The 123,920-nt window shown below is 51.4% G+C and overlaps 4 protein-coding genes across 21 annotated transcripts; 1 reads left to right on the top strand and 3 right to left on the bottom strand.

The window, feature by feature from the left end:
• Nucleotides 1-5,754: 5,754 nt before the first annotated feature.
• On the bottom strand, nt 5,755-33,268 carry STRN4 (striatin 4). Of its 3 annotated transcripts, XM_073321765.2 has the most exons (19): nt 30,269-32,976; nt 25,963-30,176; nt 25,331-25,434; nt 24,512-24,585; nt 24,135-24,213; nt 21,955-22,155; nt 20,944-21,100; nt 19,342-19,492; nt 17,050-17,163; nt 16,627-16,745; nt 14,086-14,261; nt 13,525-13,572; nt 12,686-12,807; nt 12,036-12,203; nt 10,660-10,800; nt 10,181-10,279; nt 9,338-9,424; nt 8,518-8,706; nt 5,755-8,410 (listed from the first exon to the last, which is right to left on the bottom strand). In XM_073321765.2, exons 2-18 carry the CDS (start codon nt 25,963-25,965, stop codon nt 8,537-8,539), a joined length of 2,013 nt encoding a protein of 670 aa, XP_073177866.1. In that variant the 5' UTR covers nt 25,966-30,176; nt 30,269-32,976; the 3' UTR covers nt 5,755-8,410; nt 8,518-8,536. The 3 variants fall into 3 exon arrangements, with proteins under 3 accessions (XP_073177866.1, XP_073177864.1, XP_073177865.1); XM_073321763.1 differs by lacking the exons at nt 25,963-30,176; nt 30,269-32,976 and adding an exon at nt 33,017-33,268; XM_073321764.1 differs by lacking the exons at nt 25,963-30,176; nt 30,269-32,976 and adding an exon at nt 33,017-33,268 and having other exon boundaries at nt 16,627-16,742.
• FKRP (fukutin related protein) lies at nt 32,907-43,134 on the top strand. 13 transcript variants are annotated; one of them, XM_073321772.2, is made up of 5 exons: nt 32,934-32,951; nt 34,644-34,670; nt 35,481-35,867; nt 36,554-36,591; nt 40,921-43,134. In XM_073321772.2, the coding sequence occupies exon 5, from the start codon at nt 41,059-41,061 to the stop codon at nt 42,565-42,567; it is 1,509 nt and encodes a 502-aa protein (XP_073177873.1). In that variant the 5' UTR covers nt 32,934-32,951; nt 34,644-34,670; nt 35,481-35,867; nt 36,554-36,591; nt 40,921-41,058; the 3' UTR covers nt 42,568-43,134. The 13 variants fall into 13 exon arrangements, with proteins under 13 accessions (XP_073177879.1, XP_073177873.1, XP_073177882.1 ...); XM_073321781.2 differs by lacking the exon at nt 32,934-32,951 and adding an exon at nt 33,183-33,368 and having other exon boundaries at nt 35,733-35,867; XM_073321773.2 differs by lacking the exon at nt 32,934-32,951 and adding an exon at nt 33,183-33,368.
• Nucleotides 43,135-47,423: 4,289 nt separating this feature from the next.
• On the bottom strand, nt 47,424-81,862 carry SLC1A5 (solute carrier family 1 member 5). 2 transcript variants are annotated; one of them, XM_073321767.2, is made up of 8 exons: nt 81,144-81,862; nt 60,892-60,934; nt 59,629-59,715; nt 58,419-58,585; nt 55,613-55,846; nt 54,553-54,747; nt 52,200-52,334; nt 47,424-51,218 (listed from the first exon to the last, which is right to left on the bottom strand). In XM_073321767.2, exons 1-8 carry the CDS (start codon nt 81,698-81,700, stop codon nt 50,981-50,983), a joined length of 1,656 nt encoding a protein of 551 aa, XP_073177868.1. In that variant the 5' UTR covers nt 81,701-81,862; the 3' UTR covers nt 47,424-50,980. The 2 variants fall into 2 exon arrangements, with proteins under 2 accessions (XP_073177868.1, XP_073177867.1); XM_073321766.2 differs by lacking the exon at nt 52,200-52,334.
• A 16,871-nt stretch (nt 81,863-98,733) lies between these two features.
• On the bottom strand, nt 98,734-119,361 carry LOC140902027 (phospholipase A2 inhibitor and Ly6/PLAUR domain-containing protein). Of its 3 annotated transcripts, XM_078850074.1 has the most exons (7): nt 119,297-119,361; nt 110,494-110,651; nt 109,816-109,932; nt 106,480-106,632; nt 105,855-105,992; nt 99,016-99,192; nt 98,734-98,912 (listed from the first exon to the last, which is right to left on the bottom strand). In XM_078850074.1, the coding sequence occupies exons 2-6, from the start codon at nt 110,540-110,542 to the stop codon at nt 99,062-99,064; spliced, it is 588 nt and encodes a 195-aa protein (XP_078706200.1). In that variant the 5' UTR covers nt 110,543-110,651; nt 119,297-119,361; the 3' UTR covers nt 98,734-98,912; nt 99,016-99,061. The 3 variants fall into 3 exon arrangements, with proteins under 3 accessions (XP_078706200.1, XP_078706199.1, XP_073177725.1); XM_078850073.1 differs by having other exon boundaries at nt 98,734-99,192; XM_073321624.1 differs by lacking the exons at nt 98,734-98,912; nt 99,016-99,192 and adding an exon at nt 103,174-103,916.
• Between the last annotated feature and the right edge of the window lie 4,559 nt (nt 119,362-123,920).

Here is a 123,920-nt window from a genome sequence, read left to right as displayed (position 1 = left end):
AAGGGGAAGGAAGTGGGGATTAGCCCAAAGGCCCATCTACCAGGGTATCCTGTCTCCTTCAGTGCCCTGGCACCAGCTGTTGCAGAGGAAGGTGCCCCCTGGTGGGCAATGAATGAATAACCTGTCTAGCAGGGAAGTTACCTCTTCACCCCATCCCAGAGACTTTCGCTCAGGCTCCGCATCAGGAGGATTTTCATAGATCCCAAGGCCAGAGAACATCCCCACAGTAATTCCTAGAGCAGATGTGTCTGAAAACCACCAGATTCAAACATTGCCAGAGGTGGAACAGGCCGGCTGCTGGACACGAGCTGGGTCTGAGGCCACGGGGAGGAGGACGAACTCCCGGGTCAGCCCAATCCGGATGTGGACCGACACCTCTTTCAGTCTTCCTGGTCTTTACGCAGCTCTGGCCCCTGCTGTGTGTCAGCTCCCCTTTGGGGCGAACAGAAGCAAATCTGCTATTCCAGTCTAGGGCAGCCAAATATTAGCAGGGAGGGATAGCTCAGTGGCCTGCTAAACCCAGGGTTGTGAGTTCAATCCTAGAGGGGGCCAATTAGGGATCTGGGCCAAAAATTGGGGCTTGGTCCTCCTTTGAGCAGGGGGTTGGACTAGATGACCTCCTGAGGTCCCTTCTAACCCTGATATTCTATTCTATGATTTGCAGAATGAATGGCATTGGCACAAAGCTGCCCACAACCAGTCACTCCCTGGCTCTTCTGTAGCACTTGCCAGCCAGCCATCTCAAAGCCAGGTGTCAGCATCATTATCCCTATTTTACAGATGGAGAAACTGAGGCACAGAGCAGGGAAGTGACTCACCCAGCAGGGCAGGAGCAGAGCTGGGGACAGAACCCAGGTTGCCTGAGTCCCAGCTCACTAGACCATGCCCCAGGAACCCGTCATGCTGGGGCTGTCCATTCTTACTGCTTTTAGCTTTATTCAAGTATCCGTAGGAGCGCCAGCAAAGCCGGTTCCTGCCCCGAAGAGCTGCCCATCTAAGTACAGAAGAGTCAGACCAGAAAGGGCTGATTTGTCCCTATCCGCTCCTGAGTATGGCACTGGGAAGGCGGGGGAGGAGTAGAACTCACTCCTTAATTGTGCCCTGGGGATTATTAGCTAATGTCACTGGCAGCAGGAAGGAGGGGAGGGGTACGGGAAGGAGAGGGCTCCCAGCCAGTGCTAAGAGGAGTAATGGAGACTTGGCCATGCAGAGCCAGAGCACCAGCTGCCCCTGGGCAAGGGGAAGCTGAGCACAGAGTCATCTTCCTGCCCTGGCCCTGCACCACCCTCCCTGCCCTGGGGAGAAGGAGCCCAACAGGTTGGGCAGCATTCTGACCCAGCCATCCCGGCACCCTGCTGCAGGCCCCAGCGGGCGGGGGCGCTGCCCCAGCTCATGTCCCTGCGTGCGGGCACCCTATCCTGCTGGCGTACATGGCGGGGGTGTGCATGCGGTCAAGCATGTACAGATGTTGCCTCTGTGTGCGGGGCGGGTGGGTGCAATGCATGTTTGTGCGTGTGCAAGGTGTGGAAAGCATGTTCATGTGGGTGCAAGGTGTGTCCATGCGCATGCAATGCATGTACAAAGCATGTTCATGGGTGTGCAATGTGTGGTTCTTGAGCAGATGGCTTGCAGCGTGGCTGGGAGTTCTGGCAGGGGCTCTCAGGGCCTTACAGCCCCAGCCCCGCCCTGTTTCCATCGCGAAGAGCAGACCCGGCCGCACCCTCTTGGGAGCCTCAAAGTGGATTGAGGACAGGCTGGGCTTTCCTGCCCTGTATGCAGCCAGGCCTAGGCCGGTTTGAGTGCGGGATGAGAGGGGCTTTGTTCTGGGCAGGTTCTGCAGGTGCTTCCCCCGGCAGCCCCACCCCCCAGCCACCGCCAACGCAAACAGCAGCGGGAAGAGGCCCCAGGCTGCAGTCACAAAGCAGCTGGCCGCCAAGAGCCCATGCCCGCCACAGGGCGGCTCTTCCAGTGCCCCTCAATCCCAACCCGCAGCCCCCTGGCCTCCTCCTGCCCAGCTCTATTGCTGCTCCTCTGTCCCCCTGCCAGTCCAGCCCTGATCTCTCCCCACACAGTTCTGCTGATGCCTCTCAAGTCTTGCCCCACAGGCCTCCCTGTTGTTCCCTGCTCCTTACCCGACTTGGGGAGCACTCCCATATTTAGAAAAAGGAGCATCCCAATTAAATAAACATTAGGAGGAACATAACAGGAATCGGGGCATCTTTGCTGGAGACTTAGGGGGCGGAAGTGTTTCCGTTAGTCCCAGCCTCTGCCCCCAGGTTGGCTGGTTCAAAACCAGTTCCTCCTCTTTTCCGAGGAAGTTTTGCTTCTTGGAAATAAATACGAGACATGGGTGGGTGTACTTGTGTACCGTCCGGGAAGTTTCCTGGCAGCCGCTGCTGAAAGCAACATTCAACCTACTTAAAAACAATCAAACAATCCAGCCATATAAATAAACCTTACAGAGCTCCTCAGCCCAGCATGGGGGGAGGGAAACCTTTGGCCCAGTGAGCCTGCAGCTCCTATTAGCTTTGGGGGGCTCGGCCCCTCTGGAAATCAGGGCCTTAAGAGACACCTGCCCCTGAGCTCTAGGCACAGCCAAGCCTTTAGGAAGTTCACATCTTCCCCACCCTCCCAGCCAATCCCAGGGGAAACAGTCTTGTGCATGGCGTGAAGGCACAAGCACCAAGTCAGCTCCCCATTATTATTAGGTGTATTACGGTAGCACCTCATGGACCAGGACCCCATTGTGCTAAGGAAGGGGTGGGCAAACTTTTCGGCCTGAGAGCCACATCTGGGAATAGAAATTGTATGGAGGGCCATGAATGCTCACAGAATTGGGGTTGAGGTGTGGGAGAGGGTGAGGGCTCTGGTTGGGGGTGCAGGCTCTGGAATGGGACCAAGAGGTTCGGAGGGCAGGAGGGGGATCAGGGCTGGGGCAGGGGGTTGGGGAGAGGCTCAGGGGTGCAGGGTCTGAGCAGCGCCTATCTCAAGCATCTCCCGGAAGCAGTGGCATGTCCCTTCTCCGGCTCCTACGTGGAGGCACAGCCAGGCGGCTTTGCATGCTGCCCCATCTGCAGGCACTGCCCCTGCAGCTCCCATTGGAGTGCCGAAGGGGGCCACTGGAGTGCGTAGGAGCTGGAGGGGGGCTATGATGCAGCTTCTGGGAGCCACATGGTGCAACTCCAAACCCAACACCCCAGCTGGAACACCGGAGCAGGGCCGAGCCGTGTGGTGCGCTCCCCCCCACCCCCCGCCCCAGCTGGAGTGCTGAAGCAGGGCCGAGACGCATGGTGTGGACCCCCGCCCCCTGACCCAGCGCCCTAGCTGGAGTGGGGCTAAGTAGTGCATGCCCCCCCAAGACCCAGTGCCCCAGCTGGAGCACTGGAGCGGGGCCAAGCCGTGTGGTGCGGGCCCCCCCCGAACCCAGCACCCTTGGTGGAGCGCCGGAGTGAGGCAAGCTTAAAGCAGCTCACAGGCCAGATCCGGCCCATGGGCTATAGATTGCCCACCCCTGTGCTAAGGGCTAGAGATTTTTTCACTGCTATTTGGTGTATTACAGTAATGGCTAAGCACTCCAGACGTACATCAGGACCCTTTTGTGCTAGGGAGCTGTACATTTTTATTGCTATTAGGTGTATTATGGTAGTGCCTAGGAGCCCCAGTCCTGGACTGTGCCCCATTGTGCTAGGGGCTGTACAAACACAGAACAGAGACTGCCCCTGCCGCAAACAGCCGAGAACCTCCCTCCCAGACACACACATCTAGGGGCCATCGCCTCAAGGGGCCCAGCAGATCTCAGCCCCTACGTGACAACATGAGAGTCCATGTCCGAGACACCCAAGGCCAAATTAAGGCAGTTGAGGGCCCTCGGGACACCGCCACCAGAGCCCTCCACCACCCCTGACCCCGGGCCCACACCCACCTCCACAAGAGCTGTCTGCTGGAGATCCATTCCCACTCTTCTTTGGGAAGGCTGGGCCCCCCACTGCTCCCTACTTTGTGGTGGGGTGGGAGGCAGGGGTCTCAGCACCTACCTGCTCTTCCCGGTGCGTGAGGGCACCGTGCTGGCACCAGCTGAGTAGAGTCACAATAGGGCAAAGAGATTCCCCCCCACGCACACATCCCCTTCTCCTTTCGAGAGACTGTGCCCATGCCAATGTCTCTCCCAACAGCTGCCCCTGCAACCCCTTTCACCCCACCCCCTCCCCCTTCCACAATGGAGCTCTGCTCAGGGCCACAGAAGGGGTCAATCAGGCTCATCCTCCCTCTCCACTGCAACGCTGGAAGCCCTGGCAGGGGCTAACATCAGCCACTTGTGGGCTATCCGGATCCAGAGGCAGGTGAAAGCCCATTCATTACCGTCCAGCCCCACACCCCCAGGTCAGGATTGGGTCCTGTTATACAGCTCCCACCCATCAGCCCACACTGGTTTCAAACAAGCCCTGGCACTGGGGACCAGGCTCCGGTCCCAGCTGGGGGTGGGTGCACGGCAGGGACACAGGGACAGGGGAACGTCAGCCAGGGGAGATAGATGCAGACCGAGCTGTTCCTATTGCAGTGGGCTCCTGGAAGCTGCTAATGGTGCGGTCTCTGGGGCAGGTTTGGAGGAGGGGGGTGGTGATGTTATCACTGCTCACCCACCCCTAGGGGGAAGCTTCTCTGCCCCGCAAGCGGCATCCCGCTGAGCTGATCCTGTGCCTGTGCTGGGGAGCATCAGCTGGGCTCTCGCTTCGCCAACCATGCAAACCCCAGCGAGTCGCTCTTGGGCCTGGAAGCCAAGTCGTGGGGGCCTCTCCAAGGCCGCAGGAAGGCAAATATTAGATCTCCAGGGAAGAGGGGGGGCTCTGACAGGGGGGCCCATGCGGAGGAGCGAGCAGCGCAGAGGAATCTGTCACATACGTTTTAATATTGCAAATCTTGGATGTCCAGTATCACCCCCTCCTCCCCAGCTCAGATCATCAGGCTCATCTAGACAGATGGCCCGTCTTTCACACCCCAGGCCAGTTCCGATTAACAGCCCGTCTGCCTGGGCTCCCCTTCGCCCTGCTGCACATCACCACAAAGGGCTCATCTAGTCCAGGCCCTTCCCATCCTCTCTGCAGCTCTGGATCAGGCTCCTCTAGGCCAGTTTCCTGGCTCCACGCAAACCAAATCCCCGCTGTTAGCAAATGACCCTTCCAGAGCTTGACCTCGTTGGAAGCAGGCACAGAATGCTTTCCCTGGGAAAGGCTCGCATGTGTGAAATGCCCACATGAGCAGAGCCACACACAGGAGACAAACCCACGCTATGCAGGTGGCCTGCAGCAGCTGCCCTGCACCAGGGCCTGAGCAGGGTCCGGGCTTGGTTGGGAGGAGGCCAGGAAAGCTCAGGAAGTGATGCCTTGGGCACTAGGGGGTGCTGAACGGCTGGAGGCACAGGCAGGCAGACAGACCTAAACCCAAGACCTTGCGCTCGCTGAAGTTCCCAGGGCACGTCCCGTTCCCTACCCCCACCCACCCATGAGTCAGTATCAAATCTGAGATGTAGGGCAGAGTCCAGCTTGGATGATTCCAACTGCAGTTTCAATAAGAGAACAGATTCTCCTTCACTTCCTATCCTAAACTGATCCTGCCCTGCTCTGTGCGACGTCACTACACGCTGCGCCCCAGAGGGAGCTGCATTTCAGCAGGGGAGTGAGAGTGCGCCCCCATCTGTACAAACAATTGCTGCATAGACCTGGTTCAATGCAGTGACAAGGAGGGGGAAGAACCTGCTTCTTATTCCAAAGGGGGTTTATCGAGGCAGATTTTTTCACATACGATTCAGTCTTGTGATTAAACAGGACAAAAAAAAAAAAAAACAACCCAAAGAGGTCAAATAAATATACAATAAAAAGTTAAACGGCATTAAAAAGGCGAGTGCTCTCAGTTTGGATAAATACAGCACACCGATACATACAGTATATTGGGGACGTCGGGCGAGGTTTTCAAGAGCGGCTAGCGATTTGATTTCTTGGGGAGCTCCCCTGCCTTGCCATGGCCTAATGTGGCCTGATTGCCAGAGGGCAGCTGGCTCAGCAACGCCCCCCCTTTAGAGCTAGCACCCCACAATTGCTAGTCGGTTTGAAAATGCCAGCGGTAGAGACTATCACACAGTGATAACATGGTTTGTGGTCACTTTAGCTTCAGCCCTTTAGGTGTCTCTGGGTTCGGTTTCAATCAGATTTCATTTGTACAGAATATACAAGGAGTTTTTCTTTGTTACAGGCGATAAGATGAAACAAAGAAGAGATGGCAGGGGATGCCAACCAGGGGGCAGGGATCTGCACCCCTCCGGCCAGGGTGGAATCAACCCCTGCCCCCAGTAGAGAGGTTTGAGAGAGCCCTGCGATCAAAGCTAACATTCCCCTTTTCGTTCCCCCCTCGTCGGTCTGGTTCCTGGTGTTGTCATGGGATTCTGCCTGAAGCAGCGACATGGTACAGGCTGCAGGGGACACCCCACGGAGTGATGGGTTAGTGTCCAAGCCAAAGTGGGGAAGCCGCCCCTGCTGAGATGAGGGAGATGGTTCCTGATGTGGCAAGGGTAACACTCAGCCGCCCAACGGCACCATGCACTTTGCAAACAGGGGGTGTCCCCCTTGAGGATACGGAAAGGGCGATGCCGGGAGGGGAAGGGACTGCCCCAAGGAGTAGGAACAGAACTTAGGAGTCCTGACTCCCAGCAGGCCTTCTGCCCTAACCCTTAGGCCCCAGTGCAGGTTGCAGTCTCGGTGACATTAGCAGAGCGGGGGGTGGGGTGGGGGGCCATGTGCCCACAGGCAGACCCTAGGTCACTGTCTGAGGGTAGGGGGGCAGGTAGGGAAGGCATTGTAGCCCCGGGTATATGGACTTTATTGCTGGGGTGATGGCAAGGGCAACTCTTCCCCAAACCGACTCTTAGCGCCGTGGGATCCATCAGGCTCCGTGATGGCCGTGTCCAACCCTTGCCAGGGGAACGCCCGGCCTGCTGGCACTGGCTTGCTTGGGGGAGCGGGTAGGGGGTGTTTGGCCGGTGTACCCACCCTAGGTAACACTGCTCCTGTCCAGTCCTGGCAAGGGTGGCCTTGCCCCCTGGGAGCAGCATGGGGGTTTAGTGTTCTGGGGGGAGCACTCCAGGTGCCAGGCCTGCGCTGGGGGTGGGCCGAGAACCAGGCTGCAGCCGGAGGGCAGGAGAACCGTCCGTGGATGAATGGAGCTCCTCTCACAGGGCAGGCAGGCGACCCTGGGCTAAGGGAGCAGTAGTGTCACACAGGAGCTGCCTGCTCGGAGACCCCCCTCCTCTGGCAGGAAGGGATTATTGCTACAATAAGGTAGGAAGCCAAGGAGGCAGAGGGCTGCTCCCCAGGGCCTGATGGGGCCTGGATCCAGGGCAGGGCCAAGCAGGCCAGGGGCAGGAGGAGGAGATCTGACATGGGAGGCTGGCTGGCCTGCAAACTGAAGGGCTAATAGGGCAGCATGGTTTGCACAGCTGGGCCGAGGGCAGCAGCAGCCTTGGAGACCAAACACTCCAAATCAGGCCCAGTGGCGCAGAGAGGGGAGGGCAGCACCCATCGGCCCCTCCACTGTCGACGCTGTAAACCCTGGTCCTGAGTCCTGTCCCCCTGTCCCAGTCACTCGCCTGGGCTGGCAGCAGCCTGGAAACTGCCTTGGTAGCCCCATACTGCTCCCCGCAGGAAGGAACCTTCCTGGCCTGACCCAACGCACTGGAGCCTCTTATCCCAGGTCAACCTGAGCAACCTCCCAGCTGGCCCCCTCTTAAAATCAGTGCCCCTCCCTCCCTGGCTCTCCAGCCCCCCTTGTGATCACTAAGTCTGCCCCCAAACCCCTCCTGCTGACGGGCCTGGCGTCAGCCGGCAAGGGCAGCTCGGCTGGAAGCCGGCTGCAAGGGGCCGGCAGGGGACAGCTCAGGGAGGAAAGGAAGAGGCCAGGAGACAGTTCTGGAGGGTTTGTGAATCCTAAAGGTCCAGGGGTTACTTTGTGGTCTGGCAGTGCCTTGCCCAGTGAAGTTAGGGGCAGCAAGGGCTGCCCTGGTACTGGGGAGGGGACGAGTGCCCAACGTCATGGAACAGCTGTGCCCAGCCCCTCCCCTCCATTATCCGTGCCTGGCCCTGAACACTTTCCACTCGCTGGCTGGGAAATAAAACCAGGCGACCTTGAAACAAGCAGAAAAAACATTCCAGAATCTGGCTTCTGGGCCCTGAGGGCACGGAGAGGGCTGGTCACGGGGCTGTCATCCTCCCCTGCCTGCCCTCCCCAGCCACACACGTCCGTGCCACTTCACTGGGTGAGAAGAGACGCCCCTTGGCAGTAGGTCCTGAGCTGTGGGGAGGTGGGGGGGGATAAGCTCATCGCCAGACAGGGTTAGCACCTCTGGAGAGTCCCAGGGACCCACCTGTTGGGGGAGACAAGAGGAGCAGGCCAGTAGCAGGCAAGGGAGCGGGGCGGGGGGCCCTCTGGCCTCCCACTCCAGCGCTGCCCTGTCCCGCAGCCCCAGCTCACCTGCAGGATCCTCTGCTGCTCATACAAAGACCTTGGCAAGGGCGTCGGCCCCGGCACTGGCGATCAGGGCCTTGCTGGGGTGGAAGGCCACAGCGTGGATGGCCTCCTCATGCTTCTTGCGGTGGGCCGTGATCTCCTGCACGCACGTCTTGTTGTCCAAGTTCCAGAGGCGCAGAGAGCAGTCATGGCCTGGGAGAGCCGTCGGAGAAGGGTCACCCATGGTCAGGGGAGAAGATACTCACCCATGGAGTCGGGAATAGAACTCAGGAGTCCTGGCTCCCAACCCCCCTTGCTCTAACCACTAGACCCACTGCCCTGCCAGTCCTGGCTCCCATTTCCCTGCTCTTCCCTCAAAGCTCAGCCAGCAAAGCCCAGAGCTTTTCCGCACAACACTCTGAATCGCTTGTTTACTGCGCTTAGTGCTGGATTCTGGATTCACTTCCCACTGAACACGCCCAGCATGGGCAGTACCAGGCCAAATGCCCCCGCATTGCTCCCTGCACTGGAGGGACACCTCCCGCTAGGGGTGGGACAGGCGAGCCCAGCCCCCATGACCCATTTGGTCCTCAGCCCCTCTGACGCAGTCCAGAGGGCAGGTCTAGCCATGCCAGCGGTGATGGCAGGTGCCCTGCTCAGAAGCTGCTGAGATCCAGCAAACTCATTTCACTCCAGGGCCACGTGGGCGGGAACAATTTTTGGTCCCCACTGGATTTGAACACCCGGATCACTGCCCATCCTCCCCCCGGCAGGTGACTCTCAAAGCCGAAAGCAGGCAAGATGCATGCAGCTGGGGGGCAGGGTGGAGCAGAAAGACACTTACTTCCAGACATGAGGAAGACCCCGTTGGGGTCCACAGCGAGGCAGGTGACAGCGTCCAAGTGAGCGACCATGGAGTGGATGGCTTTCCCTTGGCACAGAGAGGAGAAAGGGTTAATAGGGCAGCTCCCACTCATGCCTGGGGCCTGCTCTAACCACTAGGTGTTCTCCTCACAACCCATGGGGTGGGGTAGCTTACAGCGCTGGATTCCCCATGGGCATGGGAAAGGTGGCTCCCTCTACTGGGGGGTCTTGGAGCAGCATGCTTAGGGGAGGGCACTGAGGGGCCGCCAGGGTGGCAAGAGGGGATGGGACCCTCCTGGGGAAGGGGGAGACAGTGACACCCCCAGGTGGGTGAGTGGGGTAGGCTGGGAGCCATCAGATCAGTAGACACGGTCTGTTCAAGGCAGGTGAGGGGAGCTGGAGGGCAGACTGGTCCTTGGGAGGGACATGGGCCTTGCGAGAGAGCTGATTCCATCGCATCATGGGTGAGTCTCCCTGCGAAGGGTGCACGGGAAGGCTCGCACGTGCGCCCTGGGGAGATGGCAGGCAGCACAGCAGGGGCTGGGTCCTGCATGCACAGATTTCACCCCATAACTGCCACCTACCTCTCTTCCTACCCCCAGCAGACGGGGGATGCCCAAGGCAGGACCCCAAAGCACAGTCATGTCAGAGCCTCCCTCAAGAGCCTCAAGGCTGTGGGAGAGATGGCCCCAGGAGGTGGAGCTCTGGGAAACAGCAAGGCCCTTCGCCCCTAGGAGATTGGGCTGGCTGCCTTCCTGCCAGGGGGTGGGGCTGAGAAGGGGGCAACAGGTCTGTCCCAGCCACCAGTAGACGGCTGCCCTACCTGTCCGGTTGTCCAAGAAGCGGATCCCTCGGTCATCATGCGCTGTGATGGTGACGGGCTGCGTCGGATGGCTCACCACATGATTGATTTGACTGAATCCTGGGTCAGAACATGGGAGAGGGAGCAGGTTACCACCGAACCACCCATGCCCCCTCAACCCCCCACCCTGGCCTGACCCATCCTGTGCTCATCCCTCTACCGCCCCCTGCTGGAGAAGTGCCTCCCAGGCAAGGATCTCAAAGCACAAACTAAACTGCTGGGCCTCACCGCCGCCTGGGAGATGGACACCTCATGGCGGGGAGAGAGGGAATCAGGGAAAGGCAGTGACTTGCCTACCATCACACAGCAAATCAATAAGAGCTGTGAACAGAACCCAGGAGTCCTGACTCCCAGCCTCCCCCACCCTCCCGTGCTCTAACCACTAAATCCCACTCCCCTCCCACAGCTGGGACTAGAACACAGGAGTCACCCCAGCTCACCAGTGGTGGCTCTGGATTCCAGCGTCAGGATGGGCTGGGAGGTCTCCAGGTCGTACAGCACCGTGTTGCCCGTTCGGAAGGCGGCCACAACATGGGCAGGGTCCATGCTGGCGAACACGACAGAGGTAGGAATTCCGTACTCTGCGGGAGGGGCGGGGACACAGGGAGAACAATGAAGGCCGCCTTACGGGACCAACCGTCACGCTTCAGTGCCAAGACCACCCCTGCTGTGGCACCAGACAGAGCAAAGCATTCCAACCGCACTAACACACAAGCCTCAACCCAAAAAGAAAAGGAGGACTCGTGGCACCTTAGAGACTAACCAATTTATTTGAGCATAAGCTTTCGTGAGCTACAGCTCACTTCATCGGATGCATACTCCAAGGGTCTGGGTCTGTAGTCACCTAGGCAAATTGGTGAGGCTTTTTACCAAACCTTGTCCAGAAAGTGGGGTGCAAGGTTTTGAGAAGTATTTTTGGGGGGAAAGACGTGTCCAAACAGCTCTTCCCCAGTAACCAGTATTTGTTTGGTGGTGGTAGCGGCCAATCCAAGGACAAATCCGATGAAGTGAGCTGTAGCTCACGAAAGCTTATGCTCAAATAAATTGGTTAGTCTCTAAGGTGCCACAAGTCCTCCTTTTCTCTTTGCGAATACAGACTAACACGGCTGTTACTCTGAAAGCCACAACCCAACCACTCCCAAAATGCAGCCCTCTCTGGGGTGGAGTATGTCACGTGCACACAGCAACGGCACAAAGTTTTCAACGGGAAGTGAAGTGCCTCCCTGTTTCCCATTGAAACGAGAGGTCTGTTAGAGAGGCAGAACGGCATTCCTTGAGTTGGAATTTGACCAGGGCATTGAGCAGCATCGTGACTTTTTGGGAAGTTACAAAGGGATTTTCAATGCCAAGACAGAATGGCCCTCGTTTTAGATGGCACCTATCTAAGGTACATATGTGCCCCCCACATCTCTGTAGTATCTGAGAGTCTCACAATCTTTAATGAATTTATCCTCACAATGCCCATGAGGCAGGGCAGGCCTATAATCCCCATTACACAGATGGGGAAACCGAGGCACAGAGAGACTAAGTGACTTGCCCAAGATCACAAAAGTCTGTGAAGGAGCAGGGACTTGAACCCAGGTCTTCCAAGTCCTAGGCTAGGGCCCTAACCAATGGGCCATCCTCCCACCTATTGAAGCACAGCACTCCCTAGTACTGTGCTAGGGCACTGGGGTCAAAACTGACCCAAAAAGAGAGAGAGAGATCCCCATGCTGTTCCTAACCCCCCAAAGCCTTAATCTGGTAGGGAACACCCTCTCAAAGGGGCCCCTATTTCCCAGCCAGGCTCTGTTATCCCAGGGTAGGGTTCGCTCACCACGCTCCGTGTTGTAAGTGCTGAGGCAGGATGGGTTCTCGCTAGGGTCCCATATCCTGACCGTGCCATCTGCTGAACACGAAGCCAGGCGGTTCTTGGAAGGGCTGAATGCCAGGCCCCAGATCGCATCCGTGTGGCCTTCCAGGACGTTGCTGAGGACTCCTGGATCTGGGCCAGAAACAACGCCGGGGTCAAGGAGGAGTCACGCCGCATCCTGGCTCCCAGCTGGGGAGTGTCACCCTAATTTGCCCCAGGGCCCTCCTCCAGCTGAGAGTTCCCAGCATACAGTGCTCCACCTCCACTGGAGTGGCCAGGCCGCAGTGCATACTGGGAACTGTAGTCTCCACAGGTCAAGTCAAGGGCCACTGCGCCCTGGTGAGTTTTCTACACATCAGGTACAGCCCATCAGCTCCTGAAGAGATTCCAGCACAACCCACTCCCCAGCACTGCCACCCTGCCCTCCCCTCCCCGGAAAACTCCCAGCAACCCCAAGGAGACAAAAACACCCTGAAAAATCACCCAAAATCTCACATTTGGGCCTCACTCCACCCTCCTCCCAGCTGTCAGGAGACAGGCTGCATACTCTGGGGTCTGCTCAGTGCGTAGGGACTGCCAGGGGAGAGGACGGACAGACAGCTGCCTGCACCCACCATAACTGTCGTAAGGATCCATGCTCAAATCCGGGACCCTCCAGAAGCGGATCTTGGTGTCCGTTCCTCCGCTGTAGCAATATTCGCTGTTACAGCCCATGGCAATGGAGAGCACTGGACCCCTGCAGAAACGGGACGGCCACAGAAATGAAGGGCAGGGCAAAAGAAATGGGGCAGAGAAAGAATGGGGGAGGGGGACTTCCAAAGCCGTAGGATGGGGCTTCCCCTCTCTGCCCCACACTCACAAGGACTCTCCCAAGGAGCGAGCGTGGGTGCAAACCACACAGGATGAGCCAACCACAGCCACCCACTGGGGGAAAGGCGCAGCCACGTGGAGCCCATCGGAGCCCTGGGCTTTGGAAAGGCATTCGGGGAGTCAGAGCACCCTCTAGTGGCAAAGTCTCTAGTTTGCCGTAGCTCCTTTGGCACTCCAGACAGCACCTGCTTGGACTGAACCACTCGTCCCTCGTAGACCGACGGAGTCGTTTAATGAACTTGCAAGACACCAGAGCTGCACTAACTGCACTTGTGGGTAGGCTGGGGGTTCAGAATTAGCCCTGACCCTCTCGCCCCAACCTCCTGCGGGTTTAAGCCTCACCCCTTCCTAAATCACAGACTGCCGAGACCAGGGTTCCAACATCTGATCCCAAAGGCTGTACTGGGGCCCAGGATCCAGACTCTAGGGTCATGGGCTTGACTCTCTGGGACCACAGAGTACATTAGGGAGATGCTCCGGCCAGAGTCACTCATGGATTCTGGACCCTGGGACCAATACACAGGTGGGGAGATGCCCCTTTGGGCAGAGGTACCAGGCATCAGCCTCACACCCCAGGACTCACCTGTGTGCCCGGAAAGCGTAGACCGGCTCCACATCCAATGCGGCGTTCCTGCAGCAGGAGAGGAAAGGGCAGAGATTAGCGGGGGGGACCCCCAGCTGGTAGGGCTGGATGCTTTATACTCTACCACCCAGCAGGACTGGCTCAGGGACAGGGCCGGACCCCACAGTGGAAAGGCCCAGGGTTCAATGTGTGACCTTCCCTCAGCATCAGGGGAGAAGGGGAGGGGATGTTGCTGGGATTTTAACCCTTTTGTGCCCACATGAAACTGAACAAATCAGGTTAACAGTTGGCAGTGCTCCCCTTCCCCACCTCCCCATCCCAAAATAACCAGCCCCACATGCAGCATGATGTGGAATGCCAGGGGGGAACCTTGAGGGGCTGCTGGCTAACAGATGCCTTAGACACGTGGGTGTATTTATGTTCTTCCTTCCCTAGATTTGGTTTTTACAGGGTGTGGTTAACGCATCTGCCTGGCAATCCCTCCCCACCCCTCCCCCACGCAGCGCCTCCTGCTGGCCCTGCTGAGCCTGGCATGCTCCCCAAGCTACAGGGGGGGCTCACTTCTTGGCAGCAACCGTCTTCTGGAGGTTCCACAGCTTCAGCGTGCCATCCTCAGAGGCTGTGACTAGCGCGGACTCTGTGTGGTGGAAAACCAGGGCCCGGATCCCGTCGTAGTGACTCCGGAGGGTGAACTTGGGATTCCAGGTCTTCTTAAAGGCGTCCTTGCCATCTGACAGCTGGAAACACAAAACAAGGCAGCATGATCACAGCTATGCTCTCCTCCTCCTCTGAGCTGGGCCAAGCCATCTCTGTCCATTTTCAATTAAAGCCCCCAACAGGGACCAGCAGCCAGGCTGCTTCTGCACATCCTCTGCTGTTCTCTGAAAACATCCACTCAATGTGCAGCAGCAGTCCAAAAAGCTAACAGAATGCTGGGAATCATTAAGAAAGGGAAAAACAAAAAATATCATATTGCCTCTACATAAATATATGGTACGCCCACATCTTAGATACTGTGTGTAGATGTGGTCGCCCCATCTCAAAAAAGATATATTGGAATTGGAAAAGGTTCAGAAAAGGGCAACAAAAATGATTAGGTTATGGAACAGCTGCCAGATGAGGAGAGATTAATAAACTGGGACTTTTCAGCTTGGAAAAGAGACAACTAAGGGGGGATATGATTGAGGTCTATAAAATCATGACTGGTGTTGAGAAAGTAAATAAGGAAGTGTTATTTACTCCTTCTCATAACACAAGAACTAGGGGCCACCAAATGAAATTAATAGGCAGCAGGTTTAAAACAAACAAAAGGAAGTATTTTTTTTTTTTTTACACAATGCACAGTCAACCTGTGGAACTCCTTGTCAGAGGATACTGTGAAGGCCAAGACTATAACAGGGTTCAAAAAAGAACTAGATAAGTTCATGGAGGATAGGTCCATCAATGGCTATGAGCCAGGACGGGCAGGGATGGTGTCCTTAGCCTCTGTTTACCAAAAGCGGGGAATGGGCGATAGGGGATGGATCACTTTATGATGACCTGTTCTGTTCATTCCCTCTGGGGCACCTGGCATTGGCCACTGTCGGAAGACAGGACACCAGGCTAGATGGACCTTTGGTCTGACCCAGTATGGCCGTTCTTATGTTCTGCTTGTGGGTTATTATCCCAAGCATCTGCCTGCCTACTGGCTCAGTACCACACCTGTCTTAACTACATTAGGTCCTTATATGGCCTTCATCACTATGGTATCAGAGCACCTCCTCTCAACACCTTGTGAGGCAGGGCAGAGCAGGGATATTATTAGTCTCTTCTCGCACAGCACCTAGCACAATGGGGCCCTGGGCCATGACTAGGGCTCCTATGCGCTAACGTAATACACCTAATAAATAATAATTTCACTGATGGGGAAACTGAGGCACAGTGACTCACCCAAGGTCACAGAGGCATCGTGTGGCAAAGGAGAGACTTGAATCAGGTCTCCCAAGTCCCAGGCAAGAGTCATAACCACTCCTCTCAACCCCAACAGGCTCAGTTACAAACTTTTGCTGATGCGAACAGCAACATGGCTTTTCATGGAATTATGGAGCTACAGGACTGGAAGGGACCCCAAGAGATCCTCTAGTCCACCCCTCTGCACTGCGGCAGGGCTGAGGCTATCTCCCCTCTGGCCCTGGGAGCCATGCGCTCAGGTCTGGCGCTGGGAACGCTCAGGACAGAGCAGGGGTGGATTAGAACAAAACTCTTCTCAGAAGAGCTAAGAGGCAGGAAAAGAATCCAAACTGGCCTCGTACTCCTTCCTGCACTGGAAAATGGCTGCATACTTGAAAGGGAAACTAGCAATCCAGTAGAGACTGGTCATACTGGTATGTTCACTGGCTATGGAGGAGGGTGTTCTGGTGGTCCCATAGGAATCAGAGTTTGCTCCATATGTCCCAGACCCACTGCAAGAAGGCCCCACCTCTAGCCCCCACTAGAGTTCCCATCTGGGGACTACTAGTAGACATGTCCTGCTGGATGCCAACTGTCTGCCTGGTGCCCATGGAGCAAGACAGCATCTGTATCAGACAGGACCCAATCATGTGGTCTGTCCATCTGCTCCACACCCAGATAAGCTGGTAGCTAGCGCAGCCCCCAAAGCACAGGGGTCCCTGCAGCTCCCTGCATGGAACTTCCCCCCATCCCAGCACGCAGGCAGCTGGCTTCTGCACCAGCTGAGATCCTCGGGTTACTTCCTGCAGAGGGCATTACAATACAGTCCAAGCTGGGGGAGACAGCAGCTAGGTCTGCGGAGAGAAATGACTGCTAAACTCCAACCAGGGGGTGAATGGGAGGAGATGTTCCTGGATACTGCTGCGCCCAGGGACCTCAGGTGCCAGAAAGATCCCCAGGCTGTGGGGCTCATCAGACTCATCTTGATGGGCAGATGTCAGTGCAAAGAACTGCTGGGTATTAGAGCCCACTGGAATAGGATGTACGGGGTGTACAGAGCGGTGCTGTGCCACGGATGCCTGGCACCACAGGCGGCACTGACTAACGCTCAAGGAGCCTGGGCTAAGGGCCAGCTCGGAAAGCTGGGGTGAGGAGATGATGCCGGCTACTCACATCACAACTGAGCTCGTTGTCGTTGGTGACAGTCAGGTCCGCCAGGTCCCCCAGACTTACTTCCCCTCCGCCGATGGTGTCCATGATAAACACGTCCGAGGAGAAGCCAAGCGACCCTGCTGCAAGGGGAGAAGGGGCAAAGCTCAGGGCTAACTGGAGAGGTGCCAGGTGGGAGCAGGTTTACAACTGGAGGAAAGGCAGCGGTATTCCAAGCTTGAGAAAGGTATGCTGGGAGCACCCCTAGGTGGGAGGTGGTCTGTAGGGCCTCTGTAACTGGGGATTTGCTGAAGAGGTCCAAAGAGGATCAGAGGAACATGACAGCTTGAGCATGATGGACACGCCCCCCCCCAACTTCTCCCCTCCATAACACAATCCCCACCCCACAGCCAGAAACAGGAGGGGAACAAAGGGACTAGGCATTACCTTCATGAGACCTGGGGTGACTGGAGATGGCAGATGGAACAGATGGTTTAGGAGGCAGCCCATCAACGTCCCGAAGATCGGCAAGCATGCCTTGAAGCTTAACTCTCCGGCTCTCTGCAGAGGAAGGAAAGATGACAGGGGGAAGGTTAAAATCCAGGCCCTGGCAGCATGGTAAGAGACAGGTAGCTTCTTTGGGAACAGGACAAGACCCCTGAAATATGGGTTTGCCCTCAGCATTTGTTAGTTTCACTGCTTCCCCAGTTCTTGGTGGAAGTCTTTCATCCAGCCACATGGGAAAGAGAAACATGCAAGAAGAGGAATTCATTCAGTGAAGCCCTATGGCCTGTGCTATGCAGGGGGTCAGACTAGCTGCTCACAATGGTCCCTTCTGGCCTGGGAATCTACAAAGAGGAAAAGAACCAAAGGAACAGGACTGGGACCTATTTTGTTCTATAAGGGTTCTTATCTCGCCCTCATCATCAGGCCGCCTTTCAGACATGCAGTAACTGACACAATAACCACCTCTCCCCTGTGGTTCATTCTATCCCACAAGGGCAGGGATTGTGCGTGTGTGTGTGTGGGGGGGGGTGTTTTGGTAAAGTTTTGCTGTTGTTGATTAAAATGTCCACACCACTCTGTTTCTGTTAGAGGAGCCTGGTCGGAGCAGTGCTCCCAGCACTGGGAGCAAAGGGTGGGCGGATTTCAGATAGTCCTTAGCTTCTGGGGGAGTTTGTTCCGCAGTCTGGGACTGGCCTCTGAGGACAATCCTTCTCCTGTGCAGACAGGCGTTACGCTGATGGTAACAAAGTTCCATGGTGCTGGAGGAGCAGCGTCATCAACCATGCTCCCCACCCTGGAGCCTCTTTTAGATCTAGCCTGGGCCTGGGCTACAGAGGGCCTTGAAGATAAGGACTGAGACCGCGAACTAGATTCAGCTTCTGCAGGTTGCCGGTGTAGAGGGCAGAGGATAGGTGTGACATGCACACAGCAGCCAGCGCTGCTGACCCAAAACTGCCTTCGACTCTTGGTTTGAAACTGATGATGCCCCTTTAAAAAGAAAGCTTTCCTTCCAGGCTGGGACACTGCATGGCCCATTGCAGCCCGGAGGAAATGTGGAGTGTTAAATTCCTGAGAACACAAGTTTATAGCAGCTCTAGAGGGCGCTCACGTCATATGGAGTCCAGGCCCAGGGGCTAGGACCAGCTTCACTGCCAGGAACTGGAGCTGCCAGGAGCCAGGCTGGAATCACTGATGGGGCGGGGGGGGGGGAGGAATGGACTACTGTATGAGTGTATGTGGGAACAGGGGAGGGAACGCTTCATGCCATCCAAGCCTGCAGAGGAAGTGCAACCGCCCGGTGCTTTCCTGCTGAAGGCTGGTTGAGGGCAGCCCCGAGGGGAAAGCAGGATCATCCCGACCGGACATGGGAACAGCAGCTGCCGCTAGCAATGTGCTCCTCAGGAAGTCTGCGTTTCCTCTCTGGAAGCTCAGAGCACTGCTGGGGGAAGAAGGGGCCAGGGAACCCCACATCCCTGCAGCAGAGATGGGGAGTCAGTGGCTCTTTCACCTTGCTAGAAACCTTTCCCGGTTTGGGAAGTTAAACCGGAGTTTGCAGTGTGACCCAGCAGTAAAGCGCACAACAGATCCCAGGGAGTGGGAGTGTGTACAGGAATCCCAGGGAAGGGAGGGGGCAAATCCTCTTTACAGGACTCTTGGGATTTACATGCAGATCTAGGCACCATGGTCCCTGGAGGATATGAATGAACCAGAGGGAGTCTGACAAACAGAAATGATCCAGGAGGGGGCTGAGAGTAAAGGTATTCTTCTTCCTGATTCCTAGCCTTCCTGCTCTAATCATTAGACCCCCACACCCCTCCCAGCCGACTCCCGATAGAACCTGAATCCCAGCCCCCCTGGGCCAGCCATTATACCCCAGTCCTTTCCCATAGCCAGAGATAGAACCCAGGCATCCTGGCTCCCAGCAGTCATGTGCTCTATGCAAAGCTTGGCTAAGCTATGAGGAAGCTGTAGCGGGGACAAGTCGCTGGCTGCATACATGAAGGATGTCACCCCAAAGGTGGGTGGGGAATTCATTTGGCTGACACATGGATGTAAGTTGCAGAAATGGAAGGTTAATGTGGGCTGTAAGGAGCTCGGGAATGATCTCCCTCAGGGACATGCAGAGAAGTGGGGAAGTCCCATTGCATGGGGACACAGAACCAGACTGGAGGGTTTGGTCCTGTGGGGATGGCTGCTGGGAGCTCTAGGATCCTATCCACACACTCCCATTACCAAGCTCGTTCCCGTCCCCGGTGCGCCGGGCGTCCCCGGAGCCCTCGCCGTTCTCCCCAGAGCCCAAGAAGTCAAACTCGTTCAAGGCATCCTCAGAGTCTTCATCATCCTCCTCATCCTCCACCTCGGACATCAGGGGCTTTGTAGCAAGCTGGTAACACAGACTGGAGAGAGTTAGCCTAGGGCAGGGGGGCTCCAAGCTTAGCCTGCTCCCCACAGCCTGTGGACACAATGCGGAGACACCAGCCCACAGGACTGACAGACCCAGACCTGGGATGGGGCCCAGGTAGATTCTGTTCAACACAGGAGGGCTGGGAGAGGAAGATCAGAGACCATGGCCAAGGAAAGCCTGGGCTACTGATTAGCTAGGGTGGGGCACATCTGCACACGTGGGAAGGACGCTGCCATTCTCCAGGCAGACTGCTTAGGGGGAGCTGTGTGCACATAGGGCTGCAGTCACTAAAAGGGTTAACTGTTCTATACAAGGCCAATAGCCGCTCATACACACAAGCACAGCACAGGGCTCTGCGCATGCGTGTTAGGACACGCGTGTGCACCAACATTAACACGACTTAGGGCTTCTCTGTCCCATTACCATGCCCCCAGATTGAGCCCTGGGGCGGCAGGTCCCTCTCACCACGGGGCAGGCTGGAGTTGGGAAGGTGAAGTCGTTTCAGGCATCGGTGTGTTATGGCAGCGGAGTCAGACCACCCCTCTGCAATCTTTGCGACGCAGCTGCTGCTGCAGCATGGATCTCGTTAGAAGCCAGAGACACTTAATGGGTAGAAACGGGACAAGGGAACCCTGCAGAAGAAACCACCACTCCCCTATCAGCAAGGGAAAGGGAACCAAGAAAAAGAGGGTGTATGGGGCAATGTTTAGAGCACAGGGGCAGCCAGGAGTCCTAGGTTCCATCCCCACCTCTGGGAGGAGAGTGTGTCTAGTGGTTAGAGCTGGGGGGCTGCTGGGAATCAGGACTCCTGGGTTCTATCCCCAGCTCTGTCACTGACTCACCATGTGACTGGGCATGTCACTTCCCTGCTCGCTCTGTGCCTCACATCTCCCATCTGTAAAATGGGCGAAATGCTGGTGCACCCCACAGGACAGAGTGTGAGAATTAATTAAAGCACTTTGAGATCCTTGGATGAAAATGCCAGAGAAAGGCCAGGAATGATCATTGCTAGAAGTTTTCACCTTCAGCTCCCACCACCCACAGTAGGGGACAACTTCTTAACCGGCCGCCAAGGCAAACGCAGTAGCATCTGATTATTATGTTACTTGTCCATTTATAGCACTCTTCTGCAGAGGCTTATCAAGCACTTTATAAAGGCGGATGTGTATTAACCTTGTTATACAGCTGGGGAAACAGAGGCACACAGAGAGGATTGGCCCACGGCCATGCAGTGAGACAGTAATAAAGCTGAGAACAGAACCCAAGAGTCCTGACTCCCAGTGAATCCTTGTTCTAACCAATCCACTACACTCTCCTCTCAGAGGAGCCGGGAGTTCTGATGCCCAGTCCCTGCCTTCAGAAACCTATCGGGAGTGCTTGTTAGAGTGGCCCAGGACATGTTAATTGTCTCCTGTCCTTGTAAGACCTGCCTTTACTCGCTGTTTCTTGTGCTGCCGCTGGGTCTCGAGAGGAAGGCCTTCCAGATCTTCCTCTTCATCGCTGTCCTCGTCCTCGCAGTTCTGGAGGAAGGGGATTTTCTCCATCACCGAGCTGCTGATTCGGTCCTTTGTCTCCTTCCCGGCATTCCTGCCAGAGGCAGAGGCGATACCAGGCCAGCGTTAGGGAACGAGGCTGCACTGCAGCCCCCCAACCCAGCATAGCCCACTGGGCAGAGAGAATGGAGAGCAGCTGCATTGTGGAAGTCGGGGAGAAGGCATAGAAACCTCCCTGGTTCAGGGCACTAGCTGAGTTCTAACTGCCTGGGGTTGGGAAGTAATGCTATAGGGGTCTCCTGTCACACCTTCCTCTGAAGCAGCTGGGGCCAGCCACTGAGGATCCTGCTCTGCTTCCTATGCTAGAAGAGCTCCACGGCCCAGAGGTCCCTCCCATGGTGCCCTGCAGCTGGATATCAACACTTTTGCAGTGAACACATGCACATCCCATTGGGGATGAGACACCATGCAGCAAAACCCCTCGGTGGGGGGCAGCTCCCCCCATACCATGCTGACTCCAGGCAAAGCGCCATCTAGGCAGCTCGCCCCCTTTTTACCAAGCAGAATCAGGGCCTATCCCCCTCAACGCAGCGCATCACCCGTCTCCCCCACCAGCCAGACTCTGGGTTGAATGCATCCAGCAGAGACATCCCCCCCCAGCTTCCCCCACCAGCCAGAACCCCCCTCATCCAGCAGAAACCTACCCTGCCCCATGAGACACCCCAGGCTGGAACCCCCCTCCCCTGCCAGCAGGATCCCCATCCATCCAACTCGCAGAGCACCCACTCCCGTAGCAGCCAAACCCCATCCATGCAGCAGCCTGTGAGAATCCCCAGCAAAGACAAGCACGCAGCCCCCCGATATAACTCAAGAGGAGGCATAGAACAGCGATGCCCCCTACAGGAGGGGGGCAAGATGTATGGCCAGGACAGAGGGCTGCCCCCTCACCTTTTAATCTGTTCCTCGATCTGTTTGACAAGCAACGACTCGCCCCCGTTCAGCCCAGGGGGCCCCGGAGCAGGACCCAGCCCCAAGTCACTGGGCTCAACGGTGCCGTTCAGCTCCACAGAGCAGCGGCCCAGCAGGGAGCGCACTCGCTTGGAACGCATGTCCAGGATGGTGTCTGTGTAGCCCACTTCTTCCAGGTACCTGCGATGAGGGAGAAAGGCGAGTTGAGAGCTAGGGTCCAGGGCAGGACAACATAACACTCTCCGTCTGCGGATCTCCATGCACTTTAGAGACATGGCAGGTCAGCAATCTCTCCAGAGCTGGCATGGGAAAGGGACTACTCCAAGTCAGCAAAGCAGACCTGAGAACTTCCCCCTTGCAGTCCTGTGCGCTCCCTCATTTTGTCCGTGACGTCAAGAAGGCTGCACATACTTAGGGGGAAAATGAGGGAGGCCCAGGCAGATCCCCAAGGAGTCCCTCTCTGGAGGAGGGTGCAGCATGAGACAGCTCTCCACGCTGCCAGCGGCTTTTGATCCTCAGAGGGTGGTGGCTCTCCCAGCCACAGGGCAGATGCCACATTAAAGGGAACATAGCTGCAGAGAGGAAGCGTGGGCCTGTGGGTAAGGCACAGGGCTGGGAGTCAAGAGAACTGGGTTCTATCCCCTTAGCGCGGCCACAGGCTTGCTGGGTGACCTCGGGCAAGTCACTTGCATTCTCAGCATCTCGGTTCCCACCCGGTACACATGGGGTTAATGTTACTAAGCTGACGGCTGGAGGACTGGGACACTAGTGCATGGGGTCCACATGGCGCCCGAACTTACCACCCAAGCTACATATGGAGCAATGACAAATTCCTCACCTGCAAAGGGAGTGTTTGTTGCACGGTCAGGACAGATCCACCCTGCACCAACGCCCTCAACTGGGAAGTTTTGACTGTTGAGGGGCTTGGGCTAGAGCTCTGGTTTAGTCCAGGTGAGGTCATATAAAGAGGGGTCCTCCCCCCATGCTTTACTGCAGGGTATTTTCAGCTTGCTGTGTAATTGTGCCCCAGGCCCTGGCAGCTGCAAAGGGAGCACCCAAAAGCCTTCGGAGTCGATAAGGACATGTAGTATTTAGGTTCTATGCTTTGTCAGGAGCGCTAGGGAGCCCAAAGTCTGGGCAGGGCATTTTGCATCCTTTTGTATTTCAGAGAGCAAAAATAAAACAGAACTGTAACCTGAGTGGTGCCAATTCCTAGAGAACCAAACTTAAACCAATCGCCCTGCACAGCCCTCTAAGCTATTATTTCTGGCTATTGGTAATCTATAGGAATTGCTCCTCATGGATCAGCACCTGCCAACGCTGTTCTAAGAGCTGGTTGTGACAACCCAGCTCCTTTAGCCGATGAGCAAGATCAATGCTATCTCAAGTAACAATAGCAGCGAAGTCACAGCGGCATGGGCGGCTGCGTGGGCTAGCCCTGCCCGCCTGGGTACACACTCTAGTGGCCACTGCCTGTCCTGGGGAGGCTTCACTGCTGTTGGTACTCGAACTAGCCCGGGTAAGTCTACACCTGCTACAGTCACGCCTCCGAACTGCAGTGTAGACAGACCCTAGGGGCTAGAGCAATAGAAATGTCACATAACACCAACTAGGGCAGAGATGAGAATACTTCCATTTGCTGCTTCGACAGCAGGAGTGGGCGGGGGGCAGGGCACACCTCTGTTATCAATCGCACCTGGAATAGTTAGAGGTTAAGTCTATGGGGCCCCGACGGTCAGGGCTTTGCAAACGGTGCACAGCGCAGGCATATTCCAAAAGGCATGGACATGTACTGACAATATTCAAAGGAAAATCCCCTCCCCATCCCCCTGAAATGCAATTGCCTCTGGGCTGGAGTACAGCAGGTGTTTAACAGCACATACCAATGCTGTCATACCCAACTGAAACAAACCGGGGAAATTCAAAGAGGCAGAGTGGAATTGTCCAGTATGGAACAGGCCAGGACACTGGGATTCATGCTCCTGTGGTAAGTTCTTTTAAGAGCTACAATCAAAGTAAATCTCACCTGGAGAATCATCCTAGGGGCTCATCCAACTCCTCCTTCCCCTGTCCCATCACACAGCTCCCCATTCTCCCACTTTCCCCTGGGGGCTCAGCTCCTGAGCCTTGGCCCCTCCCAGGAGGCTCTACATACTCACTGCCGGAGCAGCTGGCGCCCTTCCTTCCACACCAGTGGGTTGCTTTCCAGTGAAGTTGTTTCCGCTGGGCCATTGGAAACTGAGAGGACAGTAAAGAAAGTGTCAGTGACGCATACCCGCCATGGGGAACCCATTCTGGCTTCAGCTCCAGCTTTTCAGTAAGCCACCCACATCCCTGGACCAGCCTCAAACTCAAGCCCTCACCTGTCAGTGCTAGGCTAACCTTTGGGAAGAATCTAACCCTGAGGTCACAAGCCCATAGTATCCCACATCCCAGCTATATGCAATCACAGAAATCACGTCGATATCCATGAGCAGGGGACTGGGCAGAACATATAGGACACTGTGGGTATGAGTGCACTCGCATGGTACAATACCTGGTTCTGACAGATCCGCTCTCTTCTCCCCTTGGTTCGGTTCAGTTCCAAACTTCAGCTTGTGGTATTTTGACCTTGAACGAACATGGAAAAGCGAAGTTTGATGTGAACCTAAAGCAACTGAGGCAACGGACGATTCCCATATTATAGAAGGGGAAACTGAGGCACAGAGAAGCGCAGCAACGTGCCTATGGTTGTACAGTGAGTCTGCTCCACCCACTCCTCAGAATGGAGAGCAGGAGGTCCTGACTCCCTGTATACCCCTGCTCTAAACACCTGGCAATCCTTCCCCTTGGAGCTTGGAATTGAACCCAGGAATCATAACTCAACATGCTTCTTCACTCTCATCTAGTCTAACCACTAGACCAGCACATCCTTCCAGACCAGAGTCAGACACCAACCATAGTCTGGCCCCTTCATGATTCCCTAGGCTGTACCCAAGAGCCAGTAACACCCCAGCATGATATGAGTTGGGGGAGGGTGGCAGGAGGATAGGGGGCTGGCCATGCACCCATCACCGTTCAGAAACCCTTTCAGGTGGACTCATGAGATGGCAGTAGATTTCAAGGGATCACAACTAATGGCTGAGACTTTCATGTCCAAACCCGGATGACCTAACAGACTACAGGACCCTCTCTGAGAGCGAAGGGCCCCGCACCTGTTCTGCTGCTGGAGAAAACGAAGCTGGGGGAGTCTGCCTGGGAGGGGGAGTTTCCAAAGATCCCCCGAAATGTGGAGAGTGACAAGCAGGCCAGCCCAGTCCTCAACGCCACAGCCTTCCCGGGCGTTCCCACCTCCTCTAGCTGCCGCATTTCTTACCTCTCTTGCTTTAAGGCATACTCCAACATCTTTATCCTGCGCACCAGGTCTGTCTTGAGGTTCTCTTGGCCCTTCCTCTCTCCCTGCAGAAATGCCACTTGGGCCTGTAGGAACAAGAACCAAGCCCAAGGTCAGTCAGGTCCCAGAAGGGCTTGGAGCGCAGGTTGTTGGCTCACACCCATGCTGCCCTCACCCCCTGCCTGCCCTACCATGCTTGGAGAGCCCCATACAGGAAGTGCTAGAAATGATTATTTTTTTTACTTATTCCAGCAGAACCCAAAAACAGTGCCAGTTATACCAGCCCAGTTGCTTGTGTACATTGCTAACATTCCCAATCAGTGCAGGGCGTAGGCACTAATTTATTCAGCCACTTTTATCTGAGGATCTGAAAGCAAATCACCTCCCCGTAACACAGGATGCCTCACAGCTCCCTGGGGAGAGTCAGAGCCATTATTCTCCATTTTACAGATTTACCAAGAGGTGCAGTGACCTGCCCAGAATCCCATAGATAGAAAAGCAGGAGCAGAGTCTCAAATTGAAAACAAGACTCCTCATTCCCAGCTCCCCCACCCCTCTAACCACTAGCCCCCACTCTGGTCTATTCCATAGAAGATTTTAACCACGCTTATCACCATAGTATCTGAGAGCCTTCCAGCAGCACACCATGACTACACATCTGTCATGTGCTGGTTTCTCCTCCTCTCCTCAGAGGGAGAAGCACCGTGCCGTGGCCTGTCTGGTTTTGACAGGGGTGTCTTTTTTTCTTTTAATATACAGGTACTTGTTGCTGTATTTTTACAGAAGGCAGGTCAAAGAAATGTCCCTTGCAGTTGGAGTGGAAGGTGGTGAGGTTTACAATAGTCCTTAGTTCCTGCGGCAGTTCGGTCTACAGTCTCAGACCACCCCCAGAGACGGCTCTGTCTTCCGCATGGACTAGCTTTACTCTGATTGTTGAGAGTCCATTGGGCCAGAGGAGCAGAGCTGTCGACCACACTCTTTCCCGGAGCTTTAGATGACCTTTTAGATATGTTGGGCCCAGGCCATGCAGCGTTTTGAAGATAAGGACCAAGACTTTGAACTTGATTCGATATTCTATGAGAAGCCAGTATAGAGAGCAGAGGACAGGTCTGATGTGCTCCAGCAGCCTGTGTTGCTGAGGAGACATGCCAGGGTGTTTTCTACTAGTCGGAGTTGCCTAAATGCTGAAGTGGGAGTAGAACCCAGGAATCCCAACTCTCAGCCCCACTTCTCTAACCCACCAGACCCCACTCCCCATCCAGAGGGGGGCACAGAATCCAGACATCCTGACTCTCAACCCCACTCCCCTCCCAAAGGCGGGAACAGAACCCAGGATTCCCGACTTCCAGCTCCCTTGCCCTAACCACAAAACTATCCTTCCCCTCCGATGCCATTGCCAAAACTCTGATAAAAACAGGCCAATTTTCCTGCAGGTGCATCTCGGACTTCAGTGGCATTAGGCAGCTAATTCTGGAGCAGACTCAGCCCAAGGCACTGCAAGGCATCCACAACACCTCCCTCCTCTCTCTCTTTCACACAGCAGCGATCTAGCTAAGTGCAGACCTGCCCGCAAGGAGCTCACTCCCCTCCTCATGCTCCATTGCATTTGAGAGACTGCTCCACTCTGGACTGAGCTAGTGTGTGTATTTTCTCACCCTTCTACAGGCAATTTAACCCAATCACAAAACATTTCTATCACTTAATGACCGTCTGTTGGCTTAAGCCGCGGGAATCTGCACCATATGCCAAACTGCCTGCCAGCTCCTAAGGCGAGATTGCAAACTGGCTCCACCATCCGCCAGCTGACACCTTCTTAAACCCCCCACCCCCAACCACCAGTCTATTAACACAGATTTTCTGCTTATTAGCCAGATTTCCGGTCCGACATGCTCCCGTCAGTCAAACCCTGTCCCAGCAAACAGTGATGCTAAGCACCCCTTACAGATTCATTTCCAATCATTTGACTCATGGCACACGCCCAGCTTTCTGAGCTTCTAAACATCAGCTACTTGTGCCTAACGCTCTAGGGTAGCAGAGTGGAACCCCAAAGGAGTACTGTTGTCATCTGTGTAGGGATCATTCCCATCTCCTCCACAACCCCTCTTTCCTGCAGGTTATGTACCTGCTCAGATGAACCTGGAGCCCTCTCTGGCTACAAGAATTGATCTAGCCCAACTCAGCCTGCCTTTGCATACCAGATCACTGTGCAAGGATCAAGACTAGAATTCACTTTGCAAACCTAACTTACCTTTGAGTACCACAATCTAGTGCAGTGGTTCTCAAAGCCACAAGCTCCAGGAGGGGGAAATGGGGAGGATTGTGATGCGTTGAAATTTTTATTATGCTCTAAAGCAAAAAAGATCTCACTACCCCACTTCCCACATCCTCTGGCCCTTCAAGGTCATGTGTTCTCGGCCAAGCTCTTGACACACACACACACACATTAATTACTTGGGCTTAGTACCAATATCTTCTTTTACTCTTACTTTTATAGTAAGCGGAAGGGGGTGGCAAAAAATTTTAACTTCAAATAAGGGATTGCCAGCTTGCGAAGGCTGGCAAACTCTGGTCGAGTGGAAACGAACACAGGACTAGGAGTCGAGGAATCTGAAGTTCTCCTCCTGGCTCTGCCACTGACTCACAGGGACTTCAGCAAGGCCCTTCCCATTTCGGTGCCTCAGTTTCCCACTCTGTACAGTGTGGATAATGATACTGACCAACCTCACTAGAGGTGGGGGGTGGGGAAAGAGGACTTTGCAGATGGAAAAGGACTGTGCTAACCACTGCTCAGAGACTGGGTCAAGGAACACCGTCCATGTGTGCCAGCACACTCATTCCTAAAGAGCTTCCACTTCTCACAGCAACTCCTAGGGAACCTAACTTAACACTATAACTTCTGGGCCTGCTTAACCCTATCTGAGCTCTGGGGAAGCATAAAAGTCACAGAGTTTGCTGGATCGAGACAAGGATTCTTGGCCCATCACACTCGACCCCACAAACCATCTTGCAGGTTAATGCTATCACTCCCAAGGAGCCTGTGACCCCTAGGGACTGCTTAAAATACTTCACAGATCTTACTGGGTTGAAAGATTTTACAGAGGCAAAACGTTCAGATTCTCAGATTCCTACAAAGACTTCTTGGAGTCCACAGGCACACAGGCCAGCTTAAAGCATTTTTTTAAAAGGCTGAAGCTTTGAAGAAACAGCAGTACAGTTCTAACGAAGATGACATCAAGGTATGCTAAACATCATGCAGGTAACCAAGGCTACAGTGTACTTTGAGTGCCTGGTGTAGAATACATAATTCCATATAGGAAGGGGATCAGTACTTTACTTGTCAGATGAAAATAAGGAAGTTCCCTGGTTAAGAAAGAAAAAAAAAGTTGATAAAATGGAGTTAAGGAAAAAAGTGAAGAATACTATAGTTTTACCTAGCCCTGTAGAAAGCCAAGGAATTGCAAGGTGAAGTCTAAACTCAATCAACTGATAATTTCCATACAGGCCTTTCAATTAAGATCCCAAACAGCCTAACCCCTGTTCACCTGTATGTCCCATTTTGTGTGTCTGCTATGAAAGGTTTGAGTGGAGATAAAAGTACAGCAGTATCACAAGCTAACTGCTCTCTCTGACAACACACACCTTGGAATTTCCACCAGGAATGTGGGAAACTAGACAGGCAGAAAGCAATGGGCCTTTTGGTAGGACTTTTAGTATGCAATCTTTGAAACAGAAAGTCTTAAGCCAAGCCCATGGGTTTATGTTTTGTTTATAAGCCATGGGTTTATGTTTTGTAATATGTCCTTTCCTAGGAACAGCAGGGCCAACGTAAACATACAGCATTCAAATGGGTGCCTTTAGTGGGGCAATAGAAAATTGCGCTGAAGCACGGATAGGCCTGTGCTACAGTTAGCAAATGAGGTCTGCAGGAAGGCCGGAAGTTGCAACCTTCCTTGGGAAACAATCCAGAAGCTCTGTTATGCAAAGGTTTCTTTGCAAATGTCACCACATACACCATTGAGTGGCCAATTCACGCACCAGCTATGCTGGTGCATGAGAACGCAGGTGAAACCCACCTAGCAATGAATGATCACTAGCTAAATCTGTCTCCTCAGGGATGCATAAGCGAGGCACAAGCTGAAGTGATGCAATTAATATTGTTTGAGGGACTTTTCATGTGAATTGCCATGCTATTTTGAATATTTATCTGGCCCACATCACCATACTATCTGAGTGCCACACAGTCTTTACCTTTGAGGTAGGGCAGTGCTATTAGGCCCATTTTACAGATGTGGAACTGAAACACAGAGAAGCAAAGTGACGTGCCTAGGTTCACACAGGATGTTTGGGGTGGCGCAGGAATTGAACCCAGGTCTCCCACAGCCCTGGCTAGTGCTCTAGCCATTGGACCATCCTTGCAGCTACTTTCATATACCCTCTTCCACTGCTCCTCATCATGCTCTTCCTGGCTCCTTCATTCTCCCCTGGAGTCCAAGTTGCCACAAGGATGCTCCCATGATGCTTACAGATCCAGAGGCCGAACTCTGATGGCACTTTTAAGTGCTCCTGTGCCACAGTGCTCCCTACCCACAGTTATGAAATGTGGGTGGGCAAGAGGATTTGTGGTGGGGTTTCTCTCCTCCACTTTGCTTTTCAACCACATCCCCGCTCCCTTCAACAGCGATGCACATTTGCTGCGGTTGGTTAACTTCCGGCTGGCTTCAGAATGCATTGCTTGCTTGCTTCCTAGCCTCATGGTAATTCTCTCTCTCCCTCCCAAACAGGAAAGGCTGAGGTCAGAGCTGGCTGGACGAATCCAAATTCTAAGCAGCTGCAGGGAAGTTAGAGTATCAGCATATTAAACCAGCTAATATCTCCCAAAGACTATCCCAAAGCATTCTCCCCAACACATGACCTTGTTACCTCCAAGAGAAGTCTCCCAATCTTCTTTCCATCATTCTTCAGCCATTAACCACTCTCCTGGGTAAATGTTATCATCAGCTCCCTCAGACAGCAAATCCCTCCTCATCCCTGACACTGATATCCATGGAATTACTGAGACCAAGCAATGCTCCCCTGGCCTTTTCTTGCTTGAGAATGAGATAGGGTCAAGTGGTCTCCGCACAGGACTGGGAGCCAGAAAATCCCAATTTCTAATCATGGCTCTGACAGCACCCACAAGTACAGAGGAGTCAAGTCACTTCCCATCTCCGTGCCTCAGTTTCCCAATCAGAGAATATTGGCACAGTCTCATGGGGAAGTTACCAGGCTTAATGAGTTAATGTTTACAAAGACAGCACTAGAGAAGTGTCAAGCACAGGCAGCCTACCCCCAGGGTACCTCCTCCTTGAGAATCTCATTGTTTGGGCTATGGAGCTAGCATCAGAGTCACAGCCAAGACTGCATCCTAATTATCTTCTGAAAGCCCCGCTCCGCCCCACCTTCCTCTTCCAGCTTCCTCTTCTTGATCAGTTTCTCTTCCTCCATACTGCTGCTGCTGACTCACATGATTCTCTTCCCTCCCACCAAGGCCTCATCCAATCTGCTACACTCCCACCTGTGCCGCTGGACACACCCTTGATTTTATAAGCAATTCTCTATGGCCTTTTTCCTGTTCCACTCATAACCCCTCCTACACAACACTCCTCAGCCTCACCCTGCAGATTAAAGCTATCTCACTGTTCCCCTAGCACCTCCATCTCATTAAACTCTCCAGCCAGATTCAGTCTCTCAATCCCTGCATATTCCCTTGCCTAGATACCTGCAGCTCTGTCCCATCCATTGCCTTTCACCCCCCTGCTCACATCAAACCCTGCTGCTTGGCCCACTTCAATTCCCCATGTTACACAGACCAGCTATAAGTCATCATATATACAAGCACGCACACCAGAAAGCAGTTTATGCCTCATGTCCACTCCAGCTATGAGGATCTGGAAATCTGAGACACTTTCTAGGGATGCCTTACATCCTGCAGCATCCAGCACACGTGCTAGAGGCTGGCATCAAGGCCTTCTGGCCTGGCATGTGATAAGCTACTGCTCTTCACCTGTTCTCCATGTGCGAGCAGAGCAACAAAGTGAAGTCAATGAGAACTGGTCTATTTTGTTTGCCTCTCTCCTGTGACCTATAAACCCATAAACGTTCAAGGGGATAGTAACTCTCTCACCCAGGCGCTGATGAGTCACTCAGACACCCTTTGCCAAGGATCTCAAAGGTCCTCAGCTCACCGCCCTTCTCCACTGGTATTCGGGAAGGAGAATTCTCTATACCTGAGCTGCTGTTTGGGACAGGGCATTCCCTTGACATCTTCAGCACCTATTTCCATCCCAAACAATTCATCCCTCCAACTCTGTGGAAGTGAATTCACCCAAATTACTAACCCCAGATCCGCTGGCTGTGGCTATTCAGAGAAGTTAATGCACTTAACAGCCCTAGTCACTACTCAGAGAAATTTCCATCCCTGGGCACTGTCAGCATTGTTGTTCTGAGAGGTTGCCATCTCCTCCCATCCCAATTCTAGCCCTAGAGCTACTCAGGGAGAACAGCCCTGCAGGTCTTCATGCCGTATTAAGGGAGATCACTGTCCCCTGCTCCTTAAACAATACCTCAGGAAAGCGACATTCCCTTTGCTCCAAACACCAACAACCGGGAAGCAGCTCCTCTTGACCAGACCCATGGAGGCTATTCAGAGAAGTGACCACCTCCATGGTCTCTATTAGGTGTCCCACCTCAATTCTCTCCTCTCCCACTACTGGACTGGATGTTGGCTGTGCCCCCGCCAACAACTCCCTCCCTAGTTGCTATGGGGTTGACAGATGCATGTCTCCCCACATGCCCTCACCCCAATTCCTTCCCTGGTCCCTATTGGAAGGCGATAGCTACATTTCCCCCCTCATCACCTCACCTCCCTCTTGGGCAGCAGCAGACATTTCCTGGCCCCTGCCCCAACATTCACCCCAACTCTATTGGGAGTTGCTACGGGGTTGACAACTGCATTTCCTCCCCCCCAAAAGCTCATCCCAACTCCTTCACTGGTTGCTATGGCAGGAACGACAGCTGTGTTCCTCCCCCATGGTCCCCCTCAACTTCCTATTGGAGGGGGACGGCTGCATTTGCCCCAAGTCATTCGCTCCTTCCCCTGGTGCTACGGGGAGGCGACAGCCACGTACCCCGCCCCTCACGCTCGCCCCAAGCCTCCTCAAGCCTTCTTGGACAGCAACAGCCACCATCCCAAGTCGCAAATAAAGGGTCCCAAATTTTTTTTTGTGGGGGAGGGACCACAATACCTCCCCCACTCACCACCCCCCTCTAATCTCTCACCCCAATTTCTCCCTTCAACCCCCTGGTCTCTCCCAAGGTCTAAGCCCCTGCCCCTGTGGGGGGATCCCCGACCCACGGGGGAGGTCCCCGATCCTGGGGGTCCCTGACACGCCCCTGCTCCGACCCACGGGGGGGTCCCGATCCTGGGGGGGGGCGCTGACACTCCCCCGCCCCGACCCACGGGGGGGTCCCCGATCCTGGGGGGGGCTCTCTGACCCCCCCCCCGGGGTCCCGTCGGCCATTTCCCTCCAAGATGGCGGCAGCGGCGGAGGCAGCGGTGGCCCCGGTAACCCCTCGCCCGCCCGCGGCTCCCCGCGCCCCGGCCCGGCCCGCCGCCGCCGCCCCCGGCACCTGCAGCTCGGCCCGCTCGGCCTCCCAGCGGCTCTTCTCGGCCTCGAAGCGGGCCCACTCGTGCTGGATGTAGTGCAGGATGCCGGGCAGGCTGAGCTCGCCGGGCCCGGACCCCGCGGCCGCCCGGCCCGGGGCCTGCGGCGGGGGCGGGGGCGGCTCTGCCCCCGCCGGGCCCGAGGCCTGCTGGGCCCGCACCAGCACCCGCTCAGCCTCCATCATGGATCCCGGCGGCTGCCACATAGGGAGCCGTGCGGGGGGGGCACTTCCTGCCAGATAGTGCTCCACCAGGAAATGGGGCCCGCGCCGCGGGACGGGGGCAGGGAGGGGTTCCCATGGCAACGGGCCCCTCCAGGTAGGCCTGCTGCTTCCCCCGAGCGGGGGGTTCCCATGGCAACAGGGCCCCCAGGGCCGGCCTGCTTCCCCCCCTGAGCAGGGGGTTCCCATGGCAACGGGCCCCTCCAGGTAGGCCTGCTGCTCCCCCTTGAGCGGGAGGTTCCCATGGCAACAGGCCCCCCCAGGGTAGGCCTGCTTCAGCCCCGTACTGTTCCCCCAGCAAGGAGAAGGATTCCCATGGTAACACCTGCTCCCTACAGGCCTGCTTTATCCCCCCCAGAGCAGGGAGGGAGCAGTTCCCAGGGAACATCCCCCTCCGCCCCCACACACATCCAGAAACCCAAAGCATCCAGGGAGGGGTTCCCATGGCAGACCTCACCCCCCCCCCACCAGACCTCATGCCCCCACCCCCCCTGACTTGCTTCACCCCCCACTCAGAAGAGGCTGAGATGGATTCTCATTACACTGGGGACCCCAGCCAAGTTCCCCCTAGAATAGGGTCACTTCTCTCCCCTGTCCCGAGCAGACAGGGAGAGGTTCCCATTTCAATGAGGGTCTCGATCAGGCCCCCTCAGGACAGGCTTCTTATCCACCCAGAGCAAGCAGGTGGAGGTTCCCCTGGCAACAGGCTCTTCACCACTGTAAGCACAGTCCCACCTCCACCCAGGACTGCATAGGCCACCCCATTGACAGGCCAGCTCCTTTCCAGATCAGTCCTCCCCCTCCCCCCCCACAAAGTACTTTTCTCTCTGCCCCCCCCCACCCCCAGGGCAGATCCCTTCTTAGCACAGAGCTGAGATTCCAGTCTGGTTTGGATGAGGACAAATCAAAGCCTGCCTCATCTCCCCAGCCATGATGCTGGAACATTTGGTCTGTCGCCTTAGCTCCATACCAGCCCCTATTCAGAGCAGTCACTGTCCCTTCCTCTCAACTATTCAGGGTGGTCACCATCTCCTTTCCCCATCTACTTCCTTATCTAGGGCAATTGCCTGCCTTACCCCAAATCCACCACCGGTTGGTATTCAGGTTTATCAGTGTGCTTTACCTGTCTTACCTAGGAGGACTCACAGGGCTGCCTCCAGAAATCTTGAGATTTTTGGCTGTGGCAAAGGAGCCAAGTCCAGAAGCGCTGTGAAATTGGGGTGGAATAGACATAGAGGAAGCAGAGAGATGGGACTCTGTCCAGATGTCCTTGGGCCCCACTCTTACACAAATTCACTTACATTCAAGCATCAGTCATTTCCCTGAGTTAAAAATATATAATGTAATGTCAACCTTTTCTTCTTCTCAAAAGCCAGAAACTAGGAGGAGGAAGATATAGGTGAGTGGAAAAGCTCAGGCATCGTGTTGACAGTCTAGAAAGATGGCCATTTTGGGGTAAAATAGAGACAGACCTTTCAAGACCATTGAAATCCAAGGCCCCAGGCATGCTGCTGGAAGGAACAGAACACTGACTCAGAAGCCTACAATCAATGGTTGTTGATTGAATCCCCCCCATGCTTTATGGTGTTGTGCATTGTGATATGTGTGGAACTCTTACTTGGGGCTTTTGTCTCCTGGTAGAACCTAGGCAGGTGGAGAGGTTGTGGTCAAAACTGTCGGGGAGCTGTTTGTAACAGCAGTCATAGAGTCTAATGGTTTTGCTTGACTCCTCTTGTATGACTGAGCAAGGGGCAGCAGAAATATTTTGACAAGGAGCTGGGAAAGGAGTCTGGAGCCAGAAATACACATTCTGGAGTGCTCGTTGATGTCACACTTAGCTGCAAACTTTGCCTTATCAAGTACTTTTATTAAGATGATGTTAAAATTAAAAAAAAATGGTACAGAGTTTAAGCGTAGAAGTTTCTGGTTATCCGGGAATAACGTGCAGATTATCAAGTGGTGTGAAGTTTGGTTTAGGATTGGGTGGTGTAAGGAATACATAATCTGCAATATCCCCGATTGGGAGTAAAAGGTTAACAGGTCAAAGTACAGACATTGAGATATGAGGGTATGTCGTTCATATAATGGCTATGTTCAGGTGTGGAGAATAATGAGTGGCTACTCATTTGGTGAGATTTAATGTTCAGTGAGTTTATGATTTCAGTTCATACGGTCCAATGGAAAAAGTCTCTTGGTCCCTTTCTCGTAGTTGATGCACGATGTTGTTCCGGCTCATGGTACTGTCGGTGGCTGGGGATCTTGGTACTGTCGGTGGCTGGGGATGTGTTCGATGTAGATGTCCCTGGACTATTGGATGGTGTCCGAGACCATGAGGCGCCGCATGAGCCGTGCGTAGCGTCAACTGATCCCACGGGTCCACCGCACATACTTGTTGCAGGGGTCCCAGGCAACAACAAAGGTTATTTTCCTGTCAATCATTTTATGCTTCTTTTACTTCTAGTACTGGTGAAAGGGGCCAGATTGACAACCCCGGAGACATCCCCATGAGTACAGCACAGGCAACTAGAGAACCAACTCCCTCAAAACGCACTACACTGGGTGCCTTCTCCCTTCCCTGGAGGGACCCAGTTTAGAGGTAAGACGGGGCTTGCTAAGGTCTCTGCTGCAGCTTCCCACCTGGCAGACAATTAGTGCCAATAGGGATGGATGATTGTTGATTTTTGAATGTGAACATACATCCACTAGGAGTTGGACTGAGCCCTCCCAAACTCATTTCACACAGGCCAGCATTTAATGCTATATACTAATAAAATTCCAGCTGATTTCTTCTGGAAACTCGGAGGATTGGATCCCTCTTGTCCAGTACCTTGTTTCCAAGAGTGGGCGGTACCATCTGCTTTAGAGGAAAGGGCAAAACACTTTAGTAGACACTTGAGGAATAGCCTAACCATAGAGGAGAAATTTCTTCCTCACCCCCCCCCCATCAATGAAAGGTTCGTGTCTGCCCAGAAGCAATGCGGTTTATATCCTTTTTATATATATGAGATTATACATATAATATATAGAAGTAATACACTACATTATATCCCTTTTTAGCCTTTCTAACGTAACTATGAACATTCTTATTATCCATATAAAGTTTGGCTCCAGAAGGTAGGGAGGGTTGGGTCTGAGGTTCTGGTCCGGACCAACTTTCTGTTTCTGTTCCACTTCCTGATTCCTTTGTCTGAAAGGAAACAGCATTAAAAAAAAAAAAAATCAGGGCTGGTGAAATACTTTCGAGGTCTTAATTAATCTGACCTGTTTGATTTCTCCTTTCAGAGTCCCCTTTCTCAGATGTCCTTGGAAGAGAATGGCAGGTAAATATGCCTCCTGTAAACCACATTTCATCTGGACTCTGTCTAGCCTCTCACTCTCACCCTGTCTCTTCTTGGACCATTGTGGGGTAGGATGTTTTTAAAGGTGTCAGAGGTGTTCTGGTGTCTATAGGAGGGGACAGTGTCAGCTTGAGTGCACTGCTTTGAGATATCTTCTTAGAAGCTTGAGGAATGGGGACTAAAAAACAGGCCAGGGAGTCAGGACTCCTGGGTTCCACTATTCCCAACTCTGCTACTGACTCACACTGGCAAATCAGTTCCCATCTGTGTGCCGCCGTTTAAGTGGGGATAACAATACCTCTCTCCCAGGCAGATTGCGGAGCTTAGTTTATTAACCATCTTTTAAGAACCATGCATGGAAGGTGCTAGAGCAGGGCAAGGGATTATTAAGTACCTTTTAATATAGCTTTGTCCTTTTCAATTTTACATAGATTTTCCCCCCACACACACACATTGGGAATGGAGCAGAGATTAATACAATCGCTTTTTAATGACTTCAAGCTTATGTAAACCCATCGTCTTAAATGCTGCTTGACACAGGTTTCCTTTCAGTCCTGCAGAGCAGCAGGGGAGGAGACTAAGGCCTGTGGTGCTTATAAACAAGTGATTAAAAAAACTAAACCCATGCTGACAAGATTGTAAGCGACAAAACAGCTACAGACGAAACAGCTACAGAGCCCTGGCTTAACAATGCAAGAAGCCTGCTAGTGGAAAAGCTTTCCTGAGACCAGGCTTCCTTTGCATGCGGAGAAAACTCAGCTTCAGCCTCCTTGGGGAAGCTTAGGCTTTGTCTACACTGCCAAGTGAACAAACTTTTGTCATTCACAGGTGCTTCTAAAAGCCCCCCCACCCCCACCCCAAGACAAAAGTTTTTCCATGGCAAGTTGCAGTGTAAACAGCTTGTTGTCAGCAGGAGCACTCTCCTGTCAACACGGTGAATCCTGCTTGTAGTAGTAGGAAGTACTTTGTACCGACAAACAGCGTTTACACTGCCCGTGTTTCTAAAAGCTGTGTAGTGTAGACAAAGCCACAGAGATGTTTTTAATTCTGAGGGCAGTTCATCTTTCAAGTGACACTGCTGCCTCCTCTTTTAATTCTCGTCTGCAATTTACAGTTTTAACAGCTTAAAACTGGGCTGGTCACTGTGGCAGAACACTGTTTCCCAGGCTAGGCCGTTGCAGTCCCAGGCAGAAAGGAGTCTGGTTTAGTACTAATGAATAATAGTTTGCTCTTTTCCAGCACCCTCTGCTTGAGGAACTCCAAGTGCTTTACACACTTCAGCTAAGGCCAGATCTGCACTGGAAAAGGTTTGCTGGCATAGCTAGAGGTCAGACTTGATGATCACAACAGTCCCTTCTGGCCTTTTCATCCATGGGTGCATCTTATGCTGGTAAAAAAAGTGCTTTTGCTGGCATAGATTATGCCAGTTCCCTGAGCTAAATAAGCGATACCAGCATGACTGTGTCTACCTGATGGCTTTTGCCAGCATGGAAATGTCATCAAAAAAATCACCCCCCAACCCACATTACTATACTGGCAAATGTTGCTAGTGCAGACCTCTCCTAGCTGAATCTCCCAAAAGAAGTAGGGAGATAAAGATACCTGCATTTCATAGCTAGGGAGACAGGTGCAGACAGCTCAGGTGTTATGTCTAAGGTCACACAGTGAATCAGTGGCAGAGGTGGGAATGGGATGCAGGAGGACACCCTGCTCTGACCACTTAGCCACACACCCAGTCCAGGACTGACTTCCAACTTCCCGGATGGAATCGCTGTGTGACATTGCCTCTTTCTAGGTTTGGTTCCTAAGTTCCTGCAACTTGAAGTGGGAGCAGCGTTGAGGCAGCACAATGAGGCACTGCAGGGCTTGCTCCGCTTTAAACCGTGTTGCTGCTCCTGGAGCTCGTTGACCTACTGGGGGGAGAGTAGCTTTAGCTAAAGGAAAATGAGTGCATTGTGGGCTCTTAAACTCCAAGGCAACAAAGCAAATCTGTCTGCTTGGCTTCCTTGTTTGAGCATCGTTATCACTAGGAACGTGCACAGCTCTGGGGGACAATGTTGATTACTTGGATGCTGCAGTTCAGCAGAGGGAGCCAGCCAGCCAGCAGAGGGAGCACAGAACACTGTTTCCTCAAAAGTCCCACAAAAATAGTGATTTCTGATGTAGAATCTGGAGGATGTTTCCACCCCAGGCTCTATCTATCACAGTGGGTCGCATTCAGAGCTTTAACTGCTTGACCCTGTATCTTGTCCAATGGGATCGGAGAAGAGCAGCTGCCATTTGCTGAGAGCATCGTGTTAGATTAGACTTGAGCTCAGACCAGAACCCCCGAATGAGACACCTCCAAACTTTAGGAGAGTTCAGATCTGGGTCTTAGCTTCGGGGGTCGTCTCTTGCGACCTGGGAGGGAGATCCTGGTGATTAAAGGTGCACGGTATGTGGCTATAGTTGCATGAACAGAGCTCTCCTGGGATGCAGGGTGTGTTGCTGACAGATGGGCTCCTTACAGTGCTAAGCGGTATTCCCAGGGCTGGTGAGAGAGGGAGGGAAAGGGTGGACAGCTGTACCAGGGACTCAAGCTCAGGGGGATCCCCCCAAACATCTGTGTAAATAAAGTGACATGGGAGGAGGTGGGGCCTCAGCGAACATGATGTACCAGGTCCCCACATTTTTTTCATCAGGCCTGCCTGTAACAGTGCCCCTAGGTTAGGAGGGCAGGCGGGTTTTCTTTTCCTAGATGACTGGGTTCTTGTTGTGCAGGGTGCCGTGCTCTGGGTTCCCCACCCCTTCCCCCTGAGGGGAAGGTGGGTTTGCAGAGAAATTAGTGCTTAAACGGAGGCCTTGATCCCTCTGGGGCAGTGGTTCCCAAACTGGGGTTCACAGAACATTACAGGGGGCTCACCAGAAAAATGTCACTCCTGGCAGCCAGAGGACCCTGGGCATTGGAGGCAGCAGGTGGGATCCGGTTGCAGGGCAGACGGCCCGAGCCCCAGGGAGAGCGGGGCCGGGCAGTTGGGGCTGGCAGCCCGAGCCCTGCCCCCATCAGCAGGGGAGCCAGCAGTCCAAACCCCAGCACTCCACGCAGGGCTGGCAGCCCGAGCCCCAGGGAGAGCAGGGCCAGGCAGTTGGGGCTGGCAGGCCGGGCAGTTGGGGCTGGCAGCCCGAGCCCTGCCCCTGTCCCTGTCAGCAAGGGAGCCAGCAGCCTGAACCCCAGCACTCCGCGTGGGGCTGGCAGCCCGAGCCCCGGCAGTCAGCGGGACCTGCAGCCCAAGCTCAGTGGAGCTCAGTTGACCAGGGCGGTCAATGGGGTCCAGCAGCTGGAGCCCCGCGGAGTGCGGAAGAAATTTAAACTTAAATCCCTGGAAATATTCATTTTTAGGAGGGGGTTCATGAGATTTCACAATTTAGTGAAAGGGGTTCGCCGGCTGTTAAAGTTTGGGAACCACTGCTCTGGGGCAATGAGCCAGCTTGATACAAACAAGATTAAATAAAGCAGCCCCCTCGTCATGGCGCATCTCTTGTTCTGGGAACTTTAGCAGTTAATGTAGGTTGAGAAGCCATGTGCACTAATTCAGAACTTTCAGATGGTCTCCTTGCTCCTGTTTTCCCAGCAAGATGGAAACCCCAAGTCCCTTAGGAGCAATCCCGAGCTCAGACATGCCTACAATACTGAAGTCTGTCCTCTCCACTGGCTGCAGCTCCTTTGGGAGTAGCAGTTCGGTCAGCCAGTTCCAACCTGCGCTGACTGGCTGGCTTTGCTCAGTGGTTGAGCTGTGCTGATAACCAGCCAGTAAACACAGACTTCAAACAGGCTGGGTGAGGGAGGCTCAGACTGGAATCTGAACACCACTTTTGAGGGAGGAACTGAGAGACAGGACTCCTATAGCCTATTCCTGGTTCTGCTCCTGACTGGGGAAACTGAAGCACGGAGCGGCAGTCACTTGTCTAAGGCTGCACAGTGGTTCAGCGGCAGAGATGGGAACAGAGTACAGGAGTTCTGAGTCCCTGGCCCCTTCTCTACCCACTAGACCATGCTGTGTCAATGAGGGACAGTGGAGAGATTTAATTTAGGGGAGGCCTTAGGTGAACCTGAAGAATCAGGGGACTGTGTTTCTTATGGCAATCAGCTGGGGGGAGCATCTTTCTTTAATCGGACCATTTATTTTAAACCCTTTTTTCCATCTAGTATATCTGTCTAGTAGCCCCTGCTCCAATTGTAGGATTGGGGAGACAGCCCCTGAGCCGTGGACGCAGGCTTTCCTCAGTCGCAAACATCCCTGGCACTCAAACTCCATCTGCATTTCTTTCCAGGGTGACCAGCAAGTCAGCTGAGTTGGGATGGATGAGCCCAGAGCCTCCTGGGGAAGCAAAGGCCTCTGACTGCCCCATGCAGAGACCACAGCCACATAACATCGTTCCCCAGGTGAACAGACCCAGCTGCCTGGCAAGATGCGCATCACGTTCTGTCAGGGGGTCCTAGCGCTTGCGATTGTCATCAATCTACTGATACTGTACTACGTCTCGAGGCTGCAGCAGCGGATGTTGCACAGACACAGAGACCACGTCCAGCCTAGCTCCCGGCTGCTGCCTGTCTCCCAGAAGCTCGGGGTGACTGTCATCATCAGGGAGTTCGAGGACTTTGAGAACTACGTCCCTGGTGTGGTGAAGTCCTTCCTGAAGCAGAAGCTGGAGCAGCCAGTCATGGTAGCAGCAGATACCTTGCCGTACCCTCCGCTTGTATTACCAGATGTTCCCAACGTCCAGCTCGTGATCCTCAAGCCAGCCCCTGACCAGTCTGCCCATGTGTCCAGGCCTGAGATGTACGTGAAGACGGAGTATGTGGCCCTGGTGCCTGATGGGGTCAAGGTTGATTCCACAAGGCAGCTGGATCGTATGTTAGAAGAGTTCAAAGCCAACCAGGGCAGAGTTCAAATGGTGGCAGCACCCGTGCAGTCCCTCGCTCCCCTCCAGTGCTTGAACGTGAAGGTCAGCCTTAGAAAGTGGACTGCTGAATACAGTGTAGCGCCTTCCACCAGGGTCTGCACAGCCCTGAAGGGAGACGCCGTGATTCTGCTGCGCACAAAGGATCTCTTCAACCTTTCCACTCCCTTGGCCAAGCCCCTGCTGACCTCCCTCTTCATCCAGACATCACTGCGGGGCTGGACGGTCCGAATCCTTGATGTCTCCTTCTCCTCAGCCCACCAGCCTCTGCTCAGCTCCTCGCACAACCAATGGAAGGCAGAGAACCGCGCCAAAGCCAGCCGGCTGCAGCTCTTCCGAGACTTCGGCATCAAGCGGGTTCTCCTGGAGGATGGGAAGCAGCAGTGGTTTGGGTGCAGCAAAGAGACGCCGCGTTGCTTCAGCACCGTCCATGATGATACGCCGGAATATCTCTATCAGAACCGCTGGACCCCGCCTTGCTGTCTACAGGCCCTGAGGGAGACGGCAAAGTATGTCATCAACGTCTTGGAGACGTCTGGAGTTCGGTACTGGCTGGAAGGCGGGACGCTCCTAGGAGCTGCCCGACATCAGGACATCATCCCATGGGATTATGACGTGGATCTAGGGATATACCTGGAGGACATTCCCAACTGCGACCTCCTCAGGAACGTAGAGTCTGGCTCCATCGTGGATGAGAAGGGCTTTGTCTGGGAGAAGGCCATCGAGGGCGACTTCTACCGTGTGCAATACAGCGAGCACAACCACCTGCACGTTGACCTCTGGCCCTTCTACCCCAAGAATGGGCTGATGACCAAGGACACGTGGATGGACCATCGGCAGGATGTGGAGTTCCCGGAGCACTTCCTCAAGCCCCTGTTACCCCTGCCATTTGCTGGCTTCACAGCTCTGGCACCCAACAACTACCGGAGCTTTTTGGAGCTGAAGTTCGGCGCAGGTGTGATCGAGAATCCAGAGTATCCAAACCCAGCACTGAAGAAGCTGGATAAGGAGAAATAAGCAAGAACTCTGGCTTCTGCCTCTGCATTGGGGCCCAAGAGAGCATCAGACTCTGAGGCCCAGGGAGCAGGGATCCCTCTCTCCTTCTGAACATATCCCTGATGCCAACGGAAGGGAGTCATTCTGGTATGAACCATGCTGCTGCTAGGGCAGCTGTCTGCCCACTGCTGCTGGTACGGCCCACTGAAGCCAGGAGACTCTGAAAAAGATTTTCGGTGGCGGGGGCAGATAATCAGCTGAACATGAGCTCCCAGAGCGATGGCTTGGTCACTAGGGCTAATGCGATCCTGGGATGCATCAACAGGGGACTCTCGAGTAGGAGCAGAGAGGTTATTTCTCCTCTGGATTTGGCATTTGGTGCAACTGCTGCTGGGATCCTGGGTCCGGTTCTGGTACCCACAATTCAGGAAGGATGTTGATAAACTGGAGAGGGTTCAGAGAGCCACAAGAATGATTACGAGATTAGAAAACCTGCCTTACAGTGACAGACTCCAGAAGCTCAAACTATTTAGCCTGACCTATTGATTGTGTATTAATTATATTGATTGCTTAAAAATTCCCCATTAACACTCTGAGGTTTGGTAGGTTCTTGTCTCCAGATCAGGCCCAATGTTATTAAAATGAAAGTTCAGTTGGGAACCCGTGTGTGGTCAGTTGCAACACTGGCTCTTAGGAAAACTCTTCTGAATTTGCAATCATTTTATTGACAGGACTGGTAAAATTGCAAACACACCAAGCCAGCAAAGTAGATAGAGATAATACAGTATGTGCATCTGAGCATCTATATACTCACACCATCCCTTGCAAAACAACCTGAACTGTTAGTTATCTTCCTCGTCACCATCACCAGTGGTCATAACCCTGGCATCTCCCAGGAGTTACACCTCCCAAGGCACTCAGGCCAGGGGGATGTAACTTTTGTAGAGTGTTACACTGACACCACTATGCCTAATGTTCGGTAGGGGTTTCCCCACATTTCCTTGTTTGTATTTCTTCACCCTACTGTGATTGCAGGTGGGGGGGCCTTCTCCCATAGGCTACTAGCTCGTTTACCTCATGCTTATTAGTATATATGTCAATTAGTTACCATGGCACCCTTGTGATCAGCCATCTGCTGATGTTCCTAACTTAAAATATCCCCCAACTGATAGAAACGAGCAGCTCCCGACTACCTGAGAGCTAAATTAGTCACAACAGTTTTCTGTCCTGTGAGATCTTCTCAGCTGGGGTTACTCCTAAGGTTAGCTGCTCATGCTAAGGTTTGGGGGGCCATACGCCTTGCTTAGTTTAGCTAAGCCATTGTCTTGGAGGCCTGCTGCTCACTGCATTACCGCCTTAACTCATACTCATGCCTGACCTAGCAAACACCTACAGGCTATGTGAAGAGAAGGTTAAGGGTGACTTGATCTCAGCCTACTTGGGAAACAAACAGTTAATGATGGGCCCTTCAATCTAGCAGGGAAATGCCTACCACCACTCAAGGGCTGGAAGCTGAAGCTCGAGGGATTGAGGCTGGAAAGAAAGCATACATTTTTAACAGTGAGTAATTAAGCTTATCAAGGGCCGTGGTGGATTCTCCATCACTGACAGATTTTAAGTCCAGATGGGATGTTTTTTCTAAAAGCTCTGCTCTAGGAATTATTTGGAGGCAGTTCTCTGGCCTGTGCTATCCAGCAGGTCAGGTGAGATGATCCCAATAGTCCCTTCTGGCCTTGGGAATCTGAACTGTTGAGGATCTGGTCCCATATGGGAACCAGTTTGATATTTGTGATCAGATATCGCTTTGGAGCTCCATGGTAACCCCCAGGCTCAGCAATGCTGAGTTTAAAAATCTCCCCAACTGATAGCTGCCCCTGGGATCTGTCAGAAGACATCCCCAAGACACACCAGGGCAGTTCCTTCTCTCCATTCCTTGCTGTAAAGAAATCCACAATGTTGTAATGATGGAGCCCTAGTTAGAAATCTAGAATGAGAATAAATAAATGGAGGCTCATGGCACGGACAGGCGGCCTTTGGAAGAAATGGCTAGGCCCAGCTCCTCAAAGTTATTTAGGTATCTAACTCACAGGAAATTGAGGTGAGTTAGGTGCTCACAAGTGCCCACTTCTGCACAGATCTCCTGTATTTTAGCATGTTTCCTTCACCCTATCATCAGTTCTCGCCTATGAGTCCTTGGTTTTGTTGCACTCCTAGATGCAGTGTATATCCACTTTCCATTGATGAAGTGGTGAACCAATTAATAAACTTGCACTGTTTGTCTTGAGCAGTGCAAGATGGTATATTCCTGAGGTAAAGTGCCAGGAGCTGGGGGGATTGGGCTGGTGCCTTTCTCTGTGTGATTCATGAGTGGCTTTAGGAGCATTCATACAATCTAGCCAGGTGTGCTTGTGCTGAGTGATCGCAGCGCCTGGAGGGGTTTGCTGCTTGTCACTAGCAAAACATTGTGAGAGACAGCCCCAGCTGGAGAGTTAAGGTGGCACAGGGGTCACACGGTCCCAGGCTGCACCCCAGGGATCCCGTCACAGGGATATCGTCTCCCAAACAGCGTGAGTGGTAAAAGAAAATCCATCTAGCCATCAGGGAGATGCTGGCGGGAGAATAGGGCAGATACGTCCGCTAGCTATAGCTCAGCTGGGGGAAGGGAAGCTGGGTTCTGTGCCCGTTGCAGAGGAAATAAGCCAATCCACCACCAGAAAAGAGAAGCAGAAACGCCTCCCGCACAGACACGCAGGGTTGATTAGGAGGAGCTAAGGAGTTGGGCTTTGTCCCCAAAGCAGGAGTCAAGGGGCTAGCTCAGTTCCAGCAAATGCAGCTCATCCCAGGGCTGACTGTTACTACAGAGAATCAACCTGTGGAGCCCTTGTGCAGGAGACCTGGGCCTGGCTTGTTTACTGCACAGCCTGCCAAACGCATGCAGTGTAGCCCACTTCGTGCCAGCAGAGGGCAGCACCGACCATCCACCATCATCTTCACGTGCCATTGTTGGAGGCAGATCGAAATCCGCCTCCAGTCTGAGCACTGGGGGCTGCCCCCCTGGCCTGAGCAGGCAGGGGCAGGGTTACAGGGAAGGCCAGCTCGAGCTCTCAGCAGCAGAACGCCCTGAAACCCCGCAAGAGGGGAGGCAGCAGTGGGGCAAGGCAATGGGCAAGTTAAGGCACCGACAGGTTTAGCTGATGCAGAGCAGGCATGGAACCTTGTTCTGCAGGCCAGGAAACCCTTTCAACTGGCCCAGTGTAGCTGGGTTGCCACCTCCAGGTGGCCTGCTGCCACCCTGCCTCAGTTTCCCTGGGAGGTTTCCAGAAATAATCCACCCACAGGCTGAGAACCTTTGTGACAGAGCCAATGGGGGGCCGGGAGGGTTGGAGAGAGGTACTGCTACATATGGGGCCCAGCCAGGGCCACCCCCCATAGACCCAGAACCATACAGGGGAGACCCACCCCCTCTCTTTGGGGGAACTGGTGTTTCTCAGAGCATCTGCCCTGAAGCCTTGGGGGAAAACTGCAGAAAGGAACTAGCTAGAGACTCCAGATGGGAGCAGCTGCAGCTGAAGCAGAGACCTCTGGCCCTTCAGAGAAAACTGCAGCGGACAGGACTTTCCTCCCACCCTCTTCCTCTGCTCCCCCTTCCCTTCTCATTGAACTGATCCCCTCCCTTCCTAAACCCACCCAAATAAAATCATGGCATGAGCATGCCCTTTGATGCCATCGCATTGTTCACACTCTACCCTTGCCCTGTCTGGTCTTGTTCAATTGTCCACACAGGAGGGCAGACTGCTACCAGTTGTACAGCCCCTAGCACAATGCCATCCCCTATAATAAACATTAATAAAAGGAATACAGATCAATCCTTTAAATCCGACCCACAGTGGAAGAACAGCTTGGGCTATGCTTATGCACTTGAGAGGTTACCACTAGAAAGTCAGATACTGCCTTGGCTACCATAGACAATGCTGTGGCCAACCGGAGAACCAGGAGGTGTAAGACAGACAGTGGGAAGGGATAGGGTGTTGGAAAGGGCCTACTTCACCGCTGTCATCCTAGAGGAGCTCCTCTTCCCACGCCCACAGATCAAGACTGGATCGGGCTGGTATTTAAAGGACAACAGCTGAGTTGGAAGCAGTGAGTGTGGAAAGAAAAGGAGACAAAGAAAACAATGTTTATTCATCTCTAAGTACACGAGGGCAGTGCTCCCTGCGCCGTTTGTCTCTGGTGCAGGCACCTGCTCGCCAACTTTCACCCGCACTCGTCCAGGGTGCAGCCAGCAGTTTAAGGATTGTCTTGCTCTGCTGTGCCAAAGCCCCTGCAAGCGAATGGAGGCAGATGCCAGGCCCCTGGAGGCTGCCAGCCAAGGCAGGTGCCAGCTCTCGGAGACTTGCTTGCACTGGGTGCTTGTGCTGCTTGACTTTCCCTAGGATGGGGGAGAGCGAAGGCTCAGCGGCTAGCCCCAGGGGAGGCAGCCGCGGGGTGGGGGTAAAGCAGGCGGGACCAGATGAGAGCTGTATGGCTGGGTCAGCCTGACTCACCACAGACAGGAAGCGAAGCCCAACCACGGCACAATCGGCAGCTGGTCCAATATCCAAGGGACTGCATGAACCAGTGTTCCCTGCTTCCTCCGCATGCTAGGATCTGGCTCTTTACTCTGCTGTCTTTATTGACCCCCCCCCCATGTATGGTCTGTGATGCCCATCGTCTCTGGGTTAGCTCACTGCTCCCCCTCACCTCCAGTGCCAGCCTAAGGTAAGGGGGCCCTGGTACAGGCCATATCGGGGCCCCCCAGACCAGCCACAGCAGCAGAGCGCACCTGTTCTCTCTAGGCCACGCTTAGAGGGTCACAGCATACAAAGCACAAACACACCCACGGGACAGTCTCTTTTATTGTCTCCGCAGTCAGGAGTGAACATTTTAGTTACAGCCATTGCAGCATTGAGGACAGACGCCACCACCACCAAGCGCCCTTGAGAGCGGCACTGCCCTGCAGGGCTCCTACCAGCAATTCCTTTGGCATTGTGTACTTTGGACGTGCACCTGCATCCCCGTCCCCATCCGCCTCAGGGGCAGTGAGGAGATCTCAGCCCGAGCACCAATCTAAGGATTTGCTCATGCTTCCAAAAGGCTGGGGTTAACTGCCTGAAGCAGATTCAGACAGGCCTGTACCTAACCTTCCTGCACCCACAGGCACTGATCTCTGGGCCAGCCTTCTCTGCTCCTCCTACGCACAGGTACCTTCTGCAGATGAAAATCCTACGCTCCAGGACTGGCTTTCAAGCCAAACAGTTGATGAGACTTGCAGTCCCTCCCAGCAGAGTCTGCCTGAGAATCACAGAACTGCCACTACAGTTACTCCTCCTTCAAATTGTGCTTCCATCTCCCTGGGACTGGGACTGCAAAGACCCCCTGAAATCCAGGGTGAGTACTGACCCAAGACTGCAGATGGGCTGTGCTTGAGGAGTGCTATATCACCATAGCAGCTACCGGGCCTAAGCAGGGCTCAGACTCCAGTGCAGGACGTCCCTCAAATCACCACCCCCAGGATTCAGTTATCCCCCACATTGGGCCTTTTCTCACCCCACTGCTGGAACAAAGGGGATGGAGTCTCTGCCCAGGTCACGCAGGTGATAGGCAGCTGGCACAGGCTAGCCCAGGTGGGAGCATGCCCCTGCAAAGCCCTACCTGCATTACTGCGACCTGGATCCGACACGCATGTGTGGGCTGGGGGGCATAGCCGCTGGTTCTTGGAACTGGGATGCCCTAGGATTATTTCTGAGGCAACTGCAGAAGAAGGGGTCTATCCTTCTGGGGAATTGTGGGCAGGCCTTGGAGGACTATCAGCAGATACCCCCAGCTGTGCTAGCTGGCCCAGCCTTAAAGAAAACTGGGCCAGAGAGTTTTGTAGGTGGCTGGGCTAAAACCTAGGTTATCTGCACAGCCAAGGACAGCTGCCTCCTCCCTCCCTCCCCCCCCCCCCCCCGGGAAGGAGGCTGGCTGAAGGCCACTGTGAAGCTAAGGCAGAGGTCAAGAGGCCCATGCTACAGCCCAAAGACAGTCTCACTACCGGCAGCATAGCAGCCACTTGCTTGTGCCTCTAGAGCCGGCTCACCCAAGGCTCCGGTTTCTTCCCTCACCTGGACTAATGGTCCTGTCTGCCCTCGGTTGGTGCCATGGAGACAGCTGCCAGGGGAACACTTGGCACAAGGCCACTTGAGGCCCTGAAGTGCCTGTTTTGTGCCAATGTCCCCAGCAGCGAGAGCAGCATGGACCCCCCCAGCAAAGGGAGTTCACACAGGGATCGGCCAGAGCCTGTTCTCACCAGCGAGTGGCTCGGCACCGAGAGGCCTGGCTCGAGAGGGTGATCTAGAGAGGAGCTAGTCCGCAGCAGCTGCCCACGTTTGCCTGGCAGCAGGAGCGCCCTGGGTGGAAGCAAGGCTGCATGGGGCTGCTAACAGGAACCAGACCCTGGTGGATGGTGTGAGACTCCGGCACAGGCCGGGCCGCCTGATTAGCAGCTCAGATTTCTTCAGAGAAGGAAGGCGGCCCAGAGGACGAGGCTCTCCCAACTAGGCAGCACCAGCCGAGGTTTAGCAGAGAACCACAGCCTGCAAGCAGACATGGCACACTAGGCAGCCCCGGCATCTCCCAGGAACGTCTCGGTTCTCCCAACACCCCCCATTGAACCCTGGACTCAGCCCTGAGTTGAGGGATCCTTAAGGGGCAAACGAAGGGCCTCCAAAAGCTCAAGTAAAACCAGCGTTAAAGAGCCAGCCTGAGAAACGGACACACCCACCCCCTGGCCTAGGGAGGAATCAGCCAGAGACACTGGGTCGGTAACAGCACATGGAGTCAGCAGAGCAAGCAATCACATCCAAGATCTGGCCTGGCCCCAAGCTGGCCAGTATTGCAAACACCCTCCCCTCTCAGATCTTTAGAGGGGTCTGGTATCTTCTCCCTGCCTGCCCTCCATCTGTTTAAAACGGAATCGGACCTTGATGCCAAGAGCTAACCCATCCCCCCGCTTGCGATTCCTCACCCCAAAGCCTCTTTGGGGAAGATATGGCAGAAATTCAAACGGACCAACCCACTGGACTGAGGCTGTGGCCGAGGGCAATAGCTTAGCTGCTACCAGGGCCCGACAGCCCCCAGAACGGCTTGCTCGGGGCCAGAACAGAACAAGCCATTCGCCCCCGAGAACAGTCCCAGATCAGAGCCCCACATGGCTGGTCGTGGCACAGGCAAGAACAGCAGGTTCCAGCTGGCATCGGAACAGCCCTGCTGGATCTGGGTCTACAAGGCTAAGGAGTGAATGGGGCCAGAGGAACCGCAGCCTGTCAGAGCTTATGCTGAAAAGCCAGAGGGTTGACACATCAGCAGCGAGCTGTAACCCTTGGCTGGAGTGTCCAGCCCAAGAACCAGGGCTTGGAGTCAAATAATTAAGGCAATGCCTAGCTGGGGTGTTGACATACAGGCTTCCCCATCAGTCCAGGATCTGTCCCATCCCCTTTTCATGGTAGATGCCACGTGCAGCCTCCAGTCCATTGGTGCTGTCTAAGGGTTCCCTCCTCTCTACTCTGGAGACACCAACTAATTCGCATCATTTAAATAGCAAAATAAATTACATCAGCCTGGCTGGAGCTACCAGTTCTTAGGACACCAAGAGACTGTGGGACACAGACACACGACTCCACACCAACATCAGCGCTGGCTCCTCCGGGACCAGCGTGACAGACAGGACTGCACCACAGCAACACAAACAAAGGCACAAGCTGTTCCACCACCGAGTTGTAACCACATGGAGAGAATGGGGGAGGGGGAAGAATCTCTTGCAGGGACCCCCAGCCGGAGCTCTGGCTAAGCTAGAATATCAAGTCTTTCAGGCAAGAAGGAGAGGGCAGAGGTCAGGAGGGGTCCGCGAGCCAGTTGGCCTCCACTTGAGCAGCTGAGCGCATGACAGAAAATGGTGTTACCAGTCGTTCAAGAAATGCCGGATGCTTCAGCACATTTAAAGCGCAAGGAGGCCAGTTTCGGTGCTTGCTTGGTCCAGAAAATTAACAGGAAGGGGGCAGGGGTGGGAGGGTAGACAGCGGAGGCTCAGAGGCAAGGAGTGATTGAAGAGGCCCCAGTCCTGTCTGCAGCCAGCATCAGGAGAATGGGATCGACGTAGAAAAGGAATAAGGGGTGGGGCTGGGAACCGAGCCAAGATTCTGGCTCCCTGAACACAAGTCAGATCGGCAGGGGGTCACTCTAGAGGGGTGTCAGAATTGTCTCGAGCTGATCAGCCCTGCCACAGAGACTGCCTCGCCCAGGGGGTTCAAGGCTTAAGAAAACCAGAAGTGGCCGTTTCTGCCCCAATTGACATGTCTTTAAAAAGGAGCCCTAAAAAAGGAAAAGTCTCCGACCAAGGCCACGCTCCGGGCGCTGATTACATCACAGACTCCTTCTCGCAGGAGCCAACGGCAGCCAGCAGGACGGGCTCAACTCTCTTGATCAGTGGGGAGCCCTCCTCTTCACCCGGAACCTTGTTGGGACCCAGGGCCTCAGTCTTGATCTCCATCAGCTCCTCAGCTTCAGCCTTCCCCATCGTCCTCTCTGTGTACACCTGCAGGAGGCCGGCTCCGAAAGCATCTCCTTCCACGTTGAGGATGGTGCAGGTGCGGTCCCTGAATAAACACAGGAGGATTGGTGGGTGAGCAGACAGGTGACAGCAGGGAGTCAGAAACTGCTCTCCAGCACTGAACCAGGGACAGATGCTTCAGTGCCACCAGGAGATGGCAGCCCAGTGCTGCCACAAAGCCCCTGCCCAGCAACCTGGAGCCCTTCCCGCAGCTCTTGACCACTTGTTGGGCTGGATGCTGACTTGGCACGACAGTGGCATCTGCCACCAGAGGATTTCTGGAGCAGGAGGAATCCTGCACCCCACAGGATACGCCCTCGTGCCCCAGGGCACGTCCCATTCAGAGCCTAGGATTTGCTCTGAGCTGGTCCCACTCAATCAGGCTTTTTTGCTGCTAGGCCTGGGGTGTTCAAACATGGGGAAGTAGCACCGAGCCCACTAACCAGGCCAACTAATTCCCTAGCTCAGCTTGGAGACGAGCCAGCATCAGCCTCCTTGTGCTGATCATGCCCATGATTGAGACACTCTCCCCCACCACCCTCCCTCCTCCCCTCCCGCGCCTGGTTACATACAAGAGCAACCTCGCAGGCATCTGCCCCAAAGGCTGCTCTCGTTGGCGATTAACCCACACACCCCCTTGCTTCAGCTGCCCACTGGCAAAGTGGCACTGCACGTTGGAAGCAGGGGAGGCTGCATGGCAGGCAAACACAACAACCGTATCCTTGCAGAAGCTGAGCTGCGGGCCAGCCAAAGGAACGGCCCCGTCCAAGTGGGGACTTAGCCTATGGGGAGTGCAGCCTTGGGTCACTTTGCCCAGGGCTCTCCCCGTGCGAGATTGCTCTCAGCTGGTTTAACTTGCTCTGCTGAGGCTGCAGAAACACAGGGGGGCCCCAGGAAATGGATTTCCATAGACCCAGCCAGCCGGCCTGTTCCAGACAGGTGCACCCACTGAGCCCATCAGACGGATCTGTCTGTTCTACCCTGTACAACCCGCGTCAGTGTCTTTGCCCCTCTGTCCTGCCCTTACACAAGCCAGTCCACAGCCAGGATGAGGGAGATGTCGCTGGTGGGCAGCCCAACGGCTTCCAGGATGATGGCGAGGGTGAGGACGCCGCCGGCAGGGATCCCCGCTGCCCCCACACTGGAGGCTGTAGCTGTGACGCTGCAGAGCAGAGAGAGGTCAGACAGGTCACCCGCGCAGCAGGGGCGCTCTGACGTAGCACTTTTCACTGGTGGATCTCAAAGCGCTTCCCAACCTAACTCACTTAACCACACAAACCCCCTGCGGGGCGGGACAGGGCTCTTATGGGGAAACTGAGGCACAGAGGGGCCAAGTGACTTGCCCAAGGTCTCAGTCTGTGGCAGAGCTGGGACTTGAACCCAGGTCTCCCTAGTCCTTGGGTAGTGCCCTAACCACATGATCCTTGAGTTAAGGAGTACGTGGCAAACGGAGGTGTGTCAGCACACACACACACATCCATTCCTGTGCTGTTGTGGCTGGAGCAGGGGCGTGGGTACTCATCCTGCCTCTGCCACCAATTCAGTTAACTCGGGCAAGTCACTTCCCCTTGTCCTCACCCATCTGTGAAAGGAGGACAGCCATCTCCCTTTCTAGTGCTCGTAGGCCACAATCCTTCCTAGGACTGAATGCAAGAAACACCTTGGAGTGGGACTGTCACACAGAAGAAGAGCCTATACGTGTTTCCTGGGGACATGCAGGTAGATTTCAGTCTTGCTCCTTGCCTTTTCTCCAGCCCTGACAAATGCAAAGGCAAGACGTGGGGGGTCAGACCAGAGATCTCAGCTGTTCTTGGGGCAGAGAACCACCTTTGCAACCCCCTCAATTGCATCAACAGACGGTGATGATGCAAGCACAGCGTAGGACGCTATGAGGGGGTAGAGAGCGCATCCATTCCCGCCCGGGGAGAGAGGAGAATTAGGAGCAGGCAGAGCTAGCAGCTTCCTAGTTATTCTTTCCACGCAAAGGTGATGCTTCTGGACAGAGTCACATGGGATCAGCAGCAAGAGAAGTTACAGAAGAGCAGCAGCACAAAGGGGCCGTGGGGAAAGCAGGAATTGCATTCACTTGCGCCAGGGCTCTGTATGGCAGATCCCCACAGGGACAGGAAGCCACTGTAAAGATCGGGGGGGCAAGTGACTGGGTGTGGGTCGGCAGGGCTTCAGTGGTGCAGCACTCCCCAGCCACGGTGCAGTGTGGCAGGGCCCAGTGGCAGCGGGTTCAGCCCCAGAGGACATTGCCGGGTTTGAGGAGAGCAGAGGTGCACGGTCAGATCAGAAATTGAGGGTCAAGGCAGGACCCCAGCAGGGGGCTTGGCAATAACCTGCCAGCACTGCTCAGAAAAGGGACCTCCCAGCAGCACGACCAGCCAGTGACAGGCCCCATGCCAGCCAGCAAAGCCAAGGACAAAGCGAGCTCTTCCCCTTCCACCCACTGCTGGGGAGGAACGTGGGCAGCATCTCCCGACCAAGGAGGAAGCATCCGGCTCTAATGAGCCATGGCACAATCATGGGACCCTCTGATCACTGACCCTCTCATCACCTTGTGTGATCTGTACCGGATGGATCAGTGCAGCCCTGCACTCAGAGTCAACAACATATCCCAGTCTGACTCAGTGCCCACACTTGGGGTGGGGGTGGGGAGGGTTGTTCAGGGTTGGGGCAGCACAGCTGGGTGAAGTGAAAGATCCAAAGGCAACAGCTCATTTGTGCCCCAGCAGAATCTGCACTGGGGAAACGCAGACACAACCCAGGCGTGAAGGCCACCTTTTAAGAGCACGGCGGGGGGGCAAACCCCTGGACTGGCAAGACCTGGGAGTTCTGCTGAGGCAGGACATCCAGCCTTCAGTCCTGGCCTCTTAGCTACTAACCCTTGTAACTCGCACTGGTTAGTGCCAGGGCTCAGCTAGTCATCACTGCGCTCAGTTATAAAACAGAAGCGGAGACGATGACCCACCCTGACCCTGCAACTTCCTGCCATAAGCCAGCGTCACATGAATCTCTCCTGGTCCTGGCAGCAAGCTCATGACCACATTTTTCCTATGTGATGCCGGCCAGGAGATTCCCAGTTTCCTGCAGAAAACCGCAAGAGGAAGGGGAACAGCCAGGTTGGGCCACACAATGGGGCCTAGCAGTTAGATCAAGAACCTGGGAGTCAAGAAGCATGGTCTTGTGATTTGAGATGGAGACAGGACTCCTGGGTTCTATTCCAAGCCCCGCCACCGCTTGGCAAGTCCCATTACCTCGCTGTGCCTCAGGACCCCACTCGCCCCTTTGTAAGCCAGGGCTAATATCCAGCCCACCTCTCGGGGTGGGGCAGATTCTGTGGCTCAGTGTTTTACGCCAGAGGCTTCCCCACTCACAGGATGGTGATGACCTGGATGAAGTTGAGTGGGATGTTGTTCAGCTGGGCGATGAAGACAGCCGCCACACACTGGAAGAGGGCAGCCCCGTCCATGTTGACCGTGGCCCCGATGGGCAGGATGAAGCGACTGATGTGCTTGGAGACGCCATTGTTCTCCTCAACGCACTTCATCATCAGCGGCAGCGTGGCAGAGCTGCGGAGAGATTAGAGTGTGTACGGTGAGTACTCATGCGCCAGCCCAGCGAGGCCTCAAGCCGGGGGTGTATGTAAGGGGAAGCAGCCCCCCCCGACCCCGGGGAGGGACCAATGTAGAACTTCCTAATAGATCCATAAGCAACCTTCCCTGTGGGAGAAGGGCACCCACAAGCTATGCTAGAAATGGGAAACAGCTCCCACCAAGTTTGTTACCTCCTTGGTCTAAATGCAGCGGCCAAAGCCAGGTGCTTCACAGGAGAATGAATGCACTTCACTTAACAGAAGCAAATTTCTTCCTGACCCCAGTGAAGTGTTTATGCCCTGAAGCCCAAGGATGGAGAGCCCTACTTAGTGCAGCCTCCCTAGGATATGATTCTACTACCTGGAAAAACCTGAGTCCTTTTCTTGACTCTTAAAGATACTAGACTTGTTAGTATCATACAGCAGTGAGTTCCGCAGGTTAACATAAACCACTACAGCTGGCAGTTAGAGTTGCTGAGTGACCAAAAACCCAGCAGGGGTCAATGGGAGTAGCAACAGCCCAGGACTGCTGAAGAGGAGGTAGTATTTTCCTTGACTTTCAGCATAATCAAGCACGGTCTCGGGTTCTTATATCACACACATAGGTTGTTGGGTTCAGTGTGCGAGCAGCGGGGCGGAGTTGGGGTGACAAGGTCAGACTGGATAAGCTGGAGGGCCCTTCTAGCCTTGGACTCTATGAAGGGATCTTCTAACAACCCCAGTATTCTACCACTCTCTCTCCTTTCCAGGCTCAGCAGCCATCCCTGCTCTGATGGAAGCCTCCCTAAGAGAGATTTACTCAAGCCCCTAAGCACCTGTGCCCGCAGCTAACATCACAATACCTGGAGGAGGTGCCAAAGGCAGTGGCCAGCGCTGTGAAGATGCCCCAGAGGAACCTGTAGGGGTTCTTGCGTGTGAAGATGAAGTAGATAACCGGGAGGAGGATGAAACCATGGATGAAGTGCCCTAAGACACAGCAGCAGATGTACTTGCCCAGGCTAGTGAAGAGCACCACCACGTCCTCCATCTCCACAATCTTGCCAGCCACTAGGAACATGATACCAAGGGGAGCGTACCTAAGGGCAGGAGAGACCAGTGAAGATAGGGAAACCCCCCTCAGCCACTATGGCAGGACAATGGTGCCAGCCATTTGCAATCAACGGCCAATTAACACCTCCCAGAAGTTGGCAATTATCCTCATTTTGTAGATAGGAAAAGCCAGGTTAAGTGTCTTGCCCCAGATCTGCATGCAGTGGCCAAGCCAGGATGAGAACCCAGAAGTCCTGTCTCCCAGGCCCAGATCCTCAAAGGTATTCAAGCTCCTAACTTCCCCCAAAATCTGGGCCCAATCCCTTTTTTAGTTCATGCTACCTCTCATAGGTCAGGAGGAATCCCCATCTCCTGAAGGAAGTCTGCCCAGCACATGCTGCTTGGAAGAGGAGAGAAGGTTACATCAGAACGGCCACACTGGGTCAGACCAAGGGTCCATGTAGCCTAATATCCTGTCTTCTGACAGTGGCCAATGCCAAATGCTTCAGAGGGAATGAACAGAACATGGCAATTATCTAGTGATTCATCCCATCATCCAGTCCCAGCTTCTGGCAGTCAGAGGTTTAGGGACACCCGGAGCACAGGGTTGTGCCCGTGACCATATTGGCTACTAGCCATCAATGGACCTATCCCCTGGCAATGAGTTCCACAGGTTGACTATACGTTGGGTGAAGAAGTACTTCCTTTTGCTTGTTTTAAACCTGCTGTCTATTAACATAATTGGGTGACCCCCTGATTCTTGTGTGGTGTGAAGAGGTAAATAATACTTCCTTATCCACTTTCTCCACACCAGTCATGATTTTACAGACCTCTCTCATATCCCCCTTTAGACGTCTCTTTTCCAAACTGACCAGTCCCAGTCTTTCTAATTGCTCCTCGTATGGAAGCTGTTTCACCCCCCTAATCATTTTGGTTGCCCTTCTCTACATCTTTTCCAATTCTAATATATCCTTTTTGAGATGAGGTGACCAGAACTGCAGGCAACAGTCAAGATGTGGGTGTACCATGGATTTATATAGTGGCAAGATGATATTTTCTGTCTGATTACCTATCCCCTTCCTAATGGTTCCCAACATTCTGTTCTCTTTTTTGACTGCAGCTGCACTTTGACGTTTTCAGAGATCTACCTACAATGACTCCAAGATCTCTTTCTTGAGTGGCGACAGCTAATTTAGACCCCATCATTCTGTATGTATAGTTGGGATTATGTTTTCCAACGTGCTCTACTTTGCATTTATCAACACTAAATTTCATCTGCTATTTTGCTGCCCAGTCATCCAGTTTTGTGAGATACTTTTGTAGCTCTTCGCAGTCTGCTTTGAACTTAACTGTCTTGAGTAATTTTGTATCATCTGCAAATTTTGCCACCTCACTGATCACCCCTTTTTCCAGATCATTTATGAATGTGTTGAACAGCACTAGTCTGAGTACCGACGGCTGGGGGACTCCAGTATTTACTGTGAAAACTGACCATTTATTCCTACCCTTTTGTTTCCTGTCTTTTAACCAATTACCAATCTATGGGAGAACCTTCCCTCTTCTCCCATGACTGCTTACTTTGCTTAAGAACCTTTGGTGAGGGACCCTGTCAAAGGCTTTCTGAAAGTCCAAATACAATAAGAGGACTCAGCGGGGCAGGATCCCAGGAGAGGTGGATAAGGAGTCCAGCGATAGCCAGGAGGACTTTTGCTGATCCTTACTGTCCACTCCTCAAGCCCAGACAGAGGATACTATTTATTGCCCTTTCCAGTCCAGACATGCGAGCGTCAGACCCTTCCAGAAGCAAAGAACCCCATGACCCACTAATGCTTCCCTCATTCAGCTAGGGAAAAAACCCTCATGATCTTTCCACTCCCATCTCACACTACACCATGGCATTTCCAATACAGCAAGTAATTTACCCATCTTCCAACAGTGGAGAAATAACAGGAACGTCCAGCTGCTAAGGAGGCGGCAGAACTGGGTGTAAGCACCAATGCATAGCGACCGCTACACCTGGCATATTGGCACACTGGGAAAGAAAGTGCCAACAACCGTGTCCAAGAGCATCTGCTGTATAATATTACACCCCCGGCATGTGTCTGACTGGAGGCCAGCAGAGCAGGGCCAGGTTCTATTTGTGGCTCTGCAGATGACTGTGCCACCTTGGACGAGTCACTTGACATCTCCCTTTCTGTAGTCAGGCTCACATCCAGTTCTCGAAGGGCCTAAGAGCAAGGCACTAACTGTACGTACTGGAGAGTGAGCCCAGCTCTTCCAGAGTGAGGATGTTAACGAATTAGCACTGAGCCTAGTAGAATGGTTTCCATGTTAATGAATTAGCACTGAGCCAAGTGGAATGGTCTCCATTACAGCACAGAATCGCCACACAGCTGTATCTGAGCAGCTTGGTAGATTCCCATCACTGGCTCATCTAGCCCCATAATTATCCCCACAGGCCTTTGCATCGACCCCCAACAGCTCTGGCTATCTGCCCAGGGCGACGCACTACAGGAGACAGCCTTATCGCCAAGTTACCAGTCACTGCCCCCTCCTCCCCCCCCGCACTGAATCACCCCCCTTCTCCCGCAATGGGTGCAACTAGCTGCCCTTTCATACCACATGATCCAGGCGACCAGCACCATGGTGGCTTCATTGAAGGAGTTGAAGAACTTTATCAGGATCTCCCCTTCGGGCCCAAGCTTCCGCAGAGCGATCCCAAAGACAATGGCAAAAACCACCAGACCCAGGATGTTCATCCCTTCCACCTCATCTCCCAGGGGAACCTGAGCAAAGAGGTCAACATTTGTCACCAGAGAAACAAGGTAGCTCAGAGAAGACAACAGGCCAGGGAACAGAGAAAGGCTCTAGCTATTTGCAGAGGCTTGACAGGCATGAGTTTGGCAAGAAACGAGAGCCTTGTAGAACTTTAGCCATCAGTACTTTAAGGTCCAAGAAGGCTGGAGAACCTGGAGAGGTGACCTCCCTGCATTTGTGAGACACAGACACACGTATTGCCTGGGTCTTGTCTTTGCAATCCTCTGCCCAGCACTCACACTACTGAACAGATGTCTGTACAGCAATGAGCCTCCATGGCAGACCATGCTGGGTGGCATCTCTAGGAATAAGGGAGATGGTCTGGATAGCATTTGTGAAGGCTGGCGTCATAAATAAAGAGACCTTCCACGACCACTTGACCAAGGACAAGGGGGAGCAGTGAGAATGGCCTGTTCTCGGATTCATGTTCTTAGAATGTGCCTATCAGTCACCATCCAATTTTTAAAAATACGGGGCTTCATCTTTGGGAGATAGTACCTTGTCTGTACTAAGGAGGCCTATCTAGCTCTCCCAGGGGTTCCTTGGACATGGCTGGGAAGGGAACGTAGCGGAATGCAAAGCCTCTAGTTCTGGGAGACTGCTACGTCCAGGCCATGAAGAAGGTCCCTGCAATTACGTCCTATTCCTGAGCAATGGGGAAGAGGCCGATGGAGAAGGCACCAGCAGTGTCCTAATCACAGACAAGGAGGGATTAGGGTGGGGCTGCAGAGTTCCCACCTGGACAGGACTCTTAGCCCCAAGTTGCCTCCAATCCAAACAAAGACAACAGTTTAGCGGATTTAGGTGGTCCCACCCCAACTGGGCCTCACCACTAACTGATCCAGTATGGCCAGCCTAGTCTCTGGCTCTGCTGTAAAGCAGAGGCCTCCGTGTGCAGCTTCTGACAGGGGGTTGGGATGACAGCAATTTCACCTGCTCCCTGTGTTCTTAGCAGCAGGGATCAGACCAGAGCGACTTGTAGCAGCACTGTTCCCCAAGATGAGGTTCTTACCTTCTCCTCTGTGACCGTTTCATTAAAAACTCCCAGCTCATCGGTGACGTTCTTCCTGATCACCACCAGCTTGTAGTGGGTAGCATACTGGAGAGACGAAAGGGGAAATAAACTGCTTCACCCATGTCTTGTGATTAATTCCACATGGTTTGGGGGCCTACAAGATAGGCTGAGATGGAAACCCACCCAATGTTGTTTAATGGCCAACAGGGTCGAGGAGTGTGCCTGCTTGGTAGGAAGTTATAAATCACACAGTACAGTGTAGTGACCAGTTACACTTTAGTTACACTGCAATTACAACTATAACTGCAGCGTAATTGCCACAGATGAATATAACCCAAAGGTTAGCGCTGTGACAGATTTGCTTATGATCCCCTTGTTCCATTAGCAATAACTGCACCTGCCAAACTACATTGTATGTAAACCCTGCAATTACTGCAATGCTTACACGGAGGCCTTCACCTGCTACCCAAATCCTTTAATCAGGTGCTTGGCCACAGAGCTTGCCAGTTCTCAGGTGTATTTTTAGAATCCAGGTGCATTAAATGCACTGCACTGCAAGCAGGCAGAGTTCCCACACAATGGAGAAGGGGTGAATTTACATCCCCATCTGAGATTTGCCTTCATTGTTAACATAATTCTCAGCCTGAATTCCCCCCACCACCCCACCCACCTGAGCTTAGCTCTCCTTTAAGGGCTCTCTCCTACTCTAAAGGGCACACACTGATTGTCCTTTTTTAATCTCAGGAGACCGTCAGATACCATGGCAGACCCATTACAAGAACCTGGAGAGATTGAATGCCACTTGGATCTACCTGATCCTAATTTAGAGTGACGGCAAAACCACCACCGTATCTCTAGAGCAGGCATTATGCACCCAACATCAGGTTCATCGTTTATTCTTTTCCCAGAGGCCCCACTGGGCTAGGCACTGTACAAACATATTGAGGGCACTTCTTGCCCATGCTAAGCCTATGGAAGGCAGTTCTTGAGAGGCAGTGCCAGGGAGCTGGCTGTCACCAACATGCACAAAACAGGGTACCATCCGTAGTATGAAAATAGGGGAACACGCTAGGTTCCATCTACACTACCAAACTGTAAAGGGCCAGTTCTGCCCCCAACCCTGAGGTCATCTGCAGTGCAGGTGACACTAAGATGGTGTCCTACACTCAGACAAACAGCCCAACGACAGTTTCTAGAACGGTTATTAAGGGGAGACCTGCGGGACAAACAGCGCGTGGGATGATGCAGCGAGTCACTTACCGAACGGAAAGTCGCCGACACCAGGTTGGAAGGGAAGATGTTCCTGTGGAGAAGGGAACAGTTTAGCCAGCAAAGCTTCAGAAAAATACAAGGTCACTAAATTGGCCCCCTTCGCATTAGAGATCTCCGAGCAAACGCTTGTCTATACAAGAAAGTGACACCGATCTAGTATGTTCATTCTAAGTACCCAGAATTAACTGTATAGAACTGAAGTACACAGCACGGAGCTGTTACGTCACCTTAAGGCACAACCCTTGTTAATTACTGCAGTCACACAGCTCTGCAGTTGTTCAAATGAAGCAGGTAGCATTCTGGTGCCAAGTTCTGCCGCTCACCTCAATGCTCTAGAATTTTTCTCATGGTGCATTGGGGGAAGCCTCCCAGAACCTAGAGGAATTCTGGGATTTGGAGAAGGAGATCTGAGAAACACCCATGATTCCTCTCCTAACATCCCATAATTCATCTGTATTTTGCCAGTGCCATTTTCGAACTGCTAATCAGGCTGCCCTGGGGACACACGGAGCACCGTGGTCATGACAGGATGAGGCATGTGTATTGGCAGTCACTTAGCTGACAGGTTTGGATGCCGCAGCAATACAGCCACTGAGGGGGAGAAGAGGAAATCCAGCAGTTACTTCAACAGGGCATTTAACCGGAACAGCCTTACTGAGTGCAGCACTGTTTTTGGGCTTGGTCAACTAGCACAGACAGAGGAGAGAGGAGAACAGGATAGTGCTGCTGAACGGGGCTGATTAGCAGTAGCTGCAGCAGGCTACGTTCCTAGAGATCTCTGCAGAGCTCACCCCGGAGCAGCAGAACCCCCATGAGAACGCCCCTCCGCGCAGAGAAGTGTGTAGCCATTTGGAACCCACCCCCCATGCTAAGTGGTCTGGAGTTTTTTTGGGGGGGGAGGGGAAGAGAAATCAACTGCTTGGGCTGGTCTTGTGGAGGCGTGCAAGGCTATTAAGAGGATGCTATTGCCCCAGGTCAAAGTTTGGCAATGCCTTTGCATGGATGGGGGACTGCATGGTACAGGGGCAACTGCTAAGCGATCAGTGCCTTTCCTTTGCACCACCCACACACCCCAGGCCAGAAACTTTGACCAAAATGGTGCTGCACGGCCTGGCTGATCACTGGGCAAAGTTCATCAATATTAACGGGGGCTGCAGAGCAGCTGCAAAATGACAGCAGCACATGTGTTTGGAAGAGCGAAGGGAAAGCAGCCATGGTACCTAGTAAAGCTGGCTATTTCTCTTCATTCTATGCCTTGTGCAGAACATAGCAAACGCCCATCAAAAAACATCCATGAGCCAGGGAAGAGAGCCTAGACAGGTGGTGGAGAGAATTTCTGAACATTATAGACAACCTCTGAGAAAACATGTCCCAAGAGTTCACAGAAACAGGAGCAATGATGCAACTGTGCTCCTACATTGAGGCCAAGGGATAGTTAGGGGGTAATGAGTATGCTGCAACTAAAACAGTGACGTGTTTGTGCACTGGTTTTATTAGGAACTCAGAGGATGGAGGGATGTTAGGTAAGTGATGTAATCGAATGTTCCAGCCAGGTTGGGTGAAAAGAGCCATTGAGTTAACGAGTAACACCCACCCCAAAAACACTTCTACTTTTATTACAGAAACCCAGACCGTTAACCAAGAACACAGGCCAACAGAACTGTGGCACACTCAGCCTGTGGGGTGCTCACAAGCTCCTGGAGGTGGGGCACTCAGGCCTATCCTTCTGTGGGGAGTTGAGTGAGGTCTTTCCCACACCACCATGGTTCCAATGTGGTGTGTTCCCCAGAGTTGGCAGGGCAAGACGTAGGGGCAGTGCTTGGCCTCTGCTACAAAAAAAAAAAAAAGCTGCCTCACAGCTGTTTGCACGTCCATCATGTCCCTTTCCAGGGCCGCACACGCTCCTGTGAGCCTTCAGCCTGAGCCTAGGAAGCCATCCCTCCACCCTTCTGCCCTCCTAGGCTGCAGGCACTGGTTCTCTGAATGTTTCCTTGTGTCTCTGCCTCATCTTTGGCAATTTGAGGTCATTTTATTGGTGCCAGGACCACAGATTACCACAGAATATCAGGGTTGGAAGGGACCTCAGGAGATCATCTAGTCCAACCCCCTGCTCAAAGCAGGACCAACCCCCAATTTTTGACCCAGATCCCTAAATGGCCCCCTCAAGGATTGAACTCACACCCCTGGGTTTAGCAGGCCAATGCTCAAACCACTGAGCTAGCTATCCCTCCCCCTGTATGCACAAGTCATGGGACCCAGCTACTAAGGGCCATCAGAATGATCACATTTATTCTCCCAGTGCTAGTCCCCATACCAACAATGAGAAAACACTGCTTCTGCCCTTGATTTTGGCATGCCCTTGTAGCAGTGCTGGGTAGGGGGCAGGTTAGTAAGAGCCTGCAGAGGTGCTTATCCAATCCTTATGTTGGAGAACTGGCTTCAGGCCATCTTGTTCTAGGAGGCAATGGGCAAACCTAAGAGATATGCAGCATTGCTATTCCTGAGGATGGGGTCTGCCCAGCTGCTACAGGAATAGAAGTGAACACTAGCTCTAGTGGGTGTACACAGCCATGAAGTGTGTGTGCTAAAGCACAGTGTTCCCTGGGCCTTCAATTTTTTAAAAAAGTGACCTGCAAAAAAATAAACCTTTACAGCAACTAAATACAAAGGTTAACAGCCCATAGGAAGCGAATGAAGACACCCTGCAATTCTGGAGGTACTCCATAAGCTGATTTTGGCCATTTACCTCATCCAGTTTAACTGTACCTTCAATTAAAGTGCATCGGGACAACCTGGGACCCAGAGCAGAGTTCCTACTGGAGCTGCTGCTACAAGCAGCATAAAAACTGTGTACAGAATAACCCCCACGAGGGCAACTGGCTCTGGTATTTGCTATTTTATAGCTTTAAGTCTCTGGCACAGGTGCCCTTTTGAGCATGGGGATGATAACTTCTCACTGCCAGTTGGTCTTCTGGCTCTGCTCAGCTTGGCAGAGGACAGCTGGTACCCAGCAGAGAGCAGTTTAACCCCCCCCCCCCCCATGCATTTGTATTTTAACAGCACATAAAACAGGTACACCTCCCACCCATAGCATCATGAGGCTGGCTGCTGGTAGAGCTCTCCTCCATGGCGGCTTCAGTCAGGCTGCACACATACGGTTCTTCTGTGATCTCTGCATGTGCTGTGTCCCAGTTCTTGTCTGCCCAGGAAGACCATGTGGTGTGGAAAGGACCCTAGACATCTTGGGCGTGTGTCATGCTGTCTTGGATGCTTTGCAGAAAACGGCCCTTAAGAATATCGTCACTGGAGACCAGTTGCTCCCATTACCTGCCCATGTGATGAGCATTACTGGAAACCCTGTTCTTGTCCATTGCCTTCAGGTACCTCTGACAGAGCCCCTTTGCTTTGGCTGGGCACTGGGACCAGGCCTGGCAGCGCCCCTGCATCTCAGTGTCTTGTAGCTGTCTGCAGTCCAGTGCCTGACATCGCTCTTGCTGGAGAGCTGCAGTCAAACCCAGGTGGTCTTCAGGAGTCCATGTGGAAATGTGGGGCATGAACTCACCCCTACCTGGTACTGGTATGCATCCAATGAAGTGAGCTGTAACTCATGAAAGCTTATGCTCAAATAAATTGGTTAGTCTCTAAGGTGCCATAAGTACTCCTTTTCTTTTTGCGAATACAGACTAACACGGCTGTTACTCTGTCACCCCTACCTGGTACTGAAGAGGGGCAGAGCTGGCTGCATGCCTGCACTTAGAGTATGCATCCAGTCAAGATGAGCCCAGAGCAGAAAGCACAGACAGGCCAATCCAGCTGTGAAGCAATGCAGTGTAGGTAGCAACAGGATGAATGCATCCATGTGAACCTTAAGCAGACAAACTGCAAAGTAGAGTTACTCTTGTTCTATACAGGATTCATTAGAACAGCCTGATATACCAAATTAATTCACTTTTAAAAGCCTAGGTAGAGGCAAGGCACTTTAACATTAGCGTGTTTGTGTTAATCTTATGCAAGATCCCTGTTTAGGCAAGCCCCCACTCTCACAACCACTGGGAGCGTCTAGCCATTTTACAAAAGCACAGAGATCAAATGCTTCTAAGGTTGCAGAATCAGCACTGGGGATAGACCCCAGAAGTACTGACATGAAGGCTTCAGACCTGACCTGCTTGCATGGCTTTCCACATTGCTTGCTAGCAGTGTGATGCCCAGTTAGAAAGAGAGCAGGAGACTGCAAAGTCCTCCGTGCTCCGTGATGTCCTTACGAGTTAGGGTAGGAGAGTGGGGGTGCACTCTGAGATGTACTCGCACTGCAGATGGCACCATGGAACCTCACATTTGTAAGGTCTCCCCTACCCCAATGGACTCACTTTACAAGTATTACAGTAGCACAGAGGCCTCAACTGTCTTAGGGAGTCCCCACTGTGTTGCGAGCAGTACCTGTGTCAAGGTTCCTTCCCCACTCTGAACTCTAGGGTACAGATGTGGGGACCTGCATGAAAACCTGCTAAGCTTATTTTTACCAGCTTAGGTTAAAACTTCCCCAAGGTAGAAACTATTTTACCTTTTGCCCTTGGACTTTATTGCTGCCACCATCAAGCATCTAATGAACATATAGCAGGGAAAGAGCCCGCTTGGAAATGTCTTTCCCCCCCAAAATCCTCCCTAAACCCCACACCCCCTTTCCTGGGGAAGGCGTGATAAAAATCCTCACCAATTTGCACAGGTGAACACAGACCCAAACCCTTGGATCTTAAGAACAATGAAAAAGCAATCAGGTTCTTAAAGGAAGAATTTTAATTGAAGAAAAAACTAAAAGAATCACCTCTGTAAAATCAGGATGGTAAATACCTTACAGGGTAATCAGATTCAAAACAGAATCCCTCTAGGCAAAACCTTAAGTTACAAAAAGACAAAAAAACAGGAATCTACATTCCATTCAGCACATCTTATTTTATCAGACATTTAAACAAAACAATCTAACACATATCTAGCTAGCTTACTTACTAAGGTATGTCTACACTACAAAATTAGGTCGAATTTATAGAAGTCGGTTTTTTAGAAATTGGTTTTATATATTCGAGTGTGTGTGTCCCCACAGAAAATGCTCTAAGCGCATTAACTTGGCGGAGTGCTTCCACAGTACCGAGGCAAGCGTCGACTTCCGGAGCGTTGCACTGTGGATAGCTATCCCACAGTTCCCGCAGTCTCTGCTGCCCATTGGAATTCTGGGTTGAGATCCCAATACCAGATGGGGCTAAAACATTGTCACGGGTGGTTCTGGGTACATATCGTCAGGCCCCCGTTCCCTCCCTCCGTGAAAGCAGCAGCAATCGTTTCACGCCTTTTTTCTTGAGTTACCTGTGCAGATGCCATACCACGGCAAGCATGGACCCCGCTCAGGTAACTGTCACCGTATATCTCCTGGGTGCTCGCAGACGTGGTACTGCATTGCTACAAAGCAGCAGCAACCCATTGCCTTGTGGCAGCAGACAGTACAGTACGACTGGTAGCCGTCATTGTCACGTTCGAGGTACTCCTGGCCACATCGGCCAGGAGCGCCTGGGCAGACATGGGTGCAGGGACTATATTAGAAGTGACTTGACCAGGTCATTCTCTTTAGTCCTGCAGTCAGTCCTATTGAAACATCTTATGGTGAACAGGCAGGCGATACGGATTGCTAGCAGTCCTATTGTACCATCTTCTGCCGAGCAGCCATGAGATGTGGATGGCTTGCAGTCCTTCTGCACTGTCTGCTGCCAGCCAAAGATGTAAAAGATAGATGGAATGGATCAAAACAAGAAATAGACCAGATTTGTTTTGTACGCATTTGCTTACCCCCCCCCTCCCCTGTCTAGGGGACTCCTTCCTCTAGGTCACACTGCAGTCACTCACAGAGAAGGCGCAGTGAGGTAAATCTAGCCATGTATCAATCAGAGGCCAGACCAACCTGCTTGTTCCAATAAGAACAATTACTTTGGTGCACCATTCCTTATTGGAACCCTCCATGAAGTCCTGCCTGAAATACTCCTTGATGTAAAGCCACACCCTTTGTTGATTTTAATTCCCTGTAAGCCAAGTCATCAGTCGCCCCTCCCTCCGTCAGAGCAACGGCAGACAATTGTTCCGTGCCTTTTTTCTGAGCGGACGCCATACCAAGGCAAGCATGGAGGCTGCTCAGCTCACTTTGACAATTAGGGGCATGTTAAACACCACACGCATTATCCAGCAGTATATGCAGCACCAGAACCTGGCAGAGTGATACTGGGAGAGGAGGCGACGTCAGCGCAGTCATGTGAGTTATCGGGACATGGACACATTTCTCTGAAAGCATGAGCCCTGCCAATGCATGCATCATGGTGCTAATGGGGCAGGTTCATACGGTGGAACGCCAATTCTGGGCTCGGGAAACAAGCACAGACAGGTGGGACTGCATGGTGTTGCAGGTCTGGGATGATTCCCAGTGGCTGCAAAACTTTTGCATGCGTAAGGGCACTTTCATGGAACTTTGTGACTTGCTTTCCCCTGCCCTGAAGCATATGAATACCAAGATGAGAGCAGCCCTCACAGCTGAGAAGTGAGTGGCGATAGCCCTGCGGAAGCTTGCAACGCCAGACAGCTACCGGTCAGTTGGGAATCAATTTGGAGTAGGCAAATCTACTGTGGGGGCTGCTATGATGCAAGTAGCCCACGCAATCAAAGATCTGCTGATATCAAGGGTAGTGACCCTGGAAAATGTGCAGGTCATAGTGGATGGCTTCACTGCAATGGGATTCCCTAACTGTGGTGGGGCCGTAGCCAGAACCCATATCCCTATCTTGGCACCAGAGCACCAAGCCGGCGAGTACATAAACCGCAAGGGGTACTTTTCGATAGTGCTGCAAGCTCTGGTGGATCACAAGGGACGTTTCACCAACATCAATGTGGGATGGCCGGGAAAGGTGCATGACGCTCGCATCTTCAGGAACTCTGGTCTGTTTCAAAAGCTGCAGGAAGGGACTTTCTTCCCAGACCAGAAAAAAACTGTTGGGGATGTTGAAATGCCTATATGTATCCTTGGGGACCAGCCTACCCCTTAATGCCATGGCTCATGAAGCCGTACACAGGCAGCCTGGACAGTAGTCAGGAGCTGTTCAACTACAGGCTGAGCAAGTGCAGAATGGTGGTAGAATGTGCATTTGGACGTTTAAAGGCATGCTGGTGCAGTTTACTGACTCGCTTAGACCTCAGCGAAACCAATATTCCCACTGTTATTACTGCTTGCTGTGTGCTCCACAATATCTGTGAGAGTAACGGGGAGATGTTTATGGTGGGGTGGGAGGTTGAGGCAAATCACCTGGCTGCTGGTTACGTGCAGCCAGACACCAGGGCGGTTAGAAGAGCACAGGAGGGTGCAGTACGCATCAGAGAAGCTTTGAAAACCAGTTTCATGACTGGCCAGGCTACGCTGTGAAAGTTCTGTTTCTCCTTGATGAAACCCCCCGCCCCTTGGTTCACTCTACTTCCCTGTAAGCTAACCACCCGCCCCTCCTCCCTTCAATCACCGCTTGCAGAGGCAATAAAGTCATTGTTGCTTCACATTCATGCATTCTTTATTCATTCATCACACAAATAGGGGGATGACTACCAAGGTAGCCCAGGAGGGGTGGTGGAGGAGGGAAGAAAAATGCCACACAGCACTTTAAAGGTTTACAACTTTAAAATTTATTGAATGCCAGCCTTCTGTTTTTGGGCAATCCTCTTTGGTGGAGTGGCTGGTTGGCTGGAGGCCCCCACACTGCGTTCTGGGGTGTCTGGGTGTGGAGGCTATGGAACTTTGGGAGGAGGGCGGTTGGTTACAGAGGGGCTGCAGTGGCAGTCTGTGCTCCAGCTGCCTTTGCTGCAGCTCAACCATACACTGGAGCATACTGGTTTGGTCCTCCAGCAGCCTCAGCATTGAATCCTGCCTCCTCTCATCATGCTGCCACCACATTTGAGCTTCAGCCCTGTCATCAACCCACCACTTACTCTCTTCAGCCTGCCACCTCTCCTCCCCATCATTTTGTGCTTTCCTGCAGTCTGACATTTCCCTCCATGCATTTGTCTGTGCTCTGTCAGTGTGGGAGGACAGCATGAGCTCAGAGAGCATTTCATCACAAGTGTGTTTTTGTTTTTTGGTTTTTTTTTTTCTTTCTAATCTTCACTAGCCTCTGGGAAGGAGAAGATCCTGTGATCATTGAAACACATGCAGCTGGTGGAGAAAAAAGGGACATGGTATTTAAAAAAAGACCCATTTTATAAAATAGTGGCTACACTCTTTCAGGGTAAACCTTGCTGTTAACATTACATACATAGCCCATGTGCTTTCGTTACAACATTGCATTTTGCCTCACCCCACTGTGTGGCTACCCCCTCAACCCTCCCCATGGCTAACAGCAGGGAACATTTCTGTTCAGCCACAGGCTGACAGCCCAGCAGGAACAGGCACCTCTGAGTGTCCCCTGAAGAAAAGCACTCTATTTCAACCAGGTGACCGTGAATGATCTCACTCTAAGGATACCAGAGATAAAGAACAGATGTTGTTTGAAGGCCAGCAAACATACACTGCAATGCTTTGTTCTACAATGATTCCTGAGTACGTGTTACTGGCCTGGAGTGGTAAAGTGTCCTACCATGGAGGATGCAATAAGGCTGCCCTCCCCAGAAACCTTTTGCAAAGGCTTTGGGAGTACATCCAGGAGAGCTGCGAATGCCAGAGCAAATTAATCCTTTCATATGCTTGCTTTTAAACCATGTATAGTATTTTAAAAGGTACACTCACTGGAGGTCCCCTCTCCACCTGCCAGGTCCAGGAGGCAGCCTTGGGTGGGTCCAGGGGGTACTGGCTCAAGGTCCAAGATGAGAAACAGTTCCTGGCTGTCGGGAAAACTGGTTTCTCCCCTTGCTTGCGAGCTCTCATCTTCTTTGTCCCCAAAACCTGCTTCCGTGTTGCCTCCATCTCCATTGAAGGAGTCGAACAACACGGCTGGGGTAGTGGTGGCTGAACCCCCTAAAATGGCATGCAGCTCATCATAGAAGCAGCATGTTTGGGGCTCTGACCCGGAGCGGCCGTTCGCCTCTCTGGTAGGCTTGCCTCAGCTCCTTCAGTTTCACGTGGCACTGCTTCGGGTCCCTGTTATGGCCTCTGTCCTTCATGCCCTGGGAGATTTTGACAAAGGTTTTGGCATTTCGAAAACTGGAACGGAATTCTGATAGCATGGATTCCTCTCCCCATACAGCGATCAGATCCTGTACCTCCCGTTCAGTCCATGCTGGAGCTCTTTTGCAATTCTGGGACTCCATCATGGTCACCTGTGCTGATGAGCTCTGCATGGTCACCTGCAGCTTGCCATGCTGGCCAAAGAGGAAATGAGATTCAAAAGTTTATGGTTCTTTTCCTGTCTACCTGGCCAGTGCATCTGAGTTGAGAGTACTGTCCAGAGCAGTCACAATGGAGCACTCTGGGATAGCTCCCGGAAGCCAATATCGTCGAATTGTGTCCACAGTACCCCAAATTTGACCCAGCAAGGCCGATTTAAGCGCTAATCCACTTGTCGGGGTGGAGTAAGGAAATAGATTTTAAGAGCCCTTTAAGTCAAAATAAAGGGCATCGTGTGGATGGGTGCAGGTTTACATCAATTTAACACTGCTAAATTCAATCTAAAGTCCTAGTGTAGACTAGGGCTAAGACTCCATTCCTTTTCTGTTCCCGGCAAAAGCATCACACAGAAACAGAGAACCTTTGTTTCTCCCCCACAGCTTTGAAAATATCTTGTCTCCTCATTGGTCATGTGCCAGTGAGGTTATCCTAGCTTCTTAACCCTTTACAGGTGAAAGGGTTTTTCCTCTGGCCAGGAGGGATTTTAAAAGGTGTTTACCCTTCTTTATATTTATGACAACCTGCATCTAGCAAGAAGGAAAACTGAGGCACAGCAGGAGGGAGGAGTGACTTGCCCAAAGTCACCCAGGAAGTCAGTGGCAGAGAGGAGAATTGAACCCTTGAGTCCTGATACCCAAAGCTGCACCTCAGCCACACAGCACAGAGCTTTTCTCCCCTGGGCAACATAACACTAACTGCTACTTCCAGAGATTTTACATGCTATCAGGGACAGGGGATTTCCCATGGAAGAGCCAGCAGGCCCTTTCACAATTCCCAAGGCTGAAGGCAGACCTGAATGATCTGTGCCTCCAATGCAGAGGTACTCTGCTCTGCATTCACATCACAGTCCAAACCCAGCTTCCCCCAGCCTGCATGAACCAGCTTGGCTGAGACTCCATTACAGGCCAGCATATCCATTTGGGGCAGCAGGGAGATGCCTGCATCCTCTCCACCAGCAGCCGGCCCTAAAACACCAATCCAAACAGCAGTCACATGGGGCCGCCACAATCAAACCCCAGTGATTGCCACATTCCAACACAGGACTGGCACTAAAGGGAGAGACTGCATTTTGCCGACAAGAGAACTATCCTGATCCAAAGCAAACATGACACAAGCCCAGCTCAGCCTTAGCTGGGAGGGGTGTGTGTAGGGGACTGTATATCCCACCCCACATTGGAAGGGGCTTACCCACTGCAGAAGTAAAGGGAGTATTCAGGCAGGCTCTGGAAGGGGGAAGTATATGGCTGCCATGTTTGTGATTCTCTTAAGGACACAACACCCCATCCTCAAGTTACCCAAGGATAGGAGCCAGCTTTCCTCTCAAAGTGCAGCCAGTAAGTACCAAAAGCAACAAAGCTCTGCAGACTCAGCTGTCATGTGCCTCCAGCTAATCCTGGATAACAGGGCTAGTGTAAGCCTTCCTGCCCCATTCCCAGAGTGCTGCCACGGACTGCATTAGGTGTCCGGTTCCCAGTCACCCTCCTTTATGCGGCTCCCAACCCAGTCTCAGAGCCCAGCATAAGGGGAAGTGTGATCACCAGGACTGTGAAGTGTTCTGCACATGTACAGAGCTCTACTCTAGCACTGTGGTCTCCCACAGCAGCTTCCATCCTCCCCATGGGATTGAGACAGGCAGGAAAGGCACATTCATGACAGAGCTCTGTTCTTCACTGACTGACCGTCTGAATTCATACCCTGGATTCACAGCAATCATTCCCATCTGCAAAGAGTCAAACCCCTCTACGTAGACACACCAATTGAACTGGTGTTTGAGCAGCTTGAACTGGTCCCATCCACCACAAAATAGGACTGGTTTATGCTAGCTGGAAAGGACTACAGAGGGAAACTCATAGGGCCCAAATCTGTTGCTTCTGTGATCAGCATGGTGGCATGTCACTATATGCACTGATGTAACTGTACAAGATCCCACAAGCAAGTGAATCAGGCCCCACATGTCTGAAGTGGTTCTGTTTTTCCATTCAAACCAAGGAGTGGCTTTCCAGCCTATTCTCTTCCCCTTATAGCCTCTGTAGGCCCAACCCCAATCCCACCACCTGCAGCCAAAGTCCATATTTTACCAGACTTCTCAACTTGGCCAAGTCACTCAGCATCCCTGTGCCTTCGTTTCTGCATCTGTACAATGGAGTTAATAGCCCTGCCCTGCCCCCCCCCCCGCCCCCCAAGAGGAGGGGAAGATATTGACAACTGTGAGCACCCATGCTCTAATGTAAGCCAAAAAGATTGGATCAGCCCCTGCTCCAGCTCTAGGTAGGTCTCCTAGCTCTGATGCTGGTGTGAGAATTATCACACCAATGGAGTCCAGCTGGCTTTTACAATTAAGCAGCAGTGTAGAGCAGCCCTTAAGTCTAGGTAACTCATGTTGCTATGGGGCTGAAAAAGACACACCCTCCCTGAGCATTGTTAAGTTACATCTACTTAAGTGTTTTCCACACCAGCGCTACATCTCCTACCAACATAGCTTCTGCCTCTCGTGGCGGCGGAGTAATTATGCCTACGGGAGAGGATGTGCTTCAGCTGCATGGGTGCAGCTGTGCTGTTGTAGCACTCCAGTGTGGACTTGCCCTTAGGCTCAGGAAGGCAGTAGATCCACAAACATGCCAGAGCACCACAGGCCAGCATCTCCTCCTCACATCCCCCAGGATCAATAAGCCAAGGTTTCCTTCTGTTTCTACCCAAGTTGTTAGGAAGGCTGCTCTGAGCACAAGCCAGTCTGTGCAGCAGATTCAGGTGAGTGCTGGTTAGAGACAGTGAACAGAGGAGATCGCTGGCATCTGATGGAGAAAATTTAACTGGTTAAGATGGATCCTACACATTTCCGAAACCTCTAGTCCCCTGGCAGAAATAATGGGAGCAATCCCCTTGCTCCAGACAAGCAGAAGCCCAGCAGGAACATGTCTCTGGCTCTCCCAGGGTGTTGCCTATGTCAGAGCTTCCAGAGGCAGGGATAAGGTCTTTGATCTTTTATAACCAAGCGCACACTGATGCTTAGATACATCACACATCTCAGTGCAGGAAGCCTGGCAAGTAGGGACAGAATTGAACATCCTCAAGCTTCTCTGATTTAATCTCTCAAAATAAAGTGCTATCTTGCCAGCTCCAGAGACTGGAGAGCTACTTCTCTCCCCAGGGCAGGTATAGCACAGGCAAAGGCAGGATGACCATGCACCCAGGCATGCCTCAGCCAGCAGCACTAATTGTGTTGCAATACCTATAGTATACAGCAGTGCTTATCAATAGATCTCAATGCACTTTACAAAGGAGGTCTGTACCATTCACCCCTATTTTATAGAGGGGGAAACTGAGGCACAGAGAGGAAGTGGCTTGGGCAAGGTAATCCAGCAAGCCAATGAGAGAGTGAACAGAACACAGCTCTGCAGAGCACCAGTGCAGTGCTCTAACCACTAGGCAACATTGCCAGAGTGGAGGACCCTTCTAGGAGGCAGCTGCTCACTCACACTCCCCCCTCTTCTGATCAGGATAGCAGAGCCTAGAGGCAAGGAGAATGCAAACAAGCTGTAGGGAATCACCCATTTTCCTGGGAGCAAGGGCAAGGAAGCAGTTTATTCAGATGTGCCCAGATACCCTTGGATGGGCATTTTGACCTGTTCAGTTTTGACTGTACACAGTTCTCCTTTCAAAGAGGCTTCAGCACAGCTTCCAATGCGGGAGGGAAAGTGCTGGATTAGGGGTCATGAACAGAACTAATAATGCCAGCAGTAAATGTTGGCTATAGATACCTGCCTGCTAGAACTGAGCTGAGACCACACTTATTTCATACAGGCCGCTGAGCTGCCATAAGAGGGCAAACGGATGTTCAACCCATGTCAGACTCAAACCAAAGATTCCAGATCCTGACTGCTGCTGGTTGTTCTAACCCCTCTGGATAAACATGTTTACGATGTCACTGGAGCATGCTAAACCCTCCCTAGTGCCAAGACACATGGAGCAAAGCCCTGGTTAAAAAACAGGATCACTGAAGATTAGTGAAGTGCCAGGAAATTCCAGTGTAAAGCCAATGACGCTGTCCTCAATTCCCCCTTGCTGCAAAAGGATGAGACGGCGCCTATTAACGACAAAAGATCTGCCTTAAGTCTAGCGCTGCAGTTTTTAGGTGCAGCCTTATCCGAGATATCTTTTCCACTTCCAACGGATGTCTCAAGTGAGCAGCAGTCTTGCATGAGCAGAACCTCTGACATCTAAGTATCACCTGGGTGGCAGCACAGACTTCGATAGTTAAGGGACCCAGTCCCTTCACCAATCACACTGGCTCAAATCCCACCCCTCCACCATTCTACTCTTGCTACAGACACCAAAGATCGCTATTGTTAGAACAAGTTCTTTGCCTCTTTTGGAGGTCTCATTCCTCTCTGAAGTTTCACTGTTGCACCTGTGAGCTATTCCCAGCTGTATGCGAATCAGACAATCTCTTTAAAGATTGTAATGCCCAAAAATTGGCTGGGAGGGAAGAGCAGTGAGAAGAGATTCAGGACAGTTACAGGACTCAAAACCTTTCTAAACTTATTTAACTTGGTCTAATCAATTTAAACGCTCCTTTTGACCTGGGTCCTGTGGACAACTAGGCACATGAGCCAGCCACTTCAGGAAAAGTGGTCCACTGGTTACAACATGAAAGCTGGCACTCCAAGTCCCGGCCTAATTCCCTGCTCCACCACAGACTTCCTGTGTCACCTCAGACAAGTCACTTAGCCTCTCTGTGCTTCATTCTCTTTCCCTCCCCCTCCCCCAATCTATATAGTGTGGATAATAACCCTGCCCTACAGGGAGATTCTGGGGATAACTACATTAGACCATGAAGCACTTTGAGAGCTGATGAGAAGTGCTAAGTAAGGAATTGTCAGTTCATGCAGAGTGCACAGGTCCTTCATTGTGACAGAGCACAGTGGCTAAATGGGACTGTTAGGTTCTGCCACGTAGGTCTGTATTTGTTTTGGGAAACCGATTTAATGATGGCTTTTTTAAAAGACAAATCCGCCATATGTCTTATGACAACTACAGAGTAGATTCCAGCTGCTGCAGAATGCACATTGTAATCACAGCCAGCCACTCCAAACCCATTTACAACCATGCTTGAAGAGTTTGGACAGTTACAGCAGTTTATATTAGTTTAAGCTACAATCCCACAGCAGCCTCTGGGACCTGCCTAGTGTCAGCCAGCTGCAGTATTCATTTACACACAACCTAAAAAAATAGACCAATGCAGATTTGACCTGAGAGAGAGCAAGACAGCAGCAGAGCCGGGAACAAAATCCAGGAGCCCAACATCTACTCACCTCCAAATCTGGCAGTAAATTTAGGAGAGAATGCACACAAACCCCATTAAGCATCAGAGACTATCCCTTTCTCTAGGCTGTGTGTGGTTTTCATCTCAGCATTTGTTTTGCCCAGAGGTTTTGGTTTAAGGTAGTCTGCTTTGGCCCAAGTAGAATAGGTACTATCCTGGGCAAGGAGGTAAGTGTCCCTGACAAGTAGCAACTGGGTAAAGCAGAGAGATCATTTGAAATAAGGGTGTGTCTACACAGCCTAGCTATCACCAAATAAGCTATTCTAGAACAGCTGTGTGGACGCTATTCCAGAATAGTTACTCTGCTTTCTTGTCCCTGCAGATGAGGGAGTGGGCACCGAGATCTAGTTTGTACTCTGCACTAGAGAAGGCCTGAAGCAGAAAACCCAGCTGGGCTCTTTAGATTCTCCTTAGCATGTTCATCATCTTTTGGCTTTTTAAAGCCAATGTTGTTTAATCTGGAATCAGCAAGTTTAAGACAGACCACACCACCAATTAGTCATTTTTCTGCTGAACACTTCACTGGAAAGGCTCCAAACGGGGGTGTCTTAGAGGAGACTGGCTAACTAGAGCTAATGATCAGAGTGGCCCCTCTGGCCTGACCAACTGGCCAATATCCAGGGCCCAGCAAGGTCATTTCTATTAGAAAGAGAAATAAAGGAGTCAGTGTTCTTGGTGTTACCTTGTTTATTCAAAAACATCCACAGGGTCATGTTTCCCAGGAGGCAGTTTCTTTGCTCCAAAATTCCTAAGCCTGCCATTCCAGCATGCTCTATGCCCAAGAAGCTTCCTCTGAGGGTCATGCTCACAATTCCTTGACCTGGCTCGCTGCATCCAACACCAACTTCCAGCTCCTTCGTTGGCAACTCAGTCCACTCAGCTTTACTCTGACCTACTATGCATCCTAGTGCTTTGGTGGTAGTCCCCCATTGTCTGCAGCTGTTTTTACTACACAGAGGGGCTTAATTGCTTCCGAGTCTGAGTCTTCATGGACAAAAAGTGCATTTTTACCATGAGCTAAACACCCATGTTATCTATCCTGCTATACAATCCTGGTGGTGACAAGACCCTGTCATTTTACTACAAGGTAAACTAAGTGAGGTCAACCATACGCAAAGGGAAGAGATTGTAATGAGGTAGCTGGGTGAGGTCTGTACAAACAGCTTTCCTGCTGTAAACAAAATAAAGACCTACCCACCCTTTTTTGGGGGGGGGGGGGGGGAGAAGGGGAAAGGATAGTGAAGATGTAGTTCAAGGATTTGTCTATACACAGTTATTCAGGGATAGCTATTGAGCTTTGAATTCACAACATACTTGAATCTGAATTAACTTTTAAATGCAGACATGCTCCAGGAGTACCTGGCAAACCCACAGACTTTAACAAGGGTTGTGATAGTCTTTGGATCCCAGCCACACCTGCTGGCACCCAGGAGCACCTTTCAACGTAATAGCAATAGAGGTTATAATTTTGCCTATTTGAACTTAGACAAAAGGCAATAATACTCATGGGCAATAGGCAGTTAGAGATTTCTCCTCTTTTGTAAGAGACATTTGCCTCCCTGACCCAGACAAAGCCAAGCAACTCAAGCATTGGCTGCCCTTAACTCTCCCTTGAGAAAGGCAAGGAAACAAACCAGTTCACAAAAAAAAAACCACACGCAACAACCCCACCAGGAAGAGAACACTTCGGCTGCTATTTCTTATTTTAGAAAATAGTCTTGCCTATTTTGTATGGGTTAATTAACCCTCTCACCTTTCCACCCTACTATTCTAGTGGTGCTCCCCAAAGACCACTGACTTCTTGTGCTGCCCTTGGGCTAAAGATAAAGCTACACAGGTGCTCCTAGGAGGTAAAGACACCCAAAGAACTATTTTTAGCCTTTTTTCTAGACTTGAGGCAGACAGCTTCATTTTAGCAGTTAACCCTTGACAGTTCAAAGCTCTGCTTTACCATCCCCCAACCCAGCCTCCACATGGCTAGGCTGGAATGCCTGCCCAGAGCAGTGGTTTCAGTCTCAACCCCACCCCATGCAGCACTTCTTTGCCTGGCAGCAGGCTCAACATACAGTCAACATTGCATCAGACAGACAGGGCTCCACCTACAACGAGGGTGACAAGATGTCTCAATTTTATAGGGACACTCCCGATTTTGGGTCTCTTCTTATATAGGCTCCTATTACCTCCCACCCTCATGTCGATTTTTCCACATTTGCTCTCTGGTCACCCTACCTATATCACACTCCCCCCTGCCACTTCCTAAAGACATAGGGTGATCAGATAGCAAGTGTGAAAAATCAGGACAGGGGCAGGGGTAATAGGAGCCTATATAAGAAAAAGCCCCCCAAAATCAGGACTGTCCTTATAAGATCTGGACATCTGGTCACTGTACAAAGACAGGATCAGTAGTGACCCCCCCCACACACCCCCCCCCCCTAATTTGGTCCCTAAAGAAAACAGGGCATCTAATGCAAGCTAGATTTTCATTCCGCTGAAGTGAGGGAGTTTCAGCACAAGACACTGGCTTACATGGAAGCTAACCACTGGCAGAGCACTATGTTGGAACCCTTGGGCAAGAGATGGCTGTTCAGAGCTAGGTTGCTAGCCCCAAGCCACATAAAAAAACCCTAAAGACTGGAATTTGTTTCCTGCACAACTATTCAAATGTCAGTTCTGGTGACTCACTTCAGATGATTCATGCATAAGATGTTGAGATTTTACCAGGAACAGGGGAAATGCTGACAGGCTGTTCCAATGAAAGGAGGAGATTCAGGCTGTTCGGGACACAGCAGCACCTCAGCCAAGAAGTCAACAAGAACAGAGGGCAGTTCGAAGCAGGTGTCCAAAACACAGCTAACGAGTTCTCCGGCCAATAGGCATCACCCTCTTAAGTGTGGGGCTAGGACGCAAGTCATCTATGCAGGGATTTTGGGGGTTAGCTGACAGAAAACTCCTGCAACAAGAAGTTTCTGTTCATCCATCAAAACAGGAACAGGGACACAAACAGGGCATCAGATTTAAGCATGTAAATAGACACAAATGAAGTATGGGAGCTTGCTGCTATTGTGAAACTTGGGTGTCTCTGCAGTGCAGTGATCAAAGATACTGCGCTGGCCAAGACAGACATCAGCTCTCAGACACAGAGCAGCCTGTTGCCACAACAGGCTCTCTCCATCAGCTACAAGCCCAACTCCTTCACCCTCTGTGTCCAAATGCCAGTCCAGGCTAGCAGCTCAACCAATCCCAGCTCCCACCAGGCAGACTCACAATGTCACCAGCACAACGTGGTCCTCAACCCCAGATCACAATTGATGAACACAAAGGCTCTGTGAACGGACTGGTTTGAAATCGGGGTTATCCAGGTTATCCTCCCACAAGTCAGCTCCAGGGGGCATGAAGCTAGTATGAAAGTTGCTATAAGAGGCTGGTCTTTGTGGTTCTAATCCCCTCTCTACCACAGTCTGCATGACTGTGGGCAAGTCACAACACACGTATAATGCCTACCTCACATCCCTGCTCCACCCAGACTGGGATCTAGTTATTTGTATAATTCAGAAACAAAGAACGTTTGATGGTTCAGGAGCTCAGTCAGCTTTGCCTGTGCTGGCTCTGGCCTTGGAGTAGGCTAAGGCTATACTCATTCAGCATCAAGTTACAGGTTCTGTGACAATTCTCTTCCTTATGGGCTGCATGCCACCTCTCTAGTCCCCATCTACCAAGGAGAGACACCAGAATTCAATTGCCAGTCACTGTGACTCAGCAGTTGCCTGGAACAGAGCAGATTCAAGGGGATATTCCATCAAAAATAGACTCCACCTACTAAGCTTTTTGTTAAAAAACCCCTGCACTTTACCCTAGGAGAGAGACTGAGAGATGCCATCAGGTTCCATAACATGATGCGGTCTCCCTCCCTTTCTCAGGGTGGCAGGCTGCTATGTAGCAGTATGCAATCAGATCGGAAATATCTACGGCAAATGGACCATATTTACTGTAAATAGTAAAGCCTGAAAAAAGTAAAACCTCAGTAGAGTGTCAGCATCTGACACTGCCCAGAGGGATCTCTCCCTTTTATACTTTGGGAACACTTGTATAGCTTGACATGCCAACTAAGCATTAATGAATTAACAGCCTAGAGGCCAGGCTGCCTCTGCATGTACACATCACGAGGAAGAGGTGGTCTAACGGACATGTAACATTTATGTCTGACACAGGAAATTAAATGCGTAGGCCCTGTGGGGTCAGAAGTGTTGGACTACCACATTCCTCTGGTCTCCTGTTGGATCTCCCACCATTCTAGACATACTTCAAGCCATGAAGTGCCCATCAGGTCTTTACAAGCTTCCCATAGGATCCTGTTTGCTGGACTCAATTAGCAAAAAGACACTTTCCACAGCAAGCATTTAACATGCCTTCAGCGGGGGGCGGAAAGAGAATGGAGTTGGGAGCCGGACACAGGACTATAAGTCAGTGGATCCAAGTTCCATGCCCAGCTCTGCCATAAACTCACTTGGTGACTTGCCCAAGATACCTACACTGTATCCCGCTTTCCCCAACCGTACTGGGAAAGGAGGCTGGGAGACTAAAGTCATTCTTGGGATCTCTGGATGTGGGGAGTGCTGTGCAGGTGGCAAATCACATTTTCATCCAACATTTCTTGCTTATCTTTCATCCCAGCATGTTACAAACTCTCAACCAACCAGACACTCAAGGGACCCACAGAGCTTTAGTTACCAGTGGACAAGAGTCTGAAGGTAGAACAAGATTAGTAGAAAGCCTTTGAGGTTACTTCAGAGAGGCAGTTTAAGACAGCTGCCTTAGAGCAGATTCTACCATGTATATCTAGGGCAGTACCTAACATGGGGCTTTAATGTGGGGGAAGGGAAGAGGCCAGGACAACACTGCATACAACTCAGGAACCTGTTCAGAAAAGAGTAAGAAGCTAAGTGGATGGACCCAGCCACAGTAGTGATGCCAGGGAGACCAGATATTACACCAAATGGAGACACAACACAGCCAGTACAGAGGGGTCACTACCGGATCACTTTTTATCTCCCCAAACCAGCCATCAACCAGAATAGGATAAAAGGGGATGAGCACGATTCCCCACTCCACCACCTGCAACCAGAGCCCCCAGCTGTCCTATCCAGGCCTTGGAGCAGCCACCATCACGGCGCTAGGAGGGGAGGAAGCCCCCCCAAGTCCACCTGAAGGGCGACCCACGCGAAGGAGAGGGCCTGCAGCCTCCCAGGTACGGAGCTGGAGCCGGGATGGAATCAGCAAGGCCAGCCGGAACTTGGGTCTCCCCTAGATCCGGGTGAGAGACGGGAACGACACGTGTCCGTTTCCCCTTCACTGCCGGATCAAGTCCGGCCTCAGACGCGGGCCTCGACACGCTCCCCAGCCCCCCCACCCCCACCCCCACGCTCCAGAGGATGGGAAACTGCAACCCCGCTTCCCCCGCCATGCATCCGCCCCAGGGGACACGTGGCTCCCCCCCTGGTTTCTGCCCCCTCCCCAGCGCCTCACCTGATGAGATCCAGGAAGGAGTCCGCCACCTCCTTGGCCTCCGGCACGGCTCCGTCCCCCTCGCCCTCTAGGCTGGGCGGCGCGGCCCCCTGGCCGGGCCGGATGATGAAGGCCAGGCTGACCCCGACGGCCGAGGCCAGCAGCGTGGTGAGCAGGAAGAAGAGCATGGCCCAGCCGCCCAGGCGGCCCAGGGCGGCGGGGTCCAGGCTGGCGGCGCCGGAGACCAGGCTGCAGACCACCAGCGGCAGGATGATCATCTTCAGCAGGCGCAGCAGCAGCTCGCCGGGGAAGGAGAAGGCGAGGATCCCGGCGCGGCTCAGCCCGCCCGGCACCTGCCGCACGCCGAGCCCCACCGCCACCCCGGCCAGCACCCCGGCCACGGTCAGCAGCACCAGCAGGTTGGCGCGCAGGCAGCCCCGCACGCGGGCTGCCTTGGACCGGGAGCCCGGCGCGGGGCCGAGAGCGCCGTGGCCGGCGTCCCGCGGGCCGATCTCCCCGTTGGAGGCGCCCTTCTCCCCGGCGCCCTGGAGGCGGACGCGGTCCCTACACGCGGCCATGGCCCCCCACGGAGCGTCGGGTCCCGAGGGGCGGGCGCGTGGAGGAGCCCAGGGACGGCGCGAGCTGCCGGCGTGCGAGAGGAGCGAGGCATGGAGGCCGCGCTTTTGCTGGGCGGCGAGGGGGCGGGGCCCGGGCGGCGATTGGCGGAGGCGGTCTGAGGGTCAGGCGATGAGAGCGGGCGACTGAGAGGCGGGGCGGGGCCAGAGGTTGGCGCGGGGCTGGGCAACGTGAGCGCGGCTCAGTCCGAAGTGAGGGAGGGCGGGGCAAGGAGAAAGGGGAGAATGGGCGGGAAGAAGTTTCCCGCCCAAATGCCGGTTGTCGGGGGGGGGGGGGGGTGAGGGGGGAAGGTCGTTGTTGTCCCTCCCACGTGTATTACCTCAGTAGGAAAGTTGTGTTCCCACACGCACAGCCACCCCGAAGCCTATGTCATCATGATTCCCCATGCGCGGGCGGGTCCCTCACCATGATTCACCCTCCCCGAATTCTCACATCGGACCACACTTGCCACCCAAAGCCCCTCATCCCCCATGTGACGGGGACCCCTCGCTGGTGGCAGCGACCCTGCCTCTGTGCGCTTAGCCCCGGCGCCTCCAGCCCCATCACCGCACCCGCCCACCAGATCCCGCCTCCTCCAGTCCCCTCAGAGGCACCTCCGAGCACATAGCCCCGAACTGAGTCTGCTGCCCTGCCTGTTAGCCAGCGGCTGGACGGTGCCTCCCAACGTCACCGCCCGTCTCTCGGCCACACGCCTGCCCCCACCTAGCCACCCAACAGTTACTCCCAACTGCCTTCTCCCACCCAACAGTGCCTCCCAACGTCACCGCCCGTCTCTCGGCCACACACCTGCCCCCACCTAGCCACCCAACAGTTACTCCCAACTGCCTTCTCCCACCCAACAGTGCCTCCCAACGTCACCGCCCGTCTCTCAGCCACACGCCTGCCCCCACCTAGCCACCCAACAGTTACTCCCAACTGCCTTCTCCCACCCAACAGTGCCTCCCAACGTCACCGCCCGTCTCTCGGCCACACACCTGCCCCCACCTAGCCACCCAACAGTTACTCCCAACTGCCTTCTCCCACGCAACAGTGCCTCCCAACGTCACCGCCCGTCTCTCGGCCACACGCCTGCCCCCACCTAGCCACCCAACAGTTACTCCCAACTGCCTTCTCCCACCCAACAGTGCCTCCCAACGTCACCGCCCGTCTCTCGGCCACACGCCTGCCCCCACCTAGCCACCCAACAGTTACTCCCAACTGCCTTCTCCCACCCAACAGTGCCTCCCAACGTCACCGCCCGTCTCTCGGCCACACGCCTGCCCCCACCTAGCCACCCAACAGTTACTCCCAACTGCCTTCTCCCACCCAACAGTGCCTCCCAACGTCACCGCCTGTCTCTCGGCCACACACCTGCCCCCACCTAGCCACCCAACAGTTACTCCCAACTGCCTTCTCCCACCCAACAGTGCCTCCCAACGTCACCGCCCGTCTCTCGGCCACACACCTGCCCCCACCTAGCCACCCAACAGTTACTCCCAACTGCCTTCTCCCACCCAACAGTGCCTCCCAACGTCACCGCCCGTCTCTCGGCCACACACCTGCCCCCACCTAGCCACCCAACAGTTACTCCCAACTGCCTTCTCCCACCCAACAGTGCCTCCCAACGTCACCGCCCGTCTCTCGGCCACACGCCTGCCCCCACCTAGCCACCCAACAGTTACTCCCAACTGCCTTCTCCCACCCAACAGTGCCTCCCAACGTCACCGCCCGTCTCTCGGCCACACACCTGCCCCCACCTAGCCACCCAACAGTTACTCCCAACTGCCTTCTCCCACCCAACAGTGCCTCCCAACGTCACCGCCCGTCTCTCGGCCACACACCTGCCCCCACCTAGCCACCCAACAGTTACTCCCAACTGCCTTCTCCCACCCAACAGTGCCTCCCAACGTCACCGCCCGTCTCTCGGCCACACACCTGCCCCCACCTAGCCACCCAACAGTTACTCCCAACTGCCTTCTCCCACCCAACAGTGCCTCCCAACGTCACCGCCCGTCTCTCGGCCACACACCTGCCCCCACCTAGCCACCCAACAGTTACTCCCAACTGCCTTCTCCCACCCAACAGTGCCTCCCAACGTCACCGCCCGTCTCTCGGCCACACACCTGCCCCCACCTAGCCACCCAACAGTTACTCCCAACTGCCTTCTCCCACCCAACAGTGCCTCCCAACGTCACCGCCCGTCTCTCGGCCACACACCTGCCCCCACCTAGCCACCCAACAGTTACTCCCAACTGCCTTCTCCCACGCAACAGTGCCTCCCAACGTCACCGCCTGTCTCTCGGCCACACACCTGCCCCCACCTAGCCACCCAACAGTTACTCCCAACTGCCTTCTCCCACCCAACAGTGCCTCCCAACGTCACCGCCCGTCTCTCGGCCACACACCTGCCCGCACCTAGCCACCCAACAGTTACTCCCAACTGCCTTCTCCCACCCAACAGTGCCTCCCAACTGTCACCACCCGTCTCTCGGCCACACACCTGCCCCCACTTAGCCACCCAACAGTTACTCCCAACTGCCTTCTCCCACCCAACAGTGCCTCCCAACGTCACCGCCCGTCTCTCGGCCACACACCTGCCCGCACCTAGCCACCCAACAGTTACTCCCAACTGCCTTCTCCCACCCAACAGTGCCTCCCAACTGTCACCGCCTGTCTCTGAGCCACACGCCTGCCCCCAGCTAGCCACCCAACAGTTACTCCCAACTGCCTTCTCCCACCCAACAGTGCCTCCCAACTGTCACCGCCTGTCTCTCAGCCACACACCTGCCCCCACCTAGCCACCCAACAGTTACTCCCAACTGCCTTCTCCCACCCAACAGTGCCTCCCAACGTCACCGCCCGTCTCTCAGCCACACACCTGCCAACACCCAGTCACCCAGCGATTACTCCCAACTGCCGTCTCCCACCCAACAGTGCCTCCCAACTGCCACCATCCAGCCACCCAACAGTTACTCCCAACTGCCCCCTCCCCCCGATGGTGCCTCCCAACTGTCAGCGCCTGTCTCTCAGCCACCCAAGTTACTCCCACTAGCCACCCAACAGTTACTCCCACCAACCACACAACAGTTACTCCCAGCTGCCATCTTCCTTCTCCCATCCACCAAACTGCCACCTCTCTGCCACCCAGCAGTTCCTCCCAGATGCATTCTCTCAGCCTCCAGCTCCTACTCAGTTGTTACCCGCAAACGCCACTTTCCAACTCCCATACCCCACTTCCCAGCCCTCGGGCCGGGGGGCATTCAGATTAACTCTCAGTCTCTCCTGCGGCTCCGGAGCATCACCCTAAGCACCAGGCGTGGTGCATGACTAGCAGTATCTCTGAGAAGGACATATGGTTGCCACCTCTGAGGGCACCCAGGATAATCCTGAGCCCTTAAAACTGGACAGGTGGCAGTGTGTGCTATGCAACATTACAGATTCCTCAGGACAGCTACCTCAACAAAGGGACAATCCTGGGAAAACCTGAGCAGGTGGCAACCCTAGGCTACAAGCCTAACACCCTGGTTACTCAGTGAGGGAGGGATAGGAAGAGGGCACTGTGGAGGGAGAGGACGGACAGACAGTGGGCTGGGAGAGAAGGAACAGCTATAAGCATGAAGATAAGGAGAAGCAATGGAAAAAAAAGAAGAGAAGAGAGAAGAGGATAGAGAGGATACCTCATGGCTATGAACAATGAGCGCCTTGATGGACCCAACCCAGACCTGCCACCCGGCCTCAGGTAGGAGAACTGACAGTAAGAGGCAGAAGTGAAGGAGAATGGGAAACGTGTGAGCAATATTTTGAGACATTCTTTTTCTGGGTAAGACCCATCACTCCTCTTCCTATTCCCTGCATCAACTAGACTTTTAGGGCCAGACCCTCAGCTGATGTAAATTGGCATAGTTCCACTGAAGTCAATAGAGCAACACCAATATACAACAGCTGAGGATCTGGCCTATTATTCACAACTTCAGCAAATTCTACATCTTCCCCTCTGTCAGAGTTCCTGGGCTAACTGCTAACTGGGGTAGCGTCGGTGGCCGGGAGCCCTGGGGCTCTGGTAGAGATTTAAAGGGCCCGGGGCTCTGTCAACTGCTACCGCAGCGGAGCCCTGGGCCCTTTAAATCACTGCCGGAGCCCTGGAGTAGTAGCGGCGGATGGGAGTCCCAGGCTCCAGCTGCAATTTAAAGTGCCCGGGGATTTAAAGGTGCCATGTCTTCCGGTTGAGGACCCACCCCTTCCGGTTGAGGCCCCACCCCCTGCTCAGGACTTTCAGCGTCCTTTAAGTTACTTTCACCCCTGCCCCTTAGTCATCTTTTTTCCAAGCTGAAAAGTCCCGGTCTTATTAATATCTCCTCCTATGGAAGCCATTCCACACCCCTAATAATTTTTGTTGCCCTTTTCTGTACCTTGTCCTTCATTTTCAGTTTTAACCATATTTCTCTGAAAAATTCCTGGGGTCAGGAAAATCCAGTACTGTATTTGGATTTTACCAAGTCTGACCTGATTTTTTCCAGTCCTGGAACTCCCCAGACCCAGCTCCCTGCTCACAGTCCCCACTGGACGGCACAGCATACTTGCACAGAGGAGATTTACTGCCCCTCCTGACCCCGGCCCTTCAGCACGGCACTGTCCACTTCCCCTGTGTGATGCTGTATGGATTCTGGGGGACACTTGAGGGTATTATGAATATTAATATTGTAAAATTGCAATGAGTTATGCCAGATATGCCATGTAAAATATCTGCAAAAATATTATAATTTGTCAGATATGATAATCTCATCTATGTATTTGTATCACCTTTGTATTTTGGGTTATAGATATGAATGTATGTCTGTATTTCAAATTTAGGCTATGCTTCTGGTGACACTCCCAGACAGCTCTGCCTTGCCTGCTTGATGGCCCATTAAGGACCATCAGCTATACTACTGACTCATTGAAAAAAGGCAGATACACTTTTTGGGCTTGTCTATGCTGGCACTTTACAGCGCTGCAACTTTCTTGCTCAGGGTGTGAAAAAACACACCCCGAGCGCTGCAAGTTTCAGCACTGTAAAGTGCCAGTGTAGACAGTGCACCAGCGTGGCTCCCAGCACTGGTAGCTATTCCCTTCATGGGGGTGTTTTTTTTATAGCGCTGAAACCTGCCACTATAAAAGGCAGCTGCATCTTCTCCATTTTGTCTTCAATCCTGCTTCTTACCTCTGGAGGAACTTTGCTACAAACTGAAGCTCTGAACAAGGACTGAATGACCCATCCAAACTGTGGATGTGTTCCAGGGGGACTTTCAAGCCAGCAAACTCAACAATACTGCTAGGAATATAATATATGGACTTTGAAGTCTTTGTTCTACCATTTAACATCTCTCTTCTTGTTCTTTCTTTTTTCCTTATAATAAACCCTTAGTTTTAGACACTAAAGGGTTGGCCGGGAGTGTGGTATTTTGGTATTAAGATCCAACCTATACTGACCTGGTAACGTGGCTGACCCTTTGGGATCAGAAGAACATTTTGTATATGTGAGCAGAGTTTTTCAAATAACTTCTTACTGTACTGGACCAAGGTGCTGATTAGGAGCCAGAGAACTGGAAGGCAATAAAGGGGGCTGTGTGAGTTCTTTTTTTGCTTCTTGATAACCATTGTGGGGAATCAGAAGCATAGTTTGTGACTGGTTGAGGAGAATAACTTCAGTGTTATTCCCAGGTCTGGTGGGTATCTGTTCTCCCTTTTGTATCCTGCCCTGACCTTGGCATTTCCAGCAAGAGCTGCCCCAGGTACCATGGGTCACACCCTGTAGTGGCAGGTTTCAGAGTGGTAGCCGTGTTAGTCTGTATCAGCAAAAAAACCAAAGAGACTAACAAATTTATTTGGGCATAAGCTTTCGTGGGCTAAAATCCACTTCATCAGATGCAGAGTGGAAAATATAGAGGCAGGTATAAATACACAGCACATGAAAAGATGGGAGTTGCCTTACCAAGTGAGGGGTCAGTGCTAATGAGACAATTCAATTAAGGTGCAAGTGGGCTATTCTCAACAGTTGACAAGAAGGGGTGAATACCAAGGGAGGAAATATCACTTCTGTAGTGCTAATGAGGCCAATGTAATCAAGGTGGCCCATTTCAAACAGTTGACAAGAAGGTGTATCAGCAGAGGGAAATTAGTTTTTGTAGTGATACATCCACTCCCAGTCTTTATTCAGGCCTAATTTGATGGTGTCCAGTTTGCAAATTAATTCCAGTTCTGTTTCTCATTCGAATATGTTTTTGAAGTTTTTTTGTTGAAGAATTACCACTTTTAAGTCTGTTATTGCGTGTCCAGAGAGATTGAAGTGTTCTCCTACTGGTTTTTGAATGTTATAATTCTTGATATCTGATTTGTATCCATTTATTCTTTTGCGTAGAGACTGTCCGGTTTGGCCAATGTACATGGCAGAGGGGCATTGCTGGCCCATGATGGCATATATCACCTTGGTAGATGTGCAGGTGAACGAGCCCCTGATGATGTGGCTGTTGTGATGATGGTGTCCCTTGAATAGATATGCGGACAGAGTTGGCAATGGGGTCCGTTGCAGGGATTGGTTCCTGGGTTAGTGTTTTTGTTGTGTGGTGTGTGTAGTTGCTGGTGAGTATTTGCTTCAGGTTTGGGGCTGTCTGTAAGTGAGGACTGGCCTGTCTCCCAAGGTCTCTGAGAGTGATGAATCGTCCATCAGGTTGGGTTGTAGATCCTTGATGATGCACTGGAGTGGGAGAGCGAGACAAACAGGGACCCGGGTCCTGGCAACCAAGACCACTGGACTGTTGCAGAGATAGGCGCACAGGAAAAGGTGGGCTACACCCCGTGAGTACTGATCCTCAGAACTGGGCCCTTCAGCATGGCCTGGTTTGTTTCCCCTTCCTGACCCAGGCCCTCCAGCATGACCCCATCTGCTTCCTTTGCTACATCATGGGTACTGGACACCCCTCCTTCCCTCTCCCTTGCGCTTCATTTTTGGATTTTACTGATTTTCATCCTTTTTTAAATTTTGGAATAAACAATAAGAAATTCCCAGGAAACTTTAAACAAAATAAAAACTGAAAACTAAAATCCTTATCCCATTAACCCAATATACTTATACAGACTTTCTCAATGACAAGGTCACATACAGCATGAATACAGCTGAAGCCTCAGGCTGTCACACAGTGTGCTGGTTGAGTTGTGTGCATGGTTCAGAAGAACAGCGGCAGTTGAGCCAAGTAATCCCCCAGCAGTGCAGTCTCCCTTGTATGACCAATTAAATTGTTGCATGCAAATTATCTGTAGAATAAGGGTAGTGATTGGTTGAGTTACCTCTGCTATGACAAAGGTCTGGGACTCTTGGGGTGGCATATACCTTGCTGTTGCCTGGGTGCAATTCTTAAAGTCAAAATGGCCAAGAATTTAAAAATTGGATGGCAACAGACCGTGAATCCCCGGGACGATTGAACCTGGTGATTCTAAACAAAAAGAGCTCTCACTCATGCTTGAAGCTGTTTCCATCGCGTCACACTGACAGCAGACACGCTAGGCTTCAGAGTGACAATCCTGGAATTGTATTATATAGATTACGTGGCAGCTCCATGTCTGCCACACCCTCTTTATCCCTTTCCCTCATTTCATTCTGAGTGAGCTAAAAAGGCAAATGCCTCCCTATTGCTTCTTACTAGGGCTTTGCTGTTGTCCCCATTAGGGCATAAGCAGCGTCTCCCCATCCTCACACATGCATGTTTTTATTTACATTATTTCAACAGCTATACTTAAAGCTCCTATACTTCCAAAATTGCCTGTACTGACTAACTTGGAATGTTGTGGTTGGGCTAGGGCAGAGCAGTACATTTTTCACACACTGTCCCTTTCCCTCGACTCTCTTAATCTTCATGCACAAATTGCCCTATCCTTTCCACACACACCTGGAAATGCAGGCATGTATTGTCTTGCTGCCTTCTATCCAAGCCCAAACTGGAAATTCAGAGCTGCCACCTCCAGACACAGTTTCGTTAATTGTGGAACCGACACACATTCCCATTATATTTGACCATCAGCACTAGAAAGTTCACCTTGCCAGAGGTTATTTGAGTTTTCACAAGAACTACGATGAGTTGGTAGGGCCATGGAACAGCCTGTGCATCCTAGTCCAACTCCAGAGTCTAGTCCAGGGGAGGGCAAACTACAGCAAGCGGGCCGGATCCGGCCTGTCAAGGCTTTCAGTCCGGCCCACAGGATTGCCAGCCTCGTGGCGCAGCTAGGGTGACCAAATTAAATGGAGAAAATATCGGGACACATGGGGGAAGCACAAAAAAAAAAAAAAAGCAGCCAGAGTTGCCGAAGCAAAAAAACCCAAAACACCAGAGCAGCCAAAGCCGCAATATCAGGACAAATGACGTCCCGAACGTGCATTGGTCGGGACACGGGACAAAGACCTAAAAATCGGGACAGTCCCGATTTTATCAGGACGTCTGGTCACCCTAGGCGCAGCAGGGCTAAGGCAGGCTCCCTGCCTGCACTAGCTCTACGCCGCTCCCTGAAGCTGCCAGCACCACATCCCTGTGGCACCTGGGGATGGGGTGGAGGCAGAGGGCTCTGTGCGCTGCCCTCGCCTGCAGGCACCACCATCCCCAGCTCCCATTGGCCGGGAACAGGGAACTGCGGCCAATGGGAGCTTCAGGGGTGGTGCCCACAGGCGAGGGCAGCATGCAGCGGAGCCACCTGCCCCACCCCATCCCCAGAAGCCACTGCTGGACATGCTGGCCACTTCTGGGAGCAGTGCGGGGTCAGGGCACACAGGAAGCCTTAGCCCCGCTGTGGGCCGCTGCCACCCTGGAGTCACTCGAGGTAAGTGGCGCTGGTCTGTACCCTGAACCCCTCCTGCACCCCGCACCCTAACCCCCTGCCCTGGGAAACATATATACCACCCAGGGTGTCTGGGTAGGCAACAACTTCTCCACTTACAAGCATTGTGTCTAGGGGTTTAAAACAAGGAACTGTATGGGAGTGAGGAAGGGACACAATAATAAACTTGGGAAAGGCAGCAATTAATAAATTAACAAATTCTCTGAGGTAAGACTCCCAACTGCCCAGTGTGTTTTAACAATAATCTCAACCTCTGCCCTCCTCATGCAGTTATGAGCTGCTAATGGGTACTAGCATCTTCCCTCCTCCCACTTGCAGTTTGCTGTTCTGGGTTGGTGTATTGCAAGGATTCTGGCAGGTCAGTGCTGCTCTATCACCTGACCTATCCAAAATTATTTCAGCTTTGATTGCTGGGTAGAAAGGCCTGCATCTGAGTCTCTTTCCCTAAGGTAAGCTGCAGCACTCTGCAAGTCATTTCAGTTCTTCACCATCCCTCACCTCAAAGCCATCTCTGCTCTGGGTTGTCTGGTGCCTCCAAACTCTCTTAATTTAGCTCTTTGAAGAAGAATCAGTTGCGTCTCGGAGCCTTGACTAAGTCTTTACCACCAAAGAGACAATTGTAGCAGAAGATAAAAACCTCTTCTCAGCCTTGCCCAAGCTCCCATATGCCCCTATGCATAACTACAGCTTACTCTCTAGGGCTTCAGGGCTTACAAAACTGTATTGGCACTGTGTGTTATAATTCTTCCCAAAGTGTAAAAAGACCAAAACATCAGGTCTGTCGGAGGTGGATACAGTGCTTTAAGCACTCATTAAGACTGTTTTTCCTTCTGCCTGCAGACTCCAGCAGCCCTCCTCAAACCAATGCAAGGAACCCCCTGTCCTCTCCCCACTGCATTAGTACAGATTGCGATTGGCATTTTTTATATTTAAAAGGTTCTTCAAGGGAGTGGGAGAAGGAAAACACCCCACACAATATCATAATATTCGCCTGTGAGAAGAAATTATTTTTCCATTTTAGGCACCAGACAATTTAACTCAGTTTTCCTCAGGAAAGGTGATGCAAGACATGAAGAGCTACAGAGGCCCTAAATTGGTTCTGGGGATGACTAACACACTGTAAAGTCTTTCACCGCTAGCTTAAGGGTTCAAATCCAACCACAAGCCCTTTTGAAATGGATAATTTGAAAAAACAAACCTTTCATCACTGGTTTTTAGTATATTTTGAATGCATTCCCCTAATCCACAGCCTCCAGCCATCAACATAAGAACAGCCATACTGGGTCAGAACAATGGCCCATCTAGCCCAGTATCCTGTCTTCCAGTGGCCAATGCCAGGTGCTTCAGAGGGAATGAACAGAACAGGTAATCATCAAGTGATCCATCCCCCATTGCCCATTCCCAGATTCTGGCAAACTGAGGCTAGAAACACAAACCTTTTTTAAATAAACCTGTTGGTTTTGTAATGTAGAGGAGCAAGGCAGATGGGTTATTAGCCCCAATGAAGAGCAAATGATGGTGAGTTTTGTCTGGTTTTGACTAGGAGTCAGGACATCTGGGGCCAGATTCTTGGTTATTCCGTCCCTGCATTTGAGGGGGGGGAAAGCCACTTTTATGCTCCTCGTATTCTGGAGCTATGGCGAGCCGGGCTGGCCTCAGGGCTGCTCTAACTAAGCCCTGGTCTACACTAGGACTTTAGGTCGAATTTAGCAGCATTAAATCGATGTAAACCTGCACCCGTCCACACAATGAAGCCCTTTATTTCGACTTAAAGGGCTCTTAAAATCGATTTCCTTACTCCACCCCTGACAAGTGGATTAGCGCTTAAGTCGACCTTGCCGGCTTGAATTTGGGGTACTGTGGACACAATTTGATGGTATTGGCCTCCGGGAGCTATCCCAGAGTGCTCCATTGTGACCGCTCTGGACAGCACTCTCAACTCAGATGCACTGGCCAGGTAGACAGGAAAAAAAACGCGAACTTTTGAATCTCATTTCCTGTTTGGCCAGCGTGGCACGCTGCAGGTGACCATGCAGAGCTCATCAGCACAGGTGACCATGATGGAGTCCCAGAATCGCAAAAGAGCTCCAGCATGGACCGAACGGGAGGTACGGGATCTGATCGCTGTTTGGGGAGAGGAATCCATGCTATCAGAACTCCGTTCCAGTTTTTGAAATGCCAAAACCTTTGTCAAAATCTCCCAGGGCATGAAGGACAGAGGCCATAACAGGGACCCGAAGCAGTGCCGCGTGAAACTGAAAGAGCTGAGGCAAGCCTACCAGAAAGCCAGAGAGGCGAACGGCCGCTCCGGGTCAGAGCCCCAAACATGCTGCTTCTATGATGAGCTGCATGCCATTTTAGGGGGTTCAGACACCACTACCCCAGCCATGTTGTTTGACTCCTTCAATGGAGATGGAGGCAATACGGAAGCAGGTTTTGGGGACGAAGAAGATGAGGAGGAGGAGGAGGTTGTAGATAGTTCACAGCAAGCAAGTGAAGAAACCGGTTTTCCCGACAGCCAGGAACTGTTTCTCACCCTGGACCTGGAGCCAGTACCCCCCCGAACCCACCCAAGGCTGCCTCCTGGACCCAGCAGGTGGAGAAGGGACCTCTGGTGAGTGTACCTTTTAAAATACTATACATGGTTTACAAGCAAGCATGTGAAAGGATTACTTTGCCCTGGCATTCGCGGTTCTCCTAGATGTACTCCTAAAGCCTTTGCAAAAGGTTTCTGGGGAGGGCAGCCTTACTGCGTCCTTCATGGTAGGACACTTTACCACTCCAGGCCAGTAACACGTACTCGGGAATCATTGTAGAACAAAGCATTGCAGTGTATGTTTGCTGGCATTCAAACAACATCCGTTCTTTATCTCTCTGTGTTATCCTCAGGAGAGTGAGATATAATTCATGGTCACCTGGTTGAAATAGAGTGCTTTTCTTCAGGGGACACTCAGAGGAGCCCATTCCTGCTGGGCTGTTTGCCTGTGGCTAAACAGAAATGTTCCCCACTGTTAGCCACAGGGAGGGGGAAGGTTGAGGGGGTAGCCACGCGGTGGGGGGAGGCAAAATGCGACCTTGTAACGAAAGCACATGTACTATGTATGTAATGTTAACAGCAAGGATTACCCTGAAAGAGTGTAGCCACTGTTTTATAAAATGTGTCTTTTTAAATACCGCTGTCCCTTTTTTTTTTCTCCACCAGCTGCATGTGTTTCAATGATCACAGGATCTTCTCCTTCCCAGAGGCTAGTGAAGCTTAGAAAGAAAAAAAAATGCACTCGCGATGAAATGTTCTCCAAGCTCATCCTGTCCTCCCACACTGACAGAGCACAGACGAATGCGTGGAGGCAAATAATGTCAGAGTGCAGGAAAGCACAAAATGACCGGGAGGAGAGGTGGCGGGCTGAAGAGAGTAAGTGGCGGGCTGAAGAGAGGGCTGAAGCTCAAATGTGGCGGCAGCGTGATGAGAGGAGGCAGGATTCAATGCTGAGGCTGCTGGAGGACCAAACCAGTATGCTCCAGTGTATGGTTGAGCTGCAGCAAAGGCAGCTGGAGCACAGACTGCCACTGCAGCCCCTCTGTAACCAACCGCCCTCCTCCCCAAGTTCCATAGCCTCCACACCCAGACGCCCAAGAACGTGGTGGGGGGCCTCCAGCCAACCAGCCACTCCACCACAGAAAATTGCCCCAAAAAAAGAAGGCTGCCATTCAATAAATTTTAAAGTTGTAAACTTTTAAAGTGCTGTGCTTAAAGTGCTGTGTGGCATTTTTCTTCCCTCCTCCACCACCCCTCCTGGGCTACCTTGGTAGTCATCCCCCTATTTGTGTGATGAATGAATAAAGAATGCATGAATGTGAAGCAACAATGACTTTATTGCCTCTGCAAGCGGTGATTGAAGGGAGGAGGGGCGGGTGGTTAGCTTACAGGGAAGTAGAGTGAACCAAGGGGCGGGGGGTTTCATCAAGGAGAAACAAACAGAACTTTCACAGCGTAGCCTGGCCAGTCATGAAACTGGTTTTCAAAGCTTCTCTGATGTGTACCGCGCCCTCCTGTGCTCTTCTAACCGCCCCGGTGTCTGGCTGCGCGTAACCAGCAGCCAGGCGATTTGCCTCAACCTCCCACCCCGCCATAAACGTCTCCCCCTTACTCTCACAGATATTGTGGAGCACACAGCAAGCAGTAATAACAGTTGGAATATTGGTTTCGCTGAGGTCTAAGCGAGTCAGTAAACTGCGCCAGCGCGCCTTTAAACATCCAAATGCACATTCTACCAACATTCTGCACTTGCTCAGCCTGCAGTTGAACAGCTCCTGACTACTGTCCAGGCTGCCTGTGTACGGCTTCATGAGCCATGGCATTAAGGGGTAGGCTGGGTCCCTAAGGATACATATAGGCATTTCAACATCCCCAACAGTTATTTTCTGGTCTGGGAAGAAAGTCCCTTCCTGCAGCTTTTGAAACAGACCAGAGTTCCTGAAGATGCGAGCGTCATGCACCTTTCCCGACCATCCCACGTTGATGTTGGTGAAACGTCCCTTGTGATCCACCAGAGCTTGCAGCACTATCGAAAAGTACCCCTTGCGGTTTATGTACTCGGCGGCTTGATGCTCCGGTGCCAAGATAGGGATATGGGTTCTGTCTATGGCCCCACCACAGTTAGGGAATCCCATTGCAGCAAAGCCATCCACTATGACCTGCACATTTTCCAGGGTCACTACCCTTGATATCAGCAGATCTTTGATTGCGTGGGCTACTTGCATCACAGCAGCCCCCACAGTAGATTTGCCCACTCCAAATTGATTCCCAACTGACCGGTAGCTGTCTGGCGTTGCAAGCTTCCACAGGGCTATCGCCACTCATTTCTCAACTGTGAGGGCTGCTCTCATCTTGGTATTCATGCGCCTCAGGGCAGGGGAAAGCAAGTCACAAAGTTCCATGAAAGTGCCCTTCCGCATGCGAAAGTTTTGCAGCCACTGGGAATCGTCCCAGACCTGCAATACTATGCGGTCCCACCAGTCTGTGCTTGTTTCCCGAGCCCAGAATTGGCATTCCACAGCATGAACCTGCCCCATTAGCACCATGATGCATGCATTGGCAGGGTCCATGCTTTCAGAGAAATCTGTGTCTATGTCCTGATCACTCACGTGACCGCGCTGACATCGCCTCCTCGCCCGGTATCGCTTTGCCAGGTTCCGGTGCTGCATATACTGCTGGATAATGCGTGTGGTGTTTAATGTGCTCCTAATTGCCAAAGTGAGCTGAGCGGCCTCCATGCTTGCCTTGGTATGGCGTCCGCACAGAAAAAAGGCGCGGAACGATTGTCTGCCGTTGCTCTGACAAAGGGAGGGGCGACTGACGACACGGCTTACAGGGTTGGCTTCAGGGAGCTAAAATCAACAAAGGGGGTGTCTTTACATCAAGAAGTATTTCAGGCAGGACTTCACGGAGGGTTCCAATAAGAAATGGTGCACCTAAGTTATTGTTCTTATTGGAACGAGGAGGTTAGCCTGGCCTCTGATTGATACATGGCTAGATTTACCTCGCTGCACCTTCTCTGTGAGTGACTGCAGTGTGACCTAGAGGAATGAGTCCCCTAGACAGGGGAGTGGGGGAAGCAAATGAGTACAAAACAAATCTGGTCTATTTCTTGTTTTGATCCACTCCATCTATCTTTTACATCTTTGGCTGGCAGCAGACGGTGCAGAAGGACTGCATGCCATCCACATCTCATGGCTGCTCGGCAGAAGATGGTACAATACGACTGCTAGCAATCCTCATCTCTTGCCTGCCTGGCAGAAGATGGTACAGTACGACTGCTAGCAATCCGTATCGCCTGCCTGCTCACCATAAGACGGTTCAATAGGACAGACTGCAGGACTAAAGAGAATGACTGGTCAAGTCACTCCAAATTTAGTCCCTGCGCCCATGTCTGTCCAGGCGCTCCCAGCCGACGTGGCCAGGAGCACCTCGGACATGACGATGATGGCTACCAGTCATACTGTACCGTCTGCTGCCACAAGGCAAGGGGTTGCTGCTACTGTGTAGCAAAGCCGTACCGCGTCTGCCAGCACCCAGGAGACATAGGGTGACGGTTACCTGAGCGGGCTCCATGCTTGCCGAGGTATGGCGTCTGCACAGGTAACTCAGGAAAAAAGGCGCGAAACGATTGCTGCTGCTTTCACGGAGGGAGGGAGGGAGGGAAGGAGGGAACGGGGGCCTGACAATATGTACCCAGAACCACCCGCGACAATGTTTTAGCCCCATCAGGCATTGGGATCTCAACCCAGAATTCCAATGGGCAGCGGAGACTGCGGGAATTGTGGGATAGCTACCCACAGTGCAACACTCCGGAAGTCGACTCTAGCCTCGGTACTGTGGAAGCGCTCCGCCGAGTTAATGCACTTAATGCACTTAGAGCATTTTCTGTGGGGACACACACACTCAAATATATGAAACCGATTTCTAAAAAACCGACTTCTATAAATTCAACCTTATTCCGTAGTGTAGACATACCCTGTGGCCTCCTATGGGCGCATCAAAGAATAGCCACAGTGCACTATACTCCACCAAAGCCCCTCTTCTGCCCTATATGGGCCCTGGGAAGCAGAGAATAGCCATAGCAATATGCTCTGACTCTGCTCTCAATCTACCTCTTGCAGACCTTGGGAGCACACAATAGGAACAGCACAGTCTGCTCCACCCCGACCTATGAGATCTGGGGAGCAGAGAATAGCCACAGTACAGTGTGCTCTGGCCACACACCCCAAACCATCTACACCTGGGGCTGGGAGCAGGGTCAAGGCAGATCCCTTATGCCAGCTGTATACCAGCCAGTGGGCTGTTTGTGCCCAATTTAAGGCCAGAGCAGGGTAAAAGGGCCTTAGAGTAAGCAAGAATCCATTCCTGGCTCTACCACTGATTCACTGTGTGACTCCGACAACTCAGTTCCTCCATGTCTCCCATGGTAAAATGGGGGCACTATCAGACTGGGTAGGTTGTGAGGCTTAACTCACTTGTGTATGTAAAGGTCTCAGAAATCCTCAAATGGAAGACACCAGAGAAAGGGGAAGTGCTTTATTTTATTAAATGATTCATGACATCACTGGAGTCACAGGTCGTGCTCATTGTAAAGACAGAATCACAACTCAGTCAGGATTAGACTGTGGAACTCACTGCCACAGGAAGAACTTAAGGCCAAGAGTTCAGCAAGATTCAAATACAGATTGGACATTTAAGTGGATATCAACAACATCCAGAGTTATCATAATTAATTATAACAAAAACATTGGAAGGGGTATAAACCTCATGTTTCAGGGCTTAAGACAATCTCTAAGTATTAGGTACAGAATGAGACCTAATATCGGGGCCAGAATACTACAAATCTGCTACTGTGGGGATCTTCCACCTTCCTTTGTAGCATGATTGGATTTGACACAGGAGTAGCTGAGTGACATTCAAGGGGCTGTGCTATACAGGAAGCCAGAGTACATGGTCTATTAGTCCCTTATAGCCTTAAACTCCATGAATCTGACACTGGCCATGGTCAGAGACAGGATACTGGGCTAGATGGACCTTGGGTCTGATCCAGTCTAGCAATTCTTCATTCCTAGACTATCTAGGAGCACAAGATGGGACATGGTAGGTCACCAGTGCCAGCCCCCTGAACCTACCTATCGCGAAATAGCCTATAGAGTCCTAAAATGTTACCATTTCCCTGTAAGTGCAAGGGAGGACTGTGGTAACCCTTTGGTGTTATCCAGACCAGGGATCTGCTAGGTCACTCCAATCCTTGACTCTGGGAACCAGTCTTACCCTGCTCTGCTGTGAGAACCCCCTGGGCTGTTCATACACAGCTTCTGGCATGTAAGCTGCTCCTTGGATTGTGCAACCAAATGACACTAGCCAATATCTCCGGTCCCAGACACAACCCCAGGAATCTCCATCTTGCAGTGTCCAGTTATGCCCGCTGGATGCTGCATGCTTATATGAGTTCGTCAATTTAACAAAGAAATTGATATGCACCAGGCTTGTTATCCCAAGGGGAGTCTCTGACACACTTCAAACCAAATGCACTGCTTCAGATAGAATAAACAAACAGAGTTATTAACTGTAAAGATAGATTTTAAGTGATTATAAGTCAAAACATAACAAATCAGATTTAGTCAAATGAAATAAAAACAAAACACATTCTAAGCTGATCTTAATACATTCAGTGCCCTTACAAACTTAGATGCTTCTCACCACAGGCTGGCTGGTTGCCCTTCAGGCTCGTCCCTTTGATCAGCGCTTCAGTCGCTTGCTGGTGATGGTGTCTGTAGATGTAGGTGGAAGAGAGAGGAAGAGCATGGCAAACGTCTCTCCTTTTTATCATGTTATTTTTTCCCCCTTGGCTTTGCCCCCCCTTCAGAGTATTACCTCATCGCAGTCCCAAACTGACCAAAGGAAGGGGGGGGTGACTCACTCAAAAGTCCAACAGATCCCTTTGTTGCTGCCTAGGCCAGCGTCCTTTGTTCCTGTGAGGCTGGGCTGGGTTTGTCCCATACATGCCCTGATGAGGTGTGAACTGCCTCTCTGCTCTTGGAGAGTTTTTGCCTGGGATTATTTTAAACCATGAAGACACATTTTCACCTCATAACTATATACATGAAATTATAACCTGTAATTACTATAAAATTGCTGTAACAACAATTACTATAACATCACTATAATAACAATGCTCAGTGCATCATGAGTTTTCCGAAGACACCTAACATGACAAACTTTGCATTCGATACCACACAATCATTTTATAAAGATGAACATGGGGGTGTACGGTGTTCCCATAAAGGTACAGAACGTCACAAGGACAAATCTGACCAATTGCAGCTTTTTATTGCTGGTGAACTAATGCAGCAAGCAACTTCTGCTCATCTACAAAGAAAGATAACGATACATGCAAATATTAGGCTTGTGAGCATTTCTTTTGCTGACTAAATATACAAATAACACAAATTGGGTGTGGTTGCTCTGGCTTTTGGCAAGTAGCCAAAATGGCCACAACGCCTGCCCAACACTATTCCTCTGAGATAGCTCATATCTTCTTTGACTGTTTCCATTGCTGGAGCATCAACACTCAGTTGTTGTTCCATTAAGACAGTCTCATCTCAAGATGGGTGTGAGCTGCACAGTTCTTTCAAACTCTAAGGGCAAGTCTACACTACAAAATTAAGTTGACCTAAGTTAGGCTGACATACAGACACCGGAGTAAGTACTGTGGTGGTTCATGTTCACACTATGCCTCCTCTGTCGGCATTGTGCATCCTCACCAGGAACACTTCCACTGACTTAAATGTGTGTGGCATTGTGGAGCACTGACAGCTGGAGGCCCCCCACCTCGCCCTGGGGCTGACAGCCTGATTTATTAACTACAGAAAGATAGATTTTAAGTGATTATAAGCAGCAGGCATAGAGATCAAAGTTGGTTACTTAAGAAATAAAAATAAATTTGCAGTCTAAGTTCTACAAACTATGCAGGATTTGTCTCAAGCAGTGTCTCCCTCTGACAGATGGTACAAGCAGGTTACAGGTCTTCAAAACACAGGCTTGGGACTCTTCACAGCCTGGGGCCACCTTCCTCCAGTTCAAAGTCTTTGTCCTCCAGCCGTGTTTCCTGGTGTTGAGTTGTGGGGAGTGAGGCCAAGTGATGATGTCACTTCCCCTCTTTTATAGTTTCTTCCAGATTGCTGGAAAGATCTATGCTGTGATGTGGGGTTCAGTCAGTCCCCATTGGTCAAGCAATCTCCATTGCATACATGCGCTCTCTGAGAATTCTCCATTGCATACAATCTCTGGGATAATGGATTATTTCCCTGATGGGTGTGGATGAGCCATTAACACTGTCTAGCTACTCCACTGCTGTTACCTCGCAAGGTATACTTTGTACAAAACATATCATAATCATATCACCATGGTGAATATGGGGGTGCCGGGATGCTACTATGAGGTACAGAATGTCACCCTCCCTCAATCTGCCCTTCCTGTAGGAAGCCCCAGACTACGTTCATCTCCACTTTCTGTCTGTTGCTGGCAGCAATTACACTGTGGCCAGGGTTTGTAGCTTGGGCTAGTAAAGTAGTAAACATTAGAGCTAGTCAAAATAGTTCCAACAGAAGAGCCCCCTTCCTGTCACCACCCCAAGAAAATGCTGAATCAACAAAATCAAAACTTTTGAGGTATATTAGATTCACTAAAAGATTTGACAGCAAAATTATCACAATATTTCAACAAGGTCAAAATGTTTCATTTTGACTTTTTCATTTGGACTTTTATACTATATCATTTACAATGTAATATAAATGCCAGAGGAAAAAATTGGAAATAGGAAATTTTGTGTTCTACCAACCTTTCATTTCCCCCCCTCACACCCATTTTGCTGCTGAAAAAAGGAATGGAGAAATGGGTCAGAAATGGGTGGATGGGAAGGAATGTTTCCCCACAGACAATTTTTTTTTGTTTAGAAAACATTCAATTTTAAAGGTTTTCTGAACCAAAAACTTTAATTCCCCCCTTCCCACCACAAACACAAACACACACACCTGTACTCCCTAATTTTTTCTGTCAGTGTCAATGGGACACCTCATGGTAGCAAAATTAAGCACATAAGTGAAATATGTGGAGGATTATGGTAATGATAAAGCCTACGATTTAGTCACGGAAGTCACGGAATCCATGACTTCCAACAATGTCCGTGACTTCAGCCTGTGGTGATCGGGAGCTTCAGGGTCCCCCACTGCCCACGGGGGCATCCCCCAGAGCTCCCAGCAGACGGGTGAACCCCCAGAGCTCCCCGCAGCCAGAGGAATTCTGCAGCTCCCGGCCACTAAGGGCAGTGGCGGGGGAAACCCCGCATCTCCCGGCCACTGAGGGCGGCGGCAGAACCCCCGAGCTCCTGGCTGCTGGGAGCAGTGGTGGTAGAACCCTTTAGCTCCTAGCCCCCAGAGCTGCGGGCGGCAGGGGTACCCCACAGCTCTAGCTGCCGGGGGCTATGGGGGAATCCCTGAGCTCCCAGCTGCCACAGCCCCTGGAGCTGCGGGTAGCAGGGGTAACCCGGAGCTCCCAGCTGCCATAAGCAGTGGGGGACCCCCGGAGCTGCAGGCGGCAGGGGTACCCCACAGCTCCAGGGGCTGTGGCAGCTCCTAGCCCCTGTGCAGCTGCCCTGCTTCAGGAGATGTGGGGACCAGCAGATCCCCATGTTGTCACAGATATTTTTAGTCAAAGTCACGGACAGGTCAGGGCTTCTGTGAATTTTTCTTTTTTGCCCGTGACCTGCCTGTGACTTTAACTAAAAATATCCATGACAAAATCTTAGCCTTAGTCATGATCTCCAGAGCTGGCTGAAAAACAGAATAGTTTTGGGAGAACATTTTCGAAATAATTTTAAAAAGGGAGATTTTGTTTGTTTGTTTCACTTTTTTTTGGTAGAAAATTTTAATCAAAGCTTTTCTGCTTTCAAAAAATGTTCAAAATGGACATGTTCTGGTGTTTTCCTCCCACGCTTCCCTTTTTCCATTTTGCTGCTGAAAAAAGATGAAAACAGGAAACACCTCCTGGAATTTGGGGGCTTCATCCCCAAAACATGGAAAGTTTAAAAAAAAAAAACCACCACAAAATGTTCATCTTTTTTTAAAGAACTTTCAACATAAAAAGTGTCAAAAAAAATTCAACCAGCTCTAATCATGGTGTTTATTACACAGGAGCTGATTGTTCCTGGCACATGCACTGATTTATTTTTCCCGGCGGGGGGAGGGTGCTCCACCCCTGCGTCACCCCAAGGCCCCACCACCACTCCGCCCCTTCCCCTGAGGCCCTGCCTTCACTCCGCCTCTTCCCGCCCTGCTCCACCTGCCACTCTCCGCCCTTCCGCAAGCACCTCCCTCAGCCACCAAACAGCTGATCGGCAGCAGCATGGAACAGTTGTAGCTGGTGGGTGCTGAGCACCCATGCTTTTTTTCTGTGGATGCTGGAGCCCCGGAGCGCTCATGGAGTCGGCACCTGTGGTTCCTGGAATGGGAACATTTCCCAGGGCAGAAATCCTCCTTCCCCCTTATTTTATTTGCTTCCCCTCCTTGTCTGTCTAATTATGCTCCCTCCCACCTGCTTCTGTTGCTTAGAGGGAACTAAGTGGGAAAATCAAGGGCTTTTTTTTACCTCAGAGAAAAGCTCCATGTGCCCCAAATCTGCACAACACATGAGCTAATAGACTGCCACCTTAGGTTCCACTTCAGGAAGCTACTTAAGTGTGATGCCTAAGTGTAAACATGAGTAATTCCAATGCAAGTGCTGGGGTGGGGCCTTGGCGTCCAGGATTCTGTTCCCAGCTCTGCCACAAAAATTCTCTTCCACATTTTGAACAATAATTTTCAAAGTAGACTGTAAATTTGTTAAAAATTTGTTAGTTTCTAAGGTGCCACAAGTACTCCTGTTCTTTTTGCAGATACAGACTAACACAGCTGCTACTCTGAAACCTGTAAATTTACAGCTACCTACTCTACTCTGAAACCTGTAAATTTACAGCTACCTACTGTAGGGTGCACCACCAGTAGAAGTGGCAGGATTTGCTTTGATGAATAGAAGATCTTTTATTAAGGCTGCTGGACGCAGGCACACCCTGTGGTTCTCCCAGACTCTGTAGCTCCCTGACTGTGCTGTCGAATTTCATCACTAGGGGACTCCATAAATCTAATCAGGTTTTGGACAAATTTTTCCTGTCAAAATAATTCAGCCAATTCCAGAGTTTTTTGATCTCCAGTTTGTTTTATTCCGTGCAACAAACTAAAGGGGAAGCAAATCCGTCTAGAAAGTGAGAGTCTCTGGAATGGAAAAGCAGCAGCTGAGAAAGGCAAATGCAAGCTGAACAGGTGTTACTCAGTGCAGTGTCGCCAGTGCATAATGTGGGGATCAAGGGAGGAGCTTCACCAGGAATAACCCTGTGAGGACTGGGAGGACGAGAAGCCCAGATGGTCTTGGAGTCATGCCAGCCGCAAAAGGGGCTGCACCCCTAGTTGGGCTGGCTGCACCAGGGGCTAGTCCCTTAGCTATGCCACTTGCACTGGGGGCTGGTCCCTTAATCCGGCTGGTTACAGTAGGGGCTGGTCCCTTAGCTGTGCCACTTGCACCCAGGCCTGGTCCCTTAGTCAGTTCAGACCTGCCAGGGGCTGGCCTGCATGTGGCTGTGGTTATCTGTATGTTGTCTCCGAAGGTCTTTGAATCTCCTTTTAAAAGGGTGCACATGGATTCAGTGGCGCAACCCTTCAAAGTGGCCTGTAAAGGAAACGAACCTGCCCCAGGAAAAAGAAGCAGCTGGTCAGTGTCAAGGAAGTTTTGTCTCCTTCTGTCACCATTACCCATAAATCCACACCTCCTGCCCATCTAAACCATGTTAGGATATAGATATTCAGGCCTGTCTGTAAAGGCCTATACTCTAAGAATTTAGGTGTATTCTTATCACTTAGCTAGTTATAGAGGTATAAAAGAAAGAATCAAAGTCACTGTCTGTCGGAGTAAGAGCCTTCTCTTGCTGTAACTGTCTGAGGCCCTGTTCTTAGGCTAAGGCCTTTGGCTAAGCAACAGAGGCAGCCATAAACTGGGAAGCAAATGGTCACCGCCTCACATTCCAAACTAGTCACACTGAAATAAGGTACTATTGGGCTGTTAGGAATACAATCCTGTCCTGATAATGCCTATCACCTCCAGAGAAAGGGAAGTGCCTAGAAGATGTAAAAGGAAGCTTAGTTTGATAGCATCCTGTCTGGCAAGAACTCACTTATCAATAGCTGGGATGTGAAATCCTCATTTCTGTGTTGTTCTATCACTGTAGTCCCTATTTCCCTATTGTTTGTCTGTATAATCTCTGTCTGGTTTTGTGATTGTTTCTGTCTGCTGTACAATTAATTTTGCTGGGTGTAAATTAATTAAGGTGGTGGGATATAATTGGTTAAATAATCATGTTACAATATGTTAGGATTGGTTAGCTAAATTTCAGCAAAATGATTGGTTAAGGTATAGCTAAGCAGAAGTCAAGTTTTACTATATAGTCTGCAGTCAATCAGAAAGTGAGTGTGTGTGGGGGCGGGGAATGGGAACCATGTTTTGCTAAGGGCAGGAATGGGAATAGGGACACAGGTGTAAGGCTCTGTGGTGTCAGAGCTGGGAAGGGGGACACTAAGGAAGGAAACTGGAATCATGCTTGCTGGAAGTTCACCCCAATAAACATCGAATTGTTTGCACCTTTGGACTTTGGGTATTGTTGCTCTCTGTTCATGCGAGAAGGACCAGTGAAGAAAGTGGGTGAAGGAATAAGCCCCCTAACAAACCACAGCAGCCTCAGCTTTTATCCTCTGCTCTGTTTCCTGCAGTTCATCTAGGCTTCCCCTTTGCTCCATTCCCCAGAGCTCCATGTAAGCCCTCCATGTCCTTCACTTCTTTGTCTGCTCTGCTTCCCCCTTCTCATCTAGGCCCCAACAGCCTCCCCCTCCACGGCTCTGATGCAGGCTCACTGTGTGCCCTTGGACAAATCATTGGGACCCCAGATCTAAAACCCACTGATGACACCCATTCACTTCAGCGGGCTTTGTATTAGTCCCACTCTTCATTGAGCAACGAAACAATTCATGGTTGGTGGCAGGGAGTGGGATCTCTAAGAAGAGAGGCCTTGTGCTCATTAGGGCACTGGCCTGGGACTCAGGATATCTGGATTCAATTCCTGGCTCTGCCACAGACTCCCTGATTGACCTTGGGCACATCACTTAGATGCAGATTTTTCAAAGGAGTGTAACATAGGTGGTGGTTGAATTTTAATGGATCTGGGTCCCTAACTCCCCAAAATCCTTTGAAGATACCAGCCTTAATCTCTCCAGGCCTCAGTTTCCTCATCGGTTCAATGGAGATAATAATCCTTCCTTTACTATTTAGATGGTAAAATCTGTGGAATGGTGAATGGCTGTGTCTGTGCAGTGCCTGGCACAACAGGGAACCCTCCCAATCTCAGTTTGTGTCTGTGCAGTGCCTGGCACAACAGGGCCCCCAATAGCAAGAGATCTAGTCCAAGGGGAAACAGACACAGAGACTTGCCTGAGGTCACACAATAGGCCAGTTGCTGTCCAGTATTAGAACCCAGATGTCTGGAGTCCAAGCCAAACCCCTTATCTCCCAGACCATAAGTGAGAGGAAACAATAAGAAAGCAAATAGCATACCAGAATAAATACATTAAAGTTACCCATTGCTATGCTTCCGGTTACTGCGATGCATTGGGTCTCAGATCCAGTGCAGTCTAAGGTCTCTTCGCTGCATGGAATAAACACAGAAGAGCAGGCAGGGCAACGCCAGCCATTTGAGGTTGTGTCTGCTGGGGGCACTATAGAGAAGCAGAGCAAATGCAGTCAACTTGGGGGATGTTCCAGAATAGGCTTCAGGACAGAGAGAGCAGGTTAGGGTTGAACAGCTCAGCCCCACATCCCCCAAACAGGAGCTCAGGAGACATTGGAGGTAGCAAGGTTAGTGGCATCAGTTTGCAGCACAGACCAATTGAACCATGCCCCATGTGGAATTAGCTGCAGTTTGTGGCAGTCCAGAGCCACATTCACTTAATTCCACCTCTTCCCCCAGGGACCCAGTGCTATTCAATGGAGCACCCCTGCAGGCAGTAGGACTGTTCTCGGGGGTCAGTATAATTCACTGCAGCACCCCCTGCGGGGCAGGAGACTGTTCTTAGGGGCTCATTGCAGATACTGTTCCAGAAAAGAGGGGTACAGATGGGCAGGGGGAGGAGGGGAAGGTAATGAAGAGGAAGAATTGGTGTGGGAGTGGTAGCAGGGTGGGGAGATAAAAAGAGGGATACGTACTTGTAACGGAGTCTGTACTGCAGGCATCCCCCACACAACAGGTGGTGCTCTTCCTTATTGCTGTTTCCTCCCCAAACCTCACAACAACAGGGCTAGCTCTGCACTCACTGGATGCCATGCAGGACTTGGTTACCTGCTGTATATTGAATCCCACTGTACAAAAGGAGAAGACCGATGTTTACTCACCAACTCTGCCACCCTATCCCCATACTCCACAAAAAGATGGCTGTGTGTCTTTATCTTTACTCTACCCATGCGGAAACTGAAGCACGGAGACTTGCCTCAGGTCACAGAGTCAGTAATAGAACCCTGGAGACCTGAGTCCTAGCCCACACCCTGCTCCAACCCAGGGCTGGCCTTTGGGGAAATGGCGCCCTGGGCGAACTTGTATTTTGGTGCCTCGTGGGCACGGTGCCCCCACCCCCATTTCCCCTGGCCACCATGGGCTCCCCACCCCACATCACCTCTGGCCCCCAAGGCTTCCCACTCCACCAGGGCCCAGCAGCCTGTCCCCCCTCCCCCGTGCTTAATTTATATTGAAAGGAGCTCAGCTCCAGCAAAGTCTCGGCACAAATTAAGCACTAGCTGGGCGGCTGGAGACTGGCAGCTGCTAGCTTGGTGCCTAGCTCTAAAGGCTGCCACAAGCAGCAGCGGAGAAGTAAGAGTGCCGTTGTATATGGTGTATTGCCACCCTTTGTGCTGCACTGTACCCCCTTTGCCCCAACCCCTGCACCCCCTCCTGTGACCCTAAACCCTGCACTGTGTCCCCTTTGCCCCAAATCCATTCACCCTCCCATCAGCTCCCCCCTCCTCCCCAGCATCTCCCACCCATCAGTTGCCCCGTGGATCAGTGTCTCCCTCTCCTTCCCCGCATCTCCTGCCTGCCACGATCAGCTGTTTTACAGCGTGCAGGAGGCTCTGAGGGAGGGGGAGGAGTGAGGACGCGGTGCTTGTGGGAGGGGCAGAACTGGGCAGGAAGAGGTGGAGTGGGGGTGGGAAGAGGCGGGGCAGGGGTGGAGCCTTGGAGGAAGGGATGGAGTAGGGGCAGGACCTGGGGGGAGCCAGAGGTCAAGCACCCCCACACAATTTGGAAAGTCAGCACCTGTGTTTCCCCCTTCACAGCCTCCTAGGGGGGCACGGAGGAACATTGGGGCAGGGGGCAAGCAGTATATGTGTGTCACTCTTTGCACCCCCATTCCTGTGCTGGGAGAAAGCAGGAAGAAATCAGGGCACTTCCCTCCACGTGTCATAAGAACATAAGAATGGCCATATTGGGTCAGACCAAAGGTCCATCTCGCCCAGTATCCTGTCTTCCGACAGTGGCCAATACCAGGTTCCCCAGAGGGAGTGAACAGAACAGGTCATCATCAAGTGATCCATCCCCTATCACCCATTCCCAGCTTCTGGCAAACAGAGGCTAGGGACACCCTCCCTGCCCATCCTGGCTAATAGGCATTGACAGACCTTTCCTCTCTGAACTTATCTAGTTCTTTTTTGAACACTGTTATAGTCTTGGCCTTCACAATATCCTCTGGCAAGGAGTTCCACAGTTGACTGTGTGTTGTATGAAAAAATACTTCCTTTTGTTTGTTTGAAACCTGCTGCCTATTAATTTCATTTGGTGGTCCCTAGTTCTTGTGTTATGAGACGGAGTAAATAACACTTCCTTATTTACTTTCTCCACACCAGTCATGGTTTTATTGACCTCTGTCATATCCCCCCTTAGTCATCTCTTTTCCAAGCTGAAAAGTCCCAGTCTTATTAATCTCTCCTCACACAGCAGCCATTCCATACCCCTAACCATTTTTGTTGCCCTTTTCTGAACCTTTTCCAAGTCCAATATATCTTTTTTAAGATGGGACGACCACATCTGCATGCAGTATTCAAGATGTGGGCGTACCATGGATTTATAAAGAGGCAATATGGTATTTTCTGTCCTATCATTTACCCCTTTCTTAACGATTCCCAACATTCTGTTCCTTTTTTGACTGCCGCTGCACATTGAGTGGATGTTTTCAGAAAACTATCCACAACGACTCCAAGATCTCCTTCTTGAGCGGTAACAGCTAATTTAGACCCCATCATTTTATATGCATAGTTGGGATTATGTTTTCCAATGTGCATTACTTTGCATTTATCAACATTGAATTTCATCAGCCATTTTGTTGCCCAGTCACCCAGTTTTGAGAGATCCTTTTGTAGCTCTTCGCACTCTGCCTGGGACTTAACTATCTTGAGTAGTTTTGTATCATCTGCAAATTTTGCCACCTCACTGTTTACCCCTTTTTCAAGATCATTTATGAATATGTTAAACAGAACTGGGCCCAGTAGAGACCCCTCGCGGACACCACTATTTACCTCTCTCCATTCTGAAAACTGACCATTTATTCCTACCCTTTGTTTCCTATCTTTTAACCAGTTACCAATCCATGAGAGCACCTTCCATCTTATCCCATGATGGCTTACTTTGCTTAAGAGCCTTTGAGGAGGGACCTTGTCAAAGGCTTTCTTAAAATCTCAGTACACTATATCCACTGGATCCCCCTTGTCCACATGCTTGCTGACTCCCTCAAAGAATTCTAGTAGATTGGTGAGGCATGATTTCCCTTTACAAAAACCATGTTGACTCTTCCCCAACAAATAATGTTCATCTATGTGTCTGACAATTTTGTTCTTTACTATAGTTTCAACCAGTTTGCCCAGTACTGAAGTCAGGCTTACAGGCCTGTAATTGCTGGGATCACCTCTGGAGCCCTTTTAAAAAATTGGTATCACATTAGCTATCCTCCAGTCATTTGGTACAGAAGCTGATTTAAATGATAGGTTACAGATGACAGTTAGTAGTCCTGCAATTTCACATTTGACTTGCTTCAGAACTTGGGTGAATCCCATCTGGTCCTGGTGACTTATTACTGTTTAGTTTACCAATATGTTCCAAAACCTCCTCTAATGACACCTCAATCTGGGACAGTTCCTCAGATTTGTCATCTAAAAAGAATGGCTCAGGTGTGGGAATCTCCCTCACATCCTTGAGGATCACCTCTGTGAGTTTGTGGCCCTCCCCTACCAGCCAGCAATGCACACCTCTGAGCTGCTGCACAGCACCCCCTTGACCATAGCACCCTTGGCGGTTGCTCAGCTGGCCCACCCCTAAAACTATCCCTGCTCCAACCCACTGGCCCCATTCCACGAGCTGGGAATAGAACCCAGGAAACCTGACTCCCAGTCTACCTCCTGCTCCAACCCACTAGACCCCATTCTTCACCCAGAACTAGGAATAGAACCGAGTGTGCTCTGGTCACTGGACCATGCTGGTGTGAGATCTGGCTCATGTACCTATTAGGCTTTCAAACACAGTGATGGCACAGGAATCTTCTCCAGAACTGCAGGTCTCCATGCTGCCCGTGCAGTTCCTGCCAAAGCCAGTGCAAACCTCACACTGCAGACAGGCACCTAGAAAAGGAGAAAGAAAATTCTTTATGTAGATGTGTCCCTTTCTTCCCCCTCCCCTTCCCCTGGGTTCTTAGGGAAAGCATCTGGTGAAACCTGCTTTCCGGTGTTGAAGTTTCTCTATTTCACTTCACACACACACCAGCTCTGACTCTGGTCTCAGCTGGCTGCATATTCCCCATTTTTAAAATTTCCTGCAGGAAAATCAGCACTTCCCAACAGAAGATTTTCAAAAGGGGATTTTTCCCACAACATTTTTGGCGGGGGATAAAATACCTATTTTCCAGCCATTTCTAAAAAGGAACCAATCAAAACATGTCTTTGAGGACTTCAAGCATCAATATTTCCTCTTATTTCTAGAATATTTCAATGTGTTGTCATGCCAACTCGTGACTTCACAAGGAATCTATTCTTTTCCCTTCGACATGTCCAATTGACCCATTTTTCTGATAGCGGCTTTTTGGTGACATTTATAAACAAATTTATACAAAGGACCAAGTTGGACTCTTGCTACTTTGTACAACCTAAGTTGCAAGTCCCTGCAGAGGAACAGCCCTGACTTACCCAGATCTAGGAGAGCAAAGAGGATGTAGAGAAAGAGGGGAGCCTTCATGGTGATAGGAAGAGCATGAATTGGAGCTGGGGTCTCTGATGCAGCAAATTCTCCGTCCAGAGGATTTATGCAAGCAGGGGCTGAAGGAAAGTCAGAAGATGAATTCCACCTGCAAAATGCAATAAATTGGATGGTGTGATGTAAGTGTCATTAATCGGGCCCTATGAAATTCAGGGTCCATTTTGGTCAGTTTCACGGTCATAGGATTTTAAAAATTGTAAATTTCATTATTTTATCTATTTAAATCTGAAATTTCATGGTGTTGTAATTGTAGGGATCCTAACCAAAAAAGGAGTTCTGAGGTGGTCACAAGGTTATTTTTGGGGGGGTTGCAGTACTGCAACCCTTATTTCTGCGCTGCTGCTGGCAGTGGCGCTGTCTTCAGAGCTGGACAGCTGGAGCGCGGTGGCTGCTGGCTGGGAGCCCAGTTCTGAAGGCAGAGCCATCTCTAGCAGCAGTGCAGAAGTAAGGATAGCATGGTATGGTATTGCCACCCTTACTTCTGTGCTGGTGCTGGTGGGGCGCTGCCTTCAGAGCTGGGCGATCCCCCTGCAACTCTCTTTTGGATCAGGACTCCCAATTTGGGCAACACTGGTCTCCCCCATGAAATCTGTATAATATAGGGTAAATCACAGAATCATAGAAGATCAGGGTTGGAAGGGACCTCAGGAGGTATCTAGTCCAACCCCCTGCTCAAAGCAGGACCAATCCCCAACTAAATCATCCCAGCCAAGGCTTTGTCAAGCCTGAACTTAAAATACCTAAGGAAGGAGATTCCACCACCTCCCTAGATAACGCATCCCAGTGTTTCACCACCCTCCTAGTGAAAAAGTTTTTCCTAATATCCAACCTAAACCTCCCCCACTGCAACTTGAGACCATTACTCCTTGTTCTGTCATCAGCTACCACTGAGAACAGTCTAGATCCATCCTCTTTGGAATCCCCTTTCAGGTAGCTGAAAGCAGCTATCAAATCCCCCCTCATTCTTCTCTTCCGCAGACTAAACAATCCCAGTTCCCTCAGCCTCTCCTCATAACTCATGTGTTCCAGTCCCCTAATCATTTCTGTTGCCCTCCGCTGGACTCTTTCCAATTTTTCCACATCCTTCTTGTAGTGTGGGGCCCAAAACTGGACACAGTACTCCAGATGAGGTCTCACCAATGTCGAATAGAGGGGAACGATCACGTCCCTTGATCTGCTGGCAATGCCCCTACTTATACATCCCAACATGCCATTGGCCAACAAGGGCACACTGGTGACTCATATCCAGCTTCTCGTCCACTGTAACCCCTAGGTCCTTTTCTGCAGAACTGCTGCCGAGCCATTCGGTCCCTAGTCTGTAGCAGTGCATGGGATTCTTCCGTCCTAAGTGCAGGACTCTGCACTTGTCCTTGTTGATTTATTTTGTCCAATCCTCTAATTTGTCTAGGTTCCTCTGTATCCTATCCCTACCCTCCAGCATATCTACCTCTCCTCCCAGTTCAGTGTCATCTGCAAACTTGCTGAGGGTGCAATCCACGCCATCCTCCAGATCATTAATGAAGATATTGAACAAAACCGGCCCTTGGGGCACTCTGCTTGATACCGGCTGCCAACTAGACATGGAGCCATTGATCACTACCCGTTGAGCCCGACAATCTAGCCAGCTTTCTATCCACCTTATCGTCCATTCATCCAGCCCATACTTCTTTAACTTGCTGGCAAGAATACTGTGGGAGACCATGTCAAAAACTTTGCTAAAATCAAGGAATAACACATCCACTGCTTTTCCCACAGAGCAAATTATCTCATCATAGAAGGCAATTAGATTAGTTGGGCATGACTTGCCCTTGGTGAATCCATGCTGACTGTTCCTGATCACTTTCCTCTCCTCTAAGAGCTTCAGAATCACTTTCCCGATCACTTTCCTCTCCTCTCAGTGCATAAAAGCAGGCAAAAGACCAGATTTCACAGGGAGAGACCAGATGTCATGGTCTGTGATGTGTTTTTCATGGCTGTGAATTTGGTAGAGCCCTAGTCATTAAACATCAGGTTGAAGGTGCCCAGGAACTATGAGCATTTCCTGTGGTGAGGAACTGCACAGGTTAATGATGGATTGTGTAAAGAACCCCAAGGTTTTTTCATCTGCCACCTTTAGCCTTGTTGCCTTTTAATTTCATAGGGTGCCTGTTTGAGAAGAGAGAGTGAATGCTCATTCTCAGCTCTTGCCCCCTTGCCCTGATCTCAGGGCCATGCACCTGTGCTATGCACCGAATATGTGTAAGGGGGTATCGGTGTGCTGGGGCAATATTATCTATAATTATTACACTCACCGTCTTCCTGCACCTCTGCATAGCCCTTTGCTGAAGTACAGGGCAGAGTTCTGTCTTTTGTGAAAGCATTTACATAGATTTCAGAGTAGCAGCCGTGTTAGTCTGTCTTCACAAAAAGAAAAGGAGGACTTGTGGCACCTTAGAGACTAACAAATTTATTTGAGCATAAGCTTTCGTGAGCTTCATCGGATGAAGTAAACTGTAGCTCACAAAAGCTTAAGCTCAAATAAATTTGTTAGTCTCTAAGGTGCCACAAGTCCTCCTTTTCTTTTTGCATTTACACAGAGTTCAACTTTAGGGCTATATCTAAAACCCTGATAAATAGGTGTTAATAGCTCCCAGTCAACTGCAAAGAGTACCACACAGTTTCTCAGGCCAGGTCTACACTACAGACCTATATCGACATAATTGTGCGGCTCAGGGGTGTGGGGTGATGTAATTATACTGACCTAACTCTCTATGTGGACAGCACTTTTATTATACCAATAAAATAAAAACCAGCAGGATCTTATTAAAGGGGAAAAGGCAAAGTACCACATTTATTGTGAATACAGAAAGAATCATAGTAAGCAGTTAGTTATAGCTATAACATTCCATTCAATCTCATATTTATTCACACATTCATTCATACAAACACACACACAGGTTCTGCAAGGTTGTTATCATAGTTACCAGCCTTAGAGTTGCTCATGCCAAGCCACTGGCCAGGTGGCCTGGACATGAGGAGGGAGCAGGGCCTTGTCAGATGCACATCTGATGCTCCTGGAAGTTGGTCTGCAGAATCAGACCCCAAAGTTCTCACTTTCTAGAGTCTATTTTTATAGAAATTTCTTCCTATGCCAGTCGTCTATGGGAATTGCTTCATCATGCTGTTGCTGAATCAATCAGCAGATGGCACATTCCTGACAGCTCCATGCTGCTAGATGTTATCTTGTTCTTTGGTTCTCCCATTCTTGAGGCTGTTGGGTGGATTCCAGTCTGCCCTCCGGGGGTCCTCTGGTTATTTCCACTTGAAGCCTTCTTCAGCCGATGGACACTGGATTCTTAGGCTGGCACCTCCCTGATCATTCAGTTATTATTCACACCAAGCATCCATCCACATACATCCTCTATCTCTATTTTAATCACAATTGTTAATACAACAAAAGGGCAGGGAGTCTCTGGGTGCTGTTTCTGTTGTTACAGAGTGTTGCTTTGAGTCTCTCTCTGTGTGAATTGCTTTGAGAACAGACTCTGTCTTAGAATGTACTAACGCAATTAGCAGCTTGCAAGTTTCACACATAAAGGGAGAGAAACAGTACCAAAAACCAAGAGACCTCTTACTTAGTAATACCCTGGAATTTAAACTATGGGGAATCAAACTCATTTGTGATTTTAATACAGAACTTCTTTAATATGATCCAACACTTTATCAGTGGGAGAGCTTCTGCTGTCGACATAGCTACTGCCCATAGGCACCAACTCCGTGAGTGCTCTGGGGCTGGAGCACCCAAGGGAAAAAAATAGTTTAGACGTTCAGCAGACCCCGCCCGTAAGCTCTTCCTCCATCCCCCCAGCACCTCCTGCCCACCACTGATCAGCTGTTCGGCAGCGGGTGGGAGGTGCTGGGGGGAGGGAGGGGAGAAAAGAGGCAGAGCGTGCTCAGGGGAGGGGACGGAGTGGAGGCTGGAAGAGGATTGGGTGGGGCCTTGGGGAAGGGGTGGAGTGGAGGTGGGGCCTCGGGGTGGTGTGGGGATGGAGCACCCGCAGGGAAAGCTGAAAGTTGGCACCTGTGCGTACTGCCTCTCAGGGAGGTGGATTAATGGCGCAGTCGCATCTTCACTAAAGTGCTACTGTACTGTAGCGCTGTATATAAAGACAATCGCTCAGTAAAACAAAGATTTAATGCTCACAGAAAGTATTGTAAATAGCGTTTGGAACACTATGAATAACTTCAGCAAAAACTGTTAAGCGGTAAATTTACTGGGGTTCCTCACAGAGACAAGATGGGTGAAGTAATATCTTTTACTGAACAAGAGTACTTGTGGCACCTTAGAGACTAACCAATTTATTTGAGCATAAGCTTTCGTGAGCTACAGCTCACTTCATTGGATGTGAATACAGACTAACACAGCTGCTACTCTGAAACCTTTTACTGAACAGACATAGATTTCTGCTTCACCTGCAACTGAGAGGACCAGTCAGCTATTAACCCGAATGCTGGAATGCTGCTAGCTGTGCAGATTATTCCAGACAGTTTGTTTGCTGACAGGGTTTTCGGATGTTTGAAAAGACTGAGATGCTGCCATTCTCCTCCAGCTCTGAAGAGTTCAGGCAACACACGCTTGCATGTTATGACTGCAGACTGAGAAATCATCATCAGAGGGGAAGGTGTTTTCATATATGTACTAAAGTATAGGAACTGTTATATTGAAACCTTATATCTGAATGTATATGAGAGGAACAAAGTGGGAAGGAAGTCCGTATTAGGTAAACGAATTGTATGCAGCGTAGGTGTAGTCCCAGGATACTAGAGATCTCTGACCTGAGGAAGAGCTCTGTGTGGCTCGAAAGCTTGTCACACAGAGCTCTTCCTCAGGTCAGAGATCTCTAGTATCCTGGGACTACACCTACGCTGCATACAATTCGTTTACCTAATACAGACTTCCTTCCCACTTTGTTCCTCTCATATACATTCAGATATAAGGTTTCAATATAACAGTTCCTATACTTTAGTACATATATGAAAACACCTTCCCCTCTGATGATGATTTCTCAGTCTGCAGTCATAACATGCAAGCGTGTGTTGCCTGAACTCTTCAGAGCTGGAGGAGAATGGCAGCATCTCAGTCTTTTCAAACATCCGAAAACCCTGTCAGCAAACAAACTGTCTGGAATAATCTGCACAGCTAGCAGCATTCCAGCATTCGGGTTAATAGCTGACTGGTCCTCTCAGTTGCAGGTGAAGCAGAAATCTATGGCCTATATCCAAAGTGATCTAGGTATTGGGAGCAGCATATAAAATATCCATTCCTTGGATTTCTATAAGGCTCTCACTCCACAGGGCAATATCTTTCCCACATAAACCCAGCTATGTCAGGCAAGAATGTACAAACCCCCACCTCACTAAGTGCTGCCCCATTCTCTTTACCTGAGACAGAATCCACAACTGAAGCATTAGCTAATAGCTAAATGTCAATTCCACAGGCTGTACAATCTCTAGGGGTAACAAGTGTTCCCCTCAGAGTTCTCCTCTAAAGCAGGGGTTCTCAACCTTTTTCTCTCTGAGGCCCCCCCAGTGTGCTATAAAAACTCCACAGCCCATCTGTGCCACAATAACTTTTTTTCTACGTATAAAAGTCAGGGCTGGTGTTAGGAGGTAGCAAGCAGGGTAATGGCCTGGGGCCTCATGCCACAGGAGCCCCCACAAAGCTACATTGCTCAGGCTTTGGCTTCAGCCTCGAGTGGCGGGGCTCAGGGCCCAGGTTTCAACCCCATGCGGCAGGGCTTCAGCTTTCTATCCTGGGCCCTAGTAAGTCTAATCCTGGCCCTGCTTGGCGCCCCCCTGAAACCTGCTCGCAGGCCCCCAGGGGGACTTGGACCCCTGGTTGAGAACCACTGCTCTAAAGGTCTGTAAGACACACTGTGGTGGACCAACCATCCTAATGGAGGGCTTTTATAGTAAAGTAAAGCTAGAATAGCACTCACCTATAGCCAAAGTAATACCAGTATTGGGAGCCAGCCCTCACAGCAGACACATCTCCTGGTCCTGAGTTGATCAGCGACAGAGTCTGCAAGACTATCTTTTATATATAACCTTCTTCCCCCCGTGCTCTGATACGCTCCACACTCTAAGCGTGGTTGGGAGTGACCTGCTCAGTGGGTTGCACACAGTGAAAACTATACAGCTTCTGAAATAGCTACTGAGCATCTTTAGTAACCATCCCACCCTGTTTCTCTATGGTCCTGTGCCCTTCTGGCCGAGTTATCCTGCCTTGCACTAGTATGCATGAGCGCCCAACACAGGGTATGTCTACAAGGCAGCTAGGAGCATGCTTCCCAGCATGGGTGGACAGATGTGCTAGCTCTATTTGAGCTAGCGTGTTCACAGAGTCATCCAACACAAATCCACGTTTCCTCTATTCTGCTTTTCTTCATTTTTTTAGGCCAAAGTCAAATGCTGCAGTACAGTAAAGCCTGTGCGTTACACACACTCATTCTCAGCAGTCCCCAGTCTCAGTACTGTGTGCCTGTGCCATGGACTGACCATGCTCTTGGCTCTCCCACAATTCCAATGCACAAACCAATTTTCCAATTTACCTAACTCTGCATTTAAATTTTAGCACACATTAAAAATCAAAAGCAGATCATTTGGGGTGGGTCTGTATCTCAGGGATCCCTTGATCAAGTGACCCCAAATTTACATCTAAAGCTCCACTCTGGGCTCTTAACTGGCATAGCAACTATCAAGTCAATCTGCATCACCATGGGGATTTCAGATACTCTGAAAGTTGAAACCTTGTCATTTTAGGGAGGCTGTGTTTCGGGAACACTTTAACCAAATTACTCCAAATGTGTACCCCAATGTCTACTCTGGACCCTCAACTAGCATAGCAATTTTCCAGCCAATCCAACTGTGTACGTGCATTTTAGAGCATTGTAAAAATTCAAAGGAAGTTGTTTTGGGGAAACTAGCTCAGGAACCCACAGACCAAAATACCTCAAATTTGTTCCACTAAATTGTTGCAAACGGCTCTACTGCATGATTCTCAACTTATTTATCATTGTGGGCTGCATATGTGGCCCACAAAGAGCTAGCTGGGCTGCACGTTGAGAACCATAGTGCCCTCCACCCCCAAACTCCTATGTTCGGCACCCTCCGCCCAAAGACCCCTCCACAGTGTGGGGCCAGGAGCGGAGAGCTAGGCAGGGGGCAGGCAGGAGACCCCAACTCTGGACCCCATGGGGACCCCAAGCCCCACTGCGCGGGGCTGGGGAGCAGCCAGGACCCTGACCCAGGATCCTGCCAAGATCCCAGACCCTCCCGGGACCCTGGATCCCAACCCGCTGTGCAGAGTTGTGCAGCAGCCAGGGCCCAGACCCTGCCAGGATCCCGGAGCCCAGAGACTGCTGCATGGCAGCCTGGAGACGACCGTGCAGTAGCCTAGAGCCTGGAGACCGGTGCATGGCAGCCCAGAGACCGCCACGCGGCAGGGCAGCCCAGAGCTCGTGGCCTTTAGCACATAGCTGAGCTGGGCCACAGCTGTGTGCTAATTGGGCTGCATGCAGCACGTGGGCCACAGGCTGAGAACCGTTGCTGTATTGTCATACCCATTTTTAGGATAATTGGATAATATATGTAGATTTCTGAACACTTTGAAAAATCTGATTTTAACAAACAGCCTGATGGAACCTTAAGTATGGTAGGGCTCCTGCCATCCCAAAAGTAATTAAATAAAATATTTAATGAATGGCAACTCTTGGTTTAAATAGGAATTTTTGCAAGAAAAATGTGAAGCCATTTGCATTCCATTTTTTTTATTTTTATTTTTAATTTAATTTTCACCAAAGAAAAAAAAATCCTGGAAATGTTTGGGTTTGACACTTTTTGTTTTTCATTTCCCCTTCCCCTTTTCAACCTTCCATTTCACTGTGAAATGGTGGGAAATGGAAAGGCAATAAAGCAAGGAATAACAAGCAAACATAAAAAGCCCAAACAGACAATGACTTTTTTTTTTGTTTTCTGCTTTTGCCCAGAAAATTGGAGAGTTGAAAACAATTTTTTTCCAACAAAATTTCCCATTTTAAAAAAGTCCATTTTTCATGTAATAATCAACTGATTCTAGTTGAAAGATCCATTGTCAAACAGCTACTGATCTGTGGAAGAACAGAATCCCAGAATAAAATAGTGCTGAGGCAACTGACCCTGTCAGGATTATAAGGGAAAGCAAAGCTGACTAACCCCAGGGTTCTGTTCCCAGCTCCATGCAGGGAGTTGAGTCTAAACTTGAGGGAAGGGGAGCTGGGAAACCCAGGATTCCTGTTTTTCCCCCCTAAGGTCTGGAAGGGGAGTGGTGTCTTAGTGGTTAGAGCAGGGGGCACTTCGAGTCAAGATTCCTAGGTTTTTGTTCTCAGTTCTGGTAGTGAAGTGGGGTCTACTGAGATAGAGAAGTGGGGCTGGCAGTCAGGTGTCCTGGGTTCTATCCCCTTGCTCAGGATTATGCACAAGATAGCCCTAATTAGTTCATTATATATTCTTAGGACAGTGAGAAGGGAGGCAGGATATATGGGGATAGACAAAATGACAGCCAGGCCCCAATCTAGTAATTTAAAGAGGCCTGGTTTATAGGCTGAAATGTATTTAATCCTACTTGAATATTGCTGATTGGTGCAGGGCTGTGTTAATGGCAATGCAGGTTACATCCCAGGAGAATAATGCACAGACTGGAAGGGAATCACTTACCCAACGCTCCTAAGTCTCCAGTCACTGCAGGGATGGAAAAGAATATTTCTCTGATGGGGATGAGACATGTCAATTTCTCAGTTACAGAGTGCTCTCTCCCTCCCTTTTATAGCAGGATCATGTGCTGATTGGTTGCAGAACAGGCCATTTCCCCCTTCAATATATATTTTATTTTTCCATACTTCGGCAGTTTCTGTTCCCCTGTCTTGCCCTCCAAATTGCTGCCAAAATTTCATGACTAAAGAGGAAGTTGAAAAATCCCCTTTTCGCATTCGCAGAATATTAAGAGACTAACATGGATTCTATAGAGACAAGGTCCAATAAAAGATATTACCTCCCCCACCTTGTCTCTCTATCCTAGGACTAACAACACTGCAAACAATAATGGATTTCATAAATGTCTATCCCACCTCTCAGTCTTTGAGAGGCAGTGTGACATGTTGGTTTAAGCACCTAAAGACTCGATACATCCCAACAAGTGCAGAAGGGAATATCTCAGAGACTCATATCCTGCCACTGACATGAGCAAGAGCTCTTGTTCCAGGCTGTTCATAATCAGCGCATGGACTCCATAGCCAAGTTGTCTGTTCACTCAGCAGGTCTAGTGGTCAGGGCCTGCTGCTCCAGTCTCACTTTTAGTTCTGTGTGTTCAGGACCCGCTGAACGGGGTTCAGTTAGGCTGGCTTCCTCACTGGTGATCTCCTAGGCAGGGCTAGGCATAAGGAAATCTGAGGTGCGTAGGGGTCTCTGAGCACTCCTGCTTCACCAGGTCCCAGTCCAGGGCCCTGAAAGTGTGACATCATGGGCTGGGCTTTACTCAGCCCACCTCCTGCTCACCTTCCCCTGGGCCACTTCTTCCCTGATGCCTCAGTTTGGAGCATGGCTGCTGTTTAATAAGAGTCCTTTGCTTCAAACCCAGAGACTTGGGACTGATGCAGGCAACCCTCTGGTGCTCCCACACATGGTTCTCCCTACCACTGCGGGGTAATGGCTCAAAGGAAAGGAGAGAAAGACTCACAGCCTGACCTTCTCAGTAAGAGCTTCTTTGCCATCTGTCTCAGGGCAGTGCTTCTCTCCTCCCCTGCCTGGACTGCTGGAGTTCTCCTTATACTTCTCTTTTCCCCAGGAGCTTGGTTGGCAGTCCCTGAGGGCTGCAGCTTTCCTGGCCCAGTACTGCTCCAGCATTTTCCCTGCCTCAGCCTTAGTGAGGGGTTTGTAAAGCCCATCATGTGCCCTGCCAACCACGACTGACACTGTAGGGTTGCCTTGTGCAATCGAGACCCTGCAGTCTCTTGAGAAGAAGTCTGAACTTTTATGGGCCTTACCCGCTCGACGTAGTACTTCAAAGAAGTGCGGCTAGAGTGCTAAATACCACCTCAATATTAATGGGTTATGGTCCTGTGATGTTACACCCCATAATGCTTTGTAGAAATATGCTTTTGAATGTAAATATGACATAACTGGAATATGTTTTATGCTACATATGCCATGTAACATATCTCTGCAAAGGCTATGCTCTACTGAATATATTCATCCTATTTTTATGCATGCATTTATGCATGCATTTTTGTATTCAAAGTTATGAATATTGGCTGTGTACTTGTTTGATTTTAAGTAGCCTCTGTGAAGCATTTGGTCAGCTTCTTGAGAAAAGACTATTCTCAGTAAGTGCCCAATCAAGAAACACTTAATCTGACAATAGTCTTTGATAGATGCCAATCCACATCTGAGCTTTCCTGGGAACATTCCTGCAGAGGACGAAGTCATGCATGGACATGTGACTTGCCCAGGTGACTTCAAAACTCCATCTTGTAGAGGGGATTCTACACAGGGGGAGGGAGGGGTTTCCACCCATAAGAGAGAAACTATATAAAGTCCTGGGAGACCTCTCCATTTTGTCTTCAGCTGGCTCAAGAGGTAGCCTCTCCACCCCCAAAGGATACCTGAAAGAAACTGGAACAAAGGACAGTAACCACAGGGGTGTGAGTGATTGCTGGACCCAGACTAGAAGGAGCCTAGTCTGTAAAAGAAGCTTATTGGAACATCTCTGAGAGTGAGATTTCATCTGTAATCACTTTCTTACTGTATTAGGCTTAGATTTGCATATTTTATTTTATTTTGTGTGGTAATTCATTTTATTCTGCCTGTTATTACTTGGAACCACTTCAATCCTACTTTTTGTATTTAATAAAATCATTTTTTACTTATTAATAAACCCAGAGTATGTATTAATACCAGGGCGGGGGGTGGGAAACAGCTGTGCATCTCTCTCTATCGGTGTTATAGAGGGTGAACAATTTATGAATTTACCCTGCTGGTAAATTCTTCCATTTACAAACAAACACATGGACTTCTGGGGGAATAGGAGAGTGTCTCTTAAATTCCTCTGTAGCAGTGAAGAATGCAGCTTTGGGGGCAGGAATGGCTGTAACCAGTTCCTGTAGCCCCAGGGCTCAAGGCAAGTCCCTGCGGGAGGGGCTAGACAAAGCCAGCTCCTGTCCCGTGATCATCTGCCCGGGGAATGGGAGAATTCCACCTTGTAACTGGGAGGCCATCCCAGCTGCTGACTGCCAGGAAGTTGCAGGTCAGCAGGGGACAGGGCCTGCCCTGGGCTGCACAGAGACATGTATCCCAAAGGTGGAAGTTGGAGTCCTGGTAACCTCTGTGGTGGGAACAGACCCCAGGGGCTCTAGCTGGAGGTCCTGGTGATGTCAAGGAATTATGACATGATTGGAATAACAGAGACTTGGTGGGATAACTCACATGACTGGAGTACTGTCATGGATGATTATAAACTGTTCAGGAAGGAGGAGAAGTAGCACTGTATGTAAGGGAGCAGTATGACTGCTCAGAGCTCTGGTACGAAACTGCAGAAAAACCTGAGTGTCTCTGGATTAAGTTTAGAAGTGTGAGCAACAAGAGTGATGTAGTGGTGGGAGTCTGCTATAGACCACCGGACCAGGGGGATGAGGCTTTCTTCCGGCAACTCGCAGAAGCTACTAGATCGCACGCCCTGGTTCTCATGGGTCACTTTAATTTTCCTGATATCTGCTGGGAGAGCAATACAGAGGTGCATAGACAATCCAGGAAGTTTTTGGAATCATAGAATCATAGAATATCAGGGTTGGAAGGGACCCCAGAAGGTCATCTAGTCCAACCCCCTGCTCGAAGCAGGACCAATTCCCAGTTAAATCATCCCAGCCAGGGCTTTGTCAAGCCTGACCTTAAAAACCTCTAAGGAAGGAGATTCTACCACCTCCCTAGGTAACGCATTCCAGTGTTTCACCACCCTCTTAGTGAAAAAGTTTTTCCTAATATCCAATCTAAACCTCCCCCACTGCAACTTGAAACCATTACTCCTCGTTCTGTCATCTGCTACCATTGAGAACAGTCTAGAGCCATCCTCTTTGGAACCCCCTTTCAGGTAGTTGAAAGCAGCTATCAAATGCCCCCTCATTCTTCTCTTCTGCAGAGTAAACAATCCCAGCTCCCTCAGCCTCTCCTCATAACTCATGTGTTCCAGACCCCGAATCATTTTTGTTGCCCTTTGCTGGACTCTCTCCAATTTATCCACATCCTTCTTGAAGTGTGGGGCCCAAAACTGGACACAGTACTCCAGATGAGGCCTCACCAATGTCGAATAGAGGGGAACGATCACGTCCCTCGATCTGCTCGCTATGCCCCTACTTATACATCCCAAAATGCCATTGGCCTTCTTGGCAACAAGGGCACACTGGTGACTCATATCCAGCTTCTCGTCCACTGTCACCCCTAGGTCCTTTTCCGCAGAACTGCTGACTAGCCGTTCGGTCCCTAGTCTGTAGCTGTGCATTGGGTTCTTCCGTCCTAAGTGCAGGATCCTGCACTTATCCTTATTGAACCTCATCAGATTTCTTTTGGCCCAATCCTCCAATTTGTCTAGGTCCTTCTGTATCCTATCCCTCCCCTCCAGCATATCTACCACTCCTCCCAGTTTAGTATCATCCGCAAATTTACTGAGAGTGCAATCCACACCATCCTCCAGATCATTTATGAAGATATTGAACAAAACCGGCCCCAGGAAAACGTAGGGGACAATTTCCTGGTGCAAGTGCTAGAGGAGCCAACTAGGGGGGGGAACTTTTCTTGACCTGCTGCTCACAAACCGGGAAGAATTAGTGGGGGAAGCAAAAGTGGATGGGAATTTGCAGTGACCATGAGTTGGTTGAGTTCAGGATCCTGACACAGGGAAGAAAGGTAAGCAGCAGGATATGGACCCTGGACTTCAGGAAAGCAGACTTTGACTCCCTCAGGGAACGGATGGATAGGATCCCCTGGGGGACTAACATGAAGGGGAAAGGAGTCCAGGAGAGCTGGCTGTATTTCAAGGAATCTCTGTTGAGGTTACAGGGACAAACCATCCCGATGTGTCGAAAGAATAGTAAATATGGCAGGCGACCAGCTTGGCTTAATGGTGAAATCCTAGCGGATCTTAAACATAAAAAAGAAGCTTACAAGAAGTGGAAGGTTGGACATATGACCAGGGAAGAGTATAAAAATATTGCTCGGGCATGTAGGAATGAAATCAGGAGGGCCAAATCGCACCTGGAGCTGCAGCTAGCAAGAGATGTCAAGAGTAACAAGA

Source organism: Lepidochelys kempii, chromosome 23, assembly GCF_965140285.1.
Source record: "Lepidochelys kempii isolate rLepKem1 chromosome 23, rLepKem1.hap1, whole genome shotgun sequence".
NCBI classification, from domain to species: domain Eukaryota; kingdom Metazoa; phylum Chordata; order Testudines; family Cheloniidae; genus Lepidochelys; species Lepidochelys kempii.
The sequence above is the reverse complement of the archived record's forward strand: the minus strand, read 5'-3'. Positions and strand labels throughout refer to the sequence as shown.

Excerpts from the sequence above, each read along its gene's own strand:
- STRN4 (XM_073321763.1), bottom strand. The coding sequence starts at position 33,256 with ATGTGGCAGCCGCCGGGATCCATGATGGAGGCTGAGCGGGTGCTGGTG. Across the intron at positions 14,262-16,626 it reads ACAACGAGCTCAGTTGTGAT|CTGTCAGATGGCAAGGACGC; the intron begins GTGAGTAGCCGG and ends TTGTGTTTCCAG. Across the intron at positions 10,280-10,659 it reads GGAATCCAGAGCCACCACTG|GATTCAGTCAAATCAATCAT; the intron begins GTGAGCTGGGGT and ends GTTCTGACCCAG.
- FKRP (XM_073321778.1), top strand. The coding sequence starts at position 41,059 with ATGCGCATCACGTTCTGTCAGGGGGTCCTAGCGCTTGCGATTGTCATC.
- SLC1A5 (XM_073321767.2), bottom strand. The coding sequence starts at position 81,700 with ATGGCCGCGTGTAGGGACCGCGTCCGCCTCCAGGGCGCCGGGGAGAAG. Across the intron at positions 54,748-55,612 it reads GCCTTTGGCACCTCCTCCAG|CTCTGCCACGCTGCCGCTGA; the intron begins GTATTGTGATGT and ends ATCTCTCCGCAG. Across the intron at positions 52,335-54,552 it reads ATCCAGGTCATCACCATCCT|CGTCACAGCTACAGCCTCCA; the intron begins GTGAGTGGGGAA and ends TCTGCTCTGCAG.
- LOC140902027 (XM_073321624.1), bottom strand. The coding sequence starts at position 110,542 with ATGAAGGCTCCCCTCTTTCTCTACATCCTCTTTGCTCTCCTAGATCTG. Across the intron at positions 109,933-110,493 it reads CTTTGCTCTCCTAGATCTGG|GTGCCTGTCTGCAGTGTGAG; the intron begins GTAAGTCAGGGC and ends CTCCTTTTCTAG. Across the intron at positions 103,917-105,854 it reads AACCGGAAGCATAGCAATGG|GTTCGTTTCCTTTACAGGCC; the intron begins GTAACTTTAATG and ends TTCCTGGGGCAG.